Genomic DNA, 142,554 nt, shown 5'->3' with positions numbered 1-142,554 from the left:
GTTTTCAGCTGTTTTTGGGACGTGTCATATTTTGACATTTTTAGCCTTACTATAGCCTTGCCTTTTGGGTCATTTTTTCAACATGCATTTTTATGGTGTTTTGGCTGTTTTTGTAAAATTCATTGCTTTGGTGTGTTTCGGCACGCTATTTTATGCTGTTTCTAGCTGTTTGGAGCTGTTTTTGGGACGTGTCATATTTTGACATTTTTAACCTTACTATAGCCTTGCCTTTTTGGTCATTTTTTCAACATGCATTTTAATGGTGTTTTTGGCTGTTTTTGTATAATTCATTGCTTTGGTGTGTTTCTGCACGCTATTTTATGTTGTTTTGAGTTGTTTTCAAGACGCGTCATATTTTGACATTTTTAGCCTGACTATAGCCTTGCCATTTTGGTCATTTTTTCAACATTCATAATTATGGTGTTTTTGGCTGTTTTTGTAAAATTCATTGCTTTGGCGTGTCTCTGCACGCTATCTTGAGCTTTTTTGAGGTGTTTTCAGCTGTTTTTGGGACGTGTCATATTTTGACATTTTTAGCCTTACTATAGCCTTGCCTTTTGGGTCATTTTTTCAACATGCATTTTTATGGTGTTTTGGCTGTTTTTGTAAAATTCATTGCTTTGGCGTGTCTCTGCACGCTATTTTATTCTGTTTTGAGGTGTTTGGAGCTGTTTTTGGGACGTGTCATATTTTGACATTTTTAGCCTTACTATAGCCTTGCCTTTTTTTTTTCATTTTTTCAACATTCATAATTATGGTGTTTTGGGCAGTTTTTGTATAATTCATTGCTTTGGCGTGTTTCGGCACGCTATTTTAAGCTGTTTTGAGTTGTTTTTCAGCTGTTTTTGGGACGTGTCATATTTTGACATTTTAGCCTTACTATAGCCTTGCCTTTTTTGTCATTTTTTCAACATGCATTATCATGGTGTTTTTGGCTGTTTTTGTAAAATTCATTTGCTTTGGTGTGTCTCTGCACGCTATTTTATGTTGTTTTGAGTTGTTTTGAGCTTTTTTTGGGATGTGTCATATTTTGACATTTTTAGCCTTACTATAGCCTTGCCTTTTTGGTCATTTTTTCAACATGCATTATTATTATGGTGTTTTTGGCTGTTTTTGTAAAATTCATTGCTTTGGCGTGTCTCGGCACGCTATTTTATGTTGTTTTGAGTTGTTTTGAGCTGTTTTTGGGACGTGTCATATTTTGACATTTTAGCCTTACTATAGCCTTGCCTTTTTGGTCATTTTTTTAACATGCATTATTTTGATGTTTTTGGCAGTTTTTGTATAATTCATTGCTTTGGCGTGTCTCTGCACGCTATTTTAAGCTTTTTTGAGGTGTTTTCAGCTGTTTTTGGGACGTGTCATATTTCGACATTTTTAGCCTTACTATAGCCTTGCCATTTTGGTCATTTTTTCAACATTCATAATTATGGTGTTTTTGGCTGTTTTTGTAAAATTCATTGCTTTGGCGTGTCTCTGCACGCTATCTTAAGCTTTTTTGAGGTGTTTTCAGCTGTTTTTGGGACGTGTCATATTTTGACATTTTTAGCCTTACTATAGCCTTGCCTTTTTGGTCATTTTTTCAACATGCATTATCATGGTGTTTTTGGCTGTTTTTGTAAAATTCATTGCTTTGGCGTGTTTCGGCACGCTACTTTATGCTGTTTTGAGGTGTTTTCAGCTGTTTTTGGAATGTGTCATATTTTGACATTTTAGCCTTACTATAGCCTTGCCTTTTCGGTCATTTTTTCAACATGCATTATTTGGATGTTTTTGGCAGTTTTTGTATAATTCATTGCTTTGGCGTGTCTCTGCACGCTATTTTAAGCTGTTTTGAGGTGTTTTTCAGCTGTTTTTGGGACGTGTCATATTTTGACATTTTAGCCTTACTATAGCCTTGCCTTTTTGGTCATTTTTTCAACATGCATTATTATTATGGTGTTTTTGGCTGTTTTTGTAAAATTCATTGCTTTGGCGTGTCTCGGCACGCTATTTTATGTTGTTTTGAGTTGTTTTGAGCTGTTTTTGGGACGTGTCATATTTTGACATTTTAGCCTTACTAAAGCCTAGCCTTTTTGGTCATTTTTTTAACATGCATTATTTTGATGTTTTTGGCTGTGTTTGTAAAATTCATTGCTTTGGCGTGTCTGTGCACGCTATTTTATGCTGTTTTGAGTTGTTTTGAGCTGTTTTTGGGACGTGTCATATTTTGACATTTTAGCCTTACTATAGCCTTGCCTTTTTTTGTCATTTTTTCAACATGCATTATTATGGTGTTTTTGGCTGTTTTTGTAAAATTCATTGCTTTGATGTGTCTTTGCACGCTATTTTATGTTGTTTTGAGTTGTTTTGAGCTTTTTTTGGGATGTGTCATATTTTGACAATTTAGCCTTACTATAGCCTTGCCTTTTTGGTCATTTTTTCAACATGCATTATTATTATGGTGTTTTTGGCTGTTTTTGTAAAATTCATTGCTTTGGCGTGTCTCTGCACGCTATTTTATGTTGTTTTGAGTTGTTTTGAGCTGTTTTTGGGACGTGTCATATTTTGACATTTTAGCCTTACTATAGCCTTGCCTTTTTGGTCATTTTTTTAACATGCATTATTTTGATGTTTTTGGCTGTGTTTGTAAAATTCATTGCTTTGGCGTGTCTGTGCACGCTATTTTATGTTGTTTTGAGGTGTTTTCAGCTGTTTTTGGGACGTGTCATATTTTGACATTTTAGCCTTACTATAGCCTTGCCTTTTTGGTCATTTTTTCAACATGCATTATCATGGTGTTTTTGGCAGTTTTTGTAAAATTCATTGCTTTGGCGTGTCTCTGCACGCTATCTTAAGCTTTTTTGAGTTGTTTTGAGCTGTTTTTGGGACGTGTCATATTTTGACATTTTTAGCCTTACTATAGCCTTGCCTTTTTGGTCATTTTTTCAACATGCATTATCATGGTGTTTTTAGCTGTTTTTGTATAATTCATTGCTTTGGTGTGTTTCTGCACGCTATTTTATGCTGTTTTGAGTTGTTTTCAGCTGTTTTTGGAACGTGTCATATTTTGACATTTTTAGCCTTACTATAGCCTTGCCTTTTCGGTCATTTTTTCAACATGCATTATTAGGGTGTTTTTGGCAGTTTTTGTAAAATTCATTGCTTTGGCGTGTCTCTGCACGCTATCTTAAGCTTTTTTGAGGTGTTTTCAGCTGTTTTTGGGACGTGTCATATTTTGACATTTTAGCCTTACTATAGCCTTGCCTTTTTGGTCATTTTTTCAACATGCATTATTATTATGGTGTTTTTGGCAGTTTTTGTAAAATTCATTGCTTTGGCGTGTCTCTGCACGCTATTTTATGTTGTTTTGAGCTGTTTTCAGCTGTTTTTGGAACGTGTCATATTTTGACATTTTTAGCCTTACTATAGCCTTGCCTTTTTTTTTTCATTTTTTCAACATTCATAATTATGGTGTTTTTGGCTGGTTTTGTAAAATTCGTTGCTTTGGCGTGTCTCTGCACGCTATTTTATGTTGTTTTGAGTTGTTTTGAGCTGTTTTTTGGGATGTGTCATATTTTGACATTTTAGCCTTACTATAGCCTTGCCTTTTTGGTCATTTTTTCAACATGCTTTATTATTATGGTGTTTTTGGCTGTTTTTGTAAAATGCATTGCTTTGGCGTGTCTCGGCACGCTATTTTATGTTGTTTTGAGTTGTTTTGAGCTGTTTTTGGGACGTGTCATATTTTGACATTTTAGCCTTACTATAGCCTTGCCTTGTTGGTCATTTTTTCAACATGCATTATCATGGTGTTTTTAGCTGTTTTTGTATAATTCATTGCTTTGGTGTGTCTCTGCACGCTATTTTATGCTGTTTTGAGGTGTTTTCAGCTGTTTTTGGAACGTGTCATATTTTGACATTTTTAGCCTTACTATAGCCTTGCCTTTTTGGTCATTTTTTCAACATGCATTATTTTGATGTTTTTGGCTGTTTTTGTAAAATTCATTGTTTTGGCGTGTCTCTGCACGCTATTTTGTTGTTTTGAGCTGTTTTCAGCTGTTTTTGGGACGTGTCATATTTTGACATTTTTAGCCTTACTATAGCCTTGCCTTTTTCTTTTTCATTTTTTCAACATTCATAATTATGGTGTTTTTGGCTGGTTTTGTAAAATTCGTTGCTTTGGCGTGTCTCTGCACGCTATTTTATGTTGTTTTGAGTTGTTTTGAGCTGTTTTTTGGGATGTGTCATATTTTGACATTTTAGCCTTACTATAGCCTTGCCTTTTTGGTCATTTTTTCAACATGCTTTATTATTATGGTGTTTTTGGCTGTTTTTGTAAAATGCATTGCTTTGGCGTGTCTCGGCACGCTATTTTATGTTGTTTTGAGTTGTTTTGAGCTGTTTTTGGGACGTGTCATATTTTGACATTTTAGCCTTACTATAGCCTTGCCTTTTTGGTCATTTTTTCAACATGCATTATTTTGATGTTTTTGGCTGTTTTTGTAAAATTCATTCTTTTGGCGTGTCTCTGCACGCTATTTTATGTTGTTTTGAGCTGTTTTCAGCTGTTTTTGGAACGTGTCATATTTTGACATTTTTAGCCTTACTATAGCCTTGCCTTTTTTTTTTTCATTTTTTCAATATTCATAATAATGGTGTTTTTGGCTGGTTTTGTAAAATTCGTTGCTTTGGCGTGTCTCTGCACGCTATTTTATGTTGTTTTGAGTTGTTTTGAGCTGTTTTTTGGGATGTGTCATATTTTGACATTTTAGCCTTACTATAGCCTTGCCTTTTTGGTCATTTTTTCAACATGCTTTATTATTATGGTGTTTTTGGCTGTTTTTGTAAAATTCATTGCTTTGGCGTGTCTGTGTACGCTATTTTATGCTGTTTTGAGGTGTTTTCAGCTGTTTTTGGAACGTGTCATATTTTGACATTTTTAGCCTTACTATAGCCTTGCCTTTTTTTTTTTCATTTTTTCAACATTCATAATTATGGTGTTTTTGGCTGGTTTTGTAAAATTCATTGCTTTGGCATGTCTGTGTACGCTATTTTATGCTGTTTTGAGGTGTTTTCAGCTGTTTTTGGGATGTGTCATATTTTGACATTTGTAGCCTTACTATAGCCTTGCCTTTTCGGTCATTTTTTCAACATGCATTTTTATGGTGTTTTTGGCTGTTTTTGTAAAATTCATTGCTTTGGCGTGTCTCTGCACGCTATCTTAAGCTTTTTTGAGGTGTTTTCAGCTGTTTTTGGGACGTGTCATATTTTGACATTTTTAGCCTTACTATAGCCTTGCCTTTTTGGTCATTTTTTCAACATGCATTATTATTATGGTGTTTTTGGCAGTTTTTGTAAAATTCATTGCTTTGGCGTGTCTCTGCACGCTATTTTATGTTGTTTTGAGTTGTTTTGAGCTGTTTTTGGGACGTGTCATATTTTGACATTTTAGCCTTACTATAGCCTTGCCTTTTTGGTCATTTTTTTAACATGCATTATTTTGATGTTTTTGGCTGTTTTTGTAAAATTCATTGCTTTGGCGTGTCTCTGCACGCTATTTTATGCTGTTTTGAGGTGTTTTCAGCTGTTTTTGGGACGTGTCATATTTTGACATTTTTAGCCTTACTATAGCCTTGCCTTTTGGGTCATTTTTTCAACATGCATAATTATGGTGTTTTTGGCTGTTTTTGTAAAATTCATTGCTTTGGCGTGTCTCTGCACGCTATTTTATGTTGTTTTGAGTTGTTTTGAGCTGTTTTTGGGACGTGTCATATTTTGACATTTTTAGCCTTACTATAGCCTTGCCTTTTTGGTCATTTTTTCAACATGCATTATTATTATGGTGTTTTTGGCTGTTTTTGTAAAATTCATTGCGTTGGTGTGTCTCTGCACGCTATTTTATGCTGTTTTGAGGTGTTTTCAGCTGTTTTTGGAACGTGTCATATTTTGACATTTTTAGCCTTACGACAGCCTTGCCTTTTTGGTCATTTTTTCAACATGCATTATTTTGATGTTTTTGGCTGTTTTTGTAAAATTCATTGTTTTGGCGTGTCTCTGCACGCTATTTTGTTGTTTTGAGCTGTTTTCAGCTGTTTTTGGGACGTGTCATATTTTGACATTTTTAGCCTTACTATAGCCTTGCCTTTTTCTTTTTCATTTTTTCAACATTCATAATTATGGTGTTTTTGGCTGGTTTTGTAAAATTCGTTGCTTTGGCGTGTCTCTGCACGCTATTTTATGTTGTTTTGAGTTGTTTTGAGCTGTTTTTTGGGATGTGTCATATTTTGACATTTTAGCCTTACTATAGCCTTGCCTTTTTGGTCATTTTTTCAACATGCTTTATTATTATGGTGTTTTTGGCTGTTTTTGTAAAATGCATTGCTTTGGCGTGTCTCGGCATGCTATTTTATGTTGTTTTGAGTTGTTTTGAGCTGTTTTTGGGACGTGTCATATTTTGACATTTTAGCCTTACTATAGCCTTGCCTTGTTGGTCATTTTTTTAAAATGCATTATTTTGATGTTTTTGGCTGTTTTTGTAAAATTCATTGCTTTGGCGTGTCTCTGCACGCTATTTTATGTTGTTTTGAGTTGTTTTGAGCTGTTTTTGGGACGTGTCATATTTTGACATTTTAGCCTTACTATAGCCTTGCCTTTTTGGTCATTTTTTTAACATGCATTATTTTGATGTTTTTGGCTGTTTTTGTAAAATTCATTGCTTTGGCGTGTCTCTGCACGCTATTTTATGCTGTTTTGAGGTGTTTTCAGCTGTTTTTGGGACGTGTCATATTTTGACATTTTTAGCCTTACTATAGCCTTGCCTTTTTGGTCATTTTTTCAACATGCATTATCATGGTGTTTTTGGCTGTTTTTGTAAAATTCATTGCTTTGGTGTGTTTCGGCACGCTATTTTATGCTGTTTTGAGGTGTTTTCAGCTGTTTTTGGAACGTGTCATATTTTGACATTTTTAGCCTTACTATAGCCTTGCCTTTTTTTTTTTCATTTTTTCAACATTCATAATTATGGTGTTTTTGGCTGGTTTTGTAAAATTCATTGCTTTGGCGTGTCTGTGTACGCTATTTTATGCTGTTTTGAGGTGTTTTCAGCTGTTTTTGGGATGTGTCATATTTTGACATTTGTAGCCTTACTATAGCCTTGCCTTTTGGGTCATTTTTTCAACATGCATTTTTATGGTGTTTTTGGCTGTTTTTGTAAAATTCATTGCTTTGGCGTGTCTCTGCACGCTATTTTATGTTGTTTTGAGGTGTTTTCAGCTGTTTTTGGGACGTGTCATATTTTGACATTTTTAGCCTTACTATAGCCTTGCCTTTTTGGTCATTTTTTCAACATGCATTATTATTATGGTGTTTTTGGCTGTTTTTGTAAAATTCATTGCTTTGGCGTGTCTCTGCACGCTATTTTATGTTGTTTTGAGTTGTTTTGAGCTGTTTTTGGGACGTGTCATATTTTGACATTTTAGCCTTACTATAGCCTTGCCTTTTTGGTCATTTTTTAACATGCATTATTTTGATGTTTTTGGCTGTTTTTGTAAAATTCATTGCTTTGGCGTGTCTCTGCACGCTATTTTATGCTGTTTTGAGGTGTTTTCAGCTGTTTTTGGGATGTGTCATATTTTGACATTTTTAGCCTTACTATAGCCTTGCCTTTTGGGTCATTTTTTCAACATGCATTATTATGGTGTTTTTGGCTGTTTTTGTAAAATTCATTGCTTTGGCGTGTCTCTGCACGCTATTTTATGTTGTTTTGAGTTGTTTTGAGCTGTTTTTGGGACGTGTCATATTTTGACATTTTTAGCCTTACTATAGCCTTGCCTTTTGGGTCATTTTTTCAACATGCATTATTAGGGTGTTTTTGGCAGTTTTTGTAAAATTCATTGCTTTGGCGTGTCTCTGCACGCTATTTTATGTTGTTTTGAGTTGTTTTGAGCTGTTTTTGGGATGTGTCATATTTTGACATTTTTAGCCTTACTATAGCCTTGCCTTTTTGGTCATTTTTTCAACATGCATTATTATTATGGTGTTTTTGGTTGTTTTTGTAAAATTCATTGCTTTGGTGTGTCTCTGCACGCTATTTCAAGCTTTTTTGAGGTGTTTTCAGCTGTTTTTGGGACGTGTCATATTTTGACATTTTTAGCCTTACTATAGCCTTGCCTTTTTTTTTTTCATGTTTTCAACATTCATAATTATGCAGTGGTCTGCCGGGGGTGTGGAGGCACTGAGAGAGACAGGAAGTCAAGTCAAGTCAAGTCAATTTTATTTGTAGAGTCCATTATGACAAAACATGGATTGCCTCAGAAGGCTTTACAGTGTACGACATCCCTCTGCCTTGAGACTCTCACATCACCCAAGTAAAAACTCCTGAAAAAGAACCCCTGTAACGGGGAAAAAAAAGATCAAAAAGACAGAACAAGGGTTAGGAGGGCCAGCTCGGTCCTGGACTGTTCCCTGGAGACCATCGAGGAAGTGGGTGAAAGGAGGATTAACCAAGCTGACATCTGTCAAGGACACCATCTCTCATCCCCTGAATGAGACTGTACGCGCACTGAGCAGCTCGTTCAGCAGCAGACTGCTGCACCCACAGTGCAAAAGGGAACGCTACCACAAGTCCTTCATTCCATCAGCTGTCAGACTCTTTAACAGCACAAGTTAATGCAGCACTCCTAAGTCGGCTGTGTAACTCATTACTTCCCTACCTCGTGCAAAACTGTATGTTCCCACTTTTTTTCTATCTCGATGCAATATTTATTCCACATGTATCGCACTGTAGAAATCTTCGATGAAAGGTGTAGATACTGTAAATAGTCTTGAGTACTTTATATTTTATATTTTGTTATACTTGTATAATTTTAAATTTATGTTTGAGCTGCTGTGACGAGTGAATTTCCCCAGTGTGAGATCAATAAAGTTTTATCTTATTATACCTAATGTTATCATTATTATGGTTGTTTTGGTGATTTTTTCAACATTTCATGGTATGGCTTGACTCTGCACGCTATTTAATGCTATTTTCAGCTGTTTTTGGGACATGTCATATTTTGAAATTTTTAACCTTTTTTCAAAATGTGGTTTTGTGGTGATATTTGCTGTTTTTGTAAAATTCATTGCTTTGGCGTGTCTCTGCACGCTATTTTATGCTGTTTTGAGGTGTTTTCAGCTGTTTTTGGGACATGTCATATTTTGACATTTTTAGCCTTACTATAGCCTTGCCATTTTTCCAACATGCATTATTAGGGTGTTTTTGGCAGTTTTTGTAAAATTCATTGCTTTGGCGTGTCTCTGCACGCTATTTTATGCTGTTCTGAGGTGTTTTCAGCTGTTTTTGGGATGTGTCATATTTTGATATTTTTAGCCTTACTATAGCCTTGCCTTTTGGGTCATTTTTTCAACATGCATTATTAGGGTGTTTTTGGCAGTTTTTTTTAAAATTCATTGCTTTGGCGTGTCTTTGCACGCTATTTTATTCTGTTTTGAGGTGTTTTGAGCTGTTTTTGGGACGTGTCATATTTTGACATTTTTAGCCTTACTATAGCCTTGCCTTTTGGGTCATTTTTTCAACATGCATTATTTCGATGTTTTTGGCAGTTTTTTTTAAAAATTCATTGCTTTGGCGTGTCTCGGCACGCTATTTTATGCTGTTTTGAGGTGTTTTCAGCTGTTTTTGGGACGTGTCATATTTTGACATTTTTAGCCTTACTATAGCCTTGCCTTTTTGGTCATTTTTTCAACATGCATAATTATGGTGTTTTTGGCTGTTTTTGTAAAATTCATTGTGTTGGCATGTCTCGGCACGTCATTTTAAGCTGTTTTGAGCTGTTTGGAGCTGTTTTTGGGATGTGTCATATTTTGACATTTTTAGCCTTACTATAGCCTTGCCTTTTGGGTCATTTTTTCAACATGCATTATTAGGGTGTTTTTGGCAGTTTTTGTAAAATTCATTGCTTTGGTGTGTCTCTGCACGCTATTTTATGCTGTTTTGAGTTGTTTTCAGCTGTTTTTGGGATGTGTCATATTTTGATATTTTTAGCCTTACTATAGCCTTGCCTTTAGGGTCATTTTTTCAACATGCATTATTAGGGTGTTTTTGGCTGTTTTTGTAAAATTCATTGCTCTGGCATGTCTCTGCACGCTATTTTAAGCTGTTTTGAGGTGTTTGGAGCTGTTTTTGGGATGTGTCATATTTTGACATTTTTAGCCTTACTATAGCCTTGCCTTTTGGGTCATTTTTTCAACATGCATAATTATGGTGTTTTTGGCTGTTTTTGTAAAATTCATTGCTTTGGCATGTCTGGGCACGCTATTTTAAGCTGTTTTGAGGTGTTTGGAGCTGTTTTTGGGATGTGTTATATTTTGACTTTTTGAGCCTTACTATAGCCTTGCCTTTTGGGTCATTTTTTCAACATGCATTATTTTGATGTTTTTAGCAGTTTTTTTTTTAAATTCATTGCTTTGGCGTGTCTCTGCACGCTATTTTATTCTGTTTTGAGCTGTTTGAAGCTGTTATTGGGATGTGTCATATTATGACATTTTTAGCCTTACAATAGCCTTGCCTTTTGGGTCATTTTTCAACATGCATTATTAGGGTGTTTTTGGCAGTTTTTTTTTAAATTCATTACTTTGGCGTGTCTTTGCACGCTATTTTATTCTGTTTTGAGGTGTTTTGAGCTGTTTTTGGGACGTGTCATATTTTGACATTTTTAGCCTTACTATAGCCTTGCCTTTTCGGTCATTTTTTCAACATGCATTATTAGGGTGTTTTTGGCTGTTTTTGTAAAATTCATTGCTTTGGCGTGTCTCTGCACACTATTTTATGCTGTTCAGAGGTGTTTTCAGCTGTTTTTGGGATGTGTCATATTTTGATATTTTTAGCCTTACTATAGCCTTGCCTTTTGGGTCATTTTTTCAACATGCAATATTATGGTGTTTTTGGCTGTTTTTGTAAAATTCATTGCTTTGGCATGTCTCTGCACGCAGTTTTAAGCTGTTTTGAGGTGTTTGGAGCTCTTTTTGGGATGTGTCATATTTTGACATTTTTAGCCTTACTATAGCCTTGCCTTTTGGGTCATTTTTTCAACATGCATTATTAGGGTGTTTTTGGCAGTTTTTTAAAAAAATTCATTGCTTTGGCGTGTCTCGGCACGCTATTTTATTCTGTTTTTAGGTGTTTTCAGCTGTTTTTGGGACGTGTCATATTTTGACATTTTGAGCCTTACTATAGCCTTGCCTTTTGGGTCATTTTTTCAACATGCATTATTAGGGTGTTTTTGGCAGTTTTTGTAAAATTCATTGCTTTGGCGTGTCTCTGCACACTATTTTATGCTGTTCTGAGGTGTTTTCAGCTGTTTTTGGGATGTGTCATATTATGATATTTTTAGCCTTACTATAGCCTTGCCTTTTGGGTCATTTTTTCAACATGCATTATTAGGGTGTTTTTGGCTGTTTTTGTAAAATTCATTGCTTTGGTGTGTCTCTGCACACTATTTTAAGCTGTTTTGAGCTGTTTGGAGCTGTTTTTGGGATGTGTCATATTATGACATTTTGAGCCTTACTATAGCCTTGCCTTTTGGGTCATTTTTTCAACATGCATTATTAGGGTGTTTTTGGCAGTTTTTGTAAAATTCATTGCTTTGGCGTGTCTCTGCACACTATTTTATGCTGTTCTGAGGTGTTTTCAGCTGTTTTTGGGATGTGTCATATTATGATATTTTTAGCCTTACTATAGCCTTGCCTTTTGGGTCATTTTTTCAACATGCATTATTAGGGTGTTTTTGGCTGTTTTTGTAAAATTCATTGCTTTGGTGTGTCTCTGCACACTATTTTAAGCTGTTTTGAGCTGTTTGGAGCTGTTTTTGGGATGTGTCATATTATGACATTTTGAGCCTTACTATAGCCTTGCCTTTTGGGTCATTTTTTCAACATGCATTATTAGGGTGTTTTTGGCAGTTTTGTAAAATTCATTGCTTTAGCGTGTCTCTGCACACTATTTTATGCTGTTCTGAGGTGTTTTCAGCTGTTTTTGGGATGTGTCATATTATGATATTTTTAGCCTTACTATAGCCTTGCCTTTTGGGTCATTTTTTCAACATGCATTATTAGGGTGTTTTTGGCTGTATTTGTAAAATTCATTGCTTTGGTGTGTCTCTGTACACTATTTTATTCTGTTTTGAGCTGTTTGGAGCTGTTTTTGGGATGTGTCATATTTTGACATTTTTAGCCTTACTATAGCCTTGCCTTTTGGGTAATTTTTTCAACATGCATTATTAGGGTGTTTTTGGCAGTTTTTGTAAAATTCATTGCTTTGGCGTGTCTCTGCACGCTATTTTATGCTGTTTTGAGTTGTTTTCAGCTGTTATTGGGATGTGTCATATTTTGATATTTTTAGCCTTACTATAGCCTTGCCTTTTGGGTCATTTTTTCAACATGCATTATTAGGGTGTTTTTGGCTGTTTTTGTAAAATTCATTGCTTTGGCATGTCTCGGCACGCTATTTTAAGCTGTTTTGAGCTGTTTGGAGCTGTTATTGGGATGTGTCATATTTTGACATTTTTAGCCTTACTATAGCCTTGCCTTTTGGGTCATTTTTTCAACATGCATTATTATGGTGTTTTTGGCAGTTTTTGTAAAATTCATTGCTTTGGCGTTTCTCTGCACGCTGTTTTATGCTGTTTTGAGTTGTTTTCAGCTGTTTTTGGGATGTGTCATATTTTGACATTTTTAGCCTTACTATAGCCTTGCCTTTTGGGTCATTTTTTCAACATGCATAATTATGGTGTTTTTGGCTGTTTTTGTAAAATTCATTGCTTTGGCATGTCTGGGCACGCTATTTTAAGCTGTTTTGAGGTGTTTGGAGCTGTTTTTGGGATGTGTCATATTTTGACATTTTGAGCCTTACTATAGCCTTGCCTTTTGGGTCATTTTTTCAACATGCATTATTTTGATGTTTTTGGCAGTTTTTTTTAAATTCATTGCTTTGGCGTGTCTCTGCACGCTATTTTATGCTGTTTTGAGGTGTTTTGAGCTGTTTTTGGGACGTGTCATATTTTGACATTTTTAGCCTTACTATAGCCTTGCCTTTTGGGTCATTTTTTCAACATGCATTATTAGGGTGTTTTTGGCAGTTTTTGTAAAATTCATTGCTTTGGCGTGTCTCTGCACACTATTTTATGCTCTTCTAAGGTGTTTTCAGCTGTTTTTGGGACGTGTCATATTTTGATATTTTTAGCCTTACTATAGCCTTGCCTTTTGGGTCATTTTTTCAACATGCATTATTAGGGTGTTTTTGGCAGTTTTTGTAAAATTCATTGCTTTGGTGTGTCTCGCACGCTTATTTTAAGCCGTTTGAGGTGTTTTCAGCTGTTTTTGGGATGTGTCATATTTTGATATTTTTAGCCTTACTATAGCCTTGCCTTTTGGGTCATTTTTTCAACATGCATTATTAGGGTGTTTTTGGCAGTTTTTGTAAAATTCATTGCTTTGGTGTGTCTCTGCACACTATTTTAAGCTGTTTTGAGCTGTTTGGAGCTGTTTTTGGGATGTGTCATATTATGACATTTTGAGCCTTACTATAGCCTTGCCTTTTGGGTCATTTTTTCAACATGCATTATTAGGGTGTTTTTGGCAGTTTTGTAAAATTCATTGCTTTAGCGTGTCTCTGCACACTATTTTATGCTGTTCTGAGGTGTTTTCAGCTGTTTTTGGGATGTGTCATATTATGATATTTTTAGCCTTACTATAGCCTTGCCTTTTGGGTCATTTTTTCAACATGCATTATTAGGGTGTTTTTGGCTGTATTTGTAAAATTCATTGCTTTGGTGTGTCTCTGTACACTATTTTATTCTGGTTTGAGCTGTTTGGAGCTGTTTTTGGGATGTGTCATATTTTGACATTTTTAGCCTTACTATAGCCTTGCCTTTTGGGTAATTTTTTCAACATGCATTATTAGGGTGTTTTTGGCAGTTTTTGTAAAATTCATTGCTTTGGCGTGTCTCTGCACGCTATTTTATGCTGTTTTGAGTTGTTTTCAGCTGTTATTGGGATGTGTCATATTTTGATATTTTTAGCCTTACTATAGCCTTGCCTTTTGGGTCATTTTTTCAACATGCATTATTAGGGTGTTTTTGGCTGTTTTTGTAAAATTCATTGCTTTGGCATGTCTCGGCACGCTATTTTAAGCTGTTTTGAGCTGTTTGGAGCTGTTATTGGGATGTGTCATATTTTGACATTTTTAGCCTTACTATAGCCTTGCCTTTTGGGTCATTTTTTCAACATGCATTATTATGGTGTTTTTGGCAGTTTTTGTAAAATTCATTGCTTTGGCGTTTCTCTGCACGCTGTTTTATGCTGTTTTGAGTTGTTTTCAGCTGTTTTTGGGATGTGTCATATTTTGACATTTTTAGCCTTACTATAGCCTTGCCTTTTGGGTCATTTTTTCAACATGCATAATTATGGTGTTTTTGGCTGTTTTTGTAAAATTCATTGCTTTGGCATGTCTGGGCACGCTATTTTAAGCTGTTTTGAGGTGTTTGGAGCTGTTTTTGGGATGTGTCATATTTTGACATTTTGAGCCTTACTATAGCCTTGCCTTTTGGGTCATTTTTTCAACATGCATTATTTTGATGTTTTTGGCAGTTTTTTTTAAATTCATTGCTTTGGCGTGTCTCTGCACGCTATTTTATTCTGTTTTGAGGTGTTTTGAGCTGTTTTTGGGACGTGTCATATTTTGACATTTTTAGCCTTACTATAGCCTTGCCTTTTGGGTCATTTTTTCAACATGCATTATTAGGGTGTTTTTGGCAGTTTTTGTAAAATTCATTGCTTTGGCGTGTCTCTGCACACTATTTTATGCTCTTCTAAGGTGTTTTCAGCTGTTTTTGGGATGTGTCATATTTTGATATTTTTAGCCTTACTATAGCCTTGCCTTTTGGGTCATTTTTTCAACATGCATTATTAGGGTGTTTTTGGCAGTTTTTGTAAAATTCATTGCTTTGGTGTGTCTCAGCACGCTATTTTAAGCCGTTTTGAGTTGTTTTCAGCTGTTTTTGGGATGTGTCATATTTTGATATTTTTAGCCTTACTATAGCCTTGCCTTTTGGGTCATTTTTTCAACATGCATTATTAGGGTGTTTTTGGCAGTTTTTTAAAAAAATTCATTGCTTTGGCGTGTCTCGGCACGCTATTTTATTCTGTTTTTAGGTGTTTTCAGCTGTTTTTGGGACGTGTCATATTTTGACATTTTGAGCCTTACTATAGCCTTGCCTTTTGGGTCATTTTTTCAACATGCATTATTATGGTGTTTTTGGCTGTTTTTGTAAAATTCATTGCTTTGGCATGTCTCTGCACGCCATTTTAAGCTGTTTTGAGGTGTTTGGAGCTCTTTTTGGGATGTGTCATATTTTGACATTTTTAGCCTTACTATAGCCTTGCCTTTTGGGTCATTTTTTCAACATGCATTATTATGGTGTTTTTGGCTGTTTTTGTAAAATTCATTGCTTTGGCATGTCTCTGCACGCCATTTGAAGCTGTTTTGAGGTGTTTGGAGCTCTTTTTGGGATGTGTCATATTTTGATATTTTTAGCCTTACTATAGCCTTGCCTTTTGGGTCATTTTTTCAACATGCATTATTAGGGTGTTTTTGGCTGTTTTTGTAAAATTCATTGCTTTGGCGTGTCTCGGCACGCTATTTTAAGCTGTTTTGAGCTGTTTGAAGTTGTTTTTGGGATGTGTCATATTTTGACATTTTTAGCCTTACTATAGCCTTGCCTTTTGGGTCATTTTTTCAACATGCATTATTTTGATATTTTTGGCAGTTTTTTTATAAATTCATTGCTTTGGCGTGTCTATGCACACTATTTTATTCTGTTTTGAGGTGTTTTGAGCTGTTTTTGGGACGTGTCATATTTTGACATTTTTAGCCTTACTATAGCCTTGCCTTTTGGGTCATTTTTTCAACATGCATTATTAGGGTGTTTTTGGCAGTTTTTGTAAAATTCATTGCTTTGGCATGTCTCTGCACGCTATTTTAAGCTGTTTTGAGCTGTTTGGAGCTGTTATTGGGATGTGTCATATTTTGACATTTTTAGCCTTACTATAGCCTTGCCTTTTGGGTCATTTTTTCAACATGCATTATTAGGGTGTTTTTGGCAGTTTTTGTAAAATTCATTGCTTTGGCGTGTCTCTGCACGCTATTTTATGCTGTTTTGAGGTGTTTTCAGCTGTTTTTGGGACGTGTCATATTTTGACATTTTTAGCCTTACTATAGCCTTGCCATTTTGGTCATTTTTTCAACATTCATAATTATGGTGTTTTTGGCTGTTTTTGTAAAATTCATTGCTTTGGCGTGTCTCTGCACACTATTTTATTCTGTTTTGAGGTGTTTTGAGCTGTTTTTGGGACGTGTCATATTTTGACATTTTTAGCCTTACTATAGCCTTGCCTTTTGGGTCATTTTTTCAACATGCATTATTAGGGTGTTTTTGGCTGTTTTTGTAAAATTCATTGCTTTGGTGTGTCTCTGCACACTATTTTAAGCTGTTTTGAGCTGTTTGGAGCTGTTTTTGGGATGTGTCATATTTTGACATTTTTAGCCTTACTATAGCCTTGCCTTTTGGGTCATTTTTTCAACATGCATTATTAGGGTGTTTTTGGCAGTTTTTGTAAAATTCATTGCTTTGGCATGTCTCTGCACGCTATTTTAAGCTGTTTTGAGGTGCTTTCAGCTGTTTTTGGGACGTGTCATATTTTGACATTTTGAGCCTTACTATAGCCTTGCCATTTTGGTCATTTTTTCAACATTCATAATTATGGTGTTTTTGGCTGTTTTTTTAAAATTCATTGCTTTGGCGTGTCTCGGCACGCTATCTTAAGCTGTTTTGAGCTGTTTGGAGCTGTTATTGGGATGTGTCATATTTTGACATTTTTAGCCTTACTATAGCCTTGCCTTTTGGGTCATTTTTTCAACATGCATTATTAGGGTGTTTTTGGCAGTTTTTTTTTAAATTCATTGCTTTGGCGTGTCTCTGCACACTATTTTATTCTGTTTTGAGGTGTTTTGAGCTGTTTTTGGGACGTGTCATATTTTGACATTTTTAGCCTTACTATAGCCTTGCCTTTTTGGTCATTTCCTCAACATGCATTATTAGGGTGTTTTTGGCTGTTTTTGTAAAATTCATTGCTTTGGCGTGTCTCTGCACGCTATTTTATTCTGTTTTGAGGTGTTTTCAGCTGTTTTTGGGACGTGTCATATTTTGACATTTTTAGCCTTACTATAGCCTTGCCTTTTGGGTCATTTTTTCAACATGCATTATTAGGGTGTTTTTGGCAGTTTTTGTAAAATTCATTGCTTTGGTGTGTCTCGGCACGCTATTTTAAGCCGTTTTGAGTTGTTTTCAGCTGTTTTTGGGATGTGTCATATTTTGATATTTTTAGCCTTACTATAGCCTTGCCTTTTGGGTCATTTTTTCAACATGCATTATTAGGGTGTTTTTGGGTGTTTTTGTAAAATTTATTGCTTTGGCATGTCTCTGCACGCTATTTTAAGCTGTTTTTAGCTGTTTGGAGCTATTATTGGGATGTGTCATATTTTGACATTTTTAGCCTTACTATAGCCTTGCCTTTTGGGTCATTTTTTCAACATGCATTATTATGGTGTTTTTGGCTGTTTTTGTAAAATTCATTGCTTTGGCGTGTCTCTGCACGCCATTTTAAGCTGTTTTGAGCTGTTTGAAGCTGTTATTGGGATGTGTCATATTTTGACATTTTTAGCCTTACTATAGCCTTGCCTTTTGGGTCATTTTTTCAACATGCATTATTAGGGTGTTTTTGGCAGTTTTTGTAAAATTCATTGCTTTGGCGTGTCTTTGCACACTATTTTATTCTGTTTTGAGGTGTTTTGAGCTGTTTTTGGGACGTGTCATATTTTGACATTTTTAGCCTTACTATAGCCTTGCCTTTTGGGTCATTTTTTCAACATGCATTATTAGGGTGTTTTTGGCAGTTTTTTTTTAAAATTCATTGCTTTGGCGTGTCTCTCCACGCTATTTTATTCTGTTTTGAGGTGTTTTGAGCTGTTTTTGGGACGTGTCATATTTTGACATTTTTAGCCTTACTATAGCCTTGCCTTTTGGGTCATTTTTTCAACATGCATTATCAGGGTGTTTTTGGCTGTTTTTGTAAAATTCATTGCTTTGGCATGTCTCTGCACGCTATTTTAAGCTGTTTTGAGCTGTTTGGAGCTGTTATTGGGATGTGTCATATTTTGACATTTTTAGCCTTACTATAGCCTTGCCATTTTGGTCATTTTTTCAACATTCATAATTATGGTGTTTTTGGCTGTTTTTGTAAAATTCATTGCTTTGGCGTGTCTCAGCACGCTATCTTAAGCTGTTTTGAGCTGTTTGGAGCTGTTATTGGGATGTGTCATATTTTGACATTTTTAGCCTTACTATAGCCTTGCCTTTTGGGTCATTTTTTCAACATGCATAATTATGGTGTTTTTTGGCTGTTTTTGTAAAATTCATTGCTTTGGCATGTCTGGGCACGCTATTTTAAGCTGTTTTGAGGTGTTTGGAGCTGTTTTTGGGATGTGTCATATTTTGACATTTTGAGCCTTACTATAGCCTTGCCTTTTGGGTCATTTTTTCAACATGCATTATTAGGGTGTTTTTGGCAGTTTTTGAAAAATTCATTGCTTTGGCGTGTCTCTGCACGCTATTTTATGTTGTTTTGAGGTGTTTTCAGCTGTTTTTGGGACGTGTCATATTTTGACATTTTTAGCCTTACTATAGCCTTGCCATTTTGGTCATTTTTTCAACATTCATAATTATGGTGTTTTTGGCTGTTTTTGTAAAATTCATTGCTTTGGCGTGTCTCGGCACGCTATCTTAAGCTGTTTTGAGCTGTTTGGAGCTGTTATTGGGATGTGTCATATTTTGACATTTTTAGCCTTACTATAGCCTTGCCTTTTGGGTCATTTTTTCAACATGCATAATTATGGTGTTTTTTGGCTGTTTTTGTAAAATTCATTGCTTTGGCATGTCTGGGCACGCTATTTTAAGCTGTTTTGAGGTGTTTGGAGCTGTTTTTGGGATGTGTCATATTTTGACATTTTGAGCCTTATTATAGCCTTGCCTTTTGGGTCATTTTTTCAACATGCATTATTTTGATGTTTTTGGCAGTTTTTTTTTAAATTCATTGCTTTGGCGTGTCTCTGCAGACTATTTTATTCTGTTTTGAGGTGTTTTGAGCTGTTTTTGGGACGTGTCATATTTTGACATTTTTAGCCTTACTATAGCCTTGCCTTTTTGGTCATTTTCTCAACATGCATTATTAGGGTGTTTTTGGCTGTTTTTGTAAAATTCATTGCTTTGGCGTGTCTCTGCACGCTATTTTATTCTGTTTTGAGGTGTTTTCAGCTGTTTTTGGGACGTGTCATATTTTGACATTTTTAGCCTTACTATAGCCTTGCCTTTTGGGTCATTTTTTCAACATGCATTATTAGGGTGTTTTTGGCAGTTTTTGTAAAATTCATTGCTTTGGTGTGTCTCGGCACGCTATTTTAAGCCGTTTTGAGTTGTTTTCAGCTGTTTTTGGGATGTGTCATATTTTGATATTTTTAGCCTTACTATAGCCTTGCCTTTTGGGTCATTTTTTCAACATGCATTATTAGGGTGTTTTTGGGTGTTTTTGTAAAATTTATTGCTTTGGCATGTCTCTGCACGCTATTTTAAGCTGTTTTTAGCTGTTTGGAGCTATTATTGGGATGTGTCATATTTTGACATTTTTAGCCTTACTATAGCCTTGCCTTTTGGGTCATTTTTTCAACATGCATTATTATGGTGTTTTTGGCTGTTTTTGTAAAATTCATTGCTTTGGCGTGTCTCTGCACGCCATTTTAAGCTGTTTTGAGCTGTTTGAAGCTGTTATTGGGATGTGTCATATTTTGACATTTTTAGCCTTACTATAGCCTTGCCTTTTGGGTCATTTTTTCAACATGCATTATTATGGTGTTTTTGGCAGTTTTTGTAAAATTCATTGCTTTGGCGTGTCTTTGCACACTATTTTATTCTGTTTTGAGGTGTTTTGAGCTGTTTTTGGGACGTGTCATATTTTGACATTTTTAGCCTTACTATAGCCTTGCCTTTTGGGTCATTTTTTCAACATGCATTATTAGGGTGTTTTTGGCAGTTTTTTTTTAAAATTCATTGCTTTGGCGTGTCTCTCCACGCTATTTTATTCTGTTTTGAGGTGTTTTGAGCTGTTTTTGGGACGTGTCATATTTTGACATTTTTAGCCTTACTATAGCCTTGCCTTTTTGGTCATTTTCTCAACATGCATTATTAGGGTGTTTTTGGCTGTTTTTGTAAAATTCATTGCTTTGGCGTGTCTCTGCACGCTATTTTATTCTGTTTTGAGGTGTTTTCAGCTGTTTTTGGGACGTGTCATATTTTGACATTTTTAGCCTTACTATAGCCTTGCCTTTTGGGTCATTTTCTCAACATGCATTATTAGGGTGTTTTTGGCTGTTTTTGTAAAATTCATTGCTTTGGCGTGTCTCTGCACGCTATTTTATGCTGTTTTGAGGTGTTTTCAGCTGTTTTTGGGACGTGTCATATTTTGACATTTTTAGCCTTACTATAGCCTTGCCATTTTGGTCATTTTTTCAACATTCATAATTATGGTGTTTTTGGCTGTTTTTGTAAAATTCATTGCTTTGGCGTGTCTCAGCACGCTATCTTAAGCTGTTTTGAGCTGTTTGGAGCTGTTATTGGGATGTGTCATATTTTGACATTTTTAGCCTTACTATAGCCTTGCCTTTTGGGTCATTTTTTCAACATGCATAATTATGGTGTTTTTTGGCTGTTTTTGTAAAATTCATTGCTTTGGCATGTCTGGGCACGCTATTTTAAGCTGTTTTGAGGTGTTTGGAGCTGTTTTTGGGATGTGTCATATTTTGACATTTTGAGCCTTACTATAGCCTTGCCTTTTGGGTCATTTTTTCAACATGCATTATTAGGGTGTTTTTGGCAGTTTTTGTAAAATTCATTGCTTTGGCGTGTCTCTGCACGCTATTTTATGCTGTTTTGAGGTGTTTTCAGCTGTTTTTGGGACGTGTCATATTTTGACATTTTTAGCCTTACTATAGCCTTGCCATTTTGGTCATTTTTTCAACATTCATAATTATGGTGTTTTTGGCTGTTTTTTTAAAATTCATTGCTTTGGCGTGTCTCGGCACGCTATCTTAAGCTGTTTTGAGCTGTTTGGAGCTGTTATTGGGATGTGTCATATTTTGACATTTTTAGCCTTACTATAGCCTTGCCTTTTTGGTCATTTTTTCAACATGCATAATTATGGTGTTTTTTGGCTGTTTTTGTAAAATTCATTGCTTTGGCATGTCTGGGCACGCTATTTTAAGCTGTTTTGAGGTGTTTGGAGCTGTTTTTGGGATGTGTCATATTTTGACATTTTGAGCCTTACTATAGCCTTGCCTTTTGGGTCATTTTTTCAACATGCATTATTTTGATGTTTTTGGCAGTTTTTTTTTTAAATTCATTGCTTTGGCGTGTCTCTGCACACTATTTTATTCTGTTTTGAGGTGTTTTGAGCTGTTTTTGGGACGTGTCATATTTTGACATTTTTAGCCTTACTATAGCCTTGCCTTTTGGGTCATTTTTTCAACATGCATTATTAGGGTGTTTTTGGCTGTTTTTGTAAAATTCATTGCTTTGGTGTGTCTCTGCACACTATTTTAAGCTGTTTTGAGCTGTTTGGAGCTGTTTTTGGGATGTGTCATATTATGACATTTTTAGCCTTACTATAGCCTTGCCTTTTGGGTCATTTTTTCAACATGCATTATTAGGGAGTTTTTGGCTGTTTTTGTAAAATTCATTGCTTTGGCGTGTCTCTGCATGCTATTTTATGCTGTTTTGAGTTGTTTTCAGCTGTTTTTGGGATGTGTCATATTTTGACATTTTGAGCCTTACTATAGCCTTGCCTTTTTGGTCATTTTCTCAACATGCATTATTAGGGTGTTTTTGGCTGTTTTTGTAAAATTCATTGCTTTGGCGTGTCTCTGCACGCTATTTTATTCTGTTTTGAGGTGTTTTCAGCTGTTTTTTGGACGGGTTATATTTTGACATTTTAGCCTTACTATAACCTTGCCTGTTTGGTTATTTTTTCAACATGCATTATTATGATGTTATTGGCAGTTTTTGCAAAATTCATTGCTTTGGTGTGTCTCGGCACGCTATTTTAAGCCGTTTTGAGTTGTTTTCAGCTGTTTTTGGGATGTGTCATATTTTGATATTTTTAGCCTTACTATAGCCTTGCCTTTTGGGTCATTTTTTCAACATGCATTATTAGGGTGTTTTTGGGTGTTTTTGTAAAATTTATTGCTTTGGCATGTCTCTGCACGCCATTTTAAGCTGTTTTGAGCTGTTTGAAGCTGTTATTGGGATGTGTCATATTTTGACATTTTGAGCCTTACTATAGCCTTGCCTTTTGGGTCATTTTTTCAACATGCATTATTAGGGTGTTTTTGGCAGTTTTTGTAAAATTCATTGCTTTGGCATGTCTCTGCACGCTATTTTAAGCTGTTTTTAGCTGTTTGGAGCTATTATTGGGATGTGTCATATTTTGACATTTTTAGTCTTACTATAGCCTTGCCTTTTGGGTCATTTTTTCAACATGCATTATTATGGTGTTTTTGGCAGTTTTTGTAAAATTTATTGCTTTGGCGTGTCTTTGCACGCTATTTTATTCTGTTTTGAGGTGTTTTGAGCTGTTTTTGGGACGTGTCATATTTTGACATTTTAGCCTTACTATAGCCTTGCCTTTTGGGTCATTTTTCAACATGCATTATTAGGGTGTTTTGGCAGTTTTTTTAAAATTCATTGCTTTGGCGTGTCTCTGCACGCTATTTTATTCTGTTTTGAGGTGTTTTGAGCTGTTTTTGGGACGTTTCATATTTTGACATTTTTAGCCTTACTATAGCCTTGCCTTTTGGGTCATTTTTTCAACATGCATTATCAGGGTGTTTTTGGCTGTTTTTGTAAAATTCATTGCTTTGGCATGTCTCGGCACGCTATTTTAAGCTGTTTTGAGCTGTTTGGAGCTGTTTTTGGGATGTGTCATATTTTGACATTTTAGCCTTACTATTACCTTGCCTTTTGGGTCATTTTTCAACATGCATTATTAGGGTGTTTTTGGCTGTTTTTGTAAAATTCATTGCTTTGGCATGTCTCTGCACGCTATTTTAAGCTGTTTTGAGGTGTTTGGAGCTGTTTTTGGGATGTGTCATATTTTGACATTTTTAGCCTTACTATAGCCTTGCCTTTTGGGTCATTTTTTCAACATGCATTATTATGGTGTTTTTGGCAGTTTTTGTAAAATTCATTGCTTTGGCGTGTCTTTGCATGCTATTTTATTCTGTTTTGAGGTGTTTTGAGCTGTTTTTGGGACGTGTCATATTTTGACATTTTTAGCCTTACTATAGCCTTGCCTTTTGGGTCACTTTTTCAACATGCATTATTAGGGTGTTTTTGGCAGTTTTTTTTTAAAATTCATTGCTTTGGCGTGTCTCTCCACGCTATTTTATTCTGTTTTGAGGTGTTTTGAGCTGTTTTTGGGACGTGTCATATTTTGACATTTTTAGCCTTACTATAGCCTTGCCTTTTGGGTCATTTTTTCAACATGCATTATTAGGGTGTTTTTGGCTGTTTTTGTAAAATTCATTGCTTTGGTGTGTCTCTGCACACTATTTTAAGCTGTTTTGAGGTGTTTGGAGCTGTTTTTGGGATGTGTCATATTATGACATTTTTAGCCTTACTATAGCCTTGCCTTTTGGGTCATTTTTTCAACATGCATTATTAGGGTGTTTTTGGCAGTTTTGTAAAATTCATTGCTTTGGCGTGTCTCTGCACGCTATTTTATGCTGTTTTGAGTTGTTTTCAGCTGTTTTTGGGATGTGTCATATTTTAATATTTTTAGCCTTACTATAGCCTTGCCTTTTTGGTCATTTTTTCAACATGCATTATTAGGGTGTTTTTGGCTGTTTTTGTAAAATTCATTGCTTTGGCGTGTCTCTGCACGCTATTTTATTCTGTTTTGAGTTGTTTTCAGCTGTTTTTGGGACGTGTCATATTTTGACATTTTTAGCCTTACTATAGCCTTGCCTTTTGGGTCATTTTTTCAACATGCATTATTTTGATGTTTTTGGCTGTTTTTGTTAAATTCATTGCTTTGGCGTGTCTCTGCATGCTATTTTATGTTGTTTTGAGGTGTTTTCAGCTGTTTTTGGGACGTGTCATATTTTGACATTTTTAGCCTTACTATAGCCTTGCCCTTTGGGTCAGTTTTTCAACATGCATTATTAGGGTGTTTTTGGCAGTTTTTGTAAAATTCATTGCTTTGGCGTGTCTCTGCACGCTATTTTATGCTGTTTTGAGTTGTTTTCAGCTGTTTTTGGGATGTGTCATATTTTGATATTTTTAGCCTTACTATAGCCTTGCCTTTTGGGTCATTTATTCAACATGCATTATTATGGTGTTTTTGGCTGGTTTTGTAAAATTCATTGCTTTGGCATGTCTCTGCACGCTATTTTAAGCTGTTTTGAGCTGTTTGAAGCTGTTTTTGGGATGTGTCATATTTTGACATTTTTAGCCTTACTATAGCCTTGCCTTTTGGGTCATTTTTTCAACATGCATTATTATGGTGTTTTTGGCAGTTTTTTGTAAAATTCATTGCTTTGGCGTGTCTCTGCACGCAATTTTATGTTGTTTTGAGTTGTTTTCAGCTGTTTTTGGGACGTGTCATATTTTGACATTTTTAGCCTTACTATAGCCTTGCCTCTTCGGTCATTTTTTCAACATGCATTATTTTGATGTTTTTGGCAGTTTTTTTTTAAATTCATTGCTTTGGCGTGTCCCTGCACGCTATTTTATGCTGTTCTGAGGTGTTTTGAGCTGTTTTTGGAAAATTAATTGCTTTGGCATGTCTCTGCACGCTATTTTAAGCTGTTTTGAGGTGTTTGGAGCTGTTTTTGGGATGTGTCATATTTTGACATTTTTAGCCTTACTATAGCCTTGCCTTTTGGGTCATTTTTTCAACATGCATTATTAGGGTGTTTTTGGCAGTTTTTGTAAAATTCATTGCTTTGGCGTGTCTCTGCACGCTATTTTATGCTGTTTTGAGGTGTTTTCAGCTGTTTTTGGGACGTGTCATATTTTGACATTTTTAGCCTTACTATAGCCTTGCCCTTTGGGTCATTTTTTCAACATGCATTATTAGGGTGTTTTTGGCAGTTTTTGTAAAATTCATTGCTTTGGCGTGTCTCTGCACGCTATTTTATGCTGTTTTGAGTTGTTTTCAGCTGTTTTTGGGATGTGTCATATTTTGACATTTTTAGCCTTACTATAGCCTTGCCTTTTGGGTCATTTTTTCAACATGCATTATTAGGGTGTTTTTGGCAGTTTTTTTTTTTTAAATTCATTGCTTTGGCGTGTCTTTGCACGTTATTTTAAGCTGTTTTGAGCTGTTTGGAGCTGTTTTTGGGACGTGTCATATTTTGACATTTTTAGCCTTACTATAGCCTTGCCATTTTGGTCATTTTTTCAACATGCAGTATTTTGATGTTTTTGGCAGTTTTTTTTTTAAATTCATTGCTTTGGCGTGTCTTGGCACGCTATTTTATGCTGTTTTGAGGTGTTTTGAACTTTTTTTGGGACGTGTCATATTTTGACATTTTAAGCCTTACTATAGCCTTGCCTTTGCGGTCAATTTTTCAACACGAATTATGGTGTTTATGGCTGTTTTTGTAAAATTCAGTGCATTCCTGTGTCTCAGCACAATATTTTATGCTGTTTAGAGGTGTTTTGAGCTGTTTTTGGGACGTATCATATTTTGACATTTTTAGCCGAGACACCCCAATGCAATGAATTTTTTTAAAACAGCAGAAAACATCAAATTAATGCATGTTGAAAAATTGACCAAGCTGAAAAACAGCTGAAAACACCTTTAAACAGTATAAAATAGCGTGATACGACATGCCATAGCATAGAATGTTTCAAAAACGTCCAAAAACACCATAATAAAGCACGTCCAATAAATGACCGAAAAGGCAAGGCTATAGTAAGGCTAACAATTTCAAAATATGACACATCCCAAAAACAGCTGAAAACAACTCAAAACAGCATAAAATAGCATGCAGAGACACGCCAAAGCAATGAATTTTACAAAAACTGCCAAAAACACCCTAATAATGCATGTTGAAAAAATGACCCAAAAGGCAAGGCTATAGTAAGGCTAAAAATGTCAAAATATGGCACATCCCAAAAACAGCTGAAAACACCTTTAAATAGTATAAAATAGCATGATACGATATTTCATAGCATAGAATGTTTCAAAAACGCCCTAAAACACCATAATAAAGCATGTCCAAAAAATGATCGAAAAGGCAAGGCTATAGTAAGGCTAAAAATGTCAAAATATGACACATCCCCAAAACAGCTTAAAACACCTCAAAACAAAAGTAAGAAAGTGTGGCATGACACGCCATAGTATAGAATGTTGCAAAAACGTCCATAAACACCATAATAAAGCATGTCCAAAAAATGATTGAAAAGGCAAGGCTATAGTAAGGCTAAATATTTCAAAATATGGCACGTCTGAAAAACAGCTGAAAACACCTTTAAACAGTATAAAATAGCGTGATACGACATTTCATAGCATAGAATGTTTCAAAAACGTCCCAAAACACCATAATAAAGCATGTCCAAAAAATGATTGAAAAGGCAAGGCTATAGTAAGGCTAAATATTTCAAAATATGGCACGTCCCCAAAAACAGCTTCAAACACCTTAAAACAGTATAAAATAGCGTGCCAAGACACACCATAGCATACAATGTTGCAAAAATGTTCAAAAACACCATAATAAAGCATGTAAAAAATGACCAAAAAGGCAAGGCTATAGTAAGGATGAAAATCTCAAAATATGACACATCCCCAAAACAGCTTAAAACACCTCAAAACAAAAGTAAGAAAGGGTGGCATGACACGCCATAGTATAGAATGTTGCAAAAATGTCCAAAAACACTATAATAAAGCATGTCCAAAAAATAACCGAAAAGGCAAGGCTATAGTAAGGCTAAAAATGTCAAAATATGGCACGTCCCAAAAACAGCTGAAAACACCTTTAAATAGTATTAAATAGCATGATACAATGTTTCATAGCATAGAATGTTTCAAAAACGTCCCAAAACACCATAATAAAGCACGTCCAATAAATGACCGAAAAGGCAAGGCTATAGTAAGGCTAACAATTTCAAAATATGACACATCCCAAAAACAGCTTCAAACACCTTAAAACAGTATAAAATAGCGTGCCAAGACACACCATAGCATACAATGTTGCAAAAACTTCAATAAACACCATAATAAAGCATGTCCAAAAAATAACCAAAAAGGCAAGGCTATAGTAAGGCTAAAATGTCAAAATATGGCACGTCCCCAAAACAGCTTAAATCACCTTTAAACAGTATAAAATAGCGTGATACAACATGTCATAGCATAGAATATTTCAAAAACGTCCCAATACACCATAATAGAGCATGTTGAAAAAATGACCAAAAAGGCAGGGGTATAGTAAGGCTAAAATGTCAAAATATGGCACATCCCAAAAACAGCTTAAATCACCTTAAAACAGTATAAAATAGCTTGCCAAGACACACCATAGCATACAATGTTGCAAAAACGTCCAAAAACACCATAATAAAGCATGTCCAAAAAATAACCGAAAAGGCAAGGTTATAGCAAGGCTAAAAATGTCAAAATATGGCACGACCCCAAAAACAGCTTCAAAGACCTTAAAACAGTATAAAATAGCTTGCCAAGACACACCATAGCATACAATGTTGCAAAAACGTCCAAAAACACCATAATAAAGCATGTCCAAAAAATAACCGAAAAGGCAAGGTTATATCAAGGCTAAAAATGTCAAAATATGGCACGACCCCAAAAACAGTTTCAAAGACCTTTAAACAGTATAAAATAGCTTGCCAAGACACACCATAGCATACAATGTTGCAAAAACGTCCAAAAATACCATAATAAAGCATGTCCAAAAAATAACCGAAAAGGCAAGGCTATAGTAAGGCTAAAATATCAAAATATGGCACGTCCCCAAAAAAAGTTTAAATCATCTTAAAACATTATAAAATAGCATGCCAATACACACCATAGCATACAATGTTGCAAAAATGTCCAAAAACACTAAAATAAAGCACGTTCGAAAAAAGACCGAAAAGGCAAGGCTATAGCAAGGCTAACAATGTCAAAATAAGACACGTCCCAAAAAAAGCTTCAAAGACCTTAAAACAGTATAAAATAGCGTGATACGACATGTCATAGCATAGAATATTTCAAAAACGTCCCAATACACTATAATAAAGCATGTTGAAAAAATGACCAAAAAGGCAGGGGTATAGTAAAGCTAAAATGTCAAAATATGGCACGTCCCAAAAACAGCTTAAATCACCTTAAATCAGTGTAGAATAGCGTGCCAGGACACCATAGCATACAATGTTGCAAAAACATCCAAAAACACCATAATAAAGCACGTCCAAAAAATGACCGAAAAGGCAAGGCTATAGTAAGGCTAAAAATGTCAAAATATAGCACGTCTCCAAAACAGCTTCAAACACCTCAAAACAACAGTAAGAAAGTGTGGCATGACACACCATAGTATAGAATGTTGCAAAAACGTCCATAAATACCATAATAAAGCATGTCAAAAAATTACTGAAAAGACAATGTAAGGCTAAAAATGTCAAAATATGGCACATCCCAAAAACAGCCGAAAACAGCTCAAAATAGCATAAAATAGTGTGCCAAGACACACCAATGTAGTGAATTTTACAAAAACAGCTGAAAACACCAAAATAATGCATGTTGAAAAATTGACCGAAAAGGCAAGGCTATAGTAAGGCTAAAAATGTCAAAATAAGGCACGTCCCAAAAACAGCTTAAAACACCTCAAAACAGCATAAAATAGCGTGATAAGACATGTCAAAAAAATGAATTTTTTAAAAAACAGCAAAAAACTACATAATAATGTATGTTGAAAAAATCACCGAAAAGGTCAGAGTCACTATAGCATAGGAGTTTAGAAAAACAGCCCAAAACACCCTAAAATGGCATGTACTAACAAAAACCAATGAAAATGCAAGGCTACTGTATGGCAAAAAATGTCAAAATATGATGTCAAAGAAAATAATGAAAACCACATTAAACCATATAAAATATCACGCCAAGACATGCCAAAAGCAAAGGATGTTGTAAAAACAGCCAAAAAAAACCATAAAATAGCATGTCAGAAAAAACGACTGAAAACGCAAGGCTAGTAAGGTGAAAAATGTCAAAATATGACATGTCCAAAAAACAGACAAAAACCACATTGAACCACAGAAAATATAATACTAAGACTCACCATAGCATCGAATGTCGCAAAAATGAAAAAAAAACACCATAAAATAGCAAGTAAAAAAAAAACAAACTGAAAATGCATGGCTATAGTATAGTGTAAAATGTCAAAATATGACATGTGCTTGTACCTGAGAGGGATGGAGAGAAGGCTGGCATCAGAAGACGTTACAGGAGGGAGTGTACCGGTGGAGCAGGTCAAAATATGATGTTGCTAAATTATGACTTTTTTTGCCGACATTCGGTACGGATCTCTACAGGCTATAATATGTCATTTTCAGACATTTTTTTGACATGTCAAAATCTGGCGTTTTTCCACAACCTACATGTGATGCCGTTTTCGGCCATTTTTTTGGACATGCTAAATTATGACGTTTTTGGCCTTTTTTCTGATGTTGTGTACTATGATGTATCTCTACAGGCTATAATACGCTGTTTTCAGACATTTTTTGACACGTCAAAATTTTCAGCTTTTCGACATACTATACTATGGGTGTTTTCAGCCATTTTTTTAACATGCTAGTACAGTATGTCATCCAAAATCAATCAAAAATGTCATAGTATAGTATGTCATCAAAAATCACTAAAATAAAATCATCATAGAATTGTATGTGGACCAAAATCATAAAAAAACGTCAAAGTATAGTTTGTCATGCACAATCATCAAAAAACATAGTATACTATGTCAAGTATGTCTTTCAAAATCACGAAAAATGTCATAGTATAGTGTGTCGTCCAAAATCACAAATAAACATCATAGTATAGTATGTCATCCAAAACCATGAAAAAGTGTCACAGTATAGTTTGTCATGCACAATCATCAAAAAAACATCATAGTATAATATGTCATCCAAAATCATGAAAAATACATCACAGTATAGTATGCTGTCCAAAACCAATGAAAAAACAACATAGTATAGTTTGTCCTTGAAAACGTTCAAGACATCATAGTATAGTATATCAGATTGTCAGAAAATGTCATAGTTAAGTTTTCAGTAAATCATGAAAAATGTCAGAGTATAGTATGTCTTCAAAAATCACGAAAAATGTCATAGTATAGTGTGTCGTCCAAAATCACAAATAAACATTATAGTACAGAATGCCTTCCCAAATCATGAAAAAATGTCATAGTATCGTATGTTGTCTAAAATCGTGAAAAAAGTCATAGTATAATATGTTGTCCAAAATCACAAAAAAAATCCCAAAATGGTATGTTGTCCAAAATCATGAAAATCACGTAATAGTATAGTCGTGCAAATTGTTTGTATGTTTAACTTTTAATTCGATTCTACCCGCACATTTAGTTGAACTGTACCCACTGCATAGAAAAAAGCTCAAGACTATCATCCATCAGTGCATTACCTTACTTTAGAGAAAGGGTAACAACAAAAAACACATCTCAGCAGGTACTTAGAAAGCTTTGAAATTTATGTACATTCAAGAGAGATAAATGAAAACATGTCAGCAATTTCAGCTCACCAAATCATAAATTGTGAGGTTAAGAAAAGCGTGTGCACGTGTGCATCCAGACTAGAGACCGGTGGTTTAAAAGTAAATAGTCTTTGTACTGTAACCTCACTTGTTTGGTCACCTTGCGGACAAATAAATAAGTTAAAGGTCAAAGGTCACCTGGCGGTGGTCCCAGGTGGTTAGTGCAGAACCATCTGGACTCAGCTGTGGATCTGCTCACAGCAGGATGGACTGGGCTGACTGGTCTGGAGCCTGAAGACAAGAAAAAAGAAATTACACATCAATAAACCACAGTTTAATCAAATGACTGTCAAAACTGTTGTACACCATAAAAAATATTTTAAAATATTTTAAAAAATATTTTTTAAAGGCCACAGTATAGTATGCTATGAAAAAGTCACAATATATTAAGCTACACAAAGATCATTTAATTGTGTAGCTTTTTTTTTCAAGAAGTATAATATAAAAATTACATTGTATAGTATGCCAAAAAATGTCATAGCATTGTATGTCACCCTAATCATAGAAAAACTTTTTTTTAATTCATAGTATGGTCTTATGTCTTAAAAATGTTTTTAAAAATGTTTTTCGTATAGGATGTCATTAAACAAAGTAATATGAATATTATAGTTTAGTATGTCATAAAAAAGCAATAAAAATGCCGTAGAACGGCATGCCATAAAAAATGTCAAAGTATAGTTTGACACAAAGAAAAGGCAGAAAAAAAGCTGATAGTGTTTCATTCTCTTCTATTTTATTCTATACTATAAAAAGTCATAAACAATCTTTGTTTAATGCGTTTGTTTTTGCACTTTGGCACATTATTTACATTTAAAGGTCAGATTTTCATAATTGAAAAAATTCAAATTTGCACCTCAAAAGTGATGTTTTCACTTAATTTGAAGACTACTTGTTAATTGTGATGTATAAAATACAAATAGGTTTCATGAAACTGTGTGTAACTATCCCGATCATTAAACAGGTAAAAGAGTTGGAAAAACAGTTTCAATCGCCACTATGAACAAATATTCGTAACTAAGTACATTTTCTTAAGTACTGTACTGAAGTACAATTTTGAAGTACTTTTTTCTACTCGAGTAGTTTAATTTGCTGCTACGTTATACTTCTACTCCACTACTTCTCAGAGGTAATGTTAGTGCTTTTTACTCCACGCTTTGCAGCCTCCCTCTGCTGGACAGATATGGTAATTTTGTTAACTTTACAATGCATGGCCACAGCCACATGAGGCAGTGCGCCCACAGTATTCCCACCTTGTGTAAAAAATTTGATCAGTCCTCTGTTGAAATGTGGGACACATGTGGGCTGCATTTCAAAACTATTAATGACAGCGTCATGCTTTATACTGTTCTTGTGCAAGTTCTACATCTGCAAACTCTTTTATCCTTGTCGGTATTCATTAATTTTTTTTGATGTCACATATTGTTTCTAAGTATTTACCCTTTTAAGAAGTTAAAATTATTTAAAAAGTCTGACATGCCATTTCCATGGATTAAAAATATATTAGCAAATATATGATTAGATGAAAGTGTCGGTTTAGTTTCAACATTCAACGCTTAACACTTAATTTCCTGCATAAGGTGATTTTTTATGCACCAAATGGAGCTTTTTCCACAATTTCATTCTTATAACAAACTGTATGATACAGGGGCTCGTATCTGGGGAACTAGGTGTTGCTCCTTTGCTGGAGGTTTTTGCACGGCATGATAATTCTACATGAATATTTGTTTACTGTAAATTATATCTGCTCGAGTGTGTATAACTGAGACCTATTTTTTATACTTTTTACATAGGATGTTATGCTGTCGTTTTTATTTATGTTCCATGTCTTTTCTGTCTTTTATGATGAAACTGAAGGCAAATTTTCACATTTGTGGAATATCAAGTTCGTAAAGGAAGAAAACTACCAGTACCTGTTGATATTCATGGGACGTGGGATAAATAAGAACGCAATGAACATCAAGTCTTTGTATCAGGTTGTTTAAATGTCGCTTTCTATTTGTCTTATATCTGAAAAAATTAACTATTTCACATCATACAACAAATTATATTCGGTGCTGCAAAATTAGAGTAACTGTTTCAACATCACTGAAATAGAGTGTTTGATACCCCTTTTCTAGGAATAAAGAGGTTAGAGTACAAGGCAACCAATATGGGCCTTTGCTGTGTGGCCATGACCAATAACATCAAGCTTTTCCCTCATATGAGTACCATAGGTGATATTATTGGCTCCTGGCTAAACAACACCTGCCTTTTATCTCGCGGGATGAGCAAATAAGCTTCAGTTGGACAGGCTTGAACCCTTGTTTGCAGAATGGAGTCAGTCTTTTCTGTCATTGCATCCTATGTCAATTGGGATGTCAGAAGTCTGCTGCTCTTCATTACAATTTTCATCCTCACTGCAGATTATATTAAGAACCGTCGCTCGGACAGCTTCCCTCCAGGACCTTGGACATTTCCTATTTTTGGCAACATATTCACTCTGGATTACCAAAGGGGCCATGAGACAATGACACAGGTAGATCAACAGATGTAATAAATGTACTATTAAAAATGTAACAGCTTTGATAGTACTCATTTATCTGTTATATGAAGTAGAATGCTCTTCCTCTTCTCTCAAATTACTCACAGTTGGCAGGGAAATATGGAAATGTGTACAGCATGCGAATGGGCCAGGCGTGGTTGGTGGTGGTAAATGGGTATGAAGCTCTGAAAGAAGCTCTAGTAAATCAGAAGGACAGCCTGGTGGACCGTCCAGGCCTCCCTCTGATCATGGACATGTACCACGGACTGGGTGAGAAGATGTACCACACTCACAGACAAAAATGTCTAATTAAAGAAGTTCTAATGGTTTTCTGTTTATGTACTTAAAATATAATAACATTGTAATTTTTATATAGCAGTTTTTAGCAGTTACAAAAAGAGATTTTCCCAAATATTTTGACCAATCTTGATAAAATAAGAGGTCTCTTCTTTTGAGAGAATAAAATATGAATAAGAAGCTAAATTGAACCAATAAGAGTTTTGCGGAGCATGGGATGTTTATGTATAATGTGTAGAAATATTTCTTCATTTTCCTGGTTTATATCAACTTATTTTTTTTCTGTTTTTTGTATGTATTTCCCATCAGGGTTACTTCTCAGTAGTGGGAACCTATGGAAGCAGCAGAGGCGTTTCGCACTTTCAACCCTCAGAAATTTTGGATTGGGCAAGAAGTCAGCTGAACAAATCATCTTAGATGAATTTACATTTTGTGCAGAAGACTTTAAGCGCTATAAAGGTAAATAATGAATGCACAATGAAACATTTAGAATGATACACAATCACAAATGCACAATTCACATCTAATTTTTGGTTTAATTGTGCAGGTAAACCATTTGATCCACACCTCACTGTCAACAAATGTGCCTCCAACATAATCTGCTTCCTGACTTTTGGCCATCGCTTTGAGTATAGTGATGAGAATTTCGAGAAAGTGGTTATGTGGTTTGGCAAAGGTTTCGTAATTTTCACCTCCATCTGGGCTCAGGTATGGCATTTTAAAGCTATGGATGAAATCTTAATGCTGTGCAATATATTCCACATTGCGAAGCAGTTTATACTTCATGCCTTTGTGGAATATTTAGTACAAAACACAGATCAAGATGTTTTTATCGCAAATAGAAAAACTTAAATGCAAATATCAACATGTTATTGTTCAATCTGCTCTTTCTTTGCAGTTTTACAATGCATTCCCTATGCTGATGAAATATTTGCCAGGGCCACATCAGACACTCCAGCGCATGTGGAAGGATGCAAAAGACTTCATAAGAATAGAGATCAAGAAGCACAAACAGAACTGGGATCCCTCAGACCAAAGAGACTACATTGACTGTTTCCTGAATGAGATTCACATGGTGACTGACACTAGATCTAGCTTTGTTTTCTCAGTGGTTTGTTCCTGTGAACATCATATTTGCTGACTTAAAGTGCACTTTTGCCACGGCCTTTGCCTTACAGCTCTATCTTTAAACGCCTTGTCTCAACAGCGTACATCTGTTTTAATTTAAATAAGCAAAGTGTTTTAAATATCTTTCAAGGTACAAAGTTTAGCATGGATTAAAAGATTTCTATTTTGCTTAGCTAAGTTATGAACATAAATTATTATAACCATTGAAGTAATAGCACTGACATGTAGTTGTTCTAAATTATTTTTCCACCTGTTTTTAATACTTGTATATTTTATCCATTCTAAGAATAAGGGGCATGAGGACGATGTTCGTTTTGATGAGGATAACCTGGTTGTATGTGTCTTGGATCTGTTTACGGCTGGCACTGAGACCACATCCAACACCCTGCGCTGGGCTCTCCTCTACATGGCAAAGTACCCTGAGATCCAAGGTAAGATCACAAAAGCCAACAAAAGCCAATAAAACACTTCATTCTGAAACAATGAGGTATATAAATGTATGACACAAATAAAACGTATTGGTGGTAATCTTATAGGTGTAAAATATCATCACCAGTGTTGCCTGTTCCTGCCCACTGACCCTGTAATACTCGTGGCATGGATCAGACTGTAAGCAAGTCAGAGTTGAGTTTAAGTTTGTGTTGGCTATATTCCAGAAGCAGGCAAGGGTGAAATCTAGGAGATAAAGAGAAAGCCAGTCTAACCAGACATGTAAAGAATAATAAATCTGAGAAACAGGCCAGGGTTTACTCAGGCAGGATCAGGTAGACAGAGACAAAATGCTGGGAAGTGAATTCAAACTTTGAGTGAATTCAAACTAGATAAACTGGTGGAGCGTGAATAAATTGGATTCTCACTCACTGGTTTAAGATGGGAGATGTGGAAGGTCGGGTGGATGTGCAGGCTTCTGCAAGGTTGATGACCTTGGAGACAGGAGACATCCCATAAACTGAGGTGCAAACTTCCTGAGATTCCCAGAGATGTAAGTAGACAACCAAACCTTTTGGCCCAGAGTGGGGCTCAGAGATGCAGCTGTGGTTGGAAGTCCTGTAACAGAAGGAGGAGTGGAGTGCATCCTGGTGCATCGACAGCAACGAATGAAGGTCTGAACTGATGAAAGACTGGCTTCTCATTCATCCTCAGGGAATAGAGGAAGTTGGTAGCCACAGGAAACACTGGAAGGGAGGAGGCTTGTGGAAAGACTGGGAAGGTTGTTGTGGGTATACTCTGTCCAGATGAGATGTGCGCACCAGGTGGAAAAATTACGATAGGACATGCAGCGCTGTCATCCCATGATTCATGTGCTCAGTTTGACCAATGGATTCGGGGTGACGCCCAAGGATAGGTTGAATGTGGCTCCGGGGAGGCTGCAAAACTCAGAAACAAAAGGTGAATTAGGGACAATGTCTCTGGGAAGGCCATACAGATGTAAACTTTTTAAGTAAATAAAGTTGTGCATAAAGTGAACATACTTGTGATGATATCAAAGAAGATGTGGGACCAGGTGCTGCGAGAGTTGCAGGTGACCATGGGGAGCTTGTCGAGCTCTTTTGTGTTGGGAGCAGACCTGGCAGGCGGTGGCAATCTCCTTTGCTTCCTGCCCCATAGTTGCCTTCTAGATGCTTTGACGTAGAAGGGCCAGGAAGCCACTGACACCAGAATGATGTGCCAACTAGAAGGAGTGATCCCTGGGAGCATATGGTAGCTGGTACAACAACATGGTTAGTGGGGAAGGCTTTGGGAGCAGAGTGTGGGGCTAATAGGGACATCATTGATAAGGCCCTAAAACATGTTGATTTTCCATGGCCTTGGACTCTAGAGCTGACACCACCAGAGATTGGATGGACCGGAGAGATTCACTGTGAGTGGAAGATAGAGTTAGTCAGAGATGCCTCCTTTGCAGAATGGCTCCTTTAGCCCAGTCAAAATGAGGGTTGTAACAACCTGGATGTCAAGTTGGTGAGGTTCTTTCATCATGTGAAAGGGGAGTGTTTCTTTGGGATAACCTGACATGTCACTGGACAGTCTTTTGGGTGACTGAGCTTAAGCGATAGCCATCAAGTGTACTTCCATTGACAGGCTTGACCAAGGGCGCACTGTGAACAGCTGGGTGGCGAAGTAGCAGTCCAACAAATTTGATGTTGGCACCTGAATCAGTGAACACCAAAATGGTGTGAAACACTTCAGAAATCCCAAGGTGGGCATGGAGTACTGGGAGAAGGGCTATTTCTGGGTTGATGGCATGACTCATGAGCGCAAGCCCAAGAAGATCAGGTAGACAGAGAAACACGGGAAAACTGGACTGGATGCAAACTAGATCTGATAAAAGATTATTGGGTGGGGGGCAGTTTATAGTATATGCTACTGTAGTGTAACAGGTAGAAGGACAGCAAATAGACTAAATTAAGCTGGATGGAGTTGTGACAGACCTGGTATTTCATGTGACTACTTCAACAGTGTCCTTCATATTTATTGCTGTGCATCTACTGTGCCTGTTTTTACACAATACTGTAAACCTTCTTATGACTGCTTCAAGATTGCAAATCTGTCTATTCGTGTGACAGTGCTGCACAATGCTGAAACCTGTCCATGAGTCTTTAATAACGTCAACTTCTGTTTGTTCTCTTCCTGTTGCACAGCCAAGGTCCAGGAGGAAATAGACACAGTCATTGGACAGTCCAGACAGCCAACCATGGAAGATCGTGCAAACCTGCCCTACACTGACGCTGTCATACATGAGATCCAGAGGATGTGCACCATACTTCCTCTCAGTCTGCCTCATTTTACCAACAAGGAGATGAAGCTTGACGGCTACACAATACCAAAGGTCAGTTCTCCTATGCAAGTTTCATACTACATCCACTACCATGTTGCACCCTTATGAATTGGCATTACAATTTCAACCAACAGGGAGTCACGATAGTCCCCAATCTGACCTCAGCGCTGTACGACAAGAGACAGTGGGAGACGCCTGACACCTTTAACCCAGGACACTTTCTGAACAAGGAGGGGAAGTTTGTGAAGCCAGCTGCTTTCATCCCTTTCTCTGCTGGTGAGGATCAACAAAATGTCTTGTTTTATTAGCGACTTCACCTGTTTAGACAGGAGCCCTGAGCCGGTCCCAGCACTGTGATTTTACAGTGTTCCTCACATAACGATGGCAAATTTGCCCAGAGGACACCCTTATGGTCAGGAAGAGAACATCATAAATATGTCCTTCTTGAAGAAATATTCAGTTTGTCGCTGTTTGTTATCCTGTCTCAGGTAAGCGGCAGTGTCTCGGGGAGAGCCTGGCCAAAATGGAGCTTTTCCTCTTCTTCACCTCCTTCATGCAGCATTTCACCTTCTCCATGCCTGGTGGGGGGAAACCTTCGATGGAATTTCTATTTGGCCTGACTCTGCCACCACGTCAATATGAAATCTGTGCAAACTCACGCCAAGAGTAGCTCTGACAAAAAAAAAAACTATAAGTAATAACCACCAATTCTTCATCATATCATATGATTAGAATCATGATTACCAGGGCTTTGTTCAGTATATATATATAAATATCCAACTGATATGTCACTGGGTCAACTGCAGCTTTCTCCTTCAGGCTAATTAACTGTGATGTACTTTTTGTTTTGTCTGATTGCAATAAGAGGCCTCAAAACTTTGACTACTGTGTACCATAAACCATTCTCATTACATGACAGCGGGGAGATATAAAATGACAAAAAAAAGTGGAAATGTTGTCACTAATGGTCAAATTCACTTAGCGATGAAGCCTCCTGAATTTCAGAGTACTGGAATTTAATAAGCACAAACATCATTCAAATATTTATGTTGCTTTTTTTCATTAAAGTGTAAAATGTGTAAAAAATCTCAGAATTGTGTATTATATTACAGTTTGGACATATAATAATCCACCAAGAGGATAGGGATGCTTATATCTACAGAGCAAACTATTTATTTCATATTATCTATGAGAGTCATTAAATGATGTGAGAAAGTAAGGTCATTATCCCAAAACTGATTTTCCAAAAGAACTTGGGATACTTTATATAGCTATGTTTTGTTTTAAAAGCTTTGGAGTTTAAGGAGGTTGTTAAGCTTTAAGATAAGATGGCAGCTAAACAGCAACATCCATCCAATGATATTTTATGTATTTGTGTTGATACTGTATTAGCTTCAAATCATTTTATAATACATAAGTGAATACTGAAACAATTGATGAACATAAATTATACATAAACATAAATTATCTTTGTCATTCGGTCTGTGGCCATGATGGTATACAGTACAACAGCGGCCCCTCTCGTGGGATATTGCTTAAGTAAACCCTGCCGTATGTCAGGGAGTAGAGCTCTCAATGGGCTGACAAAATTACAACCTGAACTGAACGGACCCATATGAGCTGAAGCCCGAGCCCGGCCCATCCGAGATCATCACATGAAATACTGAGCCCAACCCCAACAAAAAAGCACACACCACAACACACCAGCTGTGTGGCAGTGTATGGCCTGCACGTCTCTAGCAGAAAACTGACCAGCACGGTGTATCACCAACTCTCCACACAGAGACTCAGTAAAAGACAGAGAGCCCAGCACAGAGCCTGGCTGCTCCCTCTAACTTCTCGCCCTGCCTGCAGGAAGCTGGTTGTTAAAGGGGAACTGTGGCCATTTTCAAAATTCCTGTGTTATTCCTATGGTCAAAGACAATCCAAAAATATTCATAAAATGAATTCTCTCCCTAATCCAAAAAGTGGTGTGCGTAAACAAAAATTTGTGCTGGCATAGGGTATAAAGCCTGGAGCTGCTCCATAGTCAATAAATTGCGAAAAACACTGACAGCACCCATGAAAACGTGAGTATATGGGCACACGTTCTGTTGCACAGCTGAGAACACTAAAAAACAGTAAATGTGATTTAGGTCCAAAATAAGAAAGCAAACATATTGTGGATCAACAAAATCAGACTCCTGTTCATTGTCTACATCCATGACAGCAGAGGTTTGACTCTTCTCTGGTTTTTGGCTTTAAGAGAGAGTAACACACGTTCACAAATACTAATACAACTTTCATAGTCACATATTAGCATTCTTACTCAAGGTGGTGCTCCTGTTTGAGTTAACTATGACTGTCCACCATTTGGTGTTAGGTAGGTTAAACAGTGAGCTAAATGGCAGCCTTAAAGTAAAAAGAAAAATGTAAGGAAGTGCTGGCTTACTGCAAATTTTATAGGAGTGCACATGAGGTTATCATCCAGTGCATGCTGGTTAAGAGGGCCAATATCAGCAATACAGAGCAATAAGAATATAACATACTGTACACCCTGCAGTTCTGTTGTTATATGTCAGTTAAAACTGTAACTAATCAACGAAAGAGGGCAAGGAACTGATATGGCGAGTTGTTCAGTGAGACGATCACAATCATCAAGTGCGTCATGACTGTCCTGTCATGACGCAGCAATTCTTGTTTAAAATCTAATATATGAAACTCAGAAATCTGTATTTGTGTCAATGTGACATTATACATTTATTGGGAATATTCCTTGAAGTAAACTTTTTGAGTCCACTCTGACCAAAAATGTTATCAGACAATCACTGCCAAGAGTTCACAGACTGTAACAATTCTTCTCAATATTGGCACCATTTTGTAAAAAGACAAAAAGTGTAATGTTTAATAACTTTCAGCTGCCATAAACAAAAATGACAAATAACAAAACCATTGCACACAATTTTACATGAAAAATATTTCTCATAAAATGTAAACATATGATTGTGTACAGATCTGATTTGAAGATAAATGTCTACATAAGTCACAGATCAAATAAACCGCCTTTATGATACAGTCATGTCCCCATTTTATTTTAGCTCAGAGGCTTAACCTACATTTTGTTTTATAGTTTAGTAGTATAGTTGTTGTATAGTTTTATGGTTTACAGCTATCTTGTTTAAGATAGTGTGTGCTGCCTTGTGATGTTGTTCGGCATTTATAAAACATCACTTATCTGCCCTTCCTCTGTGGACACTGGATCTTGTAGCCCACCCTGTAGGCCTGCAGGTACACACGCGCCTGGTTTATCCTGGAAACATATCCACAAAGCATTTATTATTACTACAAATATATACTGATCTAATTTAGCCTTTACATGTTTTAACAAATAGCACTGTAAGCCACCTCTCATATTTTCTTATGCAATAGTGATTTGTCATGAACTTATATAACAATTTACTTATCAAATCTATCTAGGGGATCTATTTTGCCTTTCCTTATTTTCTTTCATATTAATAATGATACAATGTTTGACATTCATATTAAATGTATCCATTTTTTTTTAAAATAATGAGGTAAATGTGTGAAAAAGAAATTCCAGTAAGCAAAAACCCGAGGAATGAGTCCTAAAACCCGTGTATGAGTGAGTATTTCAGCACTCCCAGTAAAACAAAATTTTAATTTGTTGAATGGGTTTTTTGTTAAATGTCTGAAATAGGCCTATGGTTAACACAAGCTTAAGAGACTTTCACGTTTTGTTCTACAACGTAAAATATGTCAGTAAATCCCCTGCTGGTGAACTTTGAAGCTTTTATGTGTCTTAAGAAAGGCAGTTGTTCACAAAATTGTCTAAATGACACTACAGAACAGCCGTGCTGAGCACTGCTTTACAGCATTGTTGTGGTGGCAATGTAAAGTCATGCCACCATGGTGTCATTCTTTTACAGCCTAATGTTAGCTTTTTACTTCTGCCGGTTGCATTTAGGCTTCAAAAATCATAAAGATTGTGTTCATTGGTGAAAATTTAGTTAGTCCAGATCAAGAGGGTGTAATAGGAAAACAAATAACCTGTATTTAGTGCAAAGCTGAACTCCCAGAGGTCCACAGCGGTCAACGTAACTCTCTCGGAACGCCTTCCTTACCGCTCGAGCCATACTGACCACAGTGGTGACCACAGGGCACGTCCTAGGACACACAAACACAAAAATGCACAACATTAAGGTACAGTATGACTTGACAACTATGAATGTGCTGATGAATTTAACTAACTTTAAGAGTTCCTCTTTGCCTAAATCTGCACACATTTCATTATCTGTTCAACAATGTGAATTAAATATCACTCGCAACACAAAAACATAAATGAGGAAGCCATATGACTGGTGTTAATAATTATCTTGACTTCAGGTATTTATTTAGGTCTATTGGTCTTTTAAGCAAGTTCCTCTATTGTGAATACTTCACATTGCCCTTTGTACACAAGCTTCACAGGCTTAAAGGTCCAGTGTGTTTAGGGAGATAGATCAGCAGAAACGGAATATAATACACAAAATTTCTTTCTAATGTCTGTTTGTTCAAAACCTCCTGAACTTCCAGATCTGAAGTTATCGGAGAAAAAATATCAGCACACATTAGCAGGTGCTGGGTTAGCAGACCATGTCCGACATGCCAAATTGCATCAGAGAAATGGTAATTTCTAAATTTCAGCTGGCTATAATCTGCAGTGCTTACAGATGGATGCCACTAAATCTAGTGGGCTTTCAGATTGACACTATCTTCGCAGAAGACAAAAGGTGTTTTCCAACGTATTTTAGCAAGCTTGATGGATAGCAGCATGGTCAATAAATGCACTAGTTCAGCAATTTTAACTCAATGTCCATCAGGAAAATTCCTGTCCTGTAAAGTGCGTCAGAGCTGTTGTTGGCCTTTTTGTTGCAGTTATTTGATCACATATAGGTCATGACCAAAGTTGCTTAGACACCCTGAGCAAAGTGGTTTGATTTTGTTCTAGAAAACAAGGCAATGAGCAATTTGGCCAGAAATGTTCTGCAAATTGCAAGATTTAGAAGATTTAGAAAAAAATCTCCAGAAAACTATATTTATAATAATTACATATTTAAAACTAAGTTACCAAATTATTATTATTTCTCAGCCATGTTTAGGTCTTTTCCTTTTTCCAGTGTTTTAGTTTTTTTGTGTAATTTTCACATTATTTTTTGTAATTTCTTAATTATTGTCTGAAATTGCTCTAACCTTCTTCCAATGCTTTTAAAAGAAATCAAGCCAATTCGCCTAAGTTTCAAAGGGTTAAAGTAACACTGGTGTTATTTGTGACTCTGTTCTTGATGTTGGTGTTGTTCATACGTACAGTCTCTCACAGCGCAGGCCTGCAGTGCCCTCCGGACAGGTACAGGTGTTGTGAGGACTGCAGGTGGCCCCGTGTTGGCAGGGTGGCACACAGGGGGTGATCACCGCTACAGACACACAGCAAGAGTCTTAATGCAAAGCAGTGGCAATGAAAGGTATTTTGAACACATGCAAACACACACACACACACACACACACACACACACACACACACACACACACACACAAACAAACAAACAAACACACTAACCTGTTTCACAGAGATTTCCAATAAATCCTTTGGAACAGCGGCACCTGTTGAGGCCCACACACACTCCACCATTCTTACAAGGTCTATGGCACTGAACCGGCTCTGAGAGAGAGTGAAGCCAATAAAATAAATAATAGAGGGAATTAATGTAAATATGATCTTATTTGATCTGGGACATCAGTATGACCTGGTGGCCTGGTTTAAGTATCATGTGTCCTGGAATTGTGACCAAGACAAGCTGGACTGTACACTGGACTGTTTGTTTTTCATGCAACATCATCCAGAAAAGGAACACAGTTCTCTGTTCTCTTTCCCAGGTCACATTATGGATCAATTTTGAATGAATGATGAAAAAGCTGTGGAGTTGAAAACTTATCACAGAGGCTGTAAATCCAGCAGCCTTCAGAGAAATCAAGAAACATTAACTTTTAGAGATTCTGATGCTGCTCCAAAATCTGCCTACAGCTCCACTGACTGGCTGCCTAAAGAACTGCAGCAGCAGTTCCCAATCTTACTGGCTTTAACTTGACTGTTTTAAATAAAGATATGTCTACTTGTGACTAGGACTGAAAGGTATGACCATTTCCATTATAGATTAATCTGATAAATGCACAAGAAGAAAGCAATGAGCAAAGAAAGAAGTGATCCAAAAGTTTAAAAATGACCTGAAAATTAAGAAAAGAAAGAAAAAAGAAAGAAAGAAAGAGAGAAAGAAAGCCTTTTGATGCTCTTTAATAAAACAATGGCAACAGTCTCTCCTATGGACTTCACAGTTCACAATAATATACATATAGCCAGACCCCTCCGATCTTATTTCTGCAGCTCAGCCAGATAGGCAAAGAGCAACTTGAAAAGACACGGCTCAAAAATTCCCCCCAAAAAGATATCAGTAAAAAAGTTACAAGTTACCTGAAATAAGTAGTAAAAAAACAATAACAAACAGGAAAACAACCCAGAAAAGTGCAGAAAAGTAAAAAATGTATGTATTTTTTTCTGAAATATGTTTTAAATATATAATTATAAGAATTAGAAATACACTTTTCTAAAACACATTCCCTAATTTTTGATCATTTTCTAATGTTGATTTTGACATTTTTGTCAAGTTAGTCATTGCCTTTTTTCCCCCATGTTTTTGAAAGAAATCAAACCAATTTGCTCAGGTTTCAGAACCTCATCAAAGTGAAAGCCCTTAAAAGTCATATGGTTTTTTTTATTCATGATGTTTTCTGTTTGGCATAAATTAGCACAAGCAGGGGATTATTCTCATGATTTTGACAATTATTCATTGCTGATAATAATAATAATTTATAGGTTTTACTACATTGATACATTTAAGATGGGTCTTGTATAAAAAATGTATGCTGACTAAAGTTCCAGTTATATTAACAGTGTATAGCCACAGAAACAGTGAGCGTAGTCTCACCTATCTGGCAACGAGCTCCTTGCCATCCACCAGCACATGTGCATTTGTTGACATCCACACATCTCCCCCCGTTTTGGCAGGCAGGAGTGCACAAGGCTGCAAAACAAACATCATGCTACTAAACATATTTTACCAGGCAGTGCTGCTGACAAGCATGGAGGCTGGAAAGTAGATGTGATTAGCTACCCCCCCATAAGTACCTGCATTACTGAGGTAACTCGTGCCAGATGTGTTAATGGTTTTGTTACTCACGCAAAAGGCACTGAGGGCCAGTGTAGTCAGACGGACACTGGCAGGTTTCAGGCCCCACACAGCGACCACCATTAGCACAGGGCAGCTCACACACAGCTGAAAGAATGTGACAATGTGACCATCTTGTAATTGCTCATGCAGCAGTGTGTTTCTTTTAGCACAGTCTGCGTTGTTCACATATTATAGCATATTTCCCCCTGTATATAGACAGTGTCTCTGCAGTATTTGCTTGTATAGAAGTGGAGCAAGTCTTTATTAAACATATAATATGTGCATAATATATGCATCTTAAAGACCTGATTTAAAGAACTGGATAAAAGAAAGAAATTTTTGACAGCTTCTTGCAGACAACTACAATCCTGACATATGCGCAAAGGAGATATGATGTGTCCCTGATTAAAGTAATGGATTCCTCTGGGCTTAAAAATTGGAAATGTTTTGGATAGTATACACAAATGCAAAAAAGTTACATGATATATCTTTAATGTCAAAGTTTATGTACCTGTGTGGCAGCCTGCTCCAGTCCAGCCAGGAGGACACAGACACTTGTTCCAGCGCATACATGTACCTCCATGGGCACAGGGTGGGGAACAAATGGCTGAAATACACAATCAACATCCATTTCTTGCAGCAGCAGCAAATAACTGTGTTATTCATGCATATCATTCAAGGTTTGTACCTGAGCAGCCTAGTCCAGGGTAGCCTGGGGGACAGTCACAGCTGTTTGGGGCCACACACACTCCATAGTTATGACAGGGAGGGTCACACACAGCTGGAGAGGCAGAGAATTTAGTAATTCAACCCTTTAAAACCTAACCAAATTGACTTGATTTCTTTTAAAAACATGGGAAGAAGGCAATGAGAAACAAAAGAATAAATTGCCTCAAAATCTGCAAGGAATTACTGAAAAGTACAAGAAAATTTCCTGAAAATTAGTAGAAAGTTTGTTTTTTTTTTTAAAAAAAAAAAAAGGGATTGCAAATTATATTTCTGTAACATCATTTTAAACAAGTAACTATGGCAATGCCTATTTTTTTTCTTTTTTCACTCAACATTTTCCCCTAGCTTTTTAAAATTAATTTTTGGACTATTTCCTTTGTTCCCATTTTTTGAAAGAAATCACACCAATTGGATCAGAGTTCAAAGGTTTAAATACTTGTGAAATGCATCTGAAAAAAGAGCACTTTCTTTTGTTAATGCTTTAACCGTTGTCACTGTTTTAGATGTGTGACTCACGCTTGCATTTGGTGACGTCATCAGTTCGTACTTCATACCCCTCCCTGCAGGTGCAGTTAAAGCCACCAGGATGGTTCACGCAGAGCTGCTCACAGCCTCCGTTCGTAAAGTCCCCACACTCGTTCACATCTTATGACAAAGGACAATTGCACAGCTAAACAGACCAACATTTTAAAAAAGTGAAACAATTTATGAGACTGCCAGTTAATTTCCTTTCACGCTGAACAGCCAGAAAAGCTTGGCTGTGTGAATAGGAAACAAGCTTTTCAACCAAGAAAATGTGCCCACAACTGAATCAGTCAAAGTCATCAGACAGTTGATCAGATTTCTGCACTTCTTGTTAACCCAGCTGATGTGATTTCAATTGCAGCTATTTAAAAGGGACTTCAAATGCCATTGAAAGCAATGAAATATATGAATAAAAGGTTTAATTTTCAGGAATAAATATGTACAATCAGAGCCCACGGTGTCATCAGAAGACAGAAACTCATCAGCAAAGGTGTCAGTGAGGAGAAAATATTAAATCTCACCCACGCAGCTTCTCCCATCCTCGCCCAACTTCCAGCCTGCCTGACAGGTACACTGGACTTGGCCCTCAGCCCTCACGATACAAATGTGGTCGCAGCCACCATTTCTCAGCCTGCAAGATGTGACATCTGTCCGTGTGCAAAAGAAAATAATTTAATATTGAATATTCAAAATTTATAAAACTCATGTAGGCAGAGCTAAAAAGAAAACCTATGCATCTGTAATTTTTGAGCAAAAATGCAAAAACTCTCTAATTACATCCTCTTAATTATGAAATAATTTTTTAGCTGTTCTTTTTCTTATTTTCTAGCAAACTGAAAATCTGTAATGTTTGTGGACCGACAAAACAAGACATCTGTAGATGTCACAATACATGTTTTTAAAACTTTTTTTGATAATACTACTTTTTTCAAATTCAAGATAATTAATTGAACACGTTAATGAGAAACATACTGCTGCAGGTGAGGCTGTCTGTGTCGAGCAGCAGAGGAGGAGGGCAGTGGCAAGTGTGTCCTCCGGGAGAGTTGGTGCAGGTGTGAGAGCAGCCACCATTCTGGAGTTTGCATTCATCAATATCTGAGCGCGCGCACACACACACACAAACACATGTATACAAAAACACATGGTAAACAACTTTTTTTCATACCGTCATCTCTGCTGTCTCACTAATCTCACTTATCCTGCAAACTGTGCCCTTATGACATCCACTTATATCTGGGAATAAAGTATGTACACACGCAGCGAATGAGGAAGTGAGATAACATATTCACGGCTGTTCTTGTCTCTTCTGCAGCCTGTTTAAATGAGTCGGTAAACAGCAATGAGAAGTGAAAGATTGTCGGTGAGTGACTGACCCACGCAGGTGTGGCCATCAATGTGCAGCTGGTAGCCCGGCCTGCAGGAGCACTGGAAGGATCCCTGAGTGTTGACGCAAATGTGCTCGCAGGTCCCATTCAGTACCAAACACTCATCCACATCTGGAGAGATCAGAGACAGTCAGTTAACTCTTCTCTGATGACACGACACGGCTCATTCAGACTTCAGTTGCAGCACTATTTGCAATTCATTTTAGCACTTAATTCAACGAGTTTGGAGGGCCAGGTGAGTGAGGTTTGCAAATAGAAGACACTATAATTAGAGGCAGTTTGTTTGGATCAAGGGACCAAAACTGGAAACGGCTTTTGAGGATGATGAACTGAAAAGAGATGGTCTTTTTGATGATGGAGCTGCCTTCCATGTTGGTGCAAATTTGGGATTACAGCTCATTGTGAATGAAAAATGCAAATTCTTTCACAGGCTTCAAAAGTCATTTTAGTTGTTGTTTGAAAGTCATGTTAATGGAAAAACTTCATCAAATTAGTTGTAAAATATGTTGAAAGTCCGGTTAAAATCATTTGATGTAATTCATGTTGATTTAATAAAGATATTTTGTAAAAGATGGCATAATGGTAGCTTTCTTTTAGAGCAGTGAGGTAGGTTACCGTTTCATCAAGAGGGTTTTTGTGCTTTGATGTTAATTCATGCAGTTGAGGCTCAATGACTGAACCATGTGGGTTAAAGTATTTTATTTTATCATTTTTTACACTGCTGTCCTGTGGAAGTATTTTCCTTTTCCAGTGAACATGCACAAGTTAATCCAACTCTATATTTGTGCTTCAACTCAACAAAGTTAGGATATCTCCACTGTATAGTAACATTTTATGTATTTCTGAAAAATGTTGAGCTGTATCCAATACATAAAGTTGTTGTGAGTGGAGCAACCTTCTGAGCTGTGTTTTACCTGTGCAGTTGCGTCCATCCTGGTCCAGCTGGTAACCTGAGGCACACTGGCAGCTGTACCCTCCTGGTTCGTTGGAGCAGTTGTGTTGACAGTGGCCGTTGTTTAGAGCACACTCGTCAATGTCTGTGAACATAGACAATCCTGAAGAACTGATCTCTGCTCAATGCTGTGTGCCAAAGTGCTGCTGGCACACACAGGTAATCGTTAGCATCACACAAGTATCACTGGCCGGCCCTCAGTGATGCTGAGCACCACTAAAAACACACACAATGCTTACCCACCAAAACAAGAGTGCCCATCTCCATTGAAGCCCTGGTAGCATTGGCAGAAATAAGAGCCGATGATGTTGCCACAACGAGCGTTGGTGTCACACCCATGACCACCTGATGCACACTCGTTTTCATCTAGAAAAGGAGCACACAACCAGATTTTTTTTAAACGATACAGTTCATTTCCATTCAATAATCATTATTCTGCCACTCGGGATCATTTTAATGGAAGGCATAACAGTGAGTATTAAAATACACGCAGACAAGGAAGCTGACCCCGTCTACAAGAAACAAGTTTTCCATGGAGGGACGTCGGCACTAATTGCTTACCTTCGCAGTGTGTGCCGTTTCCCCGGTAACCTGGTCGACAAACACACTTGTAGCTCCCAAGCGTGTTCTCACACACACCTCGACCATCACACACTGCAGGACTCTCTGTACATTCATCCACATCTGGGACAGACAAAGAAAATATCGCATACACACTCGTCACATCTTGTGCAATCAAACATTTTACTGCTTGATAAAAAGCAACTGTTTTCTGTGCAATGCATCACCTAATTTGAGTTTCTAAACCATTTACATGTCACCAAACCCTAATTAAGTCTTTATTAGGCACAGCTCATTAAAATATTTTCCCTGCATCCCTATGGGGAGTTGCTGTAGTAATATCAAGGCCCTTACACACCAAACAGAAATGGGAGTTAGCACATTAACAACGCAACCTGATGTTTAAAGAGTGAAGAATATTAACTGTGTGCCAATTAAGCAATATCACCCTCGAGATCATGCTATTGTACTGTATATCATCACGGGTGAGATTCGGTCATAATCACATCTTTGGCAGCTTGTTAACTCCCAGAGAATAGCGGTATACCAAATCCGTCCATCATAGCTGCTCCCCTCCTGCGTTGCAGGTAGGACTTGTGCATGAGAAGAAATTTAGCTCAGGTATTTTTTGAGCGATGATACGGGTCAGACGGGATTTCCTCACTCTTCAAACATTGATACAAGCTACAGTAACATTAGATATCTACTGGCTGTTAACATTTAGTTAATGGTTTAGCTGTAAAGCAGAGTGATACATGAAGAGTTAAAAGTCCCAGTGATGTTGTACTTTATATTAGCACTTATTGGTCGGAACTAAGTGTTGTATAATGAACAATAACACAAACAATTACTAACCGTTTTTGCTGTAGATGAGAAAAATAATGTCACCTAATATAACAAGTTTGTTTCAACCTCACGCTCTCTTGACTTTCCTCTCTTCTGTCTGTCTTCTTGTGCGCTGAGCTTAACTGCCAATCAAATGATTTCATTCTCCCACGAGCTTCACTGTGTCTGACGTCAATTCAACATGCTGAATCAGCCAAAAAACAGCTGACAATGGCCAACACGTTACAAAGGTGTGAGATATACTGCAATAACTTTGGTGGCGCTCACTGACAGTGTTGGTGTGTCAGGGCCCGAAGAGAGTTTTCTTGTCAAACATGTAATTGTAGAAAAGATCATAAAATATAGGTAATAAGAAGATGTGATCACAAGAAACTCTTATAAAGACTGACTTTTTCTGAACATTCCTGACTTTGCTGATGATTTCATTGTTAACTCAACATTTTAACCCCTCAAAATGCAAGCAGCAGGTGTTAAACATAGAAAGCAGATCATACCTTGACACACGGTGTAGTCTGGACACACAGGACCTGAGACCAAAAGTGCAGAAGAGTCACAGAAAAAAACCCACAAGTGAGATGTAAAAAAGAAAGCACATGGAGTATTAGAAAAACATTTAAGAACATGACAGGAAATTAGTCATTACTGTAAAGGTGAAAGAGCAGAGACAGGAAACAAAAACAAAGAGTAACAACACATGCGAGCAGCAAAGCAGCAGAGCAGAAGATTACAGCTCCCTATTTCTGCAAAGCCTTTCTGTCTGGCAGCAGAAGTTATTAAGTCTGCAGCAACTCAAGTGAAATATGAGAAAATCACAATACCAGCACAACTCTGGACATCAGTCTCATCCAGCTGTGGTGAACCTTAACGCCAGACTTACCAGCACAGGCGGGGGCCTCTGCTCTGAAGCCTGGTCGACACTGACACACAAAGCTGCCGGGAGTGTTCACACACACGTTTCCAAGCTCACGGCGACACTGCTCCTCGAAGCTGCACTCATCTACATCTACAGAGAAAACAGGGACTATGAATAAGCTTTTACGTGTCACCCTTGTATTGATTATACAGTATAGCAATGATACAGTGGTATGATGAAACCCAAACATCCTGTCAAAGAGTCCTTAGGTAAGACAATTTACCCCTCACTGGTACCTTGGTGCAAGTGCTCTGCTGTAGGTATACATCCAAATTCAATCCAATCAATATTGATTTATAAAGCATGTTTAAAAACAACAGAGTTGACCAAAGTACATCAATAAATAGATTTTTAAAAATAGCATAACTAACATAAAACAGGCAATACATGCTTAATAATATGCTTTGTACATTTACATTTCAAAGTCATACATAAAAGATGTCAACATCAGCCTCACCTACACAGCTTTGTCCATTTAGAGCCATTACATATCCCGAAGGGCACGAGCAGGTGAAGGAGCCAGGGGTGTTTCTGCATTCAGCTTCACCCTGACAGGCCTGCAGGCCCGTCACTGCAGCCAGAGCACACTCATCTATATCTGTAACACCCACACGTCACACATGCATTATGACCGTTCTACATAAGGCTGGAACAGTAGAGATTATCACCTCTCCTTCCAACATGCTCTCACACACAAACTTTACAGTACATCCTCTCTGTGCCTCTCTCTCTCACACACAAACCAACTGACGAACCCTGGCACCCTCCAGCACCCATCAGGTAACCACGGAGACAGCTACAGGAGTAAGAGCCGGGGGTGTTAGTGCAGCTAGCATGGAGACCACATGGTCCCGGTCCCTCTCCTTCACACTCATCAACATCTGTGTAGTAGATAGAAGATAATACATTTTTTCTAACTGACATCACTGTATGCAAATAATCATATTAAACAGGTCTTACATGAGGTCGATGACCGACAACATGTAATATAGCTTTTACATATCACATGTATAATTGTTATAAATAAAGCAGATTAGAGTTGAGACAAGGGGAACCCTTTTTCCTAAAGACTGGACTGTGTCACTTTTTAAAATATTGATACCCACAAATATTGTTTATTAATGTTTTAAAACCTTGGATGGATTACTGAATGGACCTACTGGGCTGGGGCCCAGGGGCCCAAAGTGTCAGGGTACTAATCTACAAAATGTGACTTAGAAAAACACGTACTGACCAGCAACACTTAAAAGGACTACACAGGACAAAAAAAGACCACAAAGATCCACAAAAAACTACAAGGGGACATAAAAGACCACAAAGAGATGCAAAGGAACAAGTCACAAAATATGTTTTTTTAAAAAAGGGGCAGAACCACAGACATAAAATGACAAGATACAAAATTACTTCAGAGAGACACAAAAAAACCATCAGAAGACTCAAAATTATAAAAAAGACACAGAATTGACTCAAAGACATGTAAAACAACTACAAAGAGACCAAAAAAACAGCCAAAAACTACACCGTTATCTCAAAGAGACGCAAAACAAACAGTGAGGGGGAAAAAAAGACAAAACAACAACAAAGACACACACAATGACCATAAAATACACAACATTTTCTAAAAAGCCATAACATTATTAGAAAGAGATGCAAAACAACAACAAAAAGCAGCAAACCACCACAAAGTCTATGTGTCTTGCTGCTATGCAATAGAGGTGGTGGGGCCTTCTGGAGGTCTGCGCCCCGGGGGGCCATTATCTCATAATACGCCCATGTTTAAAACATGTCCTCTGCAGTGGATATCAGGTCATTCTTTTTCACAAAACATACTAGTCAGTCTATTTACTGTGCATTAATTGTGTTTTGTTTGACTATTATTGGTGAATTCCTCCAACAACAATAAAAATAGCTGCAAAAAGTTTGAGACTTTTTCTCATCAGTTGCCTCATTTGTATTCATTAATTGCATTTTTTCCCATTTAATGATGTCCCAATGTTACACACAAGACCTTCAGTTTAACACTAGTTCTGTCGCTGATTCTCACCTTTACAGCCTGCAGCGCGCTCGAGACTGAAGCCCACAGGGCACGTACAGTTGACACCATCCTTCACCATGCCAGCTGGACAGCCACAGTCTGTGCTGTTCTCCAGCAGTACCTGGTTTCCTGAACACTTAGGAGCACTGGGAGGACTGGGGCTCGGGGAAACTGTGGTAGTCAAAGGAGCTGCTACTGTAAAAGAAGAAAACAGGATAATTTTAGGAGAAGGTGAGGGACAAAAGAGAACACAGCAAAAGTGGAAAAACTCACCTGTGGTAGGTGTATGGCTCTGTGTAGTTTCAGTGAGATTTCCGATGACATTTTCAGTCACCTCATTCTAAAAGAGGAGAAAACAACCAACTTAATTTTCAATTTAATTCATGGACGCTTAACTTTCTGTTAAGTGTTTCATTTATTTTTCCAAATACCAAAACATTCCCTGACATAGGACCTTATAAAAAAATTACATATTAATGAGAATTTAAAAAAGAAAAGATAAAAACTATGCTTAAGTATACTTTTCAAATCGAGTACAAAACTGAGATGTACAGAGAGAGGAGGCATTGACAGCAGAGCAGGTTCAGATACAGTGGAAAACATCAGTGACATTTTGAATGATATTTTGTTACAATAAAATGGATATTTTAAAAAATATCCTCATTGATTAATACCCCAAATATGATATGACTTGAGTCCACCTTTGTGTAAAAAGTCTGTTTTCAGTTGCACACTTGCCATCATTTGTTCCATTGTATAAACACTTTTGAGTCTCCACATCCACTAGGTAATAGTTGGTGGTTTTGCATCTTTCCAGCTCACCGTTATCATTTACTTGCCAATCAAAAAAATTATCCTCAGTTTAAACCTCACTTTATCTCACTTTCTAACAAAAATATTAATGGGTCTGATGGGACATCTACTGTAACTCCATAAGTTTGTCAATTTCTATTTTAAATCTTCTTCAAAAACCTTGGAATTATTGGGCAGTCCCAAAATATATGCATGTGGTCCCCAGTTTTTCCACAGTTTCCCCCACACATTGGCACCAGTAATCAGAGGAGTTTTAAAGTATCTGATTTTTGAGTTTCCAATCAAACTCTTTTCAAAATCAACAAGGACATTTCTAACATGAAAAACTAGAAGTGGTCACTGGCCTGGCTCTTGGTGAGCTCCGCCTCTGTGTGTTTCAGGACTTCATTTTCCTCAGGGCTGCTCAGAGGCTCAGACACAGATGAAACCAGCAGCAGGGCTGACAGGAGAGTCCTGAGGTGAGTCATCACCTGAGGGACAGGAGGAGACCGCAGGGCAAAATTAAAACAGATTCAAATAGGTTAATAATGCAAAAAAAAGACACAATTTTTGGTGTAAATTTTGAGCATGAGGCAATTATTGTAAGCTAAAGGTGAATGAGTTAATACTCATATGAACTGTGTGTGCAGTCACTGCAGCCTCACAGTGCATGTCTAGGCATGCAAAACAACACAGGGGTAAGATCACCCTGTTATTAAGTGAACATCAACCCCCTGGGCTGTCTGCGCAGAACAAAAGAAAGCAGCTGCAATACAGCTGCACGTTTTAGATGAAGTTACATTTGAAAATTTAAAAAAACAGCCGTTTAAGAAAAACTTGTGCAACAAAATATCCGCAAATCAAAATTACTTCCGTTGCATTAACTGATAGAGAAATGATGAGATACAAAGGCTAAGAAAAAGTGTAACAAACTTAGCCGACTTACCCGAGTTAGATCTACTCGCGCTTACAGACGTGCTTGTTTCACCAGGAGATAGACGGAGACAGCGAGTTATCCAGATGTCAAAATGTTATCTTCTCCAGATGCGGACTCGTGCAGCCGCCAGCCAGCTATGAGTGTGTCAGTCGGTATAGGGGGCTGTACGCTATAACTTACAGCAGTGACTCCACATCCTGTCCAGGGACTCTGCACTTCCCATTCCACAAATCCCACAGCTCCGCTAAAGAGGAGCAGCGGTCGGGCCCGCAGGCTGCTCCGCGTTATGGCCCTGCTGTGAACCCTGACATGAAGGTGATAAAACAGTCCAGAGACTCGGTCAGCCAGGGACCGTGGGAGGTCTAAGAGACTTCACAAGCGAGTTCATGAAAAGACTGCATATTACATCATGTGTGATGGTGCAAACATCTGGATTTTCTAGTGACAGCATCTCTGGGTGAAACTTTCCTTTAGAGTTAATTCATAAAAAGTGATTTTTCCCAATAAGGCTTCATTGTTGAATATATGCACTTCTTTAAAACTAACTGAGTCAATGGTGTAGCTTTATCTGCTAATCACTCTGTGTGACAGCAGAATGTAACTAAATACATTTACTAAAGTACTGCACTTAATAATTTTGTGGTACTTGTACTTTAATTTAATATTTTCATTTTATGCTACTTCTACTCCACTTCATTTCAGAGTTAAATATTCTTGTAGTCTACTTTTTACATTAGTAGTACTTTTTACTAGTTACTTCATTTTTTTATATTTTGTATCAATAATTTACATTTCCAAATAAATTATAATCACTAAAGCAATAGATATGATTATGTTGGAAAAGGTTGCTTTCAGACTGAAAGATAATGATGGTGAATATACTGAGACATGGGCGCTGTTGCAAAGTACTTAATGTCAGTATAAAGAAGAAAATATAAGTCTGTATTTTTATTTATTTTTTTTATGGTTTATTTATTTTAATTCTTATTTATTTTATGTTATAACTGGTGTATTTTCATATGTGTGTGTGTGAGAGAGAGAGAGTGAGTATACATCCGAATACCGGAGTATGTAAATACATTTATGCACTGTGTATCTGAGAATGCAAGCCATGGCACTGTGGACTGTTAGGGTGGCTCATAGCAGGAAAGGGTTGGACTGGGATTTTTGAGAGGGATGTTTGGGTTAATTTAATATGTAAACAAAAACTCCTCATAATTCTGGTATTTCTGCTACTTTGGTACAACTACTGTATTATTGCAATACAATGTGTTTACAAAAATAAATAAATAAAGCTGAAAAAAATTCTTTGCCAGAAGAAAGCATTCCTTCACAGCAAAAACATGCAATGCAACAACATGAATTATATATATACGGTACAAATAATCTACATGTAAACTGTTAAGCAAAAAAGAAAATATTTGGATGTATCCCATATGTGATCACCAACACTCTGATCAGCAACTGCAATTTAATTACATTTTTTTTAGTCAGTAACTGTAACTGTTTACAATTACATTTATTGTGTAATTGTAAACAATTGCCTGTCCCTTGTCACTCAACACTGGTTAGAATATATTTTCCACCATTAGAAATGTAAATGTTTTTTTTCCTGAAAACACACTCCTCATAGAACATATTGTCTATACAACTATTAATATCTTTTAACTGCTTTATTTGCTCATAATATGTATTTAAACACATAGATACCTCCTTGTGGCAACAAAATAAGGAAAAAATGTGTTAAAATAAGGAAAAAATTACAAATGTTATGCCCTGATTTTTTTAAGAATAAAATTTATTACATTTTTCCTTATGAAGCAAAAGTTGAATTTTACAAAATATTGTAGCGTCATTGAGAGACAAATCTTTTGAAATAATTATAAAGGATGCTAGCATCAGCACATATTGTATTAAGATTGCATCTACTATATATATATATATATATGAATTACATGCAACTAAAATGACTTTGATGGTATTTGATTTATCACTGATTTAACATTTTGTAGCTGCCAGCTTAAGTTTTTTTTGTGAGGTGCAGAGAGCCACAATGAAGCTGGGTAACGATTTTTATGCTTTAACTTGCTAGAATAAGGCATAACAACACAGAGGCACAAGGAAAGCAGCAACATCCAACTGCAACAACAGGAAAAGGGGACTATGAAACAACAAAGTGACTACTTTATACATTCAGTTTAAGGCAAATGTTTCCTTTACAAAAACAAAAAAACTTCACTGCAACAACAGGGTTGTGTATGGTGCAGAACTAGGCAGTGATTTCATATTTTGCATGTTCTTTTATGCTGAAAATAGCTGTATCAGCCTGTAACACATAATCTAAACTTATCACAAAAAGAGATCTAACAGTTTTTGGCAATTTGGTGATTATGGGAATCATTTATCCAGTTTTCTCATTCTTTTTTTAACAACGCAGTTCGAATACTGCAAGATAGTGTGAAATATATTGATGAAAAATAATTTAGAATTATGTGAGCACTTTCCTCTTCGTGTTTTCTAGTCCTTTGCTGAATTGTATACGGCAGTGAAGATTTTCTTTCATATTTGTGGAATAGACCATATAACATGACAAAACACAACACACAAGTGCAAGCATACAGTGAAGTGGCTCTCAACAGTGTGCCATCAAAGTTCAAGAGTGTGCAGATTTTCAGAAAAAAAAAAAAAACACACACTAAAGCAATTGATGCAACAGCTTATCATGAGTAGACTTTAAGATTTCATTCATCAAGCTACATTTGAGGTATGTAGTTTTTACTTTGATCCTTCCTGGGACTAAGTCAGTAAGTGAGCAAGTAAATAAATAAATAAATAAATATTATACTAAAAATGTATATAAGTACAAAAACCACAACAAAGCATACTTACAGCACACCCCCGTGTGTGCTGAACAACTTATAATAATCAATCTGTGATAATGCAAATAATATAACATAAATTATGTTATACGCTGTTTAATATGTGCTGATTCTGATTATTGTTACAGTTTACTAATGTATGGAAAAGCTTGTCACGGTATGAACAGAGGTTAAACCAGCAAAAACTCAGCCCTGAGCACCGAGTGATCGTTCTCTATTGACTGTTATGTTCATCAGGTCAGTGTGCTAGGTAACCCAAGCAGAGGGGTGACAAAAAATAAGGACAGTAAGTTACGGTTCCACTGGTACCAACTTTTCATAATAAAAATGGGGGAAAAAAGTGCACTGAATTGAACTGCTTAGAGGAAATGGGACTTATGATAACCCCTGTTTACTGTGACTCAGCTGAGTGATGAATCATTTGTCGGTTAAAGCCTTTATCTGGTGAAACTGTTTACTTGCTGATTGATGGTTCGTAAACTGTTGGAAATTAACTCTCATCTTAGAAAAAATAGTTTTCTTTAATTTGACTGAGGCCTCCAAGGAAATCTTGACCCTGATCTTTCTAAAGTTCTTGCCACAGTTTCTTATGGTAAATGCATATGAAATTGTCTTTAACTGTCTCGAGATTTCAGAACCATTCCCCATTATAAAGTTCACCTCAGGTCCTCCACTTTAGCTGAAGGAGCACAACCAGTAAAAAGTCTTACAATAAATTTGGAATAAAAACTTACAGACATGGCCGACAGTATTGACACACTGTGCAGCTAATTGGAGACGATGGCGTGTAATCCTCAGTGAATGTCCATTTAGCAGAGGACCTGTAGGAAGAGGGTGAGGGCCACCACTAGAAGGGTGTGTCCATCTGGCTGCACTTAGCAGCAGGTGACACCACACCATAGCTCCGCTCCTGCCACCTCAGCCACTGCATGTGGACCTCTTTTTGAACCTTTCAAATACACGTACAGAAAATGCAGTATTAGGCTGTTTGCAAAGTAGTCAAAGTAGTCAGATGATACTGTTGCAATTCAAATGTTATATATAATTTAAGTCATTATGTAATTAGTTCACAATCAAAAATAAATCTTTTTTAATCTCAATCTCTTAAATTGTGATGCTGGAAAAACATATTGATGGAGGGACTCATCTTTTTCTGCGGAAATGAAAGAAATTGTTGGAATCTCTGGGATTTTAGTATAATTTGGATTTAAACAGATAAAAACTAAGAACAAATGTCTGAACTCGGGACATTGGGTATGAATCAGATTGATGTTCACAATAACTGTCATTTAACTTACGTATTTTTAATTATTTCATGTTATTTTATTCTATTTTATTAATTTATTCTTTTTTGCTTTTATGGATAAAACTTGTAATGTTATGTACGCTTTCTTCTTGAAAAAAATTGAATAAAATAAAAAAGTTAGGCAGCACCTATGGCAATAAGCAGTCATTTCAGAGTATTAGTTGGCAGACTTTAGGCTTGAAACCAGACTAATGAATGTATTAATATGCACTTGTTTTGTGAGCCCTGCAGCTAGTGAGATGAAAGGATTATCATAGCATAGACTGTGTGTGTGTGCGTGCATTTTTTACATTTCATATATGTGTGAGTGTGTTAATGATTGTGCGCCACTTGTGATTTCTTTTCGTGGGAATGTTGCCAAACTCATCCAGTTTATGATATTGAAAAAGCAAGGCTTTCATTACTGGGCTCAATCACCACTGTGTTACCATAGTGACCTAACAGACATTTATAAATGAAATCTGTTATGATATAATATGTTTACACCACACTGCAATACAGTATACTCGACACAATATTTGACATTTTGGGAAATTAGGACTTCTTGATGGAAAAATATACATTATGTCTACATTTAAGATTTTTATTTATTTCTTTAAAGAAGAGAAAATTAAACTGTTGTTTTCAAAATAGAAATTATTATTCAAGATTTGAAAAAAAATGAAAAAAAATCTCACGGGGCACAGTGAAGACCTGAACAAAAGCTGTTTTCACAGAGCTTTTAATCTCTGTTTAACAGCCTTGTCCTGCATTAGAAAAAAATTAATTCATAACAGCAAAAGTGCTAACAGAAGAATGGCCGAGCAAAAGGGAGAGGAAAAGACTGAATTTGTCAAAAAGAAGCCTTTTAAGTATGTATGATTGCTCAAATTTAAGAAAGAAAGAACTCCTACAAGTATCAGAAAACCTCATCCCTGATATAATATTCACTGCAAATAATTGGATCCAAATTCACCGTAATCTCTAATTTTTTTTTTTTTTTTCTGACATTCTGCATTTATTGTATTTGGGTTAATCTACAGTTCTTCAGTTGTTCTGTTCTTGTTATGCATTGATGGAATATCCTTCTTTCTTTATTTTTAAACCAAGTCTATGGTCATTCGGGGAATGAAATGGTTAGACAACCACTGTTGTACACTACTGTGTTAAGGAGCGAGTTTTAGAGTTGCCTGTTGGGTGTTTTACCTCTAGACAGAGCCGGGCTAGCTTTTGCCCTTCTTTACAGTCTTTATAACAATCTAAGCTAAGGTAACTGCGAACTATCGCATTACACTTGGGACAGACATATTAATCTTGTCTCTCTCTGCAAGAGAGCAAATACGTATATTTCGAACAATGTTCAACGATTTCTTTAAGCTTGAGCACTAAACTCAATAATTTGTTGCCCTTGCATCACACAAGTCATTTTTTGGGTATTAAGTCATCTTTGTTCTGCATATTATTGGGGTAGCAGTGAAATTCAAGTATTAATTCACTTCTTCTAGCATCTAAAAATTCATTGATAAACCACAGCTGTGACTCTAATTAATTTTTAATCTAAGTGAGGACAGAGATGTTGAATAAATTAACTAATTCATTAGTCTATGATAATTGGGTGATCTCTTAGTATTACTCACGAGGCCCTAAGGCACCAAACAGACAAACGTGAGTTTAGAGTAATGATGTACAGAGAAAAAAAACTATGTAGATTGGCCTCACATTAGTCTTGGTAGTTACATAAGCGCCAGGGGTCCTTCCCTTATGCAATGAGGAGCAAAGAGGTGCAAATATTTTTTTCTTTGAAGCACTCACCCGTTACTGATATGTGATCTGGGTACACAGGTTTATTGTGCAACAGAGGGTTGTAAATTATTTGTGTGCTTGGATGAACAATGTAAAAGTAAATGGATGAGAGAGCTGTGGCTTGTACTGACCTCTTGATTGAGGAAGCAATAGAGAATCGCCACAAGAAGCCCCTGCAAGATAGATGATTTTAATCATTCACATTCAGGATGAGTCTGCACCATTAAAAGGTTGCTATTGTGAAGACAGCGTAAATATCAGATGACAAATGAGAGCTGATAGGCTAAAGAAGTAAAAATAGAAAATCTATTACAGTGTGCTTCTCTCACTGAGCCAGCAAACAAGACTGGAATAATAAATAGTTGAGGTTTATATCTCAATAATACACTGTAAAGCCATGAATAATCTCAGCCACTAATGTCTGACAGGCAAACTTCTGTATACTGGTCCAGTCTGGTGTTTGGCCTAATATTAAACCAATTTGACATTTCTTCAACCCCCTACCCCAATATCCTGGTATACCATATTGCATTCATAGCCCATAAGCATAACTGGTTTTTAATTTTGCAACTCTTTTATAACAAAGCTTGGGTTATTGTGTCTATTTAGGCACATTGTTGCTTTTCCATAATGTTAAACTGATGTGCCCAAGTAATTTGAATTTTCAACATTAAGGGGAGCAGGAGCAAAATCCAATTTGAACAGCTGGCTGTGCCATGACATGAAGTGGAGGAAGCCAAGTTTGTCTTTTCTGTAGTTGCACATGACACTGCTGAGCATTTTTCCACTTATTCCAATTTTTTCTTATTATTTTTCCATGGAGCTAGAACAGTGACATTATGCTTTGGCATCGAAAATGAAATTTGCCATTCCAAAAGGAAACACTGACACAGAGGACATTTCCATGGAAAATAAAACAGGCATTAAAAGTGTCTGGTTTTTTTTCTTTTTGTTACACTGACACTTTTTACCCTTACTAGTTTCAACTGTCTGTCACTGTTTTGGCATGGAGGGCAGAGTTTGAGGGGAGGGTGCAAGAAAAGTGTGAGTTACATAAACCATATACTAGGAGAAAAAGCCTCTTCTTAACCCACAGTCCTTCCTTTAAGGGTTACATAAAGAAAAAAATCAGAGACTGACACTGAATGCAAAAAATATCAAAAGTAAATTAAATCATTTTTAATTTGCTTTGTTTATTTTTCAGTGGAACACTTTTTTTTTCTTTTTCTATGCTAAATTTTTTTTGATGCCAAAACTTATTGTTACTGTTCACGATACGATGCAATTCGATAAGATACACTTTATTGTCCCTGTAGGAAAATTAGTCTGAGACTCAGATGCTGCCCCCATCAGTGCCTTCATAATTACAATAAAACAACCACATAGGAACAGAACAGCACTAGCTGTACCAAATCACACCAATAAATTGCAAATTACCCAGATTTCACACGTAAAATATTGCACATACATTGCACGTAACACATATTGCACATACCCCATTGTTAATACATCATGGAACTAACTACTAGTGTTCTTTAAGAGCATTTTATCACTTAGTGATATAGGACTTTATAGGAGTTTATATAGGAGTATTAAATTGTCCATTCAAACTAAAATGTGTTTCATTATCTTTTTATCCATATTAGTCACCTGGCTCTGAGGATGGCAGTAAATTGGTCATTCTTTGGTCCAAATCTAAAAAACTTAACAACTGGGTACAGACATTTACTAGGTGATCCCCTGACTTTTCCTCTGGTGTCCTCATCAGGTTAAAGCTCTTTGTCCAATACTTCTTAACTGAATACCTGCATAACTAATGACAATCCAATCATCACTGATTCATAGGATTCACTCCAATGACCACTGATCTGACAAACAAGGAAGGTTTGTTACAAGAAACGCTACCCTAAAGAGATTACATTCTGGGTATAGGTTTCTGTATTTTCATGGTATTTGAGCATGTATATTCCCCCGTCAGAATATTGAGTTTTTCTATAAATATATGTGTGTGTGTACCTGGAAGGATCCCATGCAAAGCTCAATACAGAGGCGCAAGTTAAGATTGAAGTAGTCAGGCAGAAAATTGAAGACCATGTAGTGAGTGCCAAACAAAGGGATGAGGAGGAGGGTGGACTTAGTCAGGCGTCTGTTGCACAGAAGGAAAGAAACAAGATGCAGGGGGTTAGCCTACCTCAGGGGTTCGTTAAGTGCATGTCTAATCTGAATGCTGCGCCGGATGGCATCATGCTTGCAGGCATGCTAATCATCAGATGCCAGTCAAGACGATGCTTGGTGAGTGTGTCAGTCTGTGTGAAGATCCGTTTTTTAGCAGGAGAAAGGTAGCAGCAGATGTGCGATTCAAAGGGAGGATGATTAAAAAGTGAGTGCAGAGGTATTTTTTTTTTTTTTAATGTGCAGGGTTTCATTCTACCTGGTGCAATTAAGTTGAGTATCATTCAACTTACATACCTTTGGTAAGTCTTTTATAAGATCCGGATATGCATGATGTCCCTGAGCACTTTCTACCAATTAGTCAGTCTATTTCAATTAGATATTTTAATTCTGGGTAGAGAAAAGATAGACGTGGCCAGACTGACAAGTTTGAAGTTTAGTCGTGACTGATAAAATTTATACATTGCTGACTGTGGTGTATCAACAGTTTTCACACATCTTTCCCTACATCAAAGTATCTCCTTATCAGAGTGAAAAGTATCAAAGAGAGTGCAAAAGTTTGTGAAAATGTGTCCATCAGACTGAAAGAGCTAAAGACTTTAAGATGTCAAGTCACAAACACACAACTTTGAAAATTATGTAAGGAGAAGATGAAAGCTAAATTTGATAAAAGCATTAAATACTGTAATGACTAAAGAAAGAGATACTGTGCAGCCTCTCATACTGTGTCTGCAGCCAAAGCACTATTACCTGTACTGAGAGGAGTTATTGAAGTGGATCAGCCGAGGGTTGAGCTTCTGTATCAGGATTCTGATGATGTTCATGAAGAGAATGAAATTGACCTGTTGATTGAAAAAGCAATAATGAAAAATTAAGTTAATGAAGCCTTGACAAGCGATGGGTCAAATGCCTCTTACAACAAGGTGATTGATAAATGAAATAGCAACAAAATAGGCCACCAAGTATGTAATTTATATGGGACCGTCAGGGCAGGTTTTCACACTCTATTCTACCATGCACAAAAAATCTTTTTCCTTTTTTAAATCATTTTTTTCAAAAAAACATTTCTAAACTAAAGTAAACAAATTATCTGCATAACTATCCACAATCTGTCAGTCCGTCATTGTTATTTTCCGCACAGTGGGAAGATTTACCGTAATGGAAACAACAATAGGTCCCTTGATGATCCACCAATAGGGAGAGTCCTCGTTGATGTCCCAACATCTATATAAGAAGACATTTTGAAATGCACACTTTAATCCGTCTGCAGGAGTTCCTTTATGGTATGATCTACATCGACCTTAACTGAGTGTAGGAAAAAAAAAATTAACATCTATCCATCATCTCATAATAATGACTGAAAAGTGAGTGCAAATTACAAATTTATTTTTTAAGAGACACTACAGGTGAAAACTTGCACAGTTCAATTTCGAAATTTTGGGCTATTTTGCAACCATGTCTTCTTTTGGACTAGTGGAAAGAAAATATGTAAAATATTATATATATTTATTTTGGTTCAGATTTCTGTTTCATCTGGGGAAGTTCCATCGTGACATGTAGTTTTAAACTATTAACATTTTTTTGGTCTAAAATGTATGGAATACATCCTCATTAGGATACATTTCTTAATCAAAAACCTACACTGTTTATCTTTACATTTTAGAAAAATACTATATACTGTTGCTCTGTTTAGGTCTGTCGCAGTGAGCTGTAAATATATGTATGAGAAACAACTTTGCTTGTAGAGATGGAAGTGGAGGTTTATACAAACTCTGTGTCCTCAAAATACACCCTGGATCCAATCCACAGGATGATGAAGAGCACAGGTACACCTGTGGAGAGGAAGAAAAGAAAAACTAATGTCAATGACACACAATCAATGCACACTGAGTTGGTTGAGTCATAACAAGACTGTTGAATGACAGTTTTTCTAATATCTTTGTTGATCTGTTCAGCGAGAACTCAAAGTAAATGGAACATTTGGGAGGCTTTATGCACTGCACATGCAAAATATGTTCTCATCTATTTCCTACCTTACACTGCTGGGACCAATTCCTATTTGTACCTGTGGCATGTTAAGTGGCAGAAACTATCAACCCACGAACATAATCAAATGCATTAGTAGTGACTGCCACAGGGATGTAAACTTTAATTCAGTTTGTTTGGCAATTACAAGCAAAGCCACTGAGCCAGGAGAGTTTCTGGCTGTAAAAAAAATAATAAGTTAGGGATGTTGGCCAATGGCGGTCTGTCTGCTTCTTGTACTCCCCCAAGACAGCAGTGAATCTTTGGATCACAGAACTGCAATTAGTCTCTAACAGTTCAGGTCAACAGGGCTGGAATTAGTCATCTTAGGCCCCATGCATGATGTTGATGAGAGGTAGACGTGATATATTTTAGCATTTGTAAGTGAAAAATGCATGTTGTTTGGAAGTAGTTAAAGGTCAAAATTTCAATTTATCCAGTGAGTAACCCCATGCAGACATGAAGTACATGTCAAGATAAACTTAAGTTAATTTTAACTCTGAAATTGCAAAGCTATTGGTCTGACTTTTATAATACAAAGGAATGATTGGTAAGTGATTTGAGGGAGTATGAGGGAGGTCTTCATCCCCCTTGTTAGCAAAATAATCAAAAGTTGTCCCCCTTGTTAGCCTGCCATTCCTCTCCTCCCCCTTGAGGTCACTAATAGGCAGGCCATGTTCCAGGCCCGGACCCAGACGCCATCCTATCCGGACCTGGACCTATTACTGATAAACTACTAAGAATTATTCAAGTTTGACTGACTATCTCTATTTTATTTTTGTTTTTTTGCACTGTGACATCAACCACTGGTTTGTGAATAGCCATTTTAAAGCCTTGAGTATGGCATTTTGGCTGTTGCCATCTTTTTTGTAGCCAGAAGTGCCCATATTTTTATGAGATGCTGGCACAGTGGAGGAGCAAAGAGAAGATCCGACTCACAGACTACAGCAACCGCTAGCGGCGACTCTCAGACAGCCTGTAACTCCAGCGGCCCTGTGCAGAAAGATGCATAGCTTTGGGCCTTAATAAAATGTGAACGAGTGAGTTGTAAAAAATTTCATCCCCATGCAGTTGCCATGGATGTTAAAATAAGCTATGGAGATCAAAACTGTTTCTTGTTCCAGGCTTTATTTCATCTCTCACGTTGGGCGTTTTAACATGGGGGTGATATTACTCCTATTTTGGAGCCAGCCTCATGTGGCCAGTCAATGAACTGCAGGTTTTTTTGCACTTCTGCACAGCTGCAACTAACAATGTATTTTATTATCAATTTATCGGCTGTTTATTTTCACACAAAAAAGATTAGTCATTTATTCATAAAATGTAAAAAAAATTAAAATATGGTCGTCATCATTTTCAAGAGCCCAGGGTGACATCTTGAATTTGCTTCTTTTATCCAACAACAGTCCAAAGCTTAAGACTGATGAAGAAAAGTAGCAAAGTCTTACATTTAAGAAGCTGGAACCAGCAAATGTTTGACATTTTTGCTTGAAAAATGAATGAGTAATCGAACTCTGAAGCTCAGCGTAACAAATGTCGAGGAAATTACATGTCAAGGCCTCTCACCCCATCCCAGCAGGCTGAAGCCCCAAAGGCACCGACGGCTGTGATAAAAGGACGAGAGCAGCAGGGAATTGAGGTAGAGCGCCTCCACCAGGAGCCAGAAAAAATTGGACATTACACAGTAGTGACAGAAGACCACAGATGCCTTGCAGGCAAACTGGACAGAAAATAACAGGAAGGAAACAGAAGGACACAGAGTGAATTGTAAGGGTGGATTAGTGTGAGAGAGGAGTTGATATGCAATGAGAGCGAAGGGAAATCTGCCCAAAGGGAATTCTTAATACAAACAAGGACCAGCGTCATTATCTTACTGTGGAGAGGGTGCAGTGGTTGGTGTCGTCACTCGAGAACAGAGTTGCATCCTTTATGAACACCGCCACAGCTTTCAGGATGAATGTGATGAAGAGCTGGATGTGAATGAAGTTCCTGGCACAACGCAGCCTCCTGTTAAAAAAAAAAAAAAAAAGCAAAGATAAATAGAAGATAGAAGACACATGAAATAGGTCAAATACAATTTTGGAATGTTTGAAATGTTGACTCCTTATGAGCCAGTTCACAGTGTCAGATCCTGAGGTGAGGCCCCTCTGGCTGTTCCAAAGTCTCAAATCAAAAGGTGACAGTGCCTTTGCCATCAGCACCTATTGGCTTTGGAATGACCCTCCTGAGGAGATAAGGCTAACAGAATCAGTAACTTCTTTTAAAACAGATCTTAAAACACTTTTTTATAGACTATTTTTTATGTGATGCCATATTTTTATTTGTTTTTTTATTTCAATTTTTTGTTTTCTTGTTTTCTATTGACATTTTGCGTCCCGCATCTTGAAAAATGTATCCTCTTGTTCAAAATTTACCTTAACACAACCCTAATTTTGTCTCACTTGTGAAGTTATAATACCAATAATAATAATAAATGTGTTGTTTTTGTTGTTATTATAAGTGCTGTTGTTATGAGTGTTGTGTAAGTGTTGTCTAATTTACAAAAATGATCACAGGCAAGTTCTGTCACACTATATTGTAATAGAACTAAATAGTAGCTACAATGCCCTAGTGTACAGGCAGTGGTCACAGAATGATGTCTAAATGTCTAAGAGAAAAAAGCAAAAAAGAAAACAAGCCAGTTTTCAGAAAAAGAATTAAAAACATTCAGTATGAGGAAAAAAATCAATAAATAACAATAAGAAAAAGATGTAAGTTGCTGTACTGTGATTTCAAGAGATGTATAAAACCTCACACAAGCTGTGTCCTTTAGAGCTAAGTGGGTTACGTGAGGAGACCCTTCACATTGTGGCAATCCGTTGTTAAGTGGAGTGTAAGTGGACTAAAGCAGCTGTTAGGTCCATGTCAGTGTGGGTCAAATCCAAAAGGAAATGTATTGCAACTGAGATGTACGACACAGACGAAAGAGAAGCATGTAAGGGATCATGAAATGTATGATAAAGGTAACGGTTTTGCCTCATGATACCATAACATCTGCTTTCATTCCAGTTATGTTTGACTTTTGTTTGATGTCAGTGGCTCTAAAATGACCTCTTGCAACAGCACCACCACTCTTCGTTAAACAAAAAAATACAGCATTTTGGGGAAATATGCTTGTTTGCTTTGTAGGTAAGAGATGGATAAACAGATAGCTAATTCACTTTTGCCCAAATCTGAAGGTAGAGCCAACAAGATCAGGCTGGTAGTGGCCTTGGACTTATTTAGTTCAACCATAGTTGAACTAAATCAAAGTACAGATTACCATCTGTACCATCAAAGTACAGATTAAACAAACAAGACATAACATGCTTATTCATTACTGAAAAAGTGCTAAAAATTTAGAGGTGTTGGCTGACTTTTTTCTATACTAATGGACATTTTTTATATTGTAGAGGCAATAAACAAAGAAAACAAATAGACAGCAGAACAAGGGAAAAAACAGACAGATATGAGGTCACAGGATATTTAAAAAGTCGAAGTAAATTCTCCTCATTTAAAGTACGATGTCACACATGGTACATATAATAATTATGAGAGATCTGGCTCATTGCTTAAATGAGTACACCATTTTTGTCACTTATTTTCTTCCCGTTTTTTTTATCAGAAGTATGGAGTAAGTAATTTGTTTTTCAATCCAATCCACTTTTTTTATATAGCACGATTTTAAACAAACACAAGGTTTCCAAAGTGCTGTACAGCAAGGTAAAAAGCACAATAAATACACAATACACAATAGGATAAAATAAAATAAAATCAGATAAAATAAAATAAAATAAAATAAAATAAAATAAAATAAAATAAAATAAAATAAAATAAAATAAAATAAATAAAGTGTTAGGAGATCTAGGTGTTTAACAATATTGACAAAAAGGCCAGCAGTGGGACCGTTTTTCAAGAGCAAGTATTTTGTAATGGCCTTTTTATTTGGTGCCAGCAAGATCTTAAGGCGTGGGGTACAATCTTTACTTAATCCATCAGGGATATGTACAAGATAATTGGCTGTCAATGTTGTTATGACACAGAAACCGAAAGCTTTAGAAATTATTCTTGCTACTTCCTCCCAGAAAGTCTGAAAAGAAGTGCAGGACCCGAAAATATGGTCATGATCGACCACGATTTCTCCACAATCCCTCCAGCAGCATAACTGAGTGTGTATCATATAAAGTACGAATTCAGTCTCAAAGTCTCAGTCACGGAGCTCAACAAAACATGTATTGCTATGTTGGTTCTTAGAGAATCTCATCAATCTTTATGTTAAACTAACCCAATCACCTGCTGGCTCTTGCTTCATATTTAGCATAGAGACATGAGTGGTGTCAAATTTCTCTTCTAAAAATAAAGAAGTGCAGGTGTATTTACCAAAATGTCAAATTATTTCTTCAATAAACTACATTAGGCCAAAGATTTTAATTGTGTCACAGCTACAGATCCAAACAAAGGCCTCAAACTGGTGAGTGTCAGGCGCTGTTAAAAGCCCAAGAGAGCTTTGTAATAATCATTTTGTTTATAGTACAATATCGTTGTGCTCGCTATTGCTTGGCTCTCTGGGAGAATTGCAATGGCCTTGAGTTTACCAAAATACACTGATGAAAAATGGAATAAAAGTCTGTCTGCCTTATCTGTTCTTACCTGAAGAGCAGCAGCATCAACACAGCAACAACCAGGACCACTAGAGAGATGCTGTAGCCGACAGTGTAAATCAGCTTCACTGTGGCAAAGTATGACTGCTCTGTCTGAAAGCAAGAGGAGAAAGAGTATTTTTTATAAGAGGACATTATACTCCAGTGTTGAGGCTTTTCAAAAATGCTGTCAAAATGAAAGTAATGTCTCAAAATGAGACCAAATTGCGGACAAACTCCAGACTCAACTGTATTGAAGAGATGACTGCTGCAGGGCTACAAGAAAGCCTTTCTCCATATTTTGAAGATGAGTCTAATGGCAGTATGACTGGAGCGAGTAGACTATAATCGATTAAAAGAACATGAAAAAGGTCTGAACGTGTAATTAATGACTTTCCACCCCTCGCTATTGGATAACTTATAATGCTTTTTTTTAACTCAGGTAAAAGATGCTTCATATTGCACCAAAAGTATTTTTCTCATAATTATCTTTGAAAAAAAAAACTATTCAGTACGATCAGGCACCATCCTCTTTTTGTGAAACAAGATAATTTCAGCTATTACCTGATGGGTGACTTTCAATTCACTTCCTGCCTTGCAAAAGTATTTTCACGAGACACATTTATGTTTGAATAGATTTTCTTCTCTTCTCTGAAGAGGCAGCGATAATCACTTTAATCCAAACTGCTTCAAAAAGAAACAAAAGAAGGTATGTGGGCTGCAGTTTCACTTCAGTAGTCTGACAGGCTGCACTAAAATTTTGACATGAATCTTTTGTAACATGGTACATTTTTCTTTTCTAATTTAGTTTGTCCAGTTTGTTGACTTCTGAAGTTGAACAAGGTCTGTATTTGTCCCTGTTTCTATATAAAAAAAATATTGTTCTCGCCTACTTCTTTCTTTTTTCTCCAGTTCGGACCTCTGCACTCTCAATTTCTCATTCCCCAAACGGACCTTTTTATCTGCCTCACCCCAACATCTCTCACCTCAGGAATGTCATCATCCACACTGCAGGCGATGAGGTACGGAGGGAAAGGTCCGGACCAACCTCCGCTGGTGCAGTTACGGCTCACTGAACCTGAAGTGAAAGGTCAGGATGTGAAAAAGATCATCTTTAGGTTACATTTATGAACTTGTCAAGAGTAACAGATTAAATGTTCGATGGTTATAAGATGCTAATGATGTAAAAATTTTCTCTCTTCTTTCCCAATTTTGTAGTAAGTTATTAAAATACTAGTGGCCAATGTAGTGGAGTAAAAATGAAAGGTGACAGAAATATTAAAACTTGCCAAGGTACGTCTTGTTTGCTCTTTTGATTAAACATTTGTATGCTAATTTACTTCTAATTTGATTTTAGTCTCCTGTGACAATCTACTAAGCCCAAGCACTGAGAAACGACATTACTAACATGACAACATGACAACATGACTACAAATTCACAAAATAAAGACAGCATATAAATGACTGAACGATAAATAAATAAACATACTTTACATACTTTTGAAAAAACACCCTTTACTATCATCAGAGCAACAATTTAACTTTTTGACTCAATGGCAAACAAGCTGCTCTCATTATTATCTCAGCCTAAACACACTACTCATCCCCTCTTTCCCCCATGTGATCCTTAAGTCACCTGTGTTGTTTTTGAAGAGGGAGAAGACGGCCGGACAAGCTCTTTGGACTGTTTCCCCCACGGCTGCATGAGGCCAGCAGGTGACTGCATCCCAGAATGGCGGACAAACTTTTTGGAGAAGGAGAAAGACGGTTAAAAAAAGAAAGTATGTCTCTATCGTGGTAGTTAATCAGAAACACCATGAGCGCACATTTATATCCATAATCATACACGGCCGCTTGAAATGCACACAGTTTAAATATATACTCATGGAGATACAGTAGAGGTAAATGGGGTGTATCATGCACAATACCCTCAACGACATTCTTCAAAGCCATAACGTCCGCCTCTGCATAAATTGTATTCAGACAAGAATGAGGAAGTACTGTAGATCTCCAACCAAGACCTTTGTCTTGAGATAGATTACATACATAAATCCTTATGTAACTATCCTTAATAGTCTCTTCTACAGATGCATCACAGTGACAGATCGCCCATTGTGTTTTCATTTTGCAGTCAGGACGCCATAGAGAAGTGGCTCTGACAACTGATGATTCTCTGTGAAGCATTTATTCCAGCCTCGACTCCTGTACTTAATGAGAACATTTGCAGTATTTTTCATACCACAACTACAGCCACGCCTGGATTTATATGAGCTGCAGGGTGATTTTAAATTGGAAAACACACCTTCTGTGCTTCCGTTGCCATGCTCTGCAATGTACTGAAGGCACTGAAGCTCCTCTTTCCCCAGCTGAAAGATGTACTCGCATTCAGGGTGCAGGCTCGCCAAGGCCTAGAGGAGAGAAAGAAGGAAGAAAGGAAGGATATAGGTCCACTATTGTAAAATAACAGGAGGTTAGGGGCAAATCGCAGCTGCTCTGCACTGGTCACGTGGTCACAGGGGCATTTTTAAGATATTTTGGAAATTTGAGGATTAAGCCAAACCTCTGTTAGCAGGTCCCATTTAAATGCTGTCTTTTTCTAGTTTTAAAGGACCAGTGTGTTAAGGTTAGGGGGATTTAGGGACATCTAGGAATTCCCTTAGCATTCATTGTTAAGGAGGTCTTTAACTGAGCCGGATTATCCGCAGAGGTCTTCTCTTCTTTGAAACAAGCAGACCCAGTGATTCAAACTGGTAAAAAAGCAGAATAAAGCAGTTTCACATTAAAAATCTTTTTTTTTCAATGCAAAAACACAAATGGCCCAATTTAAAGCCAGTAATTGGTTAGTCCGTTCTGTGCTACAACAATGGTAGACTCCATGGATGAGCACAAACTCCTTGGAAACTCTTAAACGCAGGCTCAAAGCAATCGGACACAAATCATCAACATCACAGCGGCTGATACACTTTGTTGGACAAGGAAGTGAAGCACAGAACATTAGCCAAAGTGAGAGATCAGTCATTACACCTGGGTGTGAATGGAACCTAAGAGTGGACCTCGATCGGCAGCTTAAGTTCCCAACGAAGATCACAACTTCCCTGCAACCTGACGTCATCCTACGGTCCACCACAGCCCGGACTGTGATCACAGCAGAGCTCTCTGTCAGGTTAAAAATGTTGTGATATCTCTGAGGCAGCCTTAGAGAGGAAAAATGACAAGTACGCAGAGCTGTAAGGCCGAGTGCAGAGAGGCAAGGTGGTCGGCTGCCAGCTTCAGTTTGGAAGTTGGCTGAGTGTTCGTTAGTACATCCAGCCAGTGCTTCTTGAAAAGATGGGAGTGTCTGGTTCCAATCACAAGAGGTCAAGGCGGCAGAACAGGAGAAAAAAGGACCACGGGTAGGGAAGGCAAGCATCCTTGGGTCAGCTGCAGGGGGCTGTAGGGAGACGCCCTTATTGTTGCTCTACTACTGTGACATGTCCCCAGATTAATCGAGCGAAACATCAAAAAAGGGTGGTTCCCAGCTGCCCCAATGTCACCTTCGGAGTTGCGTCAGGCAGCAATTTCTTGCAAGTGCCCTTTACCTGTGCTTCCATCTACACTATAAAAAAAAACGTTATTATACAATATTCAATTTGTGCCAATATATCCCAAAAAAAATACACACTTTACTTTAAATTTTGCATTATAGTAACGTGATGTAGTTTTCTGAACTTACCAGACTGTTCTGGCTGTTATATTCTTAGCCATTACCCACTTAGTTATTATAATCACAATACCGATGATTATTTATCAAAATCTCGTTGTGAAAATATTTTGTGAAAGCACCAATCGTCAACCTTACAATATGGTTGCAATATTGATATTGAGGTATATTTGATTTTCTCAATAAAGCCCAGCCCTAGAAGGAAAGGATGCTCTGTTAGACATATACAAACACTGAAGCAGAGGCCGTAGTCTGTCTGTCAGTCTGTAATTCCATAAAAAAAAAAGTATTTCATGTGTATGTCAATTTTTAAAGGGCAGTGACTCACTTTGCCTTTAGCAGGAAATGCTTTCCCATTGATACAGTAACCTTTAGGCAAAACACACCTATTTTATTCAGTGGCTTTAAACAAAATTATCTTTCACTGCAGCATACAGAAAGGGAAAGCTCGGAGAAATCATTGAATGAGTCTGTCCCTAATGACAAGGATGATTGTCCTGGTCTCCCAACAACATCGTCCATTTAGAGACGCTCAGATATTCCTCTGTTAGTCTGCCCCAGCTCATCCCTCCATTTCCTGATGCCAAATAAAAACAGAATAACTGGATTTGCATTTGACTGGCATTTATCGCAGTCTAAAAATAAATAACATCTTGTTTCTGGGAAAGAAAAGGATCATTGGAGGGTAACTTATGAAGGGGGTCGATTGGAGGAAGCATGCACAGACAGAGTGACTGTGGTAATCATCTTTTGGTCTGTACCTCAAATCTGTGATAACAAACCTGTTACACAGTCTGTGCCAGTTAACAGTTGCTGTATAAAAGAGGTCATACGGTCATATAATCCAACGTCAGTGAGAGAGCACGAACATTCCTGTGTTATGTTGGACAATTACGCAGAACACAAATGTAATGTGTTTTTGAACACTGCTGCTAATACACAGGATGTGGTGTTGACAGCAAGCGTTAGAGGAGTGCTGTGCTTTGATCGTTGTCTGACGGGAAACAATCTGTACTCTGGCTGTAAATCACAGGATGGGTATGGATGTAGATGCTTTTATTTGGCAGGATGGGTCATAATCATTGGTGCTGAAGTGTATATAGATGACGAGAATGCCAAGAGGTCAAAGTTGCAAAAGGGGTCAGGTGCATGGGTCAGAAACATCCACTGCCTTTTTATAGTCTGACTCTTTGATCAGCATCATACATACATCAGTCTATATTTATAAAATGTCATACTTTCATACTGGGACTGAGTCCACACAACAAATCTAAGATCCTGATTTTTATTTTAAGCATTCTATAACAGATCATATCTTAAGCGAATGAAGTTAAATCAAATGTCATTTGTATTTATCTCATGCTGATGGGGAACTTAACTGTTCCTGAATGTAAAGGTCAGAGCAGCAGGCAAAGTCCATTTTCATTAGCTCAGACGACACACTGCAAAAGTATGTTTCCTGATAATATGTCCTTCATGATATTGCTCCTGAATTTGGTTGCAGCGGTACCAGTTTTAAGATTTACTGCGATATGAAAATGGCCGTTATCACACCATCTATGGACAGCAATTACTCACTTCATGATGCATTGAATTTGTAAAGAAGTCATTGTTTTTCAGGCATACATCCAAAAACATTCTCCACTGAGTATCACATTTAACAACGACAAAGCTACATTTCCACCTACAACTAGCACCCCCTGAGTGTGCCTATACGTGTGCATACGAGCTCCCTTTGAGCACGTGTTTGCTCAGACATACTACTTGGCTGTGCAATTAAACTATTTGTACTGTAGTTTTTTAGATCAGAATGTTTGAGTGAAAATGCATGTGTTTGGGAAGTACTATGCACACAAAATTGAGAAAAAATAAATAAAATTAATTAGGTTTTTCACAAATTTAACATAACACACAGTGTGTAACTGATATAGAAATGGTCATTTTGTGGGTAAAGTATAACTTTAAATTCATCTACAAAGTTTGGAATCATACTGTTACTGTTTCACATTGTACCTTGATTTTTGCTTGCATGTTGGAAAACATTCATTTATGTGGGTTACTGCAGCCTCGAGTTTATAGATAGACTCTAACTACGCTGTCATTAACTAGGTAAAAATCATGACAGCCATTCTGAAAAATATCTAAAAAAATCATAGATGAAAGAGATAATGAGTTAAGCACAAGCTTGCTTCCATTCTTGAAGACATCACCGTATAATGCGATGTTTGCAGAGATGAGGTGTGTATGTATGTGTGTGTGTGTGTGTGTGTGTGTGTGTGTGTGTGTTAAAAAAGAAAAAAGCAAATGCAGACAATAAGGAGACAAAAGTAGAAAAAGCAGATATGTAATCACAACGCTCCTCCACATTTCCAAAAGTACTCAGAATTCTGAGAGTGTTTTTCAGTTAGTTTTTCTTACCCTGTATTATTTTACTATTTGAGTCTCTCCTTTGGTTTCAGAAGATGAAATTAAACACAGAGGAAAACAAAACAGGTTGTAGAATGCACCTGCACTTGTATAGCGCTTTTCTAGTCATTTGACCTCTCAAAGCACTTTCACTCTACGAGTCACAATCACCCATCCACACACATTCACTGGTGGCTGAGGCTACCGCACAAAGTGCCATCTGCAACTCAGTTTTTAAACATTCATACACCAATGGAACAGCTATCGGGAGTAATTTGAAGTTCAGTATCTTGCCCAAGAATAAATCAAGCCATCAACCTTCAGATTAGAGGAGGCCCCGCTCCATTACCCGAGCCCCTGCTGTCTCAGTCATAATGGAGTCTTCTCTTATTGATATACGCATAAAACACACAGACGTTTGTCCTGGATTCAGATTAGTTCCATCACACTTCAAAACACCAGAGGTAACACGAGCGCAAGCAAACTCTTAATGAAGAGAAGCTTCAGAGGCTAAATTCCTCTGGGACCACGATTACTTCCTCTGGAGAGTTTCCCCCCACTCACCACCTCTCTGAGTGTCAGCTAATAGGATGGGCTTGCTGTTTGTTACACGCATTTCCATTAAAAAAAATCTATGAGTTTCTCTGAGGGGGAAAACGGCAACATCTGCACCCGTGCAAACCCACCTGGAGCCATTTCATGAAATTACATGACTGACTATGCCTTGCATAGATATAGCTTTTTATTATCATAATGGTGTGCATACGACTTGAACTGCGTGAGCGTGTGACGTTATGGGAAAAACTAAAGTGCTTTGGAAATAGAGAATGAAATGCCAACTGTGTAATGGAAGGGCACAAACAGGATGTTTGTCTGAAGTGCACAAATGCTGATTTGTAACCATGAAAGTAAAGTAAATGAAGAGAATGTATAAGTTTAGGGAAACAGATTCAAACATTAAAGGTCCAGTGTGTAAGATTAAGGGGGCTATATTGGCAGAAAAGCAATATTACATAATAAGTATGTTTTCCTTAGTGTATAATCACCTGAAAATAAGAAAAGTTGTGTTGTTTCCCTAGAATGAGCTGCTTGTATCTACATAGGGGAGTGGGTCCTCATCTACAGAGTTTGCCATGTTGTACCTCCATGTTTCTACAGTAGCCAAGAACAGACAAACAAAACACTGGCTGTAGATAGAGCAATTTACATTTTTGCGTTGGCCACCGTAGTTAGCAGACGATAATAGCGTCAAAAAAAACCACAGAATTTTTTACCTAAAATTGCTTTACAGAAGTATTTATACTGGTTTAAATCAGTGAGTCTGTTTGTTATGGTCAGGAAGAGACCTCTGCGGATAATTCTGCTTCCTTGTGCTCATAGAACGGGTCCTATGATATCCTACGAAAATGCATGCACAACAGTTTACATGATGTCATACAAATTGGCGTTCCAAAAATGATGTTACGTCTTTCACATACAGATATATATTTAGTTTCAGTTACAGAGGTTAGGCTCAGGCAATAAAAGTCACTGTGGTTACAGAAAAGAAATCTGGTGACGACGCACCTTAAAATGACTCAAAGTTCACTCGGCATGGAACTTGTGTTTAAGGTTAAGGTTAAGGTCTGGATTTTTGTGACCAATTCGTCACCTAAACCTACCTCCTTATAAGACTGTTTGGGACTGCTTCCTTGTTTACTCCCATCAGCTCACTGGGCACATTATTGCAGCCTTTTAAAATAAATTGGATTTATATGAATTTGGGTGCATAATCTTTGTAGGAAAACTTACAGTTTGTGAGAACAGCCTGAAAACCTCCTGAACAACTAGATCTTCAGTTATCAGAGAAAAACAGCTGAGCACAAATTAGCATGCTCATTATGGTGATGTGTTGAATGCCTCTGCTCACTGTTTTCAAATGCTGGATAGCATTTATCATGGGCCTCTCAGACTCATTTCTAATTGTGGATCTCTTACTCACCACCGTGTCTTGTACACATAAGTGGATTGGCCTGCTTTATGTATGCGCCACCTCAGTCACTGGTGTGTTTTTATCTACAAAGCCATTGTTGGTAAAATTCCTACCGTTTTATCTTCACTTTTGAATATGAAATATGGGAATTATAACCTCCATGCATCTTGTTGTTGTCAAAGACAGAAATGAATTGAAAGGCTTTTAGCTTCTCTGCACCTCCAGCATGGAATAATCTGCAGAACAATCTTAAGCTTCAACACATGATGTCCCTGAATGAGAGTAAAACCATGGTGAAATCCATTGAGTTCACACTGTCTGATTGCAAATGTTTTATCTGATTATCCAGTGTTACTCAAATCAATGTGCTTTTATGAGAATTTTTTTTGTTGTTGACATTGTGTTGCTGCTATTCTTAGCCAGGTCTCTTTCGTAAAAGAGATCTTTGATCTCAATGGGACAAACCAGGTTTAAAAAATTAAATAAAATAAATGCTGGACTGACATGCCAAACAGTGTCAGTGATTTAATGATTGGTAACGTGAAACTGCTATATTTAGTGTTTTTACTGGTTTTAATCACCTGGTCCATTTGTTTTGGGGAGGAAGAGACCTCTGCTGATAATTCAGCGTGTGATGAAAACCTCTGCATCTGCAATCCTCACCGCTGGATGCCACTTAATCCCCCCAAATCTTACATACTGGACCTTATAATTTCACTGACACACTGATAAATATTTCCATGCAGTGTCAGTGGATAGGATATTGATTATTTTATTTTAATACATTTAAAGTTAAACAGGTACTTCATACAAGAAAGAGTCTGCCTTTGAGATTCACATCCAAAGCCAAGCCAGACCATTTGGAGGATTTAAACCCAAAATATTGCACATTCAATTCAGAATAATGCTTCACCTTAAAATTCATCAGGATACATTTGAAAAAAGACAACCAGAAGTAAAAGTGGTTTGGATCTGAACTTCTCATTTCTGTTTTGCCAATCCAATCACTCACCTTGGCTCTTTCTCCTCATTTTGTGTCTTATCTGTCAACCTGTTCACCATCTCACGCATGCAAACAAATAATGGGATTCTTGGAAAAAAGCCAGAGCGTGTGTTTGTGCAGAATAACAAACCACTTTAGCAACTATGTCCAAACCACCTACAGAATAAACATAATACAGAAAACTAGCTGGAATTGAGCGCACTCCTCCTGGCAGTTGCTGGATGGGAAAAATGTTTCCCCCCTAGGATGCAATCTCTCAGCACCATCTCTGCCTCCGTCAGTGAGGAGTGGACGTGTTGGAAGCAACCTCAGCAAATCGATGCCAGTCCTGTTTATTCTTAATGTAATGCTAATAATCTAATGAGAGGTGTTACTGTGCAATTTTTGCGCCAATTACTGATCTTCCTGTTCAAAGGCAGGCAAGGACTGTGAAAAAAAAACAGGTTTACTTTGCCTCCTGCAGAGAAATTAGAGTTTGCATTAAGTATACTTCAAGGTGTATGCAGAGAAAATGTTACATTGTTCTCTGCTAAACTGTGTTGTTATAATTCATTGTTTGAGCATGCAGTGAACACTGCCAGGTCATTTATATTCAAAGCAGAAAGACTTATGAACTCATGAAACCATAAAGCACACTATACAAATGCATCAGCTAAATGACACATTGTGTGTCAAATGGGGCTCATGCAGCACACATGGCACCTGTTTCTATGCAAGGGGATGCTGTGAAGACATTTTACTCTGCATAAGAATGGTGTGCAGTTGAGAGGAGACAAGCAGAGCTTCAGGGGGGTGAGGAACAAAGCAAGAGCCAAGACTGGGTGGCTGATGACGTGCTTGTGCATTTTAACTGCACGGTGGGATAACGGGAGACACTATGCTGCATTTAAAAGACAGACACAGAGATAGGGATATAGAGACACGGGGGTCTGCATGAGGTGGATATTATGAGCCATGAAACTAAATGCAAAGCTAAAGGCCCCTTCACACTGCCAGGTTAGCATGCAGTCTGCTGTAAAAATGTTCTCTGAGAGGTGAAGCCCATTATCCACTAACTACCCAAAAAGGGGCCATCGAATTGGGCTCACTTTGCAGATGTTGCCTTCTATTTTCAACAGTAAATGAGGTGCACTTTTACACTGCTGCCACAGTCCTGCGGCACAGGATAAAAATATAGAACATGCTCAGTCGATCAGAAAGAGAGCAGCCGCACAGACCGTCTCTGAAGTTTAGTTAGTAAAGGAACTGTTTGACGTTTTGGGAATTATGATTGTTAAGTTTCTTGGAGCTGGGGCTCGTTCATCACAATGAAATTTGCGCACTGGGTGCATGAAGCCAAAAAGAAATCTTTTTATTCTCTCTCTTTAGCCTCTTTCCCATTGCACAAGAAACCATCACCTGCAAACATCTTGCTTGTTAATCCATCTGGAAAGTGCACAATCGGCACTATCACCAGGTCAAATGACTCTGGAGTAGTCATGGGTATTTATCGCCTCCGGCTCTAATAGGCATTGATGGAATAACTACACCCGGAATAACACGCCAATTTCAACTCCATAATCTGCAAGATGCAATGATGCACACACACACACACACACACACACACACACACTCACACTCACACTCACACTCACACTCACACTCACACTCACACTCACACTCACTCACTCACTCACTCACTCACTCATCTGCTGCAGAGCCATGTACACAGCTCTGGTCTACCTGCAATGGGAAAGCAGAATATAGCCTATTTTAGTATGTTTACCGTTGTTAAAAAAAAACCAAAAACCCACAAGCTAATTTTGGTGGAAATGGGATATGATTGCTGAAGAAAGTATTGGAATAGTGGATGTATGACAAACTATAAATCCAAATTGAGGGGATTATACATACTATTCCTTAGTTACTTAATAGGAAACTATTATCAACTTGATTATTTTATGTTTTCTAAATCCATTACGTCACCACAATTTGTCTACGAGCCAAGCTGTAGCTCGTGGTAGGGGCCAGCAGGAGAAACATTATGTGCATATTCAATGAGCGACATGTCACAGAAGCAAATTGGAAGCTTTTGGGCATATGTGCAAGGTGAGCAACTCCATGGGCAGCATCTTGTCATCCGGTATCAAGTTATTATTATGAATCAATGGCCAAACCAGAACTTCATTTTGCTAGCTTTTTTTTCTTCTGTTTCCAGTCTTTATCCTTGTCTAAAAAAAAGGCTGTTGAATGTAACATTTCATATTGATAGTACAAGAGAATGATACTGATCTGATCATTTCGTCCTATTTTATTTGCTATGTTCAAAATGAATATCGACCTATGTATCTATCTATCTATGTATGTATCTATCTCTCTATTTATTTTTTACCATGAAGCCAAAGAGATGACCAGACACCTTTCATATTTTCAATTTTTATGTTTAGTTTACGTTTTTCCTTCTCAGATGTGGCTAAAAGAGCAAAAATATCAATCATCTGAACATCCAAAAGAGACCACTACTGGTCTTGTTTGCAATGATGAGTTTTCTTTTAAAATGTGTCTGTATGTGTGTGTGTGTGTGTGTGTGTGTGTGTGTGTGTGTGTGTGTGTGTTTATGGACCCTGAGAGTTCATTATAATTCTCTGCAGTCCTGAGCAGTGACAGTGAATAGACTGAAGTGGAACGTAGCGATGAGTGTCTCCCTGCTCCCATTCTCTCTCTGTCACGCAGATCATCATACCACCTGTTTGCCTGCTGCTCACATTTCTATTCTGTTATGGAAATTAGTGAGGTGGCTGTGTAATAATAATCTTATAAAGCTACTGATAAAAAAAAAAAGGCTGTCGGCATGTGAACGTGTGTATGGTGTGTATGGTGTGTATGGTGTGTTCTCCGTCTTGTTTCTTCACAGTGGATTTGCCACGATGAATAGCACAAACACTGCAGGTTGTAAATAATGTGGTAATATCGGCAAACAGAAGTCATTCAGTCATTTTCATTTTGCTGATTTAAACAAAGCGAATTCAGGTCACAAATTCCAATTTGTTTGTTTGTCTGTGGTAGTCTAATGGAAAAGATTCCAATTTCCATGGATTTTAATGACATAAATCAAGCATTTTCATTGCTAATATCCCATCCATCAATCATGCCCCACTATTTTCCCTTGTGTTGAACACAAGTTGTTTGTTCCCTGGTGCTCCGTCTGTCACTCTCCTGGTTCCCCTGTTCTCCCAACAACTACCTCCAAAAAGCTCATCACCTCCCCAGCATACAAACCCGACTCTTTTCCCAGATTGCTGTCTCAGGTACCATGGTAGTCATTACTGCTAGGTTCATTTCAACCCCAAAATGAACTGTCCTTTCCCCTGTGTCCCAGTGTCATCAGCCTGCCAGCAAACACTTGTGCAACTTCAGCCTGCCCAAGTCACTCAACCTCGTCCACCCATTCTGCCTTACTCCATCTGCCCCTTTGCCTCAGCAAGCCATTTTCCTCCACTCCACCTCCATTCCCATTCCACAACAGAGCTGCAACAATTATTCAATTACTCAATTAGTATTCAACTATTTAACTCATCACCAACTTATTTGATAATTGATCAAATGGCTTGGGTATTTTTTAAAGTAAAAAAAAAGCCAAAGTCAAAGAACAAAGCAAGAAATTTAAAGATGGTGATCAGCATTTCTCCCTATTTTCTGACAAATTATTAAAAAAAATTAAGCAACTGATTAAGTGAGAAATTAATCATCAGAATACTTGACAATGAAAATAATCATTAGTTGCTGCCCTATTCCACAAAAAATAGGGCTGTCAAATGATTAATTTTTTTAATCGCAATTTATCGCAGAATTTCAGTTGTTAATCACAATTAATCTTTTTTATTCTCATGTTTTCAGATCCATTATTTTGCATTACAAAACAGTTATAAGGTCCATATTGACAAGGTTAAGCATTTCTTACCGGATTGTCTTGATTAGAATTTAAATGACAGTAAAAAACTGAAAATGTTAACACTGACAGCCCTAGAAAAGAAAAAAAAATCCAAAACCGCATTTACCCCTGTGTCAGTGTCCTATGCTAGGGTCAACCTGCAGTACTACAATTATAAGTGTCACATTTGAATGCCACAAATTACATCATTTCTAAATATTGCTCACATGCTTGCACCTTTTACTTATAGCAAATCCCAAAATTATCATCATAGCCAACAAACACACACACACACACACACACACACACACACACACACACACACACACACACACACTTAGACCTTATTCCAATATTACTGAAATAACAACAAAAGGGCATTAGAGCTGCAAATTACTGATTAATGTGTACATTTGATTAATTGTTTTTCTCTGAAATGACAAAAAAAAAAAAAAATACTGAAAAATGTCCATCACAGTTAGCTCGAGTCGAAGGTGACTTACTCAGAGTTCTAGTTTTGACAAACCAATAGTCCAAAAATAAAAAAAATCTTCAGTTTATTATAATAAAAGACTAACAAAAGCAGTAAGTCTTCAATTTGGAACCAGAACTGAGGCTAAAACCAAGAAACTGTGGGCAGTTTTACCACATAATATACTTACACACATTTGCACACAAACACACACCCACTTAATCTCCCAATTTATTTAAAGATAATGCGAAAGATTAGGCTAAATTAACACACACACACACACACACTGAGAGAGTACATTTAACTCACACACATTTCACCTATAATTAAATCAAACACTTCTGAATTCTGCTGATATGCTCCTTCCGTGTAATTTATGATGCAACACATTAATGATAATAAAATTACTTGTGGAGAACCAAAGAGCTGCATATCAGGTGTCTGCAGACAGATGCAGCGTGCTCACTCTCACACACAGGTACACGCGCACACACATGCAGGGGTCTCTTACTTATTTTTATTAAAGCTTATTAATGCCCGCAAATCATTAATTTGGTCAAAAATGTAGGTCCAGACATTTGGAGAGGAAATAGTAAACTTGTAGATTAAGGCGTTTCATCTCTTATAAACAGTGTGTGATATTCTGGTTTTTAAAATAACTTAAATTTCCTGCAAAAGAGAGCTTCAAATTTTCTAAGCAGAAAAAGTTACATTTTATCATTTTTTTTTCCTTTCAGAAAGGAGATAAAAAAGTAAATCACTCACAGTTGGAGCCAAACACAGAGTGAGGAAAACCCCTCTGATGTAGAGACAGGACATGCTGTTGATTCCTCTGTTCAGTCCAACGTGGCGCTTTCCTCAATGAGACTGCATCACACTCGTGTAGGAGGGGATGCTCAGACTCTCCTCTCTGCCCAGCTGTAAATACAACACATGTCAAGCTCGCAATAAGAAAAATATGGCAATTCCTGTCTATATTTTCAGAATAAAAGCATCACTCACAAACTGTCAGTGAGAAATTGCTCTGAACATTGCTTTCTACACAGATTTTAATAGCCTCGTGAAAAACTGCCTACAATATCACGATGTAGGATGAAAGTCTAATTAATCTTGTGTTGCACGATTGTGAAGGGATGCAATCTTCTTTAATTTTGAAGGTAGAGGACAGCTTCCGATTTGGCCAGCATGCTTTACAGCTGATGCTGAGCGGGAGATACTAATTCATCCCTCTGCTCTCCTGAGCCTGAATGTGTTGCCAGACAGACATTCAAAATGTGGTCTTGTGTTATGGACATATATGGACACTGACATTTTTGACATATATGGACACTTTACACTAAAATTGAAATACTGGGGCTTTGATAAATAAAAAGTGCTGTTTTTGCTTTATCTTTTGAAATATAAATACAAAAGTTTTTTTGTCTCTGATATATTTATTCTTTTCAGATTGTTCATTTTATTCATTTGCTTACTTGTTCAAACAATCACAAAAATTGTTTTCATAGAAGGTCCAGCATGCGCGATTAAGGATTCAGGATTTATCTATTGAAAGAATTGAAAGAAAAGAAATGCTATGTAATATTTCTAACTACTTTCAATAGGACTACTTAATCACCTTAAAATAAGAAATGTTGCGGTTCTTTCATCTTAGAATGAGCTGTTCATATCCACAAATGAAGGGAGTCCTCTTTCACAGAGTCTGCCATAATAGCCCCTTTTACACTGCCTGAGGAATGTGGGAATATCATAATGCCACCTAGCTGTTCTGTATAAAATGCATGATTGCAGAATGGGGCAATAGTGTGGTCCTGCCATGGGAGGTTGTAACAGTGCCAAAAGGGTTTGTGTAAACAGGAAAGTTGGCAGGACAGGACCATGGGTAAGACAGGTGTAACGTTTTGAAAACATGTTTAAAGCACAGCCCACCACGGGAGATTTAAAAAGCAGCTAGCAGCAGTTAGTGGCTGACTCAAAGAAGAACAGCAGCTCCAAGGGTATGCAAATTTAGAAAACAATGTTTTTCAATTGTTATTGACATTATGCCAGGGTTATTGTTTAGAAAAGGCTGCAGACATGTATGTGTCATGTCACACTAGATGCCAACGCTGATGTGTTAAACACCACGACTGTCATGCTTCTTTTGTTTCTGCAATGCTGGCATGCTGTGTAAAATAACACACTGGTGCTGCATTGTGCAGTTGTTGTTTGGTTCTGTGTAAAAAAATGGAATTGTGATACAAAGATGGGACTTAGTAACAGCACTGTTATTTTCAGTAGCCAGAATGGACACACTTCACAGTGGCTCTAGAAAGGACACTTTGTTTTTGCATTGTCCAGTCTGTTACCTCATTGTTGCGCAACCAAATCCTACATACTGGACCTTTGAACTAAAGCTCATTGAAAAAGTAACTAGAAAATGTTATTCTTGCATTCTTGCAATTGCTTTCTTAATTAATCAATCATCTAAATAATAATCAAATATAATATTTAAATTATTAAATTTAATGTCAAGCTGTCATCGGGCAGAAGGCGGGGTACACCCTGGACAGCCGGCACATATAGACAGACAACCATACATGCTCACAATCACACCTAAGGGCAATTTAGAGTCACCAATCAACCTATGCTGCATGACTTTGGGCTGTGGGAGGAAACCAGAGACCCTAGAGAGAACCCACGCAGACACAGGGAGAACATGCAAACTCCGCACAGAAGGGTCCCCGCCCGGACCGAACCCCATTCCAACCGGGTTTCGAACCAGGGATCTCAGACCATCAACATAACAGGTTCTGACATGAGAACAAGGAGCACAATGAGGAAAAAATAAATAACGACAAATTCACTTTGTTTTATCCTGGTTGGCTATTTCCACAACTGGTGTCCAATTATGTTTCTTTGTTACAGTGTTGTTTTAAGGTGGTTTAAGGTAGAAGGGCAAACTTCTTAAGCTTTTATTCTTGATGAGGTGTTAAGGTCTGTATTTAACTGAAGTTTTTGGGGGGACTGGAGGAGTTCGGTCATAAAATCTTCACATTCCTTCTGATGTAAATGTAGATTTAGGTGTTAGACAGAAGAGGGACCAAGTGCGCACACATGCAGACAAAAATTCCCAGGTGCAAGACAAAGAACACCTCAGTGAACTTCATAAAAGTGTTGTTAGACAGGAAACATACTTGTTTGTGCTGGCGTCTCCATTCACGTCAGACTTCTGAAAAAGCGAGGCAGCACACAGAGGCAATGTGTCGATCTTGTTGTTCGGTCGTTCCAAGCTGTCAAACACTAAACCAGACACAGATTAGTGGATGTTGGAGACATCATCACTCTCACCTTTTATTCATGTTTACTGGCTGTTTGACAGGTCTATTACTAGTTAGACTGAGTGATGATGATTCATGCACATGTTACTCCTCCGAAATTATCCTTCAAAAAAACAGCAAGTAGAAAAACTTTCCCTGTGTGAATACAAACATAATGTAAACTTAACAAATTTATTATTGTTTGTAAGAATTTATAAAATCACTATAACAAAGCAGCTCTGTAGAGAAAATATGAGCCTTTGCATAGAAATTGCACCAATTTACACCCATCAAAAATAAGAGATCTGACTGTGAAGTACAAACAGACCTCTATAAAAGCAGCACAGAGATAAGCCCTTGCTTCATTAAGTAGTGTATGGTTGTGTCCAAAAGTGTGCAAGCCCGTTTTCTTCCTTATTGCTTTGCTATATATAAAACACATTAAACAGCACACAATTTTCAACCCCATGTGACCACTGAGTGCACAGTGCAGAGGGTTAACTAAACAAATAAAAACTTGACAGAGATTCAAATGAAATCCAAACTGAAAAATCATTTCAACTGATAAAACTGAAACAAAATATTGTGCATATTGTGATTAAAATGTCACTGAAATTAAGATTATACAGAATAGTATCAACTCATACCAAGTGTCGTGTTCTGTGCAGATAACAAGGAGTAAATTATACGGATACAAAAGCAAACTAATCCCTGGCAATCAGAGTTAATAGGCACTTTGAAAGTACAGTAGCTCATTCGCTGACAATCATTAAAATGCTTTAACTGAACGTCAATGTAATGACACAAGTCAGCCTGTGCAAGTACAGGTTCTCGTTAGATCCTATAAACTCAAAATAGAAAGCTGGTTTGTATCTTAGTCTCCTTCCACAGAAAGAAAGATGGCAGTTTCTCTTTTTTTAGTTTTCCAAAACCATAAAATTAGGACACGCTACCACTGGAGGACAATTTTATGTCCTACTCCTGAGATTTGCACAAAGTTAATTTACTTTGTCATCAAACAGAATCTATTTTTCCAGGTCAGTCACTAGCTCCTGCTTTTTTTTTCCTTCCTGCTCTGGCAAAGTGCAAACATAGTGTTCAGAAAAGTTTATAAACTTTTCTGTTTTGAAAGCTCTGATTTCAAAGATTGCACAAAGACTGACCAAAATTTAGCAAATTTAAAAATGTCCCCTGTGTCTTCACAGACAATTTTTGCAAATAAATACCTGACATCTGACAACACTCTTTCATCATATTTCATACTGTTGGTGCTATCTGCAGTAACCTGCATTCCCTAACGTAATAGCATATTTGGGAAAGGGAAGTCAAAGCTTAACTAAGACAGACAAAAATTAAAGAAAGAAACAACAAAATCACACACACATTTCTAAAATTGAATAACTTTCTCATTTAAGCCTACCTAAACTTAACGTACATATATTACTTGGTGTATTTAAAAAAAATGCATAATAATGTGTCTTTCTGTTTCCTTCTAAAACCGCTTTCATCAGGTTGACATCACTTCATTTAGGCCACAATTAAACATGAGCACACCTCAAAAACATCAACACCACAGACTTAAATATTACAGAAAAAGTTCTGAAACATAAAATACTTATCTAAAACAGGTTTTGGGAAGAAAAGAGCAAAAAAAGTCAAATTAATTAGAAACAGTCATTGAATTTGCTTGACTGTTGACTCTCCCCAGTCTCCCTTCAGCTGCCACAGTGACAAGACGCTGATGTCTCTGGGACATCATGCTGGTGCCTCTGTGGGAATTATCCCACTTCAGGGAAAGTCGCTTCCATCATAGATAATGGGCCGCTCCATGGTCAGATGGTAGAAGACTTTCTTGGAGATAAACCTGTTGGAAGAGGGCTTCTGATTAAAAGGACAGCAATCCAAGTAACTGAAACAAGTGCAGATCTCCGCCAGGCAGCCCCTTGAGCTGATCACAGCTAATCTCTAGACAATTTCCAGCCGCTCAGCGGGGGATGTATTAGTGTTTTATGTAGTGCTTACATTGTGAAACGTGCTGTAACAACATTGTGGCTGCCATTTCCATCCAGTTGATTTGTGTTTTGTCTTTGCAAGCATCTGTATTTCAGTCTTAATCTACACAAAGCAAATACATGCAACAACTTGATGCTATCGGCTGTGGTGGTTCAAACTATTATGCTCAACGCCCATTTACACAATTTTGCGCTCAGATGAATAAGACAGTTGACTTATTTCATTCACCATTTTTCTTTGCTAATAGCGCTGTGGTAATTGATGAAGGTCCTCTGTAGCTGCTTGTAAAGCTCAAAGACTTGACAGACCAACATCAGTTTGCTGCGGGCATCTATGTTTTCCCAAGCAGATGAAATGGCATGCATTTAGATCACAAGTCCCGAATTCTGAAGCTTCTCCCACTAAGAGGAAGATGTAGGATGGATGTTATAATTCCATACCGTGAGAAGGAGTTGTCAAAGACGAGTGTGTAGAGGCCAGGGTTTCGGACTTTCAGCTGTCCCTGAATTGTCTCTTTATGGGAATTGCAGCGAGTCAGAGGAATCAGGACCTGAGAGAAGAACAGAAACATTGGTCTGAAGTGAGGCTCAATGTATTGGTGAAAGATTCTGTCGCCTCAGGTTGCCTCAAAATCTCCACTAGGCGAGCCGACCTTTCTATAATACAGTCTATAATACTCCAGTCTGTTTTAATGACATTTATGTTCTCTCACAAAACTTTGTTAAAAAGCAAGAATAAAATAAGCAGTATCATAATAATTGTAAGATACTATAAATTCCAACACACTTTGAAATAAACGCCAACAAATGAATAAAAATCACACATTGGGACATGTTGGCAGGGAGGGGATGGTAATATAAGACGAAAGGTCCTATCTTTTACAACCTCTGACATTTTAAGTTCAGGAAGTGTACCTGAACATGCTGAGCAACAATGGCTACCTGCCGTGGTTTTCCTCTGTCAGTGACATTTGAAAGATCAAGCAAAGAGCCCTGTTCTCTGTAGGGGGCGCCCATGAAAGCACGCACAGGGTCAGTCAATTATATCAAGGAATAACTTCTGCATTTGAGTTGTCATCTGTGAATTCTGAAACAGCTATAACTAAAATAATTGAACAGCTTCAGCCTTATGATGTCCTGTAATTTCAAATAGTATTGCTAGACTTTTCCTGTGGCAGACAAACAGGAGCTGAGTCTCACATCACATTGGTTTCCTTTGCACGAACACTAAAACGCCAACAACAAGCACATCTACCTTTGACTGTTCCACATGAGTGTCAGTGGATTCCCTGTAAACCACGCTAAAGGAGATGCTCTTGGGCTCTGAGGAAAACATCCAGCTGATGGTCAGCCCACAGTCACCCACGGCAACGGTTATCACACTGTAACAGCTGGACTTGACAAAGAGTTCCCTGGAGCCGTCGCCAAACTGAGAAATATCTTCAATGCTGAGAGGCACAGCCATCCTGCATGAGAACAAATTAATATTAAGAGTGGTATTAATACAAGATGACTCATCAGTTGTATACATTAACGAAGTATTCCGCTCCAGGAAAAGATGGTCTGTCATAAAACTGGGCTGTCTACGCTCCCTGGGGACCCCCCTTTTAGAGGTTTTCCGAGCATGTCTAACTAGTAGGAGGCCCCAGGTAGCCCGAAACACGCTAGAGGGATTATATATCTCATCTGGCCTGGGAATGCCTCAGGAGCCCCCAGAGGAGCTGGAAAAGGTGGCTGAGGAGAGGGACTTCTTGAATACCTTGCTCATCCTGCTGATCCATGACCATAATAAATAAGCAAATAAGCAAAGTATCTCTTTAAATATGCCAAAAGGTCAAGACTCACGTGACTTCTCCTGATTTGAGAAGGTTGATTTCTGAATCCTGAACAGTGGGAACATGCTCTTCAAGATCATCAGGGGTCATATCACCTGTGCCACTGCAAAACAAAAAGATGTATAAGACAAAGAAAGCAATATTTTTTAATTAATGTACTTTTAAATGGCACAATGATTCATTCAGAAAAAGCATCCAAAAACAGTTAAGGCAGGTGATAGACCAAAAAAAGATGGCAATAAAACAGAACTCATTATGACAGTCATGTGACCAAAGTATGTGTATTTAAAGATGGCATCTTTGTATACAGCTAAACCTGAAGAGGCATCTAGAGTGTGTGTTTAAAATGATTTATTCTGACATAGGTATACTGCAGCTGTCTTGATTCACTCAGATTCATCACTATGCATTAAAACTAGAATACAGATTTTGCCCATGCTTTAAAGATCACCCAGTGTTTTCCCATGTTTTTTTCCCAGTTACTTAAGTTCAGATACATTATGCTTAAATGTCCAGTGTCTAGGATTTAGTGGCATAGATTGGAAGAAGTGGTGAAACTACAGATTCAGTAGTTTATAATCACCTAAAAATAGGAATAATTATGTTTATGTTACCTTCGAATGAGCTGTTTATATTGCTGTTCAGTTCTGCAACCTCACCTCTAGATGCCACTGAATCCAACACAATGGACCTTTTAGGTGAGTCCAAGCCCAGGTTAATTAAATACTCAAAATATGAAGTACTTTTACACAGAGAACATGCTGGAAACGTTTCCAAACAATTTACAACATAATGGTTACACATGAATGCTTGTGCCTCTCCCCAAAACACTTTCACCTTCAGCATCATGAAACTGCAGCACTTCTCAATTCCTGGAATTTGTCTTTTATTTTCACCTATCAATGACAACAAGAGGACGTTCTTCCCTAATTACTATTTGACACCTGGTAGGGGGCAGGACATGCTGAATCACCTCAAGGTGCTATATACTGGAGCTCCTGTTTCTTGGAGTACTGTGACTGAGAATTATAAGAAGAAAAGAAACACTCAAGTTGCATCTGCTCTTGAGATTCCTGCATTTAAGCAGCAGCAAGTCTGTATTTATTGTATTTCTTAAGAGCCGCAGTGGGGCACTCACAGCAGGTGGTCCTTGCTTCAGAATGAGCCATGATAAGTGTCTCCAATGATGTTTTTCTGTTAACAACACTGAATGATATATTATAGGTCAGTACATAGGAACATTTTCTCTTTTAATTTCCTCTGATTACAGATAATGCTGAACTAGTTCACTTCCCAATGTCATACTTCCTACAATTAAAAGTTCAAAGAGTGGAGGTAAAAACATGTCAACGCAAAAAAGGCCTAACTGCTTGGCTGCTTAAAGAACAAAACAAGATTTGAAACCTTTATAAATTCATTGGAAACTCTTTTTTTGTATTTTTATTCATCCAGCTCTATATGCAGTGTGTAGGATTTTACTTTGCATCAGGAGATGTTTTGATCACACAACATGACACCAGTTCATGAATGTACAGAATGTAGTTGTCACTGTTTTTAGAGCAATAATAGCCTGGATGTCGATGTGTGACTGTAACTCCAGTTTCAGGAGCTCAGTACTAAGCTGCTGTAGTGTCTTGTGTTGTGACTGTTTGACCTTCAGCTGAGGATTTTCACCAAAGGCCAGAGTCACATAATGACTCTATTCCTCTACTCTGTCCTCAGATAAATGTTACACTCACATATCCAGTGATCCCGGAGGACGTCGTTCTTGTTCTCCCTCCATGGAGCCTCCTGTAGTCTGGGAGGTGGTGTCACTGTCGTAGACGCCATTCACTTCCTCTTCTGTGATAATGTCGAAAGCTCCATCATCAGATTTACTGCTGGGGTCTGAGACTGGGAGCAACAAGGATACACAAAATATTGAACAACATGTTCTCATGGTACAAACTTGTAATTACGCAGCATTAAAAATGATTGTATGTACTGTTTAGAAGAAAATCCTCTTGAAAATCATGTTTGAGTCCAAAAGCCTTTAGACAAATCACTAGATTTATTGGCACATCAGTATATTTTTGAAAGAGTTGTTTTTGTCATTGGTACCTTTACACAAAACACAAATATTGAGTGGCAAAAAAGGAATCAATTTTTTTTGCACCGCAAATGCAGGCATCAACTAATCACGATGTACGAAACAGACATCGTGTCACAACCTCCCCACAATGGCGGACCAGTTGAAAATGTCTAGCGTTTGAGGAAAAATCAGTACAGCATAGTTCTGTGATATTTTTGTGTGTCAATATCATATGGATACCGAGACGCCAAGTATGGATTTTTTTACTATATCAATTATTAATACTACAAATACAAATTAAACTCATTAAAATCAGTTGCTTTTTCAGTCAATTAAGTGGCATTTGCTTCAATTAAAATGAGTGTGAGTGTGCAAAGACAACTTTGTCTTATTAGCTAAAACAACAAAGTTTTCATTTGGGGACATAATTTTCAATTGAAAAAAGTTAATAAATTGCAATTTATGTAACTGCAATACTCAGCATGTCACAACACATGTTAAATCACAATAATATTCTATCATGATGACTTAAGAATCATGATACTATTGTAAAGTGGGGCCACTGGTGATTCTCCCCCCTACAACTGTTGCAAATTTGCATTGCTTCTTGTTTGAATAGTTTGGATGCAAAATATTCATGCTGTTTATTCATTGCATCCCTGGTGTGTGAAGGCCTCAAGTCAAGATAAAAATAGACCTACTGTAACACACTGCAGCTCTTTTTTCCCATCTCTGAAGGGAAATGTCACCCTCTTCCCCTTTTCTCTATCAAACAAGAATTCAATGGCAAATGTTGCTGTCCTTGTTCCTCAATATGACAAACTCAGTCTTTTCACTTCTGTTTTAAAGTTTTAGTGTGCATTTGTGAAGGTAGCATGCATTTTTGTTCCCAGCTTGCATCTTACCTGTTACCCTAGGAGTGGGTTTATACGGTGCAGGTTCAGGAGGTGGCTGAGGTCCAGCTCCAGGTGGAGGAGGCTGAGTGTCTGAAGGACTCAGCTCTGCCTCTGTGAACCTCTCCACCACTGCGCTGTGTTGGGTGTAACAGTCCCTGCAGCAGCGCTCCTTCTTCCCACTGTGCTTGGTCATTGCAAAGTTGTTGCTGCAGTAGTAGCAGAAGATGCGACCACAGAGCCTAAAAATGAATGAATGCATGAAAATGAATAGGCTTTTATCCACACTAGACCTATAAAGCTATTACTAAGACAAATTTGTTAGCACTAGCATTTTGAGAAGTTATAATGTTTGTAGTCAAAAGATCAAGAAGTCTAAGTAGAGACAGTGACAGGAGCAACAGCGTGCAGTCGACCCCAGCACCCACAGAAAGCCCACCTGCAGTGATGTCTACGCAGCCACCAAGTGAACTGGCCCTGGCAGCCGAGACAGTGTGTGGCCTCTTTATCCACTAACCACCAACGTTCCTCTGCTCGCAGTTTCTGCTCAAACTCCAGAGCGTCTGACTTCTGCCACAGAGCATCTTTGTCCCTGATGTAACACACAAAAAGACAAATGCATTCAGGTTTCGAGTCACTTGATGCCGTCTTAACAAATCTTGATTGATGTCTTTATTCAAATGTGTAAAATACAACAAAAAAATGTCATACCCATGCACATTCATATAAAAAAACTACATATATACACACAGCTACATTGCTAACAAAAATACAAATCCATGTAAATACCAGGTGATTGCCAGAACCCTTCCTCATCCCTGAATCACATCTTTAAACTTATTTTTAAATGGATGATCTTTGGACATTGCTTTGCCTTGACATTTAGACTGTTCTACAGTTTCACTCAACTGAAACACAATTCTTTTGTCATAGTAGTATGAATGCTTGGGGTCTTTAAATTTAATTTCCCCTCATATTATAACCCCCATCTCTTTCATGGAGCATTTTTTAATACTTCCTACTAGTAGATTATTCCTAGCTTTATACATTATTTGTTTAGTTTTGACCCAGGTATCATACGTTTTTTTTTCATGGAACATTTCAGCTTCAATGCAGTTTTGATTGTGTTTTGCTGGGTGCTAAAACATATAATGATTAATATTTCAAAGCTGCTCTGGGAAGCTTTCCCACCTCATGATCTTTGAAAACTGAACAAATTTAGCATGTCATACACTGAATTGTAATTTTATACCATGTTGTATATACTCAACACCAGGAGCACTTTCATTACCCCAAATGATGCAACTGAGAAGAATAATGAAGGCATACTTTATACCAAAGAAGAAAAGACTGAAACAATGTGGGCACATCCCAAAGGAATTGACTGAATCACTGTATTTGTGTTTCATCCCTTAGAGAGGATGAAAACATTTGAGACATCATTGCTTCCTGAATCCAGTGAAGAGTGATGGATTTAAAGCTGTCGTTCTATTCAGCAGTCTCTCTACAACACTTCACCTGTCATGTTGGCCTCTCAGCATTACTCCTCCTGCTTTCCTGTAGACCTGTTCTCAGTAAATTATCAGCATTCAAAGAAGCTTTTCCCCCTACTCCTCAGACCGTACCCTCCCCCCAATCAATGTCAAGTTTGACAACATCAGAGAACAGATCTTACTTGAAGCACCAAAACACGCACTCCCCAGTGGGTCTGCCAAAGAGCAGGCAGCTACCAAACAAAACAAGGTAGTAGGCATCCAACAAGAAAATGAACTTTAAACCCTTTCCTCATTAGAAAAATCAATGCCTGTGGCAACAGACAACCGTGACGCTACTGACAGCTGTAGTAGAAAGAGGTACACCTTATAAGCTCGATGAGTCGCTCTTCAAGGTTGGTCTTGGTTCTGTTGAGGTCATCGATCTCTGCAGTCATCTTCTGGTGCTGACTTTGTTTGTCAGCTTCTGTTGTGCTGAGTTTCTCCGTCAATTCCTCACAGACCTTTTGTACAGAAGAGTGTGCTTCTTCAGCTCTAAAGAGAAAGAAGTACAAGGACAGTCAGTAGCTCTTTTTTTTGCACCAAAAAGGTAAAATTCACAGGTATTACTGGTCAAAAAACCCACCTGGTTACTGCATCTCTCAGTTGCTGAATCTCGCTTTCACCCTCACGAACGGTTGTTTCTGTCTTTCTGATGTGAGCATCTTTCTCACTAGTTAGCTGCAGGTACTTTTCATTCACAGCCTTTATTAAAAAATATAAGTACATGCATAAAAATATTCATCTGTACACAAAAATACCCCCCCCATAACTCAAAGAACTGATCTATTTTTTTCTTAAATTTCTTAAATACCACATAAATTAAATAAAAATATTTTTGCTGATGTATTGTGCACTAGAGGCCTTAAAGAAACATGTTGTGTAAAATCCAATGACAGCATTTAAGGTGACCCAGCCTCAATTACATCTTAAAAACATGCCTAAAATCAAAACCTATTACATTGATCAATAAACACATCAAACCAGAAAGGAAAATTGTGACTTCAAAGAAATTTCATTGAGCTATCAATTAGATTAGTACCGTTCCATAGCAGCAACTTTCTACCTTCTGCAATCAAAGAAAATTGCTCAAGCAATCAAGGTGTCTCATTATAAAAAAAGAGACCAGAAAATGATCTTAATTATCTACTGTTAATGAGTACTAATCAAACAACCTTCCTGTTATTATGTCCCATGTGGTGTGCAACTTGTTATTCTCCATCACTGCAAATCCACTAATGATGAACATGAGGCTATGTATAGGATTTTGCACTTTTGACTGCAATCTACCTACAGTCTTCTCTTGATCATGAATGGTTTCTTCATACTCGAAAGTAAATTCATTTTTTCATGCTAATGGTGTATTTTTATATAACACAATTTCCTCCTCCATGTAATGTAACCATGTATCACTGCATTCAACAACTGAAAGACACAAACCTCCAGGTCAGACACTTTGGCCGTTAAGCTAGACACATTATTCAGCTCCTCCTGCAGCTCGGCTTTCACCTTGTTTAGCTGCTCATTGACACTCTGAAATGTAAGGGAAGAAACATTAGAGAAGGCAAACAAAGGTGTCTACAGTGGCGCTGTAAGCTGCAGTTAGGCACAGTGATGCTCTGAGCTCAACATGCAATGCCAATGCTAATGCTAATCAGATATGATGTTTACCATGTTCATGCATTTAATTTAGAGTTTCAGTATGACAACATTTGCTAACCAGCACTAAAAACAAAGTACAGCTGGCCTGCAGGGAATGTCATTAGTTTCGCAATTAATTAAAAATGTATTAAACAAATTAAAAATTAGGGCTGCATGATATGTAAAAACACAAAAAAGAAACAAAATCAATAATTTTATATATATTGAAACTGCAATGAGAGTCAGAATTTTAATGGTTATTAATGTTATGGTTATTTTTGCATATAATTTTACTGAAAAATATAAAAATGGTGCTGCTGTTATTTTTGCTGTGGTCTTTACCAAACAAGCATGATCCTTTATGTCTGGAATATGATTTGTAGTGCAGGGTATCTGTAGCACCACAATGCTTCATTTATGATAGCATGTTGTGACATATTTTACCTTTCTCAAAAAAAAAAAAAAAAAAAGAGATTGAGATTTGGATATTGCACTTGGCCGTACTGCCATTTCATATTTTGATTAACTGTGCAGCCCTAATTCAAATGTTGACCTGATGATGGCACTAAATTAAAAATTAATAGAGTGCTTGAGAAAATAATTACCAGATTAAGCAACTATGAAAATAATTGTTATTTGCAGCGCTAGTGTAAATGCAAAGGTATATAGACCAGATGTTATTATGTAAATAAGTTAGACAGATGAAGATACAGATCACATGTTAATGTCATGTGTGAATAGGGCCAATACACTAAAATCTAAGGTGTGAAGATTCAGTACAGCAAAAATGAAATATTGAGTGTAAAACAAGTGTTAACAGGTTTTCACTGGCTCACCTTCATCTGGACCTGATGATTCATGCTCTCCGAGCTCATTTGGAACTTGACAGCCTCCGCCTCCTCTCGGCTAGAGTCCTTGACGCTCTGCATTTGGTTCTTGGCCTTATCCAGCTGCTCCTGGAGCTCCTTGATAGCCTCTGGAAGGTTCTCCTTCTGTATCAGCTCCTCTCTTAGTTTAGTATTCTCCAGCTGTAGTTCTGCCATGCTCTTTTCTAGCCGCTCCACCTCTTTCTCCATCTCTTCAATCCTGGCAGCATCTTTTGTCCAATGCTCTCTGACCTCCTCCTTTTCTGCACCTAACTTACAGATGGTCATCCCAAGCTCTGCCATTTCTGTGTTCGCCCTGTGCAGGCCCTCACGTTTCTCATTGTTCTCTGAAACGAGCCTGCTATTTTCTGCCTTGAGGCTTGTAAGCTCTTCTCGATTGGCAGCAGCAGAGATAGACAACTCCGCATGGGCGGCTACTTCTCGATCACGCTGTTCGATCAGGGCCTCTTCTTTCTTTTTGCACTCCATAAGCTCTGCTACATGTCTCTGGTTCAGGGCCTCTGTCTGGGCTTTAAGCTGCTCGGTCAGAGTCCTGAGCTCATTTCTTTGGGCCTCTGTCACCTCCAGCTGTGCTTGCGATTTTACCTTTTCCTCCTCAGACCTCTGTACCCGCACCCTAAGATCCAGGATCTCTGCTTGGAGCCTGGACAATTCTTTCATGCACACCTCCAACTGGCCCTCAAGTTTGCTTGTCAATTCCTGGTTTTCCTTTGCTTGGACTGCGCTCCTCTCCAGCTGAGATTTTTCCATCACCTGCTTCTCAGAGGTAATCCTTTCAATCACTTCTGTCTGTTTAGCACAAGTTGCCTCCACATCAGCTTTGGCAATCTCAAGCTCCTTCTCCCTGGCCTCCAGAGCATTTAACCTGGACTGCAGCTCAACAAGGTTCTCTTCTTTACTCTCCAGCTGGGCCTGTTTGGCTTGGAGCTGTTCTTGAAGGCTTGCTTCATTCTTGCGTGAAGCTCCCAAGTTCTTCTCCAGCTCTCCGATCTGTCCGTGAACGCTCTTCAGGTCAGCTTGCATGCGGCTAAGAGCTGCTTTCACAGTGTCCTGCTCCTCTCTTAGACTCTGGTTCTCCTGCTCCAGACGCTTTGACGTGGCCTCTGAGAGCGATGCTGCCATCGTGGCTCGCTGCAGACTCTCATCCAGCTTGCGATTCTCCTCACGCAGGTTCTTCTCTTTTTCATCCACTGTCATCTTGGTATCATCCAGCTGGCCGCGAAGCTGTTTCTCAGAAGCTCTGAGAGCTGCTAACTCAGCTTCGAGCGCTGTTCTCTTATCTGCCATCTCCTTTTTCAGCTCCTCATTTCTCTTCACTGTTGTCAGCAGTTTCTTATTGAGCTCCATTAGATTGGCGCACTGTGTCTTGTAGTCTTCTATCTTTGTGGCTTGATCTTTGACGTTACCCTCTAGGTCAGCAAGGTTAGTGGTCAGTTTGTCCCGCTCTGTGGACAGGCTTTGGTTCTTGGCTTCTAGCTGTTTTAGTGTCTCGCTGCTGGAGGCAAAATCTGCCTCTTTCCTCTTCAGCTGCTCCTTGAGGGCAGTGACTTCATCTTCTAAAGACTCTTTTAAACCACAAACATTCTTCTGCATTTCATCTTTATCTTGGTGTGCCCTCCTCTTTACCTCCTCCACCTCTTTCTCCTTCTCCTCTAGAGATCTTTGGAGGTCCTGCAGCTGTCTTTGGAGGTTACTTGCCTCCTTCTCCCTCACGGTCAAGGCTCCCTGCAGCTTATCAAGGGCACTGCACTGTTCCTCCACTTTCACCTCCAACTTGGCCTTCTCCTCAGATGCAGATGTAACTAATGCTTCGAGTTTTGTTTCGCCGTGCTTTACAGCTGCCTCCTTGAATCTCAGCTCGTCTTCCAGCCTCTCTGCCTCTCTCTTCTTCTCCTCTACCTCAGCCACAGCTTCCATCTTCCCTCTCTCTGCCTCTTTCAATCTGTCCAGCAGCTCATGTATCTTCTGAGCTGAATCAAAGTAACTAGCTGCCTGCTGGCCTTTCTCATTCAGAACCCCATCCAACTTGGCCATGAGCTCCAAGTTCTTCCCTTCAGCAGCTTCCAGCTTTTCCTGGAGTACTTGTTGTTCAGCCTCCCTGGCTTTTTCCCCAGTCCTGAGTGCTTCCACCTCTCTGGACAGAGCCTCTTCTCTTCCCCGCAGAGCCTTGAGATCTCCCTGTAAGCCCTGCTGTGCCTCTTGGGCAGCAAGCGACACATCCAGCTGCCTCTGGAGCTGCACAACTACGCCCCTGAGCTCAGAAGCCTCATCGCCCAGCTGCTGGACCTTATCTAAGAGCTCTCGTTGTTTTAGCTCCGACTGGTCCAGCTCCAGGCGAAGGTCATCAACTGTGCTGGCATCTTCAGTGCAGGCAGGCAGAGACTCGTTCAGGTCATTCAGCAGACCCTGACCATAGTCAGGGCTGGAGGGGAACTCATGTGCTTGCTAGATGGTTGCAAGGGGAACCAGAGGAGAAGGAAAGGAAGACAGGAAGATTAATGAACTTCATGCAATCATTTAAAATTACAATAAAATGAAAGGATGTTATTAGCGTATAACCTGGGAGTAGGTGCTGGCTAGACTGTTAATACTGGAACTGCGACTGGGTGGTTTCCACATGTGGCCTGGTGAGTTTCCCAGAGTCCTCCTGTTAATCAAAAAAACAATCTGATACTGTGCTCCAAAGTAGGCGCGAAGGAATGACTGCATTTAGACACACCTGTTTCTTTAATAAACAAGATATGTTTGCAGATAGATATGTTTGTGGTTTTATCTGCTCTGCAAGTTGTTTTCATGATTCATCTTGTTTGTTACCTTGCAAAAGTTGGCCAGGAGGCATCCAGATCATGACCTCTGGAAGCTACATCAAACTGGACCTCATTGAGTTCGTACAGGTGATTGATTATGTCAACACTAAGGTGGGGCTTCAAGAAGGGACTTCTTGCATAGTACCAGTCACTGTGAAAAGAGTTTTAAGGAAGAGGTCACAATAGGACATAGTGAAACAACTATTAACAATAACAGGGGCTAAAAGGTTTTGTCCTATATTCGCTGTATGCCTCTTTAAGATAAAAAATGTTCCACTGGCGTTTTACATTTCTGCATTTTGTATAATGCTACAGCAGAACTCTATACAAATCCGTTCTGACCTCTGATAAGTCATTGGAAACTGTAATTTAATTCTGCTTACTTAGACTGTTGAAATTGGACTAAGACTGATACTACTTACTTCGTCTTTCACAGAAAGGGAAAATGATGAAGTAAAACAGCACAACAGAACACCAGCATTCAGTTCAGTGCAAATAAGGAAATGACATGCCTATTTCTGCTGACAGTGTTTCGTTCTAATCCCAAAACCAATGCCGTTCTATTTTACTAAACAGTTTATTTGCACACTGATAAAGCCTATGATTCGTTATATCTAAATGAGAAAAAAAAACATTGCAAAGAGACTTCATTTTGCTCTGACAGCCTTACCTGGTGACTCTCTGGTTCATCAGACACTGCTGCAGGGTGTCAGCCAGTCGCTGATGTACGAGGGAGTAACGGATGAACGCTCGTCCTTTTCCCAGAGATGTCTTCAGCTATCAAAGCAAAAGAAAACACTGTTTTACAAAGAGCTTTTAGTCAACGTCACACTCAAACTGCAGAGGTATCCCACATGTCGAAAACTACAAAGTCAATGAGAATTCATTTTTTACAGGTTTTCCACACATTTCCATCAACAAAATCTGAAAAAAATTTCATGACTTTTCAAGAACCCCTAATAACATTTTTTTCTTGTCCTGCCTGCCCAGGGTTTGCAATGTCACTTCAAACTCTACTCAAACATAATTTCAGCTGGCATATATGAAGGTATGAGAGAGAGAGAGAGAGAGAATACAAGGGAAAATGAAGAAACATAAGTGATGGTATAAGAAAAGTCACACATCGACACATAGGACATGAGTCATCTACAGAAAATAAAGCAACAATGGAATGTTATCCATGTAAGACTTCGCTGACATTTTAATTATACACAACACAATTCCATTTTTTTTATTAATACCATGACTTTTCCAGGCCTGGAAACCATGGTTGCAAAATTTCATGACTTTTCCTCATTTTCCAGGACTGGGAACTCTGTATTTAAACTAATGATCATTTAAATCTCAATTGCTCAAGAAGTAATGCTAAAAAAAATCCAGGTGGGGGCTACTACTTTAACATTTAGCATATAACATTTAACATTTTTCCTATCCATTGTATAAAATTAAAAAGAAGACAGAAGATGAAGAAAAAATACATAACATGTTACAATTATGTGCTTCTTATATGTTACAGTTACAGAGCAACATATCAGTTCAAACACTTTAATGCATTTCTTGAATGTGATTTGGGTCTTACATATTAGCAGTTTTGATTTCTAGGCAACAATAACAACAACAACAATATAAAAAAGTTACCCAGTCTTTGTGTATATTTACTTGTGTCATGCCTGTACTATAGAAGGAGAGAAAGGATGAAGTAAAAACCTTTTTGAGTCATTGTGGGTGGAGGGTAAAACAACCACAAACTCTTTCGAATGGATTGAGTTAACTGCTGTCATTAACGATCATAAGGTTATCACAGTTATATTAGTGGTCACTGCACACAACATTTTCTTACCTCAGTGATGGATTTGACAAAGCGGATCCCATCATTGGCTCCTTTGATTTTAGCCAGACATTCAGTGAAGTACTCCCAATAATCTTTCTTTGTACCGAGAAATGTGGTCTTCTCCTTCTGGTCAAACTGAAAGATACATAGATCGATAGATAGATAGATAGATAGATAGATAGATAGATAGATAGATAGATAGATAGATAGATAGATAGATAGATAGATAGATACAGTTAGAGCAAAATACTATTAAAGGTGGATTTTTTTGGCATGTCATGAATGAATTAGCAATTTATTCACTGAGGTGTTACAATAACAGCTAACTCACCTGTAACAGGTACTCCAGTTTGTAGGAGAATTTGTGCAGGTTGGTACTGTCATCAGTGATTGGCTCCCCACTTTCCCTGTATTCCTTTGCCAGCTCCGCAACAGCCTCTGAAATTTACAAAGTTCAAACAGGAAAAAAGTCCCCCATTAGGGTTCAGACTAACAAATAGCATCTAGATTTACCTTGGAAAAAAGGCAAAAAAGTTAAAAGACTAAAGACACGTGTTTTTTCACACATCACACACACATAATATAAAAATGTGTTTTAGGAAAAAAAGGAACAGCTTATCTCCATTCAGAAAATATATTGAGGAAGCAAAGAAACAGGTGAGCAAAAAGGCAGAAATGTTATCTCCTTAGAGATGACCCAAATCACATGGCCTCAAAAAAAATCAAAAGAAATGAAAAACTAGTGTCTTGGTGCATTTTGGTTACACACACAAACAGCCTTAGTGCCTAAATCTCCAAACATTTTCATTTTTTCATATTCCCACAGCTAATCATTAAATCAACTTGCCTCGTATCCATCGCAAAAACTGGAAGGACACCCGTGATGGGTGCACTCTTAGTATGCACTCTCTGTCCCGCTGCATGCTGACAGAGTCCTCCACCACACCCTTTCTAGAGTGACATGAGGTCAGATGCACGTTTTCCCGAATGATTTGTTGACCCCAAGAGGTCAGATAATTCCAGTCGTAAAGATTGTACCTAAGCCTGACCCTGAAACTCAGGTCGTGACATGGTGTCTCTTCTTTTTCCTCTCTTCGGTCACACAATGTCAGCCAACAACTGCCTGCAGCCAATCTATTCACACACATTCACACAAACAGGCACACACACATAAAGCTGGCGTACCATGCAGATCTCGGATAATCCTCTGGAGTTGGCTCTCCCCAACCGTAGCCCCAGCAGCCATGGCCCCACCGCTCTCTCCCTGGCAACCAGGGGTCACAGGGTCACATCCAGTCTGCTGAATCAGAGAATCAGAAGCCGTCAGGAACAAAAGATTGACACGAATGCTCCAAAATACTGTACACTCTCTCGTGGCTACACATGGGTTCACTTGATATGCACAAATGTGTAACACATTAATGACTTCTCATGATGGGTTCATTGCATCTGATAGCATATGATCGGTATCATAATATATGTCACTTTATACATATTGTAATCTTCAACTATTCAACTGTAATATTTCATTCTCATCTGTGAAACCGTGCATGTTTGCATTTTTTAGCATTCAATGACACACTCCAAAACAACTAAAAAGAACATTATGAACTGGAATGAAAATATCAGAGTTTTTAATTTAATGAAAAGTAGTGATTCCAAAGGGGGAAATCTGCATAAGAATGTGATCACTGTAGGAGCAACAAAAGAGGTAAATGTCCTGCTTGAACTCTGAAGCAGGACACTGCTTCTGGTTGGTTTGCAGATTGGTTACAAAGTGGTAAACCTCCCATATTTAAAGGCAAACTGATCATTACTTGATTCAAACAGGAACCTTGTTCTTGCTGATTTAAGTAATCTGATCTAAGGCTTACTCTTACCAAGTATTCAAGAGAACAGGAGTTATTTTTCACCAATATCTACTTTCATTACCCATTACGAAAAAGATATATACTATGAGTATGTTACAAAATGTACAATTCCCATGCTTGTCTATAACTATGCAGTGTGTGAGATATGTTGATGTGTGTAGAAAATTCATTATATAATAACGTGTGTGTGGGGGGGGGCAATACAGAATATAAGCAATATTTTGTGTGGTAGTGTTGTACTGATATGCAAACACCAAAGTACGAACTACTTTGATATTTGTCTACGAGACAAATAATAACAACTGAAGTGAGATGAAGCAACCACAAAACTTTGTTATAAGATAAAACACAAAAGTTGGAAGAGGATAGTTATATGCACACCACATAGGTGCAAGGCTATTAAAAAACGGCAAACATGAGGTAAAGCCTGCACACTTACTCAATGCCACACACGTTTATTGAAGACAAGGTTTTGATCCTACTTGGATCTTTGTTGGGTCAAAAATAAATTTTTCCAAGTAGGACTGACATGTTGTCTTCAATAAACTTGTGTGGCACTGAATAAGTGTGCAGATGTTACCTTTCTCCTCATAAACACACATGTTGATCATTTTTCCCCCTGAAATTTGCAGCTGAATAAGAGGTAATGAATCGCGAAATATCACAATATATGTTATGGCATACTCAGCATATTGAAAAACATTTAAAATTGGCATTCATTTTGTATCATGATAATATCGTATTAGAGGGCCTCTGATAATTCCCATCCTTATTATATAATATAGATTACTGGTTTGTCTGCGGCATGCACAAAAAAGAGTTAAATGAGCAATTGAACACTCACAGGACGTTTTTTGCAGGTATTTCTGCTAGCTGGGCTGTATATGTTAGTTGGTTATAAGGAAGTATAAGGAAGTAAACAAAGCATGTAGAGTATGTAGCATGCCAATGTAAATAACGTCTTAAAAGGAGTAAAACTTTAGCAATGTGCGGCAAAAACCAACATTTTAACTCAAAAGCATTCACTATGTGGTTAAAGTTAGCTAAACCACTCTACGGTTCTTTAAGGTTAGTTTTGTTTAGCTAGCAGCTAACTAGGTTAACATCAATTGGGTTTCAACAGTTTGAGAACAGCTTTACAACACTAAAGTAAGACTCTTTTAGCGTTAATATTTCTTTTCTGGCGTCGAATACCGAAAAATAAGAATACATATTTGGCAGCTGAAGTTTTTACAAACGACTTTTGTGTCGCTTTAACAGTTGCGTTATATTTAGCTTTGACACAGTGACTGACAAACATTTTGAAAATAACCGTGACATAACCGACACACGATAACTTAGATAATGTAACTTGTTTCTAAATTGTTTCGGGTTAAATAATAAGACAGGAATAACAACTTCGACATACTTTTAAAGATTTGACTCAAGTCCATCACAACCCAGTCCCTTGATGCGTGCATACAAACACTTAAATGTATCGTGAGTGACATGATGTCAGCCAATCACAGGGTGACATGTAGCCTTCCGACCAATGAGTATGGGGTTGGTAGGCGGGCTTCTAGAGCTGGATAGTTTGGTTGTCGTAGCGGAGTAAACAGAGCTATCATGTGATCACTGACAGTCATACATGATTGTCCCACTTTCTGTCGTCCTTTGTTGTCTGTTGCACATCTTCAAAGAACATTTAATGAAACTGCACCCCCATACACCATGTATAGAGTGTCTTTTAAACACTTCAAAAATAACATTTATCATACCAGCCTGCAATAACACTCTTATTTTTAAAGTAATTCAGATTTAAAGTAATTAATTTATATATTTATTAAGGATAATACATATTAATTATATAATTATTAGAAATAAAATTAATTATTATGATTATTAAAATAATAATTAATATAAAAATAATTTAAATGAAGTGAAGTAATCATTTTGTGTATGGTGTTTTCTATGGCTCTATATAAGATCTGTCAATAAAACACCTGAAATCTCTGAGACTACAAATTAAAAAACACCTGTGTCACAAATAATAATGATAATAATAATAATAATAATAATAATAATAATAATAATAATAATAATAATAATAATTATAATAATTGTTAATTTAAAATAATTTTAATAAATTTGCCCTTGTTTTTCTCAGTTATCAATATAATAATCTTGTAAGTTATTGTTTTTTTTAATTAATGAGATTATTATCTTTTTAATATATAAAAAAAAACTATGTCACATTTCTGAGATAATGAGCACATTCATTTGTTTGTTTTTATTATTATTATTATTATTATTTTCTTTCTTTCTTTCTTTCTTTCTTTCTTTGATGAAAAGTCCAGTGAATGTCTTTTCAGACCAAATAACCAGTTGTAACCACCAATTTTTTTAACCAGTTATCTAATGGTTAAAAAAAAAAGGCTACAACAGAATTAGGAACAGAAACCCCTGCCTGTCACGAGATTATGAAAGCTACTTCTATTTGAGCTCTCTTTTGAGTTGACAGAAGCGTCACATCCACCAACATATTGATCACATCAGGCAAGAGGTAGGTCGATTTTTAATTCTTTTTTCTATGCACTCTGAGTAATTGCAAAAATACCTTTATTTGTATAACTCTTTTCTTGTCTCTGTTGATTTGCATTAAACAATGAAATAACTGAATATAATCTACAGTTAAGCACATGCTAATCCAAAATCCCTTTTCTAGGATCCAGTTGAACAGCGATGAATTACTCTATAAATGAAAGCCAATATGACACTGACTATGAAGATGAAATCTGCGAAAAAGGCGAGGTGGTCAAATTTGGATCCATTGTCATTCCTATGTTCTTCTCCATTGTGATCATACTGAGTCTCACAGGAAACATCCTCGTCCTTGTCATCCTGGCTTTGTTCGAAAACCTCAAGTCTCTCACCAACATTTTCATCCTAAACCTGGCCATCTCTGACCTCGTCTTCACCATCGGCCTCCCCTTCTGGGGAATTTACCACATCTGGGGATGGTTGTTCTCAGAGGCGCTCTGCAAAATAGTGACTTTTGTCTTCTTCACTGGGTTTTACAGCAGCGTCCTCTTCCTGACCATCATGACCGTCTACAGGTATCTGGCTGTGGTTCACCCTCTGTCTGACCTGAGCACACCGAAACTCAGCACTGGAATTTATGTGTCTTTCCTGCTGTGGATAATCAGCATTGGAGCAGCCATGCCCTCCCTCCTCCACATCTCCCTCGTCTCCATCCCCCACAAAGGTACGCACTCCCTGGGCTGCGAATATGATGCTATCCTGTGGAAAAACATTAGTATCTTCCAACAGAATAGCTTCTTTTTGGTCGCTTTTGTAGTGATGGCTTTCTGCTACATTCGAATACTTTGGAGAATCACAAGAACAAGATCTCACACAAAGAACAGAGCAGTGAAGTTAGTCTTCTGCATCGTAGCCGTGTTCTTCCTTGGCTGGGTGCCGTATAACGTGGTCATCTTTCTGAGGCTCTTGGCTGACCATTTGATTGCACCGTTTGATGACTGTGATGTTAGTATCCAGCTCGACTATGTGTTCTATGTGTGCCGGCTCATTGCTTTTTCTCACTGCTGCCTGAACCCGGTCTTTTATGCATTTGTTGGTGTGAAGTTTAGGAGTCATTTGAAGTCTTTGCTGCGTCGAATGTTCATTCGCCAAAGTCAAGTTGAAGAACAGCAGCTTAAAATGCAAAACTTCTCACGTGGATCAATGTACTAGTTGCTGTTTAGGCATACATCATGTCCAAGCATTTACTGCCAGTGTGCGTTTGGTAGAATTCATTAAATAGAAATTTAGGAACTGTTTTTTATGTTGCAGTTTGTAGCTACAAACAATATTCAAATCTGACTTTTTCTGTTTACTGCTGCGTGTGTGTAGAACCTCATAATTTCAATGTATGGGCTGTGACTCGAATCTTTCCATACATTTATTTACACACACTTTAAAAGGGGATAATGTTTTTCATGGGCATGAAAAATATTATGAATTAGTAACAATAGAGGTGGAGCCATTATAGTATATATATGTTCACAGTGCAAAATGATTTGTTATGGTATTCAGATTAAAAAAAAAAAAAAAAAACCCACACATGCGCTTGCTTTTGTGTGGGCGAGTTTTAAATTACTGATTGCATTTGCATTTCTTATTCCCTCTGTACAATAAAACCATAATGACTTATTCAACTGACAGAGTGTTTTGTTTTTCCATTATTTACTGTACAATACTAAATAGTTGAGATGTCAGTTAATGAATAATTGCATCTCTACCAAATTAAATTTACATTAACAGCAAATTGTGTGTGTTCAAAAATCTACATAGATTAATAACTAAGAGAAAGAAAACACATTTTATTTTTATTAGACTTCCTATAGACAAGATCAATGTGTAATATTTGAGATAAAACATTTTACATTTTACATCAATTTAAACACATTAAAAATAACCCCAAAAATAGCTAAATGCCATAAAAATAACAAAATGCAATCTTTGTAGAACTGCCGATAATAGTTTTTAGGAAATGGACCCTGTATTATACTTCAGTCTGGGCACACCCTTTTGGTTGAAGTTCCTGAGTGATCAGAGTGATCATTATTAGGCTTACATTTGGCTTGCTGAATCATTATTACCTGCATTAGCATGAAATATTTCAAAATGACCAAAAACATTATGCTGATGTAATACCTCCCTGACATTCTGCAAAATATTGATAAAATCTTGAAAATACAAATACGTATGTTTTTGAAGCAGTCCCGGCCATGGATGGATTAATGAACAGGCCTACTGGGTACAGGACTTGGGGCCCAAAGTTTCAGGGCCCCCAGGCATTCAATTCCAAATGTCACTCAAACTGACAAGTATCGACCAGCAAAAATTAAAATAAGTAGAAAGAGACACAAATAAACCACAAAGAGACATGAAGGGGCTGCAAAGACACATAAAATCTACAAAAAATCTACACAACAACCCAGCATGGACACAAACCAAAAAAGGCACAAAATTACCTCAAAGAAAAAACTAAACCAAGGAACACAAAAAAAACCAAAAGCAGACATAAAATGACCATAAAAGATTAAAATTATCCCAAACAGAAACAAAATGACCAAAAAAAAGGTAGATTGCCCTCAATTAGTCACAAAATTACCCCAAAGAGACACAAAATGCCTTTAAATAGAAATTTTAAAAAAGCACCGCAAGACACAAAATGACAAAAGACACAGAATTACCCAAAAGAGAGAAGAAACAACAATAAAAAGTCTCTGTGTCTTGCTATTCAGGTGAGCTGCTAGGGCCCTCTGCATATTTGTGCCCAGGGGCCCATTGGCTCATAATTCGCCCATGGTCATGGCCATTTAGGTAGACATATAAACTAGCACATATTTTACCTTACCTTTCAAGAGAAGAACTAAACAGCATTTTTCTGTGTCATTATGGATTGATTTTGAATCAACAGTTGTTTTGTTTAAAGGTATTCATCAAGGAGCAATTTTCTCTCCTGGTTGTGGAATTTGATCTGTGATGTGTGGAGTGCTTTCAGTAGTGATGGACTGGAGCAATTAAGGACCCTGCATGCTGCTGGAAAAACCTGCAAACTGTGAGAACAATCTAATACACAGATCTCAGCAGCAGTAAAGGGAAATGGTATTTTCTTTATCATTTAACTGTGTGCGTGGGAGGGTTCAAGCAATGCACTTAGATTGCCCTTTCCAACTTCCTCCTTTGGTCTGCTGAGTTGTTGCTACGCTGCTCTCTGGCACACACTACATGCCAAACTATTTAAGAGGGAGGATCCCTTTGGGCAAATACAATAACAAGGATACTTCTATTTTTCTAAGAGACTCAAACAGAAAGTTTTAACTCAGCGTATAAGGTTGCATGACATCATAACTTATGGTTTCATGATTTTGGACATTGTACACAATTATAAGGTAAGAGAAAGGAGTTATTGTCATTATATCAGTAATTATTTGCCAGTGAAGTCTTAAAATGTTTTCAATCTAAGTCTGAATTTGAACAAAATAGTGAGAAAGATCTAAAATCTAAATGCTTGCTATGTACTTTTTAGATATAGTTTTGTTTAACCCTTTGTAATTTGAGCAGATTGGCTGGATTTCTTTCAAAACATAGGAAGAGGGTGACTAGCAATTTAACAGGAAAAGGCCACCAAAATCAGCAAGGATTTGGTAAAATGTTCCAATTAAATTACCTGAAAATAAGCTTAAAAAATCTGTATCTATCTAATAATCATATCTATCTAATAATCCCCCCCGGCTAATGATCAGATTATTTCATTGTAAACTTTTACTAATAGTTTGCAGTTTGTGTTTTTGAGAGAGAAATCAAACCAATTTACTCATGTTTCAGAGGTTTAAATGCTAGTAAAAGGCACCTGAACAGAGCACAAGAAAACTGATGTTGATCCAGATGTTAAAGGGTTAAATGGTTTATATTTCATAAGAGATAGAAATCTGAGAATGCAAGTGCTTGTGTTGACTCCGTAACCCAGCAAACTGCATTTGCAACCAAATGTAGCTATAACATTGAAGAGCTGATTTTAATGTAAGGGTGTTTACATGCATATTGATTAACAGTGTGGACATTGTAGCTCTGTTGTTGTCCTGCTGCATTGTTCAAAAGTTGGGAGACTTCTGTATTTATAATGATGTCAACATCCTCAGACAGCCTTAAAACTATAAACACTACCTTGAAAGCCAGTGTGCTGGAGTGGAGACAGCTGAAACAATTAGAAAATGTGCTTAAATCCTTATCTATAATAGAAGTTATTATTATAGTAAATACATACTTGTACCAATAATGTTAATATCACTGTGTCTGTGACAGCATGCTGATGAAGAAAGCCATTTTGTTTTACAGATGTGGTTGTGGATTTGGATTGGTTTTAACCTCATCACAAAAGTGCACGGTTATGCCAGTGGTTACTTCCCAGATGCGTGTGAAGATATGTTACCTAAGCATAGGGGTAGAAATGGGGTGTACTATAAACCTCTGAACACTATATTGCCCTTTGATGTCGATTACGAACCCAACACAGCAGGAGACGCTATTGTAGGTACAGAGACTTTACCCTTTTCTTCACCATCAATCTCTGCTGCAGTGATCACAGTGCAAAGTTATTACTGATCTCTTTCTTCATTTTCTGTCTCATCACTGTCACATAAATAAATCTTTAAACCACTGTCCAGTTACTCTCCGAAGCAATGCCTCTACACAGTTCAGAGGATTTATGTTGGAGGCTCGAGACGGCGACACAGACCATATTGTTGGACAATTCCACCTGCTTCAGTCTGATAGGACTCGACTCCTGACATGCAATAATAGAGCAGTAAGTAACCATCCCATCTCAACATCATTAGAGAGGTAAATGTAAATGAATATTCGCACTTTCCATTTGTATTTCATTTAATTAGATTTAACTGAACCACAGACTGTAAAATTAATAAAAATAGCTTTGGAACTTTGACTATTGCCATCTTTTTTTGGACAATATTTGGGCAAGAGGCATGTGAAGAGGCGAGGAGTGGCTCTGACTAACAGATTGCGGCACAGACAACCTGTCATTCAAAGCGGCCCACCTTTAATTATGTGTAACTTTAAGCCTTAATAAAATGTAAACAAGTGATTTATATAAAAATTCACCCCAGTAAGAATGTTATAATTAGCTATAGAGACCAGAACTGTGTCTTTGTACCAGGCTGTAAATAAGTTTATTTCTGCTGTTGAGTTGAGCATTTTTCCACGTGGTTCTATGAGGACTGAGAGCCAGACATAGAACTGCAGTTTTTGGCACCTCAGCATTGGCTTTTTTTTCAGCCCTCGAGGTTTCTGCTTGAATTGAACATTAACTGGACATTGAATATGAAACCCTTATCAAGACTTCTTATAGATGTTGCTCCTACTTTTGTCTCTCTCTTCAGGGAAGTGCTGTCAGTAACAAAGGGAATATAAGAAAGACTTCAATTAAAGTTCAATGGAAGCCACAAAAGGGGATCAAAAATATCATTTTCAGGTATGTTTACACTTTGATTGACTACCAAAAGTCAAGATTATTGGACAGTACAGAACAAAATGATTAACATTAACATCTGTGTCTGTCTGATATTTTTTAGAGTCACATTTGTTGAGTCTCTTGCCAGATTCTGGAAACCAGTGAATGTCATTTTACCTCCAACCACCACACCAAGCACGACCACTAGTACTACAACACTAAGCACGACCACTAGTACTACAACACCAAGCACGACCACTAGTACTACAACACTAAGCACGACCACTAGTACTACAACACCAAGCACGACCACTGGTACTACAACACCAAGCACGACCACTGGTACGACAACACCAAGCACGACCACTGGTACTACAACACCAAGCACGACCACTGGTACTACAACACCAAGCACGACCACTGGTACTACAACATCAAGCACGACCACTGGTACCACAACATCAAGCACGACCACTGGTACCACAACATCAAGTACGACCACTGGTACCACAACACCAAGTATGACCACTGATACCACAACATCAAGTACGACCACTGGTACCACAACATCAAGTACGACCACTGGTACTACAACACTAAGTACGACCATTGGTACTACAACACCAAGTACTACAACAAGTTCAAAGACACCAAGTACGACAATAAGTTCTACAAAGTCAAGTACTACAATAAGTACTACAACACCAAGTCCTACAATTGGGACTAAAACAACAAGTACTACAATAAGGACTGCAACAACAAGTACTACAATAGGTACTGCAACACCTAGTAATACAAGTGATTTTTATTCAACAGAGCCAAGTACTGCAGAACCAGACAAGACCAGCAAACAACCTTTTAACCTATTAGGGGTAAGAAGTAACACAGAATTAGATTTTATTGATGTTTTTTTGCATTGAGCACAAATCTGCGCATATAATATTTAAACTATATTTTTATTTACAGAACTCCTTTTTGTGTCTCTTGGTTAATCTTTAGGGAGTAGGTACTGGGGTGATGAATCTCAGAAGTGCTGTGGTGGTAGTCAGAATGGTAAGATATTAAGAAAGTCACGTCACCCAGTAAATGTACAGGTGCTACCAGTAAAAATATACCAAAGTATTCATTTCCCTTCGCGCTTTCTTTTTTCTTCAGGAACTGCCCAATTTATATTTGATCACCCTTGTCAACAGCCCCTGCTCTCACCATCTAAGTAAGGTAAGGCATTAGTTATAGAGATTGTGTTGTCATAGTTACTGTTTCAGGTTCTCGACATCTCACAGTCTTATGTTATTTCCTGTAAATCCCTTGTCTGTAGGAAGGTAATTTGAATCTGGTGCTAAAATGGCAGCCCCTGCTACTATCAATTAAGACTGTAGAGAGGTAATTACAGAATTTCAATACACTGAATAACTCTTGCAGAAAATATCTACTGTTAAATGTATAAAAAGGATTTGATTTTTCTGAAAATCGTCAGGAACTTTAAAGGAAGTGTGTAAGATTTAAGGAGATTTAGTGGGAGTGCTGATTGCAGCTTGCTGAAATTTCTCCAAATGAAAGTTTCTTCAGTGTTTATTGTTCAGGAGGTTTTTACCAGGAGCCAAATTATTCACAGAAAAGTCTTCCTCTACAAAAAAACAAACCAAACCAAAACAAAACAAAAAAACAAAAACAGGTGATTTAAACCTAAAAACACTTAATGAAGCAGCTTCACATTTTAAAAAAGGTTTTCTGAAGCTCTTGTCTCAGAGGGGCTACTAACTATGGTGGCTGATGCAAAAACAAAAGTGACCTTATCTAGAGTCAGTGTTTGGTTCGTCCCTTCTGGGCTTCTGTAGAACTATTTAAGTGTAAAATGGCAGTCTCCATAACTGTGGTCCTGCACCCTATGTCAATAAAAACATGGCTCATTCTGAGTAAACAAAACATCAAAAAATATTATTTTCAGTTGATTATACATTTAATAAAGAATACTTATATTCTCTTCCATTTCTGCCAAAATATTCCCCATAATCCACAATGGACCTTTACTGGTAGATTTGATGTAATTAGTGGCAGTCATTTGCATTTTATGCTTTTTTGTTTTAAGTGTATTTTTTTCTGAAATGTTTTATGTCTTTTTAAAAATGTAATTTTATCTTTAAAGTAAAAGCCCATGTAAGGTAATAATCAAAATAGGGTCTGAACACCATATGGCTCAGTCAATATCATTTGATTATGTGTCTTTGCCTTTAAAAAGGAACACTCAATGAATACACATTTTGACAAATTATTAAGATAACTGAATGTGCCTTTTATTTCTTTGGTAGGTGTTAAAGATATTATGCTGTCTGTTTTGTGCGGCAGTTGAAATATTGGCCCTGATCTTGTTTTGTTTGGCTGATTCCATAAACGTGAGTAATAACAAGTGGTGTACAAAATTTTTCTACATCTATCCAAATTTCTGAATTGTATAAGGTCTTTTTTCAGTGTGGCTGTATTTTACTGTGTGTCTCTTTGTTGGCATGTTTAGATCACTCTTGTTGCTCTTTTGTGTGTGGCAATGGCGATTAATTTCATAGAGCTGGTAATCATCTGTCTGCCTATTGGACCCAGTCACGAACTGTGAGTTCAGTTTTCTCCTCTTCTTTGACCAGAAGTAACCAAAAAAGAAAAGTTTTACTAAAAATATTTGTGGTTAATTTGAATTGTTAGTCATGTTTTATGTATTTCACTTGCTTGCTTACCTGTTTACTCATTCAAAATATTTATACATACATACTATCATAAATGTGTTTGTCTCGTATGACTGCAATGGTGCTTGGCTTCCCATATACAAACAATCTATCAGAAAAAAACTTTCTGTCTTTATGCCTGCATATTTGGCATGACCCTTACATTAACACTTTGAGTACAGCTGATTTTGTTTTTCTTTTGTTCTGTTCAAGAAAAGAGATATCCGATTTTATTGTCCAAGTGTGCTCTGCCATCCATGGGATTTTTACAAGTAAGAAAATTCACCTGGTTTTAATCTTTAAAATAAACTGCATTAATTTATGTATGTGAAAAGACTTATTAAATGTTATTAAATCAATAGTTTGATATTTTGGGAAACATGTTTATTTGCATTCTTGTGGACAGTTAAAGGCCCAGTGTGCAGGATTTCACCAGATTTTGTTAACCAATAGCTCTTTTTCTGTTAGTTAGTTAGTTAGTTTGTTTTTCAGTCTGCATGTTGTCTTTTATGTTTACGACTTTTCCCTCTGAAAATATGCCCTCCTCAGTCCACTCCTCTGTAGTTAGGCCGCCATAAATGTTGAAGATGACCTCAAATGTATCCAAATTGTGGCTGTTTTTTAGCTAGATAGGCAGCCAGTCAGCTAATTAGTTTGTTAGTAGTTTCTAAGGTTACTAGACTATGTGGAGTGCTGCAGAATGATGTAAAGGAATGAGATTATGTGGTTATATACGGTTATTATATCATGACAAACAACCAGTCAGATTGCTTGATTTGACCTATCAATTTTATTATCTCATTCTACTCTAAGAAAGAATGCAAACAAGCACATTTTCATCCGAAATGTTGATGTATTCCTTTAAAATGAGTCAAGCTAACTAACGTCACAGCTTGCACCATCTCTTCAGATAATTGTCATTACTGATTTGTTGCTCAGATTTCCAAATCTGTTTCACCGACAGTTGCTGTCATCTTTGTTGGTGTTTTGGAGAATGACAACTGTGGAAAGAACAGGAAAGACTCCTGGCTTTTAAAAGTGATGATTGCTTACTCAGTGTGGATACTCCTGTTTGTAATTTGTTTTCTCATGGGAAGCACTCAAAGAAAAACAATACTGGGAAGAAGCAAAAAGAAAAAGGTGAGAGTCTGTCTGCATCACGAGAATATAACAAATTAGTAAATGTTTGATAACATTTTTTACTGTCTACTGCCACAACAAATCATGCATTACATTAATAATCAAGTTCACATCGGCTTTTTGTTTTGTTTTTGTACATTTTCAGAGGAGACTCGCTGCAGCCAAAGGGATTAATGCACTCTCAGTGTTCTTCATGTTTGGAACAATATGTTTTGCTGTAGCTGTCACTTTTGGAGTATTTTGGTGTCAAGAAAAGTAGGCGTGTGCATAAAAGTGTGTTGGTACTTTGCATGTAAGAGTCAGTTTCAGTTTTATGTATGCATGCACATGCTTAAAAGGGCATACTTTTTACTTGTATGTATTTGAGCTTGACACTTGTTTTTGCACTATTCTCTTTACTGTGTGTTTTGTACATTTACTTCTGCTGTGACCTGCAAATTCTATCCTCCTCTGGGATAAATAAATACATCTTTTTATATCTAAATAGCAGCCTTTGTAAGGATCATTAGGTTTTGCCTTAAAAGGGGGCCCAAAATTTTAAACATCAAAAACTAAATTTTTCTGCACTGGTGAATTTTTGTAACAATTTGTGCATTTTCTGCATCAATATATATAGTGTAAATGTGCTTTAATAGCTTTATTGGGGAGGACAAATGTCCATGTTGTAAATATCAAGGGGGACGTGCATCCCACCTGAAATCTGTGCTTATATTAAAATGTATGTTGATATAATATGAAATTATGTTTTTTTTTTCTTTTTGATGTCATAAGACATGTAAATACCACATGTTGATTCCAGTCTCATAATAAAAGTAAAGTCCCAGTTTGAAAATGCTTAATTCATACCAGCACATACCATTTAGACAAAACAGACTGGATGACGATTCAGTGTTTATACATGCTATATTACAATAAAATTTTGTTTTTCACTTTCCAAGGAATGTAATAAATTAAGTCCTGTCACTCTTTTTCAGAGTTAAGAACATCATTAAGGTCAAACTACAAATATTTACTTAAGATACACTCGCTTGTGTATCTCTGCCACACCCAGTCCTCTTTAAGGGAATATTTTAGTGGTGTTACAATGCCCATGTTTTGTAAATGTATGAAATGTGCTTCTTGTATGAAACAACAAGTCAAGTCATACCTCATATAACTACGTACTGGGTTCATAAACAGTTTAAGAAGGATACCACATGTGGAGCACTCGCTCATGACGTGGATCTCCCCTTGTGCTTAAGGGCAAAGGTAAGTCAAACAGATTCAACTGAAGTACTTAATAACTGCATCACTCTATTGCTCACAGAACTATTTGAGGTCATGGAAATACTTAGTCAAGTGTGTAAGGTTGAGTAAAATGTGTCACTGTGATCAATATTAAATAATAATGACATAAAGTTTATTACATGATGTCTTGATATAATCATATCAGAATTTGTCCATAAAGGCAACATACAAGAGTCCACTTTGAAAGGCAGTCAGTAAATAGCAGCAGTTAAGTCTGTAATTAATGAATGCATGTTATTCCTGTGCGAACCACATTATGCAATTCAAATGAATGCCATTGTTGTTGATTCATTTATAAGACCTACATTACATCCTTTATCTTTATTACACATTTATCTTATTTTAATACCTAAAAAAATATATTAATTGTCAATAAAATCTACAGCAAATTTTGTGTTTACAAGGCAGGATTAATTAATGATTGTTCATTTTTATGATTCTTTATAAAGGAGCAACCTTCAGCTATGTCCACGTTCAGGTAAATGACTCACCAATCAAAGTCCCAGCTATCAAACTGATAGCTGGGTACTGAAGATACTGAAACACATCTTAAAATAACTTAGCTACTGATTAAACTTGCTGTAACTTTCTTGTGTCTAAGCACAACACTGACAATGGCGCAGCAGTTACACATTTTCACTTTGATGCTCCTGGTGAACAAAAGCACAGGGAATATTTTTAGTCATTTTACACAGTTGTGTTCTAAATACATTTTTATCATGTCATGTTTTACAAGATAAACAGCAAGTGACTTTAATCTTTAGTCACAAACTCCCTTCTCTGATCTTTCATTGTATAAATAGTTTTTTGTCTTGTACTGAATCATACCTCTTAGTAAATGATTAAACTCCTGCATTTTTGGCACAGTTGTATTTCCCCACTTTCAAAGCTGAATACTATACTCTTGTGGGACTGTCACGATGACTTTGACAGTATACCCCTTTAAAAAAAGAAGGTCAGTGTTATTGACTATATAACAGGAAAAAAAGTCAAAGTGCTCTTTAATTGTTCTGAAGTCAAATGTTACCAGCGGAGGACTTTTCTCTAAGCACAGAGAGGAAACGCAACCATGGGTTACATTAATGATTAACTCTTCATGTTATCAAAATAATCTTTATTGAAAATATACACATATTCATGTGACGAGAACAAAATTACCGCAGAGTGATAATAAAGGAAGAATGAGGAAAGAACAGGAATAACACTTACCTGTATTTTGAAATTCAAATTTGCATAAATCAGAAAAAAAGTAAGAATGCTTGTTTGAGTCTTATGTTGTCAAGATAAAGTATCAAGTGATTGTTAAATGTCTCTGTATTTTTCAAAGGCACATTTTGTGACTTGCTGCCAAATATTATGTTTTTGTTTTTTTGTTGTTTTTTTTAAGAAATTCAAATCACTTGGTGAGAACTTGCATGTTTTAAAGTTGTAACATCAGAAATACATTTCAGTGGTTTCAACAGGTGCAAAGACCAAATGTTTTTATGTTCAATATATATATATATGTAACAGTTTTCAAAAAATATTCCAATCTAGGAAAGAGACAAGGCATCACAAATATACACATTCAGAAAACAAGAATATAAAATATTTATAATATATAATTAAAAAACCAGCACTCTTGATAAGATGGATAGTTAAAGCAAAACTTTTTTAGTGCAAATCCAACTATGTACAAAAGAAAATTAAATGAAGGGACACACATCTCAATGGGGATATTAAGAAGAATTATCGACTAATGTAGAATAAGTAAGATTTGATATAGCAGAAGAAATATGAATTTCCACCATATATGAAGCTTTCCACACAAATAAAACTGTTTTGTTCCAAAGAAGGAGCCAGTGTAATGCATGCTGATCATCCTCAAAAAACTCTTCTTTCGGATTGATGACACAGAACAAATCAATCAAACTAAGGCTGGGCGATATGGTGGAAATCAAATATCACAATATCTTTGACTAAATACCTCTATATTGGTATTTCAACGATATTGTAAGGTTGACTATTTGTGCTTTCGCAAAATATTTACACAAAGAGATCTCTCATATTTGTCAGAAATGTGGATTTAATGACTAAATGGGCAAAGGGAAATAATAAAATAGCAAACAGTCTGATAAGTTCAGAAAACCGCATCAAATTACTGTAATGCAGCCAAAATTTGACAAATCTAGTCTCATATCATGACATCGATATACTATCGATATATTGCCGGGCCCTAAATCTAAACTATATATTGTATACTAAATCTGCATTAGAATATGCATTTCGTACCCCTCTATGGAAGTGGAATGATGGTGTCTCTGTAAACATCCTTATGGAAAAGTAAATAAATGTATGAACGGTAAAAAAAAAAAAAAAAATCAGTGCTGGACATCTTCTGAGCAGTTAAAATGAATCATCGACATTGGACTGCAACGTGAGTACATCCTCGTCTCTGACAGAGAGAGGTGAATACAACCTTCAGAGATTTTAACTCATGTCTTCTATATGTGTAATTGCTACAGCAAAAAACGTTATATTTACATGTTACTTCAGTTTCACAGCTCCTGCACGGTGCCAAGGAGGATCGGGCTGGTTCAAAGTGGTATTCTGACCTCCTCTTTTATGGCCGGCTCGGTGGATCAGCATCCTCTCTGCTCGACTTCCTTCTCAGACATCACCGGTAAGGCAAGATGGGAGATGCGGCTCCACAGTCCACCATACTTGTCAGTGTCCATCTTGTTGAAAGTAGTTTGGCTGCTGGAGTCCACAAGCCTTTCCTTGAGATAGTCGTGCACCAACTCTTCCACTTCCTTCAGACTCTGCCCCCCCTTGACCTCATCTTGAGGAAGTTGCACAGTAAATAACAAGAACACCCGCTTGTACGCGGCGTTCTCGTGGTCACAGTAGCGATAAAAAATGAGAGTGGAGCCTGGAGGCAGCTCCTCAAAGCGATGAATGACAGCCACTGGTTGGTCGCCTTCAAAGGCTGCTCGCAACTGACTGTCTATGTCCAGCTTCACATCATCGCTGTCCTGGCTGGCTTTGCTGGCTCCATCAATGTGGAGGACAGAAGCGTTGAGGGCAGAGGAGAAGGAGGAGGCCAGCCCCCGAGCCAGGCAGCGCAGCGTCCTCTCAGCACTGCGGCCTGCGGTTAAGATCAGACTGACTGGCTCTGTGGGCTGGGCCTCTCTGAGGTGCCTCTCCAGGTGGAGCTTGCTCCTCTTCCACAACTCAGGCCGCTGACTGGGGAACTGGGCCTCAAGAAGAGAGAACTGATCTGCAAACTTATCTGGCTTTATATCGAGGGATAGATGCTTTCCAGTGTCCGCAGTCTTTATTGTTTTGTATGCCAGCAACACAGCAGAACAGAGCAGCACCAGGAGAATTAAACGGCATAAACACCACATGAATCCTGAAAGGACACAAGGTCAATTTCAAATGTAGTATTGCAATGAGGGGTGGGCGATGTATCAGGTATACTCGACGTATAGCAGTTTGTTCCACGTGGAATGTATAAATGACTATATCACCAACACCGAGTTTAAATTGTTGCGTCATTTTTAAAAATTACAACTGGCACAGAACTTGCGTCGGCTCTCTCAGTTTCTGCTAAGGCTCTCTCTCTCTCTCAGACAAACACATAATGCCACCACGGAGCACCAGTGCAACCTGCAAATGCTGTCAACGTGTGAACTGGAAAGCTGTTATTGTGTGTCCAGCTCACAGTGAATCAGTTCTCACAATTAAAGGCGCCGTGGTTACCGTCAAACTTTCTGCTAACTGCTAACATCAACCTGTTAACCAGAAGCTTCAAGTTCACTGCAAAACATTAACACTTCCAATGTAACCAGTGTTTCCACTTTTGTTCTTTCCGTTTCAGTACTTTAGTATAACAGTATTTTATTGAGCTTTATGATATGGCAGTGGCAACTTTGTTTGAATTTACTGTAACTGCAGTACATTTTTGTATTTTAATAGTCTACCGTAATAGGAGATATAGCCTAAAAATATTGCAATATTATTTTTAAGCCATATAGGGCAGCTCTTCTTGCAGTTCATGTGGAAAAGTACATTTGTGTGTAAAGATAATGTAATTAAAATGACCAGAGCTTACCCCTACATGAATATCCAGAGCTTCTCTTGGTAACAGATGCTTTCTTCATCCCTTCTAAAAGAGAAAATTTCATGAAATCAATGTCAAACGTGTTACATTAGATGTTGCTAATGGCAGAAATATTCAGTTGAAGCTGGATTACCTTGTTTTTTGGGTTTTAAACTTTCTTTTTGTGTTGGAATGTTATTCAGGCGTTGTCGCATTGTGTAGGATTTCTCCGAGGCTGGATACACTGGGATATAGTGGTTAACTGTCGTTGTCCCTGAAAGTGAAGCAGAGTTTATTGATGCAACTTTAATTCCATTGAAATTTAAATCCATTGAATGGATGCCCATTGCAATTTCCTTGATTAACATCTGCCTAAATAAAAATGTCTACAATACCAGTGCTCTTGGCTTTGGCCTCCATCGTCTTCTTGTAGTCGGCCATGCTGGTAACCTTGGTCTTCGGCACATCATGTCTGTTTGCTGGTGGTCTGATTTGTGTGGCAGACTTGGTGAGGTCTGCAGGTTTTTTTGTTGGTGGTTTTGCTGAAAACAAGAAAGCCAGATTGGGACGAATGTGTTATCCTCTCTTAATGTAATCATTCTCGTGCAGAATAAAGCTATAGCCGTTTCCTACCTCTCGTTTTCATCCAGTCTGCATCTTCAATTACATCATGGTTGGGTCTGCAGCGCTCACCAAGCAAGACACGAGGGGATAAATTCATATCTCCAAGGGCGCCTGATACAGAGGAAAAACCTTGATTCAAACAAAACTGCTTGACTACTTGAGATAAGATTTGATGAATGTAAAGAATCCTATGACTCAAAGATTAATAATGTCATTTAAACAATCACAGTAGACCAAAACGCCAGGTTTTGTCATTTAAAGTCACCTGTAGATATTACTAGCTATGTAATAATTAATTTAATAACATCTGCTTTGGGGGAAAAACAGACGACTGTGTTCTAATATTATTTGGCTGGCACTGAAACAATTAGTTGATTAACTGACTAGTTGATCAACAAATCTGATAATTAATCTTTTAAGTCATTTATCAAGCAGAAATTCACATTTGCTGATCACACCTTACGTGTGACGATGTGCTGCCTTTTTGAGGTTTATATACTTGTCAATGATAGATTTTTGTACTTTTGGTTGTCTAAAACAAGCAAATGTGATATTCCTGCTTTGGGCTCAGGGGAATTGTGAGTGACATTTTCTTATTAGGATTTACAGAACTTTTCATCAAAAAAAAAAAAGAAAAGAAAAAGGGCTGATTGATAATAAAAATATTAATTACGTGCAGCCCTTACCTCTGCAAATTTCTGGTTTAGTGCCATGAGAGGAATCCTCCATAATATCCATTTCCTGGTCTTCATTTTTCTCCACATCTTCAGCTGACTCCTGGACATCCATCTCATTGTCATCACCACTGCCGCCCACTGCTCCTCCAGTCTCCACCCGGCTCTTCTTTGTTGGGGACTCTGTTAAGTGGGAAATAAAAGTTGACATTTTCTTTACACCAAAATAGTACAGACTGAAACTGTCACGGCAAGGCAAATACTGCTCACTAAAAGGTCCCACGTTGTAAAAAGTCTGATTACCATGTTATGTTTTTTCATAGATATAAAGCAGGTTAAGGTTCTGTATTAATAGTGTGAAAATATCAACACGTTCAGTCTACAGAAAAATGCACACAATCCGTATTCGAAAACTGTGCCTCTAAACAAGCTGTGTGGGTTTCCTTGAAGTTTTGATTTTAAGACTATACTATATAATGGCCCTTTTTACACAGATATCACGCTATGGGGCTGCTACTAAGTCCCATCTTTGTGACTCCTTTCCATGTTTACACAGAACCAAATGACGGTAGCATCTTTCCACTCGAGTGTGTGATTTTAAATATGCCATTTAACACACCGTAAGACAATGGGTGAATACAGATGTGGGGGTTTGTGAACAATAAACCATGAAATCATGTGCTAGTGTGAACATAAAATACAAGTATGAACCTTAAAATTTAGCAGAATATAGGACCTTTAAGCATCCCAAATTTTCACTGAGCTAGACATTAAAGTCTATCTGTCTGTCTGTCTGTCTGTCTGTCTATCCTACCTTCATCCTCTGAGCCATTCTCCACGTCTCTTGAACCATTCACAGCTGAAACAGGGACTTGATTTTCCAACCCCTTTCTTGTCCTCTTCAGTGGACCTCTGGGGGTCGGTTCAAAATTCAGAACTAACAAAGAAGCAGAAAGACATTAAGTTATTAGCGAGTAGGAAATCTCATGATGACTGTTTGAATACATTAATTGTTAGCACTTTCATCCCAGCTGTTTGGCAGATGCATTTATTGCTTATTTATTGTTTTTAACTTATGTAATCTTACCCGTGGAAGAGGATGTTTTTTTAATTTTTTAAAGAGGGCTGACATATTATCAACCTAAACAATTACATGGGTCAATACTGTGCATTTTGCAGATTATCATTATGTACATTTTACTAAATTATTTAATTAAAAAGTGACAAAAAAGTGTCAGCGTGGAGGGAAGTTTTACTTTGTAAATCCTCAGGGAACTATTTTTACGTTCATTCATTTTTTATATAAATTTCCACTTCATAAAAAAGTTGCAGGGAACTTGCTGTATACGACGTTGCAAGTGTCTGTTTTAAATTAACATTTGCCAAAGGCATTTAATCAAAGTTCTATGTTCTATGAGTTTGTTATTATCCAAATTCTAAATTTTAGACACAGATATTCATTTTTATTTTAAATGCATATGAGTGCCAAATATCTGTTATCAGTCTTAACCACTAATAACTGATATCAGCCCCTGGAAAACCAATATCAAACGACCCCTAGATTTTAAGTGTTTGAATGTCCATTAAGTTTTTCGGTGTATGAAAAGAAATCCCCGTTATAGAACAAGAAAGACATCTATTCTCCTCTACTTTATTGAAACGATGTGATGTAACCTCCAAGAGTAAAGTAAGCTTATTTATATATCCTTGTACCAAATAACAGGACAAATTTACTCTTAATTTCACTCCAATTAATATAAAATCAGACATTAATTTAAACGTTAAAAAATTCCGTACGAGTATGTGATCTAACATCGTAACATACCAAATAACTCCTGCAATACATTGTAATGGTTTCTAATTTGTGATTTTTTTGTCTAAGGAATGAAAATACAGTGATAAAAACAGCTAGCTAATTAGTTTAAGCTGAAATTCACGCGGGTTTATCGTTAAACTCTGAGTTAGCTAGCCTCGAAAGCTAAGCTAGCTAACGGTGCTAACCTAAACTCACCTTTGACGTTTCCGGACGAGTGTCTCGCCGAGCGTCTCAAGGGGCGAGGCGCCTCTTTTTCAGAAACCCTGGAATCCATTTATGATTAAAAAACGTGCAATGCTAACAAAATGTATCAAACAATACCAGGAAACATCGTGCCTACAAACACACAGGAATTTGACTTCCCTGTAGCTGATAGGGGAACCATTTTGTGACAGGACACCGTTGATAACCGGAAATAGGTTCCCACCACGGAAACACGGACACTACTGAAACGTTCCGCTTATGATCTGCCAGCGCGACACGCGAAACACAAGCTAAAAGATAAGGAAGCGTTATATCGGTCATATGCCATGGCGATGTGATCCAGGGCGCGTTTGGTGAGAAATGTTTATTAGAACAAACTATTCAACATATATTATGTTATTTCAGTCACACGAAGGCAGTTCTTACTGACTAAAATCATGTATTATGTTGCTAACTGTTACCAGCACCTCGTCTGTCACTTGACTGTCAATTAAGTCGTTAGCCGGTTAGCTAACGTTAATAAACAGTTTACGTATTTAAATTAGCTTCGTTCCCTCTCGGCGAGTTTTGCTAAAAGGGCGTTAACGTTAGTTACTTGCTAACTAACTGATACTTGAGGTTTGCCAACAGTATGTGCTTTGCACAGCTAATACAGTTGTAACTTAGCCCCCAGATTTTATCCAACAAACTCCAGGTTACTGGAAACAGACGAGTAATTGTTTACAACTTGTAATTTTAATAGTTAGTTAGTTATTTTGTTATGTGCTGACGTTTTAAAGCCAAAGCCTTGCATGTTATCTGTTGCAGATCCCTGTTGATTGATATCATGGAGAGTTTAAAGTGGTGTGTGGAGAAAACAGTGTCCCTGTTAACAAATACACAAACACACCATTAAAGACCTAAAAATGTGAGGAGAATCTGTCCTAAACTAATAAATATATTTGGGGCTCAGCTAGGGGTTGACAGATTATCGACCTGCCCAATTATTGGGGCCGATATTTGGTTACTTTGCCGATTACCTGTATCTGCGTTTTATTTTAATGATCGCTGATTAATTAATTAAAAAGTGCAAAGAACGTGTCTGCATGGGAAAAACGTTTACTTGTAAATCCTCAGGGAGCTATGTTTTAAAACAAATGTATTCTGTTTTTTTCGTGACTTTATTTTAAAAAAAAGTTGCTGGGAACTTGCTGTATATGATGATGAAAGTCTCAGTTTTGATTAAATATATTCCAAAGGCAAACATAACAAACATTTAAACAAAGTTTTTGTTGGAGTTTGTTATGTTTCAAGTTTTAAATATTAACAGAAATATTTTCTTTTTTTTTTGTAAATACATATAAGTTCCAAATATCAGTTATTGGTCTCATTAATTGGTATCGGCCCTGAATAAACAATATTGGTCAACCCCTAGTCTGGCAATAGAAAGTGCTATAAACAAAACCTCAGTTTAGAGAAATATGTCAAACCCATAGTTGCATCCTGCTTTCATCAACCAAAAATCTGGCAACAGCAAAGATATCCCTCTCCTGCCTCCAGTTCATCCAAATGTTGCTGCCAGGATTTTGACTCAGACTACATGATCACATTTCACAGATCCTGGTTTGCTTACACCGGCTACCCGCTGCTTTTAGAATAGATATCAAGATACTATGGATTACTTACAAAGTCCTGAGAGGCCTCGCTCCAAGCTACCTATCTGATCTGTTATTGCCTTGAGATCCTTAGATGCCACTCCCTGTTGTCCCAAAGGTCCAGATTAACTCATAAAGGAGATGGAGCTTTTGTGGTCAGAGCTCCTAGATCAGGGTCACAAACTCTGTCACATCTTTCAAATCACTTTTAAACACACTTTTTTAGAATGATTTTACTCATGCTTTCGGACATTTTTTACTCATACGTTTTTGCTCTGTACCTAGAGTTTGGCTTTTGTTCATTTTGTTCTCTCTATTTTTATGTTGTTTTGTTTTTTTAAGTTTAGCACTTTGTAACTGTGTTTTTAAAAGGTGCTGCATAAATAAAGTTTACTATTATTATAATGTTTTTTTTTATGCAGCTTTGAACCACCTCTTGAGTGAAGTGTCCCCGTCCAAAGACATGGCAGAGCAAGATACAGATCATCAACACACATCAGGTACTAAAACACTAATGACGAAGGCCAGATATCAGTTATAAATATATACAGCAGTTGTTTAAATTTAAACATCTCAATCTTTTTATTTGAAAGGCGAGAAAGGAGAACCACAGCCCACGATTATGGATCATGTCTCACCGTTTGATGAGAGAAAACTGAAAGAGACAGATGTTACTTTGCATGTAAAGCCTCAACTCTCAGATGGTAAGATATGCTAGCAGTAAACCATTCATTTTGTCTTTGCCAAATGCATCATCTGTACTAATCAACTATGGTCTCTGTCTCACCTAAAAAGATTCAGCTACACGACCAGCAAGCAGTGAGATGAACGAAGACAATGGTAAAGACACGGAGCAACATGACGTTAAAAGCAGTTATCACCTCATCATGCCATTCTTTCAGTTCAATCAAAAAGTCTTTCATAGAGAAACATTCACGGCCAAGAAGGCCTTTGTAGTATGTCCCTCCAGTTTTCGTGTACTCTGTTTTTTTTTTTCTTTAATGTTTATGGTGCAGAACATAAATCAAGGCCCCTTCTGTTCAGAATTTCTAAAGTTTAAGAACTTTATACAATTTGGGAGAAACAAAGTGTGCTAGAAAAGATTCTGTAAACTATTTCAGGAGGAGACTTAAGAAAGAAAATAGGATAGGCAGCAAGAATTAAACAACATATCGAGGTCATGTATCCAATACCTCTGCAAAATCTGGCTATTAAGGTCTTACATATTTCACCCATTTGATCCAGAGTCCAATGAAAACTCTTTTTTTAAAGGCGAATAGAGAAAGTAATCCTTCCCCTGACATAAATATTATTTACTATATCTATCCACTCCTGTATTGTGGGGGGTTCAGGAAGTAACCAGCGCCTTGTGAGGGCTTTTTTGCAAGCAGAAATCAAAATACCAAACATAACTATGCTCTGCTCTTAAGATTAGTTTGTCAGTATTGTGATCTTTTTGTTTTTGCAATGTGTCACCTACAGTAATCCACCCAAAGTGATTGTAAAGTGATTGTAAATGAACCCATAGGGCTAAATGTATTTGGAGGGAAAAGCAAATGGATCTTGAATAGTAATGAAAGTAGGTTTCTTAGATAAACATTAGCCAAACAATCAGGCAGACTTAGCTCAGATGACACTTGATTTCTGTTTTTTTTTGTTTTTTTTTACTACAGAAGAATTTACACCTCCAGATGAGGATACAATGCTGAATGTGAAGGAGAAAAGCACCCCATTTCAGGCTGATGAAGAAAGTCATAGTGATCACAGCACAGAGAAACAAAGAAATGAGCAACCGACCATGACAGCTGAGATTTCCAGTAAGTGTTCCTGTTCCTGTCAGAGTGTTACAACAAATGATTTGACATTATTATTCATCGTTTTCACCTTTGTTAAAGAGCGAGGGCACGAATGTTGACTCACTTTGTAAAAGCTTGCTACATACCTCCAACCAACCTCATTTGTTGCAGTTCTAAGTGATGTCAAAGTTTTGTGGCTACTCTCTGCAACGGGGCAAGGCCTACTCTAATGTGTTGTATCAAAGTTGATTTACGGTACGCTCTGTGCAGTGTTTGTGGTGTGCTGGTTCTGTGTAATAGCAGAGGTTGCCATCATGTCATTGCATTCACCATAAAACATCATCTCCATTGCTGCAAACATCACAAATATTGCTGAGTTGCAGAATCTTTTTTGGCTTGCAATAGCATTCGGTTTTCTGTCAAACAATAAGTTTACAATTTTTTAAGTCTATCTTAAAATAATACTGACGAGCCCTTTTCCAGTGTGAAATTCCCTCTTTGTGTTACTATCCTGCCGCTGTAGCTCAGCAAGGAAACATAAAGAGGGGATTTTATACCAGATCCACATGAAGTTATTGTAAAAAAAAAAAACAACAACTTGTAAGGCAAAATATATATTAAAGAAAGAGCATAATAGTCCTGAACATGTACCAGGTCTGGAATAGTAGTGAAAATATGCCTTAGGAATTGAAATTAAACATTAGCCAATCTGTCAGACTTAATTAGGTGATGCATGATTACTGATTTTACAACAGAAGAATCTTCACTTCTAGATGAGGACATAACGTTGAGTGTGAAGGAGAACAGCACCCCACTTCAGGCTGATGAAGAAAGTCACGGTGACCACAGCACAGAGAAACCAAGAAATGAGCAACCGACTGTGACGGCTGAGGAGATTACAAGTAAGTGTTCCTGTTCCTGTCGAAGTGTTGTAACAAAGAATTGAGACATTATTATTCATTGTATTCAACCGTAATGCTTCCCTCCAACAGGGGCATGGCTCAGTTTACTGTGTTGTGTGTTGTCTGTGTATGCTCTATGCTGAGTTTGTAGTTGTTATTGGATTGTATTAAAAATTATCATCGTCTCCTTAAATACTGTGAGATCAAAAATGCAACTCTTGATTTTTAAATTGAAATGTAACCGTAGAGACAGTGATGCTTGAGCTGCTGTGGAGGTTAACCTGTTCGATTGTTATCAGGACAATACCACACTGGGGAGGAGAAAGAACCAGAGACAACCACCCCACCAACCCTGGGGGACCGAAGGGACCAAGTAGACGGACCTGATACAGAAACCCCGGATACTGACAACATAAACGCTGAAGCTGAGGAGAGTAAGTCTGACTTTTCTAACGTAACAGGCAGTGAACACTGACCAGAAGCCAGTTAGGAGTACAAGAATGTAGCTGCACAAGTTACTTCCAGCAGTTGGGGTGTCTATTTAGTATAGTTTGTGCTAATCTATTTTTCCTTCATTTGTCAGATGATAGAAGCCACGTGGAGGAGGTTTTAACTCCTCAGGAAGAAGAGGAGAAAACATTCACTCCTCAGGCAGAGACCATCGGTCCTACCACTCAGGAGACTGCTGAGGCTGAACCTGAAGTTTCAGTGGTTACTAGAAATATTGGAGGTAATCTTGTTTTTTTATTCTTCTGTTTATCCTCTCTTGCTTCTTTTTAGTGATTACTAGCTAAACAAATGCAGCTCAGTGATTGTCATTCAAAAATGGATCTTTAACATTGTGTTTTGTAAATTACGTAATACACAAATTTAAATAACTTAAGCTAAGTTCACACTACACATCTTTCAAAGTTGCCAGATTGCTGTGCTGTACACTACACAACTTGTAATCAGGAATCTTGAAGTCTGGGTGGTTTAAACATGAATTGACTGGTGACAGGGGGTCACACACTACAGCCTCTATTCCACTGCACAAAAAAAATGCCCACTAACATCTGACTTTTTAATGTAATGGAAAAAATTATAATCAGCATTTACAATGAGGTCAAATGACTCAGCTGTCATCACAAGTATTTGGCTCTGGTTGGCATTGATGGAAACACAACAACCACATGAAAGCGCTTATTTAAACCCAGAAACCAGCATGATGCAATTACATGCTGATACAAAGTACTGTTCGTCTCCGCCCACGCAGTGTCCAAACATCGATCCAAATCAGTCTGCACTGAGTTGGAAAGAGAGACTTTATAAGTACAAGATATATGAAAAGAAGTAACCACCATAAAGTTTTCACTGGCCTCCATGCTGCTTTCAACTTTTTACTAACCTGTTTTCTGGCCTGTCCATGATATTGAATGTGATACACCAAAAACACACACACACACACACACACACACACACACACACACACACACACACACACACACACAGAGGCCTGTTCACTGCAGAGCCGTGCACACAGCTCTGGTCTACTGATAATGGTAAAGCATTCTGTAGCCCATTTCTAGCAGGTTTACTGATGCTCAAAAAAAAGACTTTTTAACATGTGTTAATTTTGGGGGTAAAAAGGGTTATTCCAGGTTTGTTACCAGGAAGAATTCCTCAAGGAGTATTTCTTTTGAGGCATAGGTCGACCCAACATGGGGTCAGGGCGTGCTTAACGGAAATGATCAAAGTCAAAAAGGGGAAAAAAAAACAGCATTCAGAGTAAGTTGTTAGGCTAATCACTTACAAACGCATATGTGCAATAGTCTACTTCCCCTCCTGTCACTTTCTCTCTCTCCCTCTCAAAACCACACACAAACCTTGGAAAGCACTGCTTGTCTTTGTCTATAACCCAAATCGTGTGCTCTTATTTGCTGTTTTACCCTGTAAAGAGGAGGGCATGACCTGTGTCACTCTGCCTCTTAGTGGCTCACCCTGATATTCTTGATCTAACCATAACCAATCTTACTCCTCATGCTTCAACCGAAACAATCCAAAACCAGAGCAATGAGTATTAGCCAGTCATAGGGAGAGTAGGGTGGGTCATGCTTTTGCCAGATAGATAACATGGTAGATATCAGGGGACCGTCTACAATGCACCGACAAGACTCTCAGGTTTTGCCCCTGAATAGCTCACACAAAGCACTCAAGTGCCAATTTGCAAGCACCAAGGTCACAACAATTTACCTCCGATCTGGGGATTTCGTTGGGAAGCTCTAAAAACTGTCAGTGCGTGGAAAATCTGAGCTAAAGTCATTTAATGTGAACTAGGCATTATGTATTACTGATAAAATACTGATTCAGACAATATATGTGCCTTCTGTCAACAGGAAATAGAATATACCTGATAGCAGGTATATTGGGGTTAGTTTTGGCCATCCTGGTGTCACATCTCCTCCAACCCGAGTCTCCACCTCAGAAAGATGATGTGCGGCAAATCGACATCTTCCTCAGGCAGTTGGAGAAAGTAAAGACTCAGTTCCCAAACCAGCGTGCTGAGCTTTGGAGTAGGAGCAAGATCCACTTGCTGAGGCACCTGCAGACAGCCCAGCCCACTGAGCCAGTCAGTCTCATCCTGACTGCCGGCCACAGAGCCGAGAGGACGCTGCACTGCCTGGCTCAGAGCCTGGCCTCTGCCTTCTCTTCTGCCCTCAACGCCTCCGTCGTCCACATTGATGGAGCCAGCAAAGCCAGCCAGGACAGCGACCAGGTCAAGCTGGACATCGACAGCAAACTGCAGGGAGCTTTCGAAGGAGACAAACCTGTGGCTGTCATTAACCGCTTCGAGGAGCTGCCTCCAGGCTCCACCCTTATTTTTTATCGCTACTGCGACCATGAGAATGCTGCCTACAAGAAGACATGTCTGATCTTCACAGTACTGCTGGGGGAGGAAGAGGAAATTCCTGCCGAGACTCGTTTGAGTACTGTGGAAGAGATGGTGGACGACCATCTTCAGAAAAAGTTTCTCTCTGATGGCTATCCGGTGTCTTTTGACAGGATGGACCTTGACAAATATGGTGGACTGTGGAGTCGTATTTCTCACCTCATCCTGCCTGTTGCAGCAGAGGAAAGGATTGAGCTTGAAGGGTGCTAGGGTACATAAATAGTCACTTGAACTTTTAGCTTAAGCACTAAACTACCGCCTATCTTTTAGATCCTCACTGGGTGGCTAGTCATTCTGAGGCTTGTAGCAGTGTTTTTTAAAGACCCACCAGGTTCTTAAATGTACTGTAAAAAAGCTCACTACATATGAAGGCATCACATAGAAATAAGATGCTTCAAGGAATACCCCAAATTATGTTTCTTTACCAATTACTGCGTATTACGTTGAATTTGTGAGGAAAAGGTTGTTTTTCTTGTATGCCTCCACATGGATGAAGAATCTAAAAAACATAGAAAATTCTTGATGAATCGAAGTAATTAGGATCAGCATTTAACAACAACAAAACTATCAAAACATCCATTTACGAACTCTTCCACAAATAGTGCGGCATTATTCAAGTCTTCTTTATCCAGTCATATGCTCCCTTCAAAGCCAGATTACATTGACAAAAACTGATCCTTTACCTCGCTAAACACAAGAGCAGCTGGTCTACTGCTGTATTTGTTTTATGTTATTATGTGACTTTGGTGTTTTAAAGGGTTAGTTTGGCTTCACCAAAGCCACACAATAATACAAACAAATTACCCATTAAGTTTTCTTCACAAATTCGACATAAACTGTTTGAGTATTCCTTTAAGATTATGAAGATTATTGTATGGAATGTTTGTGAAAAAAAATCTGGACGTTTATTGTGAAAAAGCGTTTGACAAAAAGGCTGTGGGGCTTCGTTCCTCTACTACTTTAATCAAATGTAATTATGGATAAATTAGAAGATGAAAAGTGATTTGACTTGGGGATTTGTGGATTTTCCATCAGAAAGTGTAACAGGACAGAGCTATTCTTTTGGTATCACAACACAGGGTTAACCATTTTTACAACATATGTCTTTTCTCTGATTACTTTTCTCTCCAACCTGCATGGCACCATGTGCCTTAACACAACACCCTGTGTCCCTTTTTATATACATGCAAGTATCACACTACAGGAAGGAGTTTTATGGAAATAAGTGCATAAATAAAATGTGCCTTGAAGTACAAATAAACAAGTAATTTAAAAAGCCTTTTTTGCAGTCATTGTAGTAAACACTAAGACCGCTTGAGGGCAGCAAAACCACAACTGCGCGGGACTGCAGTGAGGCGACCGAGACGCAAATCAATGTGCAACAGGTTACTTTGGATATGAAGTCGAAATTAGACCCTTGAATTGCAAGCTAGAGCTCAAAGAAGAATAAAGACTAGACTAAAGCTTTCAATTTTCGTCGTTACTCATAATTATAGTGCTGTGCATCATGTTTGAGAAGTCATTTGCACCAGTTCAACTCCTCCTCGCCAGTGTGCTCAGGTCCGCCTCCTGTCAGCGCGGCTGCAGCTGCAGATGCCGGCTGCTCTCTCACAGGGTGCACACTTTCTCTGCACTCCAAATTAGCCTGCATTTACTGTGACAATGAACAAGATGGCATCGCGCTATAAAGCTTAGTCTCACTATCTGATGCCTCTCCGGGATACACCTCTCTAATTTTGGAGCCAGAAGGAGGCTATGAAATTGTCTTGGCAGCTAAATTAATTTGTGACAGGCTGTGCCTGCTTGCATACTTGCAACATTATTTCTCATTCTTGCGCTCTGTGAGCCTCGCAACATGTATAAGTTATGCATTGTCTTCGCAATGTGCTGTGCGTTTTTTCCATGGAGCTCTGCAGCGCCAAAGACCTTGGTTGCAGATCCCAGGTCAGAATTTGAGAGCGAAGCTGAGCAAGATGACAAGCTGCAGGAGGAGATAGATGGCCAGGAGAGCATCCTCTCTAAGGTAGGAGGAACATCCTTTTTCTTCACTCCATCTTTAATGGATATTTCACAATTTCGTGCGTAAAAATGAAACGTTTTTGACTAAGCGTGGTGCAAAATCCATCCGTCCTCTTCTCTTTGTAGCTGCTGGGTGATTATGACAAAGTGAAAGCCCTCTCGGAAGGCTCTGACTGTCGGTGTAAATGTGTTGTCAGACCCCTGAGCAGAAGCGCCTGCCGGCGGATAGAAGAAGGGAGCGCCACTGCGCAGGACTTCTACACTGTGGAAACTATCACATCTGGACCAGAATGCAAGTGCGCCTGTATCGCTCCTCCGTCAGCAGTCAACCCCTGCGAGGGAGAGTTCAGGCTGAAAAAACTTAGGGAAGCTGGAAACGAGAATGTCAAGGTGAAGTGTCGCCCGGTCCACTTTCCACGCAAATAGATCCTCCAGTACACATAAGTCTCCATGCTCCAGCGTCAGTAGGCTAAAAGCTGCGGGGTTACCTGCCTGTTAATTCCTAGAGAGGCAGCTGGGTCACTGGGGGGGATGGATATCACGCATTATCAAATTCAGGAGAGGATATATATCTCATTGTATGCAAGGACTCAGCGTTTGGATGGGCTGAGGATAAACCTGCATGGCATTTTCTTGAATGGTAAACCCTTTTTGACGGAATCCACTTGATCATTTTAGCTATCCACCATCCTCGAGCTGCTGGAGGGCTCCTTCTATGGTATGGATCTACTGAAGCTGCACTCCGTTACCAATAGGCTGCTGGATCGCATGGATAACATTGAAAAGGTACAGTAACGATGTACCTTTTTTTTGTAAAGATCAATGTAAATATGTTGCTGAGCACAGCGTGGTGGCGGCAGGTGTGTTTATATTGTGGGCTTCTGGATTCAGTGGGTCCAATAAAACACACCCTTTGGGCCATGTTTTCAGATTTATTAGGGGCTGGACCTGGAAGGAGCGCGCAGGCTTTCCATCACACGTGGAGGTTTATCTGCCAGTACTGAACCCTTAAGTACTGAACCCTTAAGCAAAAGCTGAACGACCTGATTAGACAAACAAAATACATTCTTTGGTCTTTTCCAACCTTATTACATTACTTAAAAAAATATTAGCGCATCAGAATATTAACCAAATGCATTTTAATTAATTACGTGAAATACTGTGTTTTATTAAACTAATTGTGTCAGTTCAAGCTTACAGTATTTATTATTTAACACAATTTGCCTTCTTAACAGTGAAATAATCATACTTGAAATCCTTTATCCTTTATCACTATAATTAAGACTTGAAAACATTTTTAATGAAAGTATGAGATAATGAAAGTCTCCCTTTTAAAAATAACTATTTGGAAGGTGAGATTCTCCATCCAGATGCAATTTTTTTCATTATCATAGATAAGAAAATGTACCTGGTATGATAACCATCAACTTTCCTATCATGGTGTACCTGAAAACTGGTATGTCACTGCAACCCATATCCAAAATAACTGAAGACCAGGGGGGCTGGAGCCTATCCCAGCTGACATTAGGCAAGAGGCAGGCAACACCCTGGACAGGTCACCAGACTATCACAGAGCTGACACACACAGACAGACAACCAGTTATGCTCAAATTCACAACTATGGCCAATTTAGAGTCATCAGTTAATCTGCATGTCTTTGGACTGTGGGAGGAAGCCAGAAACCCACGCTAACATGGAGAGAACATGCAAACTCCACACAGAAGGACCCCAACCAGACGTCTCCAGCTGTGAGGTGACAGTGATAACACAGTGACAGTGCCACTGTGGTATTCACTGTCACTGAATTAAAGAAAAAGAAAGTATTTACATAAGAACAGCTTGCAAACTCGCGTGGCTGGAATTGAAGTCTTAAGATTAAAATTCTTACATAACACACTTTGCAGGTTTTTTTTTTTTCTCTTTCCGACTATAAACAGCAGCTGGCCGGTGCTTGAGCTGCTTCAGTCAAACTTGGTCCAAATCATATCTGTAATTGCTCTCAAAAATGTTTTGTATGTGTCACTCCGTACTCCACTGAATCAACTTTGGCACAATTCAAAACACTTGATTTTACTGTAGAGTCACAACACACTGTACCCGCCTGATGTTAAGAAAGCTGCGGTGTAAAAACTGTCAGGGCAATAGCTGCATTTGCTTCTGAAAGGACCCTTTTTTACAGAGCTGTCTTGGCATGATAAAGACAGCTGCAGGTGATAAAATAACGGAGAAATCAACCATATCCATTTTTCTTCTTATTAGCTTCAGCTGTGTTTGTCCTGGTATGACATATGGAAAGATGAGTTGTAGCGACATCACTTCCAGTTTTACAAAGTGCATTCTGGGAGTTTTCACAGAAGACATTTTGACATGTCATAATAATGAAAGCACAGGTTTGAATGCTGGTTGGATTCCATTCAGCTGCCTCAGTTTCAGGGTCCTGGTATCGTTCATGCGGTCACGCTGTCATGACTTACTGCCACACTTGAATAGGAGAGAGCGATTTTCAATGTGCTTTTCCAACTGTGAGAAGTCAAAATGTCTGCTGTCAGAAAAGACCTTTTAACAACTGAAGAGAGAAGGAGCTCCACTAGAACTTTTTCCTTCTGTTAGGGATTATGACTGCTGATGATTTGAGCCTATTTTCCATCACAACATGCGCAGTATTTTCTGTTGATATCTCGATTTGTCCATAACTGCTTGAAGGCCGTGTCTCTGAACTACACCAAGGATGAGGTGAAGCCCCAGGAGAGCCCTCTGATCCTGGTGGATGCGACTGAAAGCCCACACACCCCTCCTCCGCTACAGCATCAGGACCAGACGAGACTCAGTGGGGCTGCAGTTTTTAAAGACCCAGATGTAAGTGATATCGTGATTTCACAGGGGTAGGTGACATAGAGGGGCTGAGCTATGAACGCCAGGCTGCTGTACTGGTAGCTCATGCTACTGTGCCATAATAACATAGAAACAACTACATAACTATTATTATGTACACGTCGTAAGTGTCATGACTGTTAGTGTATTATTTACTAGATAATTATGTAGATAAGATATAAATAATTATTAAAAAACAACAACCAAAAAACTCAAAATGATTAAAAATAACTTAAATGTTTATCAGAAGAGTTTCCAATTAATTTTCTCTCATTCGGCTAATTGATTAATCGCCTAATCGTTTGAGCTGGACTTGTGTAAACTGTTGGGTTGATTAATTTAGAACAAACATCATATTTTTTTTTTATGCAAAAGTCTTGTAAAGTAATGAGTAACTTAAGCTGTCAGATCAATGAAGTGAAGTAAAAAGTACAAAATTCACCTCTAAATGTAATGGTTTAAAAGTACAAAGCGGCACTGAAAGAAAATACTCAAGCAAAGTATTAGTGCCTCAGATTTTTACTTAAGTACAGTACTTGAGTAAGTTTACTTAGTTATATTAAACCATTGCTCTTGAATCAATTAGAAGCAGCCTAAAAAAGTTTATAAAAGAATCCATGGTAAGTCGTATCTTGTGTCATATCCATCAATATTGTCACATAATACGATAAATCCAGATGAACAGTATTTTGTCGAAAAAGCAGTTGTGAATGCTGTGACTTTACTGAATTTAGGAAAGAAAAGTATAAACCAAGTTATTGCATTCACATGTTGTTGCTAAGACTGCAAAAGCATTATTAAGTCTTTGCGTACTCTCAACAAAAGCAGCATTTACGTGTTCTTTCCACAAACTTTCACATAAAATCATCGTCTCCATGATTAAGGACCAAAAATGTGTAAAAGAGTTATTGAGGTAATTGGAGGGTTTGGCAGAGCCAGTGGACAACAGCAGATCTCAGACCAGTGACTGGACCACTGGGGCCTGATCCATGACAGCTTTAATGTGGACTGGAGAGCCGGTCCAGCAGAGTTGGGTGGACCTGGGCTTCACACGCAAGTGATTCACAAGGTTGATATGTTTCATGAGAGCACTTATAAGAAGCATAAAACAATGAAAACTGAGACTAAAATGAAACTTTTTGGGTTTTGTTTCCTTTTTATTATTGGAAAATTAAGGTGTATTGCAGCATGGGTTGGACTTTATACATGTGGTTATAATTTATCAGTAGTACCAAAGTTAGGGTCATTTAAGTGTGACACTTTCTTTGTCATGTTTCAAGTATTTTTTTCCAATATTTTTTCCACAGAATGTGAAACTCAGAAATTGAACACCAATCAAACTCATCTTACACTTAACCTCTTTAGTAAAATATGTCTCATTGGTCAAACGCTGATATTGACAGTTATCGACCATGTATGTAATCTAACAGATGTCTAATCCTCACAGATGTTCTGTGTGTCCATCTGTCCACTAACAGGAAAAGTATGAGGAGAAGTTTATTGGGGAAAGTCCGTCCTTCCTACACACAGATGGTTCTGCTCAGTTCATTGAGGTCAAACCTCAGGTGACTCTCAAAAACGTGGCCAACAAAGAGGCTTCTCAGGTGTCAAAGACCGGCCCCAACGGGATGATCATCAGAGGAATGACTTTTTATAAATCTGAGCCAGATCCGATGGTGGCGGACGACGGGGAGCCTGGAGAGAACTGTGAGTGCAAACCCTCAGTCAGTAACACTGTTGCTGTCCTTTTCTTCATCACTTACAACATGACAGCTAATTTTTTTTGCACTATTTTCACCTCAGACTTTATATACATATTCCATTTTTAAATAATCATCATGAATATAATATTTATATTTTTTAAAAATATTTAAACTGTGTAACTTGTAATGTCCTACTGTTCAAGTAAAACGTGTATATAGATTTTTTATTATTTGATTATTTTATATAATTTGTAATATTTTATCCTTTTTCTGCACTCAAATCACTTTTCTTTGCATTTTTCTCTGCTTCTGAATCTTGAGCTGCTATAATGTGTGACTTTTCACTAATGTGGAATTATCTTAATTATCTTATCTTAGCTTTAAGGGTATGGGTTACAAGCAGATCCAAAAAACACACAAATTAAGACCAAAATAGTCTTAAAAAAATTGAAATATGCACATTACAGTGGTCTGATAATCAAGTGATGTTCCCATTCACAGCTGTGACTAAACATTATAGCTTTGCCTTATAAATCCACATCTGTTAACCATGGAACAGTGCAAGTGATTTGGATGAGTAATCACATGACATTACTTGATGTTGGAACATAAAAGCAAAAAGCTTAGTGCTGATCTAAACTGCCAAACATCTGCCAGCTGCTCTGTCAGCTGCTGCAGCCACTGCAACAGTAAACACTTACAAATGGGTTTGATACTGTACTGTTAATTTGCACTGCGATTTGAGCGTTAAGCCATGGTTTACTTTGCAATTCCTACAGTATTGGATAACATAGAAAAACACTTGTGTGTCATCATTTCACAATTTCTCATGCTGCTCAAATCTTTCTTTCCCTTTTCAGTTTTCGAGTATCATGGATTCAGTGGTGATGGCCCCAACAATTTTCTTATTGAAGAGAATCTTTTACAACACAGAGCCCCTCGCCCCAGGATGAGGGCAGGACCAAGATCATTTCGACCAAAAACAACAGGTCCTTTGAACGGCTCAACAAAGACCAACCACTCAACAAAACCGAAAGAAAATAAACCCACCTCAGACACCCATAATGACTTCATCAGTACCACTGGAACTACATCAGTGGATGTGTCTACAGATCTACAGAGAGACGCATTCACAACAAGCATCACGAATGGACCAACCACTACAATACAAAATAACAGCGTCACTGACACTCCACCTCAGACGACTCAAAGAGTCACTGCTGGAACCACTCAGGGGCCAAACTCTTTCACAACAGCTTCATTTAGTATCACTGCCGAGGAAACAACCAAATCTGTAATGAAAACAACCCAACCTTCTGAAAATACAGCCACAAAGGAAGTCCTGCCAGCATTCACAACAACAAATGCATCAACCACTGTAATGGAAACTTCTACACAGGGGGTAAAAGACCAAATGCAAACCATATCTAGCGCTGCAGCTTATTCAAGCACACATGCACCAAACCCAGAGTCAGAGTCTCCAACTACCGGCCTGACTTCCACTACAACCATCATGACCCATGTTGCCCCCACCTCAGAACCAGTACACCTGACAACTTCCACACCAGCTACCTCCACACAGGCTGCTACCACAACACCAGAAGAAAAATCCACCATTTCAAGGTCCACTTTGCCTCCTACCACACAGAGACTGGTCACTTTGTCTCCCCTCACTTCTCCATCTGTCACCACACCTTTGACTACCTCGTCTTCAGCTGCCACCACCACCACCGCTACAACCACCACCGCTACAACCACCACTGCTACAACCACCACCGCCACAACCACCACCACCACCACCACCACACAGGCTGCCCGAGTCAAAAAGAAATACAAAATTATCTGGGAAGAGGACAATGGCGAGGAGGGAGACCCGGAATTAGATGAGCCAATGCAAAGGCAGGAGGAATCTCCCCCAAGAAAACCTGGTAAGTTGAGTTTTTGTGTCGAATGGGGAAAGATTTTAATTTATTTAATCAATAGCAAGTTCACTCAGGACTTTGAGTTACAAACACTAAGAAAAATATGTTACAGTGCTGCTTGTTGATAGGCAAGAGGGAAAAACCATTTTACCATTTGCTATAATTAGTTTGAAGGACTACAAATTACTGCTGTCATGCCTTCACACTTTTCATTTTCTTATGAAAGATGTAACTTATAAAACTGCTCAATCGATATTGCTTTGTGAATCTCTTGTAATTCAGGGCTCAGTCCTCAACCTTTCCGTGACTCACGCTGGTTAATATAAAAGCCTCTAATCATTTTCAGACTCTTTGACGTAGGTCTGGATGATGTTAAATTGCCTCTAAATCCTCATTTGTTGCTCTCTGACTCTTCCACAGGGGAGTGTAAGGACACTTTGGCAACAATCTCCGAGCCTGTAACTCACAACACCTATGGCAGGAACGAGGGAGCATGGATGAAGGATCCAAAGTCTGATAATAACAAAATTTACGTCACTAACTTCTACTATGGAAATAACCTCCTGGAGTTCCGCAACCTGGAGGTTTTTAAACAAGGTAAAAGCCAGCAGTCAAAGCTTTAATTTAATGACTTTGTGTTTTCCTTTTTGCTCTGATGAATCTCATGCTTCTACCTTTTTTCATCCCTTTTTAGGCCGATTTACAAATTCATACAAGCTTCCTTACAACTGGATCGGCACAGGCCACGTGGTCTACGATGGGGCTTTCTACTACAACCGTGCGCTCTCCAGGGACGTCATCAAGTTTGACCTGCGTCGGCGTTACGTGGCAGCCTGGACCATGCTGCACGACGCTCTTGTCGAAGAGTCATCGTCCCTGTGGGAGTGGCGCAGACACTCAGAGGTCGACTTTGCCGTGGATGAGAGCGGCCTGTGGATCATCTACCCGGCGCTGGACGATGAGGGCTTCTTACAGGAAGTGATTGTTCTGAGTCGACTGAACCCGTCAGACCTCAGCATGCAGAGGGAGACCACCTGGAGAACCGGGCTCAGGAGGAACCACTATGGGAACTGCTTCATTATATGTGGCGTCTTGTACGCTGTTGACAGCTACAACAAAAAGGACGCCAACCTGGAATACGCCTTTGACACTCACACGAACACTCAAATGATTCCCAGGATGCCCTTCACCAACAATTACACCTACACCACACAGATTGACTACAATCCCAAAGAGAGTGTTTTGTACGCTTGGGACAATGGACACCAAGTTACATACAACATTAAGTTTGCCCTTTTTGACCCTTAGTGAGGGTTTGACAGTAGTTATTTTTAAAAAGTTAATTCTATGGTTTGAATGGATTGTAGATCAGTCCACATGGCCTTCAGTATGGCAATAAATGGGGGCCACATGTACAAATATACTTAAGTGTATTGTGACTACATTGTTTGGTTCTTATCAAGAATTTTTAATTTTTTTATGTAAGAAACGATGAGCCTAATTCCTCAGTCAACACATCAAGTTGTACTGTATATATTGCAAATCTGTAAAAATAAAAAGCCCTATGAGATGAATGAATGTAGAAAGGTGTCAGAACCAGTTCATATCCAATAACAATAAGACTATACATAAAGGAACAAATTCATACAAGCTTACTTTTTGAACAGATCCCCAGATTATGTGGAGAAATTAAATTTTTCTGTTTTATACACATTGTTTTGTATTACATTTTTCTTTGCATCATATGCCACAGGTGATATCGCAGGTGTTGCTGTTGACCTCTGTCTTGTGAAAGCACTTACTCCCTCCATATCAGACTGTTTTGAGGAGACTGCAATAAAGTTCAGAAATACTACCAAAAAAATGTCTTCTTTGTTTTGTTAATTGCAGTTAATTAGCAATAAAATACCTTTCTTTGTCCCGAAGTCAGTGGGTTTTTTGAATGTTTTTTTGGTTAGATACCTGAATTAGGGTCTGTGGTTAACGCAAGCTTAAGAGACTTAGATGTTTTGTTCTATAACATGAAATATAACTGTAAATACACGTGAACTTTAAAACTTTTATGTGTCATGTGACTGTATTGTAGTTTGTTCATAGCCTAATGTTAGCTTTGTACCTCTGGCAATTTGCATAAAGTTAGGATTATCTTGCTGAAAGGAACATGTAAGTATCATAAACATAAACAGAGCTTATTTTCTGCAACAATCTCAAATCCAATGGAAAAATCCCATAATCCCGCTTTTTGATGAGGGAACCAGGGTGATGCTAACTTCCACATCGGCCTACAAAAAATGTCATCACCGGGTGCCCTATTGAATGACTATGATGAGCAACTGCTGTATATGTTTAAATATTTTACTCATTAGGCCGTCAGTTTGAAATCCACGCCCCTTGCAGTTCCATTGATGCAGCGATACAACCCCCACAGTAGATTCAATCAAGGCCTCTGTCAGAAAAAAAGATGTAACTCACCCATGAAGAATTCTTGTAATCCACAGATCAATATTCTGCCAACAGAGACAGTCTTCATAGAGCTCTCACACATTTCCAAATGTCCAGTTGATCCAAATCCAGTGAAATATTGAGTCCAACACAATATTACATCTCTCAGATATCCACATACTGCCGTTACATCATTTTAAAC

General features: G+C 37.8%; 9 protein-coding genes and 1 long non-coding RNA gene across 18 annotated transcripts; 5 read left to right on the top strand and 5 right to left on the bottom strand.

Annotated features, from left to right (window-relative positions):
• Positions 1-29,969: 29,969 nt before the first annotated feature.
• LOC121938407 (uncharacterized) lies at positions 29,970-37,532 on the bottom strand. The gene is made up of 3 exons (XR_015776644.1): positions 35,904-37,532; positions 35,765-35,826; positions 29,970-31,188 (listed from the first exon to the last, which is right to left on the bottom strand). It is a non-coding gene; the product is annotated as an uncharacterized LOC121938407 (long non-coding RNA).
• LOC121938381 (cytochrome P450 2J6-like) lies at positions 33,227-38,770 on the top strand. The gene is made up of 9 exons (XM_042481640.2): positions 33,227-33,472; positions 33,586-33,748; positions 34,085-34,234; positions 34,323-34,483; positions 34,674-34,850; positions 35,190-35,334; positions 37,543-37,730; positions 37,814-37,955; positions 38,168-38,770. The coding sequence occupies exons 1-9, from the start codon at positions 33,269-33,271 to the stop codon at positions 38,347-38,349; spliced, it is 1,512 nt and encodes a 503-aa protein (XP_042337574.2). The 5' UTR covers positions 33,227-33,268; the 3' UTR covers positions 38,350-38,770.
• A 1,840-nt stretch (positions 38,771-40,610) lies between these two features.
• LOC121963731 (uncharacterized) lies at positions 40,611-55,312 on the bottom strand. 2 transcript variants are annotated; one of them, XM_088077830.1, is made up of 23 exons: positions 54,623-55,311; positions 54,042-54,167; positions 53,158-53,224; positions 52,894-53,079; positions 51,605-51,730; positions 51,307-51,447; positions 50,814-50,939; positions 50,431-50,463; positions 49,091-49,213; positions 48,773-48,895; positions 48,492-48,614; positions 47,566-47,688; positions 47,165-47,287; positions 46,714-46,839; positions 46,184-46,312; positions 45,627-45,719; positions 45,450-45,545; positions 44,948-45,043; positions 44,696-44,791; positions 43,273-43,374; positions 43,024-43,129; positions 41,727-41,843; positions 40,611-40,968 (listed from the first exon to the last, which is right to left on the bottom strand). In XM_088077830.1, exons 2-23 carry the CDS (start codon positions 54,162-54,164, stop codon positions 40,890-40,892), a joined length of 2,457 nt encoding a protein of 818 aa, XP_087933956.1. In that variant the 5' UTR covers positions 54,165-54,167; positions 54,623-55,311; the 3' UTR covers positions 40,611-40,889. The 2 variants fall into 2 exon arrangements, with proteins under 2 accessions (XP_087933956.1, XP_087933955.1); XM_088077829.1 differs by lacking the exon at positions 50,431-50,463 and having other exon boundaries at positions 52,894-53,224; positions 54,623-55,312.
• Positions 55,313-56,677: 1,365 nt separating this feature from the next.
• ghrhrl (growth hormone releasing hormone receptor, like) lies at positions 56,678-86,207 on the bottom strand. 2 transcript variants are annotated; one of them, XM_088077827.1, is made up of 14 exons: positions 86,072-86,207; positions 83,664-83,816; positions 71,738-71,843; positions 71,072-71,179; positions 70,422-70,513; positions 69,446-69,549; positions 66,652-66,784; positions 66,344-66,497; positions 64,524-64,584; positions 63,907-63,976; positions 63,503-63,594; positions 62,597-62,726; positions 60,712-60,753; positions 56,678-58,441 (listed from the first exon to the last, which is right to left on the bottom strand). In XM_088077827.1, exons 2-14 carry the CDS (start codon positions 83,715-83,717, stop codon positions 58,340-58,342), a joined length of 1,248 nt encoding a protein of 415 aa, XP_087933953.1. In that variant the 5' UTR covers positions 83,718-83,816; positions 86,072-86,207; the 3' UTR covers positions 56,678-58,339. The 2 variants fall into 2 exon arrangements, with proteins under 2 accessions (XP_087933953.1, XP_087933954.1); XM_088077828.1 differs by lacking the exon at positions 62,597-62,726.
• Positions 86,208-86,367: 160 nt separating this feature from the next.
• Positions 86,368-105,053, bottom strand: fyco1a (FYVE and coiled-coil domain autophagy adaptor 1a). Of its 2 annotated transcripts, none has more exons than XM_042481587.2 (18): positions 104,983-105,053; positions 102,889-103,003; positions 102,035-102,141; positions 101,713-101,838; positions 100,543-100,649; positions 99,880-100,023; positions 99,625-99,712; positions 97,015-99,510; positions 95,978-96,070; positions 95,124-95,242; positions 94,865-95,032; positions 93,445-93,597; positions 93,018-93,247; positions 91,781-91,934; positions 90,052-90,144; positions 89,462-89,672; positions 88,648-88,757; positions 86,368-88,058 (listed from the first exon to the last, which is right to left on the bottom strand). In XM_042481587.2, exons 2-18 carry the CDS (start codon positions 102,947-102,949, stop codon positions 87,983-87,985), a joined length of 4,536 nt encoding a protein of 1,511 aa, XP_042337521.2. In that variant the 5' UTR covers positions 102,950-103,003; positions 104,983-105,053; the 3' UTR covers positions 86,368-87,982. The 2 variants fall into 2 exon arrangements, with proteins under 2 accessions (XP_042337521.2, XP_042337527.2); XM_042481593.2 differs by having other exon boundaries at positions 102,889-103,000; positions 104,983-105,049.
• Positions 105,054-106,026: 973 nt separating this feature from the next.
• Positions 106,027-107,774, top strand: LOC121938338 (chemokine XC receptor 1). The gene is made up of 2 exons (XM_042481603.2): positions 106,027-106,116; positions 106,279-107,774. The coding sequence occupies exon 2, from the start codon at positions 106,296-106,298 to the stop codon at positions 107,304-107,306; it is 1,011 nt and encodes a 336-aa protein (XP_042337537.2). The 5' UTR covers positions 106,027-106,116; positions 106,279-106,295; the 3' UTR covers positions 107,307-107,774.
• Positions 107,775-108,443: 669 nt separating this feature from the next.
• On the top strand, positions 108,444-116,277 carry LOC121941235 (uncharacterized). 5 transcript variants are annotated; one of them, XM_042483987.2, is made up of 13 exons: positions 108,456-109,513; positions 110,460-110,655; positions 110,789-110,928; positions 111,521-111,612; positions 111,713-112,245; positions 112,408-112,463; positions 112,591-112,644; positions 112,747-112,809; positions 113,901-113,984; positions 114,104-114,195; positions 114,519-114,577; positions 115,270-115,445; positions 115,591-116,277. In XM_042483987.2, the coding sequence occupies exons 1-13, from the start codon at positions 109,484-109,486 to the stop codon at positions 115,702-115,704; spliced, it is 1,689 nt and encodes a 562-aa protein (XP_042339921.2). In that variant the 5' UTR covers positions 108,456-109,483; the 3' UTR covers positions 115,705-116,277. The 5 variants fall into 5 exon arrangements, with proteins under 5 accessions (XP_087933949.1, XP_042339921.2, XP_087933950.1 ...); XM_088077824.1 differs by having other exon boundaries at positions 108,458-109,513; positions 111,713-112,191; XM_088077825.1 differs by having other exon boundaries at positions 108,459-109,513; positions 111,713-112,164.
• Positions 116,278-117,825: 1,548 nt separating this feature from the next.
• LOC121965896 (uncharacterized) lies at positions 117,826-124,343 on the bottom strand. Its single transcript, XM_042516011.2, has 8 exons — positions 124,126-124,343; positions 122,929-123,051; positions 122,127-122,297; positions 121,450-121,551; positions 121,212-121,358; positions 120,971-121,090; positions 120,829-120,882; positions 117,826-120,126 (listed from the first exon to the last, which is right to left on the bottom strand). The coding sequence occupies exons 1-8, from the start codon at positions 124,202-124,204 to the stop codon at positions 119,354-119,356; spliced, it is 1,569 nt and encodes a 522-aa protein (XP_042371945.2). The 5' UTR covers positions 124,205-124,343; the 3' UTR covers positions 117,826-119,353.
• Positions 124,344-124,349: 6 nt separating this feature from the next.
• LOC121938294 (uncharacterized) lies at positions 124,350-132,671 on the top strand. The gene is made up of 9 exons (XM_042481563.2): positions 124,350-124,487; positions 126,191-126,268; positions 126,362-126,472; positions 126,564-126,608; positions 127,442-127,585; positions 128,320-128,466; positions 128,766-128,900; positions 129,050-129,196; positions 130,842-132,671. The coding sequence occupies exons 2-9, from the start codon at positions 126,232-126,234 to the stop codon at positions 131,603-131,605; spliced, it is 1,530 nt and encodes a 509-aa protein (XP_042337497.2). The 5' UTR covers positions 124,350-124,487; positions 126,191-126,231; the 3' UTR covers positions 131,606-132,671.
• A 296-nt stretch (positions 132,672-132,967) lies between these two features.
• olfml2ba (olfactomedin-like 2Ba) lies at positions 132,968-141,774 on the top strand. Of its 2 annotated transcripts, none has more exons than XM_042481553.2 (8): positions 132,968-133,418; positions 133,541-133,804; positions 134,093-134,200; positions 136,118-136,270; positions 137,764-137,992; positions 138,849-139,916; positions 140,331-140,507; positions 140,605-141,774. In XM_042481553.2, exons 1-8 carry the CDS (start codon positions 133,251-133,253, stop codon positions 141,216-141,218), a joined length of 2,781 nt encoding a protein of 926 aa, XP_042337487.2. In that variant the 5' UTR covers positions 132,968-133,250; the 3' UTR covers positions 141,219-141,774. The 2 variants fall into 2 exon arrangements, with proteins under 2 accessions (XP_042337487.2, XP_087933948.1); XM_088077822.1 differs by having other exon boundaries at positions 133,259-133,418; positions 133,612-133,804.
• The last annotated feature ends 780 nt before the right edge of the window (positions 141,775-142,554 follow it).

Source organism: Plectropomus leopardus, chromosome 5, assembly GCF_026936395.1.
Source record: "Plectropomus leopardus strain MGB_pleo_1.0 chromosome 5, ASM2693639v1, whole genome shotgun sequence".
Lineage (NCBI taxonomy): Eukaryota > Metazoa > Chordata > Actinopteri > Perciformes > Serranidae > Plectropomus > Plectropomus leopardus.
Note: the sequence above shows the minus strand (reverse complement) of the source record. Positions and strands in the feature narration are given on the sequence as shown.

Bases quoted from the DNA above. Each gene is read 5' to 3' on its own strand.
- LOC121938381 (XM_042481640.2), top strand. From the start codon at position 33,269: ATGGAGTCAGTCTTTTCTGTCATTGCATCCTATGTCAATTGGGATGTC. The intron at 33,749-34,084 runs GTGAGAAGATGT...ATTTCCCATCAG, and splicing joins GGACATGTACCACGGACTGG to GGTTACTTCTCAGTAGTGGG. The intron at 37,731-37,813 runs GTCAGTTCTCCT...TTCAACCAACAG, and splicing joins ACGGCTACACAATACCAAAG to GGAGTCACGATAGTCCCCAA.
- LOC121963731 (XM_088077829.1), bottom strand. From the start codon at position 54,164: ATGACTCACCTCAGGACTCTCCTGTCAGCCCTGCTGCTGGTTTCATCT. The intron at 46,313-46,713 runs GTGAGATTTAAT...CTTTGTCATAAG, and splicing joins GGATGGGAGAAGCTGCGTGG to ATGTGAACGAGTGTGGGGAC. The intron at 45,546-45,626 runs GTACAAACCTTG...TGTGTATTTCAG, and splicing joins CCCTGGACTAGGCTGCTCAG to CCATTTGTTCCCCACCCTGT.
- ghrhrl (XM_088077827.1), bottom strand. From the start codon at position 83,717: ATGTCCTGTCTCTACATCAGAGGGGTTTTCCTCACTCTGTGTTTGGCT. The intron at 66,785-69,445 runs GTAAGAACAGAT...TTTTTTTAACAG, and splicing joins TTGATGCTGCTGCTCTTCAG to GAGGCTGCGTTGTGCCAGGA. The intron at 62,727-63,502 runs GTAATAGTGCTT...TCTGTGCAACAG, and splicing joins AATAACTCCTCTCAGTACAG to ACGCCTGACTAAGTCCACCC.
- fyco1a (XM_042481587.2), bottom strand. From the start codon at position 102,949: ATGGCTGCTGGGGCTACGGTTGGGGAGAGCCAACTCCAGAGGATTATC. The intron at 93,598-94,864 runs GTGTACCTCTTT...GTGTTACATCAG, and splicing joins CGACTCATCGAGCTTATAAG to GGACAAAGATGCTCTGTGGC. The intron at 89,673-90,051 runs GTGAGTCTTGAC...GTTCTCATGCAG, and splicing joins CTCAAATCAGGAGAAGTCAC to GATGGCTGTGCCTCTCAGCA.
- LOC121938338 (XM_042481603.2), top strand. From the start codon at position 106,296: ATGAATTACTCTATAAATGAAAGCCAATATGACACTGACTATGAAGAT.
- LOC121941235 (XM_088077823.1), top strand. From the start codon at position 109,484: ATGATTTTGGACATTGTACACAATTATAAG. The intron at 113,985-114,103 runs GTGAGTAATAAC...TGGCATGTTTAG, and splicing joins GTTTGGCTGATTCCATAAAC to ATCACTCTTGTTGCTCTTTT. The intron at 114,196-114,518 runs GTGAGTTCAGTT...GTTCTGTTCAAG, and splicing joins ATTGGACCCAGTCACGAACT to AAAAGAGATATCCGATTTTA.
- LOC121965896 (XM_042516011.2), bottom strand. From the start codon at position 124,204: ATGGATTCCAGGGTTTCTGAAAAAGAGGCGCCTCGCCCCTTGAGACGC. The intron at 121,552-122,126 runs GTAAGGGCTGCA...CCTCTGTATCAG, and splicing joins TAAACCAGAAATTTGCAGAG to GCGCCCTTGGAGATATGAAT. The intron at 120,127-120,828 runs GTAAGCTCTGGT...GTGTCCTTTCAG, and splicing joins CTCTGGATATTCATGTAGGG to GATTCATGTGGTGTTTATGC.
- LOC121938294 (XM_042481563.2), top strand. From the start codon at position 126,232: ATGGCAGAGCAAGATACAGATCATCAACACACATCAG. The intron at 126,609-127,441 runs GTAAAGACACGG...TTTTTACTACAG, and splicing joins TGAGATGAACGAAGACAATG to AAGAATTTACACCTCCAGAT. The intron at 129,197-130,841 runs GTAATCTTGTTT...TTCTGTCAACAG, and splicing joins GGTTACTAGAAATATTGGAG to GAAATAGAATATACCTGATA.
- olfml2ba (XM_042481553.2), top strand. From the start codon at position 133,251: ATGTATAAGTTATGCATTGTCTTCGCAATGTGCTGTGCGTTTTTTCCA. The intron at 133,419-133,540 runs GTAGGAGGAACA...TTCTCTTTGTAG, and splicing joins AGGAGAGCATCCTCTCTAAG to CTGCTGGGTGATTATGACAA. The intron at 136,271-137,763 runs GTAAGTGATATC...GTCCACTAACAG, and splicing joins CAGTTTTTAAAGACCCAGAT to GAAAAGTATGAGGAGAAGTT.